Consider the following 144,179-nt stretch of genomic DNA (forward strand, 5'->3'; position numbering starts at 1 on the left):
TGTCTGGTCCCCAAGCCAGTCGGGTGTGATGTCTAGGAGGTGTGAACAGAGGGCTTCTGACAGGTCGCCTTGCTCTAAGCCCAGCAGCATGGAGCCTCACTGTCCTGTCACTGATGTGGGCGTTGTGTCATACCCTCTACAGCTAGAGGGCACTCCTACTCTGTCCTGTTCCTAGTTTCCCTGTGCTTTGCTGGTCCTTCCGGTGTGTGTTTGTTTGGGCCTATATATAAGGTCACCCTTTTCTCCTCGCTCAGCATTGAGGGTTCAGATGTCTTGAAACCCGCCTAGCACCAGGTCGTCTCCTCCACAGCCTGAGGGCATAGGTTTCTACCCAACATCGTCTGACCTGCTGAGCCCGGGCTATTCCCTGTTTTGCTCTCCTGCCCTTTCTGACATCTGTGACAGCCGGCAGTTTCAGCAGCAGTACGGGTGGCAGATCTGAAACGATATCTCAGATGGACTGGTCTGATATGTCTGCCCTGCTCTGTTGTGCTCACTCGAGGGCGACCGGATCTTGGACGGTCACCTGTCCTGCCAGTCTGCTGAAACCTTTTCTGCAGTCAGGACACAGTGGAGCAATTTACTCCATAGTGTCTGGCAATGCTGGCACATGACATGCCTGCCTGCAGCATGCTAATGGGCCTCTCCCTTGCTTCTTGTGACATCTGAGGCATTATGAAATGCAAAGAAAACTGACTAAGTTTGGCCTTTTTCTTGCAGTGACCTAAGCTTTGAATTAAGGACTTGTTCCACTTGGACCTCGTTGGGTAAAAGTGCACCTAACGAGCTTTCGTGTGATTGGCAAATAGCAATGCCTCACTGCACAAGCTGTATTGCTGGTCAGAGAGCTTAAAACAAATTGACAACTTTTTGTGAAAGTACATATTGTAAACTATAACAATAGTATTCTCATTCCAGAAAATGTTGTGTTTTTTTCCATCCATATATTTTAAATATGCCTTTAATGACTGCTAAAGTTTGTTTCTTATTCATACTGCTCAAAAGTTTGCTTTCATTAAGAAATATTTAAAAGTCCTTGACCCTGGGATTCACTTAGTTCTGTGCACACCCAAAATTCCTGTTCAGGCCCTGGAAGGCAGACCCCTAGGCACTGGAATGATCTGACAACAAACTAGAGCCATCACCCTGAAGATTGGTTTCATGCACACATACAGAAGAGATACAACCTCTGTGTCTTCCATCTCCATGATGCCCACTGGTAGTCTGCTTTCCTTGGCTCCAGAACCTCAGCCAATAGCCTGATAGAGCTCCTGAGATAGGGAGCAGAATGTTCGAGAAAATTCCTGCTTACCTGGTTGTTGTGACTAACATCGATTTCTTTTGACTTCCACTACAATGCCTAAAATTCAAGGGTGTCTTCTGTAAAACTAAGGCCCAGTCTTTGCCTCCAAACCGAGACTATGACTGTTCTCTTGACCTTCTGTCTGGAGCTAAGCCCCATAGAGGTGGCCTGTACTCTCTCTTCCTCAGTCTACAGATGAATACATCCACCTATCCACACCACCAGTAGGGGATGGGTTTTCCTTTTTCAAAAAAAGATGGCTCTCTGCAGCCATGCATCCACTCAGCTCAAAGATTCCCTCGAAGTACTGGCAGGACCTATAATTAGTATAATGAACATGTCCCTTGCATCAGGCGTTGTACCTGATCAATTTAAGGTATTGGTTGTTAGACCGCTCCTTAAGAAGACAAATTTGGATCCACAAGTTCTTAACAACTACAGGCCTGTCTCAAACATCCCATTTCTATCTAAACTTCTTGAGAGAATAGTTGTGAATCGTATCTTGATTCAAATAATATAGTTGAGAAATTCCAGTCTGGGTTCCACCCAGGCCACAGCACTGAAACTGCATTAACAAGAGTCGTAAATTATATTCTGTTAGCTACTGATGCGGGGAATACAACAGTGCTTGTGCTTCTAGATCTTAGTGCCGCCTTTGACATGGTTGAACACTCTGTTTTGTTACACAGGCTTGAGTTTGAGGTTGGCTTATTTGGAACCGTCCTTAAGTGGTTTACTTCATATTTAAGTAATCGTTTTCATTATGTTCAAATATTTAATAATTGTACTGCTTCATCAATGTCACCAGTTCAATTTGGGGTACCACAGGGATCAGTGCTGGGACCAATATTGTTCTCTCTACATGGTGCCGCAAGGTAGGATAATACGAAAACATAATATTAACTTTCATTCATATGCTGATGACACGTAAATACACATTTCGTTTACACCAAAAGACAACTCTTCTATTATCATTTTAGTTAATTGCACTAAGTAAAGACTTGGATGTGTGAAAACTTTTTGTTTTGTTTTGTGAACTTATTAATGTTTACCAGTATTCAAATCCAAACTGAAGACCTATTACTTCAGCCTAGCCTACTCACACCTTACATTATAGCCTGCTGCAGCCACGGCTGCTGGTGCTGCTGTACATGCCATTGTGTGTCTCTATATTGGCCCACCAGGTAGATACATCTGTTCTGATCAAACTATCCTACTCTCCTCCCCACATGTCCAGATGGTACCGTCTCGAGTTGGATGCTGCATCACTGCCATGGATCCAAGAGAGACATCGTGGATATAGCTATCGTTTAGAAGGAATTTACTGGTCTACAGAGATCTGCATGGAGTGCTAACACACAGAAGACATGATGGATGGATTAATACCCACATAATTTCCTTTTTTAATTATATAATGTTAGCATGTCCAAATGGATTGAACAACCAGTTGACCTTGGACCCCTAGAGGTTTTTTTTCTTCTTACTAAGGAGTTTTTGGTTCCACTCCTCCATTGTCTTCTGGTCTTCTGTTCTGTATTCACAACATGTATTGTCAATTGCATTGTTAAGTGCCTTGGGGCAACCTTGTCGTGAAAGGTGCTATATAAGAATAAATTGAATTTAATTTAATTGAATGCATTGAGTACAGGGACTTCAACAAAATTACCTTAAGAAACTATCCTTACTATCTCATTACTCCTGGAGAAGGTCAGTCATGCCAAGATATTCAGTTAAATTAACCTGGGGGGGCCTACAACCTGGTCGGGAACAGAGACAAAGATGACTGGAAGACAGCCTGCACCAGTACAGGGCATTAGGAGTATTTTGTGATGCCCTTTGGTCTCTGTAATGTTCCAGACATCTTCCAACACTTAATGTCTTTCGGGACTGGGTTGACAACTTCAACTTTTTCTCTCTGAAACTGTCCAGCGCAGAGCTGATGTGGCCACTTGGAAACTGTTGGCAATAAGGATGGCCCGGAAGGAGTAGAGGCATCTCCTTCAAGGGGCTACTCATCCATTTGTGGTCTACACTGATCACCTAAACCTGCAGTACATTGAAAAGGCAAAGAAATTAAACCCTTGACAGGTGGTTTGGCTCCTATTCTTCTTCCATTTCAATTTTAAGGTATCTTATCAACCAGTGTTGTAGAATGGAATAGCTGACACCCTTTCAAGAATTCACACTCTCAAATAGCCACAGACCAGAGCCATTCATACCCATGAATTGGTGCCACTCTTTTGGACGTCAAGCAAGCATTGTCGGCAGCAATTGCATCAAATCTCATGCCGCCTGAAGCTCCAGCAGATAAGCTCTTTGTTCACCAACACTCCAGGTCAAGGGTGCAAAATGGGGTCACTCTTCTTGCAGGATTGCAGGACACCCAGGCATCCAAAGGATCCTGGAACTTATACATCCCTGTTGGCCCACCCTGAGGTCTGATGTCAGGGCCTTAGTTGCCAACTGGTCAGTCTACTCCAGAGCCAAAGATCCTCGTACAGCTCCCACAGCATTAATACTATAACCACCTCCAGTACAAGGGCATGCACTAGAATCCATATCCACAGATGTTATCATGGGTCTCCCATGTTACTAAGGTAATTCAGTTATTTTCACAGTTGTTGACTGGTTTCCCAAGGCCACGCATTTTATACCTCTCCTCAGATTGCCCAGATTGGCACCTCAATATTTCTGTCTGTATAAAATAATGGAATGTGTGAATGCCAAAATGTGTCAACTCACTCTTCCCTGACACCTTGGGCAATGGATTTCATTGACATTCTACAATCAAGATGCCTGAATCTTTTACACTGCCCATCGAGGGATCTGAAGAACTCTGGCCACAACTCATTTGACTCTAGAAGGGTGCAGGGGAGCCTCCAATACCTGGTACACTTGAGGTTCCCCAAAGAAAGGTCATGAGTCCATGCAGGAGAGCTGCAGGCTCCTCGCATGATCCATGCTTTCCATGTCCAGAACCTTAAGAAACCATGTTGGGCACTAGGAGAGCGCCCTTTAAGGGTGGGCACTGTCACTGCAGCTAGCACGGCTTGCAGTCATCAACTACCATGGCAAAAAACTGGATTCCCATGAGGGATTTTGAACAGCCTATAACCAGCTGAACTGGTGCCATCTGTTGCTACTCGCAATCAGCCCCTGGTAAGTTACTCAATCAGGGATATTTAAACCTTTCCAGGGTTTCATTTGGTGCTCTGACATCTAGTCTGTTTACAGTACCACAGATCTTCAGTTTTTCTGATCAGCCCATCCTACATTCCTGACTTTCTGTCTGCATTCCTTCCTTACACTGCTGACCTTGTCTTTGGATCTTCCCTTTGCCTGACCTCATCTTCTGATTATGTTACTGAACTCTGCCTGGTTTATTACCATGGCTGCAAGCTGCACTGTTTTAGTCCCTGCTCTTACTTGAGCCCTGCCTGCTTCATCTTCAACTAGTCCTTCAATTGCGTCCTATTCATCCCGGCTCTAGCTCCTGGATTCCTCAGCCTGATTACTGACGCAACTCATACCAAGTAAGCAGCTATGACATTCCATCCTATATAAAGGACTCTCAAGTCAATCTATAGCAACTATCTGTCTCATTGCACTTTGGTAAGAACCTATTATGAAACATATTACACGTGGATTTACAGATAACCACATAATATATATTTTTAAGGCAAAAATGTCTGAAAATTGTGTGTGTGATACAAAAGCAGTGCTTTTTAAAAGTAATGGAATATTTAAAAACTATTGTGATGTATATCTCTACAAAGAATTTTAGTGATAAACATTAAAACATAAATATTTGTTTTGTTGCTAAATACACAGCTGTGCAAAGGTCTTACCCATCTTAAACACAATCAGTGTTTACTATCTATGTGTGTTAGGAGGACAAACAATTTGCTTTAAGTCTCTCCTGTTGTAACAGTAGGAAACACAGCTGAATTACTAATAGGTAGTTACTACTAGTGCTTAGTTTGAATGAGATGAAACCAAATTAAAATTTTTAATTTACTTTGATCGGAATCTTCAAAAACTCATCACAACAACTCAAGGCAACGTATATACGAACAGCCAATATGAAGTGTTCAGGAGGGATAACAGCAGCCAGGTTCAATTGGCCTCAGCTATCTTAAATTGTAATCATTCCTAATGTAATTTCCTCAAATTAAAAAACGATAAACTATAGGTAAGGTAAAACTAAAATTAATTTCTCATTTTAAAATGTTGCACCAATGTATATTGGCCAAAGTCAAAATGTGAACTAGTGAATTTCAGCACAGAATGTGTCTCAAGGTTTGCTGAGGGGGGAATCATTAAAATTGTAATTTAATTTTCATTTATTTTCATGTCATTTTTCAGCAATTTTCTATCTCATCTTTGCATGTAATATGCCATCAGTAAGCATCAATCAGATCATTTTAATAAAACTGCGTCAAACTGAGTCTTGTATTTTAAAAATTGAATACCTTTAAGGGAATTTAAGAACAAAAAAAGCACAAGTAGAACTGCTTAAGAATTGTATGTATCCTTCAGATGTGGTTATCTGCCTAAGCATTCTAAAGAGAAAGAGCAACAAAAGACAGATAAAGAACCAAAAGGTAAGAAAAACTACCTTATCTTGAGCAGTATCTGAAGGTTTTACATCGATATGAAAATCTGCTGTCTTTTTAAACTAATTGAATGAAATACAAAAAAGCACAGGTATTTTAAGTTTCAAACCTACTCTGCTGTATAAGAGTGTTGTTGTGAATTCCTCAGTGTATTTATTAAGTGATTTCTGTATTTTCTTTTGTCTAAACAGTTCAAAATAAGTGATTAATTAAGCTTAGACAGGTGAGAATGGCGCTACAGAATATTAAACCCCATGTTTTGGAAAGAGATCCTATTTATTTTGGAACCACACATGACAAAATATGACTAAGGATATTACCCTGACATGCCGGTCAGCAGCTCTGTGAACTCCTTGCACGGTTTTTGCCTTTGGCATCCCCTAAAAGTAGGTCTTCTGAGGTTGTCTATCCAAAGAGGGCTGCAATTTAGTGGCAGATGGTTTTTCTACTCCTCCTTTACAATGCAATTAAGAGTGAGAGCAAAACAACTGTGGCACCATGGTCTAGCCAATCAGTGAACACAAATGTCAGTAAGCATCTGTGGATTACCAAATAATCCCTGCATGTGTCCCTGTAAACCGACTTCTTGGGACTCCTACTTGAATGTTCTCTGTCAGGAATACGACAGTCGTTGTACACTTTGTTGAATTCACAATGAATACATGCGTTTCTGTTATTGTGCAGCACTATTAGTTTTTTAACGAGATACATTTCTCTATGCCAGTTCCCTGCAAACTAATAACATATTTAGACGGTGTAGAGGCTTGAATGAAAATCAGAAATAACTTTGGTAAGTATGTCCCCTTATAATACTAACTAGTCCTTAATTAGTGTGTTAAATACATACAAACTGCTAAGGTTTCATTACAATTGACCCTTAATGACTGAATTTAACAGGTGGCACTATTGTGGCTGAGAAATCCCTTTGCTTCCTAAATGGAGGCAAGGCAAGATGCTAAAAGAGATAAGAACCATAAAAGTATTTTATTTCTTTAGATCTAAGTAGGGAAATCACTAGCCCATTGCTAGCCTTATTAAGATAATTAAAGTATTAAATGAAGTGTACTATATATACACAAATATTCAAAAGATATTACTACATTAATATTGACAGTAGTATATACTGTATTACTTAATATTTGGTTTTAATAAAACCAAAATTCAGGAATTATTAATCATTGTTAACTTTGAATAAATACAGTCAATGTTACTGTATGTCACTTTAATCAACTAACACTATTAATGAAAATTATTACCGAACAGACACTTTAGGCCCAAAGGCCTCCTCTCATTTGCAGCCTTTCTAATGTTTGTGAGAATAAATCAGATTGTAAATGCCAATTTTTTTTAAATGTGTAATAGCCACGGAGTTAACAGCTTCTGAAGAAACAGTGCCTGGGGATTGGGGTGGCAGAGCGGCTAGGTCCTGGGTTCAATTCCAGGCCTGTGGAGTTTGTATGCTCATATTTGTGTGGGTTTTCGTCTGGTGCACCATTTTCCTCCCACCATCCAAAAACATGCTGTTATGTTAATTGGCTTCTGGGAATATTGTGTCCTGTAATAGACTGGTGTCCCATCCAGGGTGTATCCTGCCTTGCACCTCTTGCTTGGTCAGGATAGGCTCCAGCTTTCCCACAACCCAGTTTTAAATAAAGTAGTTAGAAAATAGATGGAAGGAGGTTGTGCCCACCATTGATCAACCAAGCTGAAACTCAATAATTTGAAATGTTAATGGAGAATGAGAGAAAATAACACTGGTCCTCAGTGCTCAGTTAACTAGAATGTCAAGGAAACCTGATTTACTGCCAGATTGTGAGACAGGTGACTGTAGAACTCAAAACAGTTTTAAATTGTTGGTTGCATAGCTGTGACAAATTTATCTTTGGCCATTGCAATGTAGTGTCTTTCCTATGGCATCTAATTTCATGAAAATGGAAAATGAGGCATATTGTGTTTAGTTTTTTTTTTAAACCTGAAGTCTCAAACTGAGAAACATCTTATTGTTAAATTAATTTCAAAAGTCTATGAGAAAAAAATTTAATTCCATAAGTATCCATACCCATGAACTCCACTTTTGGTGGAAGGGACAAACCTGGGGAACAATAACAGCTGCAAGTTATTGTCTTTCAACTCCGGTTACTTTCAGTTCTTATTTTTAAACCATTCCAGTGTAGATCTGGCCTTGTGCTTTGGGTTACTGTCCTGCTGAAAAGTGACCTTTCCTCAAAAATACACCTCTACTTCACCACATCTTTCATTCAGCCTTGACATACTTACCAGTCCCTGGTGATGAGAAGCAGAATTATAATAATACTGCCACCAGCATATTTGACAATAGGGATGGTGTTGATTGAGTGATGCACTATGTTGCGTTGTATCGGATGTAATCTTTTGCATTTAGACTAGGAAGTTCCTATTTTAGGCTTATAGGATCACAAAACCTTTCCCATGTTTGCAGTATCATTCAAAATTGTTGCAAACTCTTTTAAGGAGTGAGAGGAACTCACAATTTTGTAGTCCTTTCATATTCATCGTTGATATCAATTCCCCTCCTTAACAGGTTTCCTCCTTGCCCAGCCACTCAGACAGGAAGGACAGCCTGATCTAGGCAGTGCATGGGTGGCATGATATACAGAAGCTCATTTATTTTTGCATGTAGTGCTCTTCCTAAAAAGCACTTAACTTATGGAAAATCTAGAGTCCAGGGCTTGTGCTCATTCAATGAAGTGCCACTCACGTTAACTCAATTTAGGGGTTCCCCAATCCTGGAAGCCCACACATGCCGCATTTGTTATAACCGAGACTTGGTTCTTAAATTCTGAAGTGAATTTGAAGTTCATTGTTGCCTTTTCTAAGTAGATGAATCCCAAACTCTAAAAAATCCCCCTCACACCATTAAGCTCAGAGGGAGCGGTGTTTAGTTTCAATGCATCATGAAGTGAGTCTTGAGGTCAAGAAGCTCAGCCGAACCAAAAAATTAAGGTCTAGCTAAAAACTTAATACCAAAGGAAAGGCTACTACAGTGCATCTACTTAACAGTCATTGCTATAAAAGGACAAATTAAGGACACAAATACACCAATTAATTTTCACTAAGCATTTTACTTATAAAAATACAAAATTTAAAAACGTTTCCATAGGAACAGTGTAAAATGCAATCCCATCTCTTTCACATCCATTTTTGAAATATAAACTGGCTTCCAAGTCTTAAGTAGAAGGCAAATATGTATGCAAACTCATAATTAAGGTTTCTACATGGAAGAGGAGATTTTATTCTGGATCTGTAACAGCCCACTCCCTTTCAGGAAAAACCTCCTCAAAAATCCTAATGCTGTGAAGTTTGAGAACATGTCATGCTCAGCAATTTATTCCACACACCTGACCAACTACTAAAATCCAGTTATTTGCAGGAACAATCACGGTACTAAATCTCAGAATAAAGTTGGTATGACACACTAGGAGGTAGAAGAGCAGTTTTTCTTCCAAGACAAAATGCCAAGCTTACATATAGAAGTACTACATACAGTTGCCTTCACTCTGCCCATTACTGGTCCCTAATGCTACTGCCCCCTTCTCCTCCCTCCCAGAAAAGCTGGTTACAGCACACGTGTGGAACACGAGGTTGAAGGAAGCTCTATTCCACTCTCCCAGGCGCAGCATATGGGCATAGTGCTAGGACACAGCTCCTCCACTGGCTGGATCAAACCTTGCTCCTGGATTTGTTGCATCAGTTGCCTTGATGGGGGGGAGGAAAAAAAAATGGTAAGGGATCAGAATTATAAAGATGGGAAGTCCCATATTATGAACATATTGTGAATTAACCATCTAGTACTAACCAGGCAGGCCTTGACATCACGTAGTGAATGTCTGGTTTCTGGAACCCATTAAAGGTGGATGATGCAGCCACTGTGTAGGCTCCCATGTTCTCAAACAGCATCCAGTCTCCAACCTGGAGTTCTGGCATACCGCAAAGCTCAACAATGCGATCCAGGCCATCACACGTTGGTCCCCAAATGCTGCAGGAGAAGAACTTTTCATCTGGCTTTGGCTTCTGAAAGAGAAAAAAAATAAAATTGAGTTTCCATGCAAATAAATGGTATCGAGGAACCAACCGAGAAGTTGGAAAAACCTTTTACCTTATGGAGAACAGGTAATACATGGGCATGGTCATACAGAATGCAGTTGAAGGACCCATAAACTCCATCATTGACATAATACATCAAAGTTTTGTCATTGGTCCCATCATCTTCATCTAGGAGAGAAGATACGGGACAATTATGAGCTGAACTATTCAGACTTTTAAACCTCATTGTTTGCATTTACCCACAAAACAAAAAAAAAAATGTAGACACCCTTCAAATCAATTATAAGCACAATCCTTACCATCAGAGGCCGACTGTTCCTTCAGGACCACCTTCTTGGCAATGATGTTGACTGCTAAGGTATAGGCAGATGCAACATAGTATCGGCCTGGTTCAGCAATGATCTGGACTCCAGAATCAGCAGGGAAGTACTTATCAAGGGCAGGATTAATTACAGCAGTTATCTGAGAAAGGAAAAAAAAACAAACATTTTAAGTGATCAGCCACGGACAGTTCCTGCACAGTAACAGACCCAGGTCTCAGCACTGCCCCTCACCTCCATGTTATTTACTACATTTGTCGAATCAACATGCATTTTCATGTCACTCTAAAGACTTGCAAAAAAACTCACAATAAAAAAAAGTAAACACCTGCTAGCCTGAGTGTTCGATGGCAAATCTGTACTGTTTTGTCAACCCAATGATAGCGCATAGTGTACAGTAAGTTAGGATTAAAAATAAAGTCAGAGCATCCCCCAAATCAGGTTATTAAAGTCCTTCTCCCATAATAAACTTAAATCAAGTTACCTCTTCAAACTTAAGTTTCACATCCTCCGAACCAGGAAAGCCACCACCAATATCCAGGAGCGTCATGTTGAACCCAAGTTCTTCCTAAAAGAGAAGATATTGCTTTACAAAATTGCCCATTTTCAACTTCAAGCCAACACTTTGACATTGACAGCTACAGAAGTTCCAGATTATTGCTTTCGCACTAAATGAAGTCCAAAAAGACACTAGTAACACACTTAACATACTTACGCCCATATCAAAGACACAGCGAGCATCAGAAATGGCTTGGCTGAAAGTGTCTGGGTCAGTACAACCACTTCCCACGTGGAAGCTAGGTTTAAGAAAAACAAATTGTAACCGAAAAACCAGGTATTAAGTTGTAGAACGTTACACAAGCTAAAGTTTAAAAAGAGAATTCAGTTTCTCTATACAATGCTGAGATAAAGACCTTCTCACATATGTCAGCTTTACACATTAAGGGAGATTGTCACTCTTTCCAAATCACTATTTACCTTACACCAATGATGTCCACACCCAGCTCCTTTGCCCTTTCCAAAAGGAGACGGCTAGTTTTTAGCGTAGCTCCAAACTTCACACTCAAGCGGCAAACTGCCTTGGAGTCATCTGTAGCAATTCGAAGAACCAGCCTGGAGATAAGCAACATGTTTAACATTAAACAGTGTATTGACTCAGCAGACCTGGGAGAAGTAGGGGAAAAAAAACCCCAACAAAAACGTACTTTGCATTGCTATGGCTTCTTGCCACTTTCATCAACTCCACTTCGCTATCAAAGGTCATCTTTTGCACACCCTGGGCAGCAGCATATTTAATTTGCGAAACTTGTTTGCAAGGGTTTGCATAGATGATCCTCTCAGGGGAGACTCCAATGTTCTGAACAAGCTGAATTTCAGTCTGTGGGGAAAGAAAGGCATCACTGGTTAATCCCCCCCACATCTCAGTGATGACTCGATACTTGAAAACATGCGACGGTCAAGCCTCCATCACTGAAAAGCGGATATTACCTTGCTAGCACAGTCAAATCCTGCCCCCAAAGATGCAAGGGTCATCACCACAGCTTTGCTATCATTGCACTTCACAGCATAAAATGGAGTGACGCGGGGCAGGGCTCTGACCCATCGCAGGTGCTTCTTAAGGACATCCCCAAGGTCAGCAACATAGAAGGCATCCTTGTCATCCTGGAAAGACCAAAGCCATTAGGTTATGTTAAGAAGTACAACAGAAGGCAGCAAAAAAGAAAGCAGGGTTTTCACCAAAATGACTTACAGACAGGGAAACTTCATTGATTTTTTGTTCGACGATGTCTCTGGCAGTGAAACCTTCATCGAGGAAGGCAAAGTCAAACTCGGCCGAGTTGAAGACGCTCATTATTCCAACTAGACTGCTGGGGTTCTCTGCAGTAGAAAAGGTAAGCCTTAATCAGAATATCAGAGCTCCCCCCTCCCTCTACCGTCTCAGGTAGAGGTCTGGTAGACTCCCCAGGTAACAACTAGCTTTCAGTTGTGCAATCAAACAGGAAAAACAGAGTTAAGGCTGACCCTCCCCCCCCCATAAATACAATTACAAGAAAAGCAGACAATCTACTTGTACCCAAATCTCCATTTTAAGATGTCTACACTGCAATGCGAGTTAGAGCTTTCAAAAGATTTTAAGTCTATAACTTGCCCAAGAATGATTCTTAGCTCTTGGTAGCTTGCTTTCCTCAAAAAATGCACTTTCGAACCAGATAAACGTGAAGAGACTGTACACATTTAAAACCCTTATAGTTTTATAGGGCATAAAATAAAGGAACTTACACAGATGAGAAAGAGATGGGATCGGCAGCAGGAAAACGGTCAGCCAGACAACCAGGGCGGCTCACCAGTGAAGTTGAAACCTTTCAAATAGGAAGCAAGGCCAGGGCCCTCTAAGAAGCCGATATCTGCTTTCCTGAAATGAGCGTTCTAAGGGAACAAGAACATTTTTTTTTTTTAATCTTCGCAAAGATATTCGCGTTACAAGCCTAAATTGATGTCCCTACAAACCCTGCCGACGGAACTCAGCCCCTATTTTGCAGTCTTGAGTCTTTAAACTGCCATCCAGGAGCTTTTTAAAGGATATAAAAACGGCAGGGGGACTGCTCCCGCGTACACGCGTTTAAGACTCATTTACACTAAGTATAAAGGCGGGGGGAAGTCGCAGTTTGCATATTTAAAAGGGTCAAGTCGCAGGATATACACCCCCCCCCCCACCACCACCCTGCAAAGACCTACGCACTGCAGAATGAATAGCACGTTATCCAGCCGAGCCGGCAAACGCAAAGCCCGCCCACACAAAGGGGGGGGACAAGATAAAGGGAGCCAATGGGTGGAAGGGATTCGAGACTGGAAGAGGATTGACTGGAGTGAGAGCCAATGGCGCAGAGACGGGCGAGGGAGGCCGCTGCTTCTTTAAAACTACAATGTGTTCAGTCAGGAGCCACGACCATTTTCATTCAAAGCCATGCCTTTTCGTCTTCATAAAGAGAGCCATATATTCCATTTAAAAAAAAAAAAAATCTACTTAGAGGGGTAAAAAAAAAATACATTAATGTGACTAGACTGTTCAGTTCCGCGGAGGAAAATGTAGTTTTTCGAGCTCCTCCCCATCCAAATAAAGGATTTAGTAATTCTAGAGAAATTCGTCATTTTACCAGTACCTGATGAGATTGAAATAACTGTGGTACAAGAATCCTACCACGGATGTTCCTTTTAAAACACTTACGATGGTTTAAATGTTGAATTCAAAACTACGATCCTATGTCGATATACGATCGAATTTATAATTTACTTTAACGCTAAAGAAACCGCGGCCGTAGGCAATTCAAACATACTGACGGGAAGATTTATCTAGCAAAAAGAAAATAAATCTCACCTTAAAAAGCATTTACGAAGAGTATGTCCATTAGCCCAGATGACTTGAAATGAGAAAAAAAAAATAGACCCTGACCTACTCCCTTCCCCGAGCTTATCTTACAGCTGCCTGAAATGAAAAGACACTAGTAACTGCTTGTGGGTTGAGGCTTTTATATCCTCTCGGTTTCCAGGGCAACGCTCCAGCTGGAACCGGCTGAGAAACCAGTTTGCTCTTGCTGCGTTTCAGGCCACATGCTCTAAGAAACTGCTCACTTTATGACATCATACAGAGACGGAACTCTTGAAGTGGGTAAAGGAGAAGGAAAGTTTTCTGGCACGTCTCAGACGTGACAAAGAAAAGTACATTTTGCGGGAACAGTAAACCATTACCGGTGCTCTGCATTTAAGTTTATTGTCGGAAATGATTGTAGTCATTTAAATGAGGAGTTCTTTAAAAATTTGAAGAAATGCGCTGCCCCGCTCATGAAATGTAAAGAAAATTTGATTAAAAAAACGGACCTTTTCACGGTTGCCTATGGTACTAGGTGTTACACAAATTAGGCTGGTACTGATAATGACGAGCATTGTTCTGTGGCTGAAACGTGTGCCTCGGTGTATCTGAGTGTCCGAACTATGCAGATGGAATCACGACTGAAGTATCCCATTGCCTCAGGGTGGTTGAGTATCGCATGATTTTATTAAAACGGGGTTTTAACCATACATAGGTCCCCACCTTTAGTAATGCGAAAAGGAAGGACATGTTTTCTTCGTCTTTGTCCTAATGAATTCAAGTCAGATTCAGCCAGCTAAGGACCTCCCTTCAGCCTTGGTGTCAGAAAGGAGACAACCAGTTCCGTCCTGAATGTGCAGGACAACACCTGGAAACAACACGTTTCCCAACACGTTGGGGCGTCTGCATTGAATGATTCTGTTACTCAACTCCTGTAACTGTAAGTATTATGTAACTTTCATTACAAAAAGATGTCCTGCAAATTGTGTGGAGATTTTATAAAAGGGTTGCACCAATGTTTTGCCCCTTGATATGTCGGCGTGCTCTTTGCAGATGGGGCAACTCCCACTGATAAATGTGTCCCTGTGCTTACAACACTGCTGGTGTTATTTCCTTTGCACCTGATAAAAGGCAGCTGCACATCCTTTGAGAGCACTTTCAGTGCTGATTATCACAACAAAAGACACCTGAGAGCATTGGTAGTTGCATGCAAAAGATCTGGCTATAATTAGGCTAATGTCCTGGAAATGTGCAATTTTAACACTGTTGTGGTGGTTGTTTATGATTTAACACTCCTTTTGTTTCAAGAGGCTGCCAGTGGCGTGGCTATACACAGACTAATACTTAAATGTCCCAGCAAAAGCTTTGTGCAGTACTTGCGAATTGGTAATGCGAGTTGATTTATGAAGTTCCACTAGGAACCTATTAGACTATGAAGGTGTGATGGGTTGGAAAACTATGCCCCTGTTGTATAACCGTCGCCTTCCGCACAGCTCAGAGTCACGCCAAGAGTTGTGGGAGTGTGATACAAGCTACCCAACCATGTGGCTGAAGTTGAAACCCTGACTTCTTTCCAGAAATGTGTGGATGAGAACTTTGGATCAATTACCAAACTACCAGATGGGCTACATGAGCTGAATGGCCTCCTGTCATGTCCATGGTTTCTACTTGTATAAACCACTGCCACCACTTTTATCAATGTAGGGAGGCCCAGCATTTTAAGTGTGTGAGAATGCAAGAAGGCTGAAGATAATAAAAAGGTTATATACTACAAGTCTATTAAAATATTCATGGTACTTGAATAGGCTACAACTACAATTACAAAACTATTATAAAACTAGACTCTTAGACTAAATGCTGCTCGCCTCAGCCTTAAAACACCCAGCATGTTCTTTTTTAAATGTCTAATATAATGCAAGTCTGTGATAGTACGCAAATAACCAGTTCATAAAGTGAAGCCATTACATGATTAAAACGAGTGAAAGGCAGCGCTTTTAGAAACTGGGGGCATACTTTAGCAATTTAGCAAAGCAGTGAAAGCTAAAATACCCTGACGAAAGCTGTGGCGTATACTATAAGGGCAGTCATCTCCCCTCTGCTGTCAGCGCTGCTCACTGGGAGGTTGTGAACATTGCCCCAAAGCTTTATTTTGTCCCTTCCCTCGGCTGCCCCATCTTTATAAAGGGCCAGATGATATCACTCATTCATTTACCTTGCCTTTCAGCATATATTCTTGTAGGGTTAAATGATTTCATTGCATGTGAACCGTCATCTAATCAGTACTAATGTGTTTCTGAACTTTAGGTCTTTAGAACAAATGTTTTAAGCCCGTGGAAAATAAAAAAAAAATAGCCCAGCTGAAATCACTTGGAAAGAAACGGTTCTTAAGAAATGACCCAGACAAGCCTGTATGTCACATGTTGCGCTGACTTTTACCAAGTAGCTTCCCCGTGTCTCCACAGTCAGATGGTGTCTGGATCTACATATTAATCCTCGTGTAGCGCAGAGCACATGGGGAGACAGACAAATGCGAAACACATTTTAAAACAAGCATTGGAAAGCTCTTTTTTTTTCAGAATTGAGAACCCTGGGAGTGGGAAAAATGCAAATATTGGTTTTCCATACCATCGGATATCATCACGAGCTGAACCGTGCCTTGTGCAGATGAAGCCTGCTCCACAAAGAAGCAGATGAGGTCATGTTGCTAATTAAGTACATTGGTGAACAAAGCATGAGGAGGCATGAGCTGTAGGGTTAGCTTTCTGTGCCACTGGCACAGCTGTCATACGCATCAAAAACTTTCTCTTTTTTACAGAATGTATTGTATTTGGCATTAGTTTCTATCAAACTGAGGCTCATCTAGGATAGTGGTGTCACGTGAAAGTATTTGTCATTGCATTCCCTAACCAAGGTGGCTCAACAGTTTACAGTCTGTTACAATGGAGGTGAGAAATGTTTGAGAAATATTGCTCACAAACAAGCATACAGTATGATGACGTGTTTTTGGGTAAACACAAGCAGAATTTAAAGTAAACACTGAAGCTCTAAAAAGAATCAACAGCAGTCATTAAATTACCATATGAAGGTATGAAACAATTGTTTTTTTTATACTGTGTCTTGTAAAGGTTACGTGAAGAAAGATTTTCAAATGACTTATATTTGTAAATATGTCTTCTTCACAAATCGGGTAAAGAAGTAGACAAAGTAGCCAAAACAGCTTTCTAATTGATAACCTTCCTGGTTCTACTTTCTACTTTGGAATTAACCTTTACATGTCTAACATCCAAAGGTTTTGCCATTCTTCTTTTTAAACAATGGTTCTTATGGCATTAATTTAGGTAAACTAACCAATGTTTATTTAACTGTATTGAATACTGGTTTTGAATAAGTGTACATACCCCTCAGTAAGTAGTTCATGGAAGCACCTTTTGCTTGAATTACTTGAATAATTCTATTTGGATAGGTCTGTACCAAAGTAGCACACCCAGATTTGATTGTGTTTGCCTGTTCCTCCTTATAGAACTGTTCAAGATCAGTCAGATTAAGAGGGGACCGTTGATGGACTGCATCCTTTAAGTCATTCCACAGATTTTAAGTTGGATTTAGGTCAGTGCTCTGAGTGGGCCACTCCAGGACATTTACCTTTCTGTTCTTTAGCAACTCTACTGTTGCTAAGCCTGTGTGGTTATGGTTGCTGTCATGATGAAAGGTAAACTTCCTTCTCAATTTCAGCTTCCTTGCAGAGGGCAGCTAGTTTTCTTTAAGAATCCATCTGTATTTTGCTCCAACCAGTTTTCCTTCGGTCCTGACCAGTCCCGAGTCTTTGCTGCAGAGAAACACCCCCATATCACAATGCTCCTCTACCATGCTCTACAGTAAGGATGGTGTTCTGTGGGTGATGTGCTTGCTTTATTGGGTTTTACCAAATGTAACATTTTGCATCGAAGCCAAAAAGTTCCATCTAGGTTTCATCAGACCACGAAACATTCTGTCCACATGGCTTAAGAATCTTCACATTTTGCATAACTCAGATGTTTCACTGTGGGCTCTTTTTTTCAGTAATGGCTTTCTTCTGGCCACCCTCCCGTACAGCCCACACTTGTGGAGAGCTTGGGATATTGCTGTGACATGTACACACTGACTAGTGTTTCACATACGGTATAGGCGTACAAGTCCTCAGCTGCCATTGGATTCTTGGTGGTATCTGATCAGTCTCCTTGCTCGGTCATCCATTTTGGAGGGACAGACCTGAGCAATTCAAGGCTTTGTTGGTGCCATATACCTTCTGCTTCTTTATAATGGTCTTGACTGTGTTCCAAAGGATACATAATTATCAGGGCGGAGCGGTGGCTCTGTGGCTAAGGATCTGCACCTGTGGCTGAAAGGTTGCCGGTTCAAATCCCGCGGTCAGCAGAGGAATCCTTCTACGTCAGGCTCCTGAGCAAGGCCCTTAACCCCAACTGCTCCAGGGGCGCTGTACAATGGCTGACCCTGTGCTCTGACCCCAAGCTTCTCTCCCTGTCTGTGTGTCTCATGGAGGGCAAGCTGGGGTATGCGAAAAGACAAATTCCTAATACAAGAAATTGTATAGGGCTAATAAAGTGATCTTATCTATCAGGCTTTTAATTTTTTTTCAGTAATGAAATGGCAGTAATGCCACAACCTTATTCCAGAGGTCTTTTGATGGCTTCCTGTTGCTCGTAGTTGGCTCTTTACTTTGAGGTGCACTATCCAGCAGAGTAGGCCAATAGGTACAGCTGATTTTATTCTGTATTCTTCAGGTTGCTATAGTTGAACACAGGTGGACACTAATTACCTTGTTGTGTGATTTGTAAAGCAATTGGTTACACCCAAGCAAATGTACAATTGCTATTACTAAGAGGTCTGGAAACTTACCCAACCCATTTTTCTCAGTTTTCATTTGTAATTATTTTTCAGAATGTTTGAACATTTGATTTTTGCCTGGAGGTTACTGTATGTGTTACAATAAAGGAAAAAAAAATCTGATTTAATGTGTCTTGATTTCAGTCTGTTAGGCCACAAAATGTGTTACTTGATGTGTAGACTTTCTATTGGCATCGGTACAACAGCAGTGCCAGCAGCGGGGTCTTGAACACAAAACCTGTTAGATACGGGTCCTGCAGATCACACACTATGCTACACCACCTCTGTTTTCCAAATAAGTCTGGAAAATCATTTATACATCAGGGCTTTTACTATAACAACTTGAAGCAACTTCCTGAAAAGTATAGCAGTAACAGGATCTGGACCCCTAACTCTCTGGAATCTGTAGTGCCTAACCAGTACTCAGAAATGCAACTTTGTACATGTATGAATGCATTCAAACACTTTTGTTGTGATATCAAATTATTAATGATATGAATACAAACATTATAAACAATAAAAAATGTAGTAAGATTTAGTACAGTAAATGGTAAGAGCAAATTCTTAACATTATATACAGTATATACAGTATTAATTAAGGCAATTCTCTTTCAGACATAATTCTACCATGTGTTTCTTCTTAAGAATACATTGCAGGGTTACATTATGTTTAAGAGTTTAAGGACAAGCAATTGCTATGCCTAGTGAGAATGTGAATAATAATTCTGTTTCACCCTTTCACAGTGCTAGATAGCAAAACCATCAACATTCGACTTCACACATACAAAATCAAATTCAGCTACACTACCACAGGCAGCTGTTTATGAATGGCATTCCTGGTAAGACATATACACAGTAAGCCTACTTCACTGGTCAAAGTTAACCCAAGATCCACTGATGAGCCCTGAAAGGGAGCAAAAGCTCTCTTTGGTAGCTAAGTTTGACTTTATACATGGAATGGGCCTTATAAGTCTGTTTAAATAAATCTGCTTCCCAGCTTTGTAGAACAGTGAGAGAAATTAACTTTCAAATTCCCATTGCTGATACAAAACAGAAATAATTAATTTTTCATCAGTTGTATTACAGTACTTTCCATTGAAACTCTATCCAATTAAAAGGCTTGTGGCTTGTTAAAGATTACTTGTTGAAGTATTTTTGTTTTTATGTATTATTTAGACAGTTTTAACCGATATGGATGCTCTGTCTGAAATGAGCATTGCATGTGATCTTATATAATTATGAAGGATGTGATATGAATTTTTTCGGTCTTAAGATGTTCATACTGTACGTGCATAAACACCCAAGCTGAGTCACATTCCAAATCACTTGCTGCTTTTTTATTCACAGTTCACGTCTTCCCAGACACTAGCACATAGCATGCTCTGTAAGCCTTGATTGTGTAACATAAGAAACATAAGCTACGATATGATCAATGTTTGTTTGATTTCTGCAAAAGTTGCCTTGCATTAAAGCAGCTAAGCGCTATTTTGTAAATAAGCATAAAGGGTTTAATTCATTGATAAAAAACCTTTTAAACTTACATTTGGAAAATTGAATCATAGTAAGATGATTTTTAAATATATTTTTTTGTTTTTTTGTTGTTGTTCTAAAATTTTTTGACAAGTTGCATCATGTTTAGAACTCAGCTTTTCAGAACTGATTTACATGCTCATATCACCTGTTTTTTCTTCCATGGACAGGCTCCCTGTGGAAGGAAAAGTGCCGTTCACCTTTAAGGTCTTGCATGGTTTGGCTCCCAGCTATATCAGTGAATGGTTGTCTCCTTGTTCTGCTCATTGTTTGTTAAATTGTGGACTCTGGCACTCTTTCGTTTCCCAAAATACGGTTCCAAACAATGTGCTATTTTGCTATAAAGCAGTGGAATGAACTCTCAATCCATCTAGCAAATCAATCCTTACCTTCACATCCTATAAAACTTTAATTCTGTCCAGTTTATGTTTTTGTTTTCAGTTCGTTTGAATTTCAGTACCTTGAGATGTCATTATTCTCAGCCTAATTCCATCAAGGCTGTATTGCACAAACCCCAGAAATTCCATGATTTAACATGGGAAAATCATAATCCAACTATTCAAAGCCAGCAGGTGCTCTGTACTGGGGAAAGAGGATAGGATCATGAAAGGAAATGAATAGACCCACTTCCTGTTTTCTGTGAGACAGTATTTGTAATAATTGAAGAGGAGAATATCAGAACGAGAAATTTTAAAAATGAGAGGAGGCCATATACCCCATCTTGCCTGTTTGGTGGTAGGAGTATATTGATCTGAGGATCACATCCAGCCATTTCTTGAAAGAAACCAGGGTTTTGGCTTTAACAGCATGGCTTGTTCCACACTCCCTTACCTTTAGGGGTAAAGCAGTACTCCCTGCTCTCGGTTTTAACAGTTATATTCATTCTCACTTACATCAGAATTAATATTATTTAATTGTGGATGGGAACTTGCAATCATTTTGTTTTATGGTCATAATTTTGTTATTCATAGAAGAAGAATCTGAAACTCTCAGAACTAGGCTTCAAACAAGTCTGACTTTGTCCTTTTCGATATCTTTGCCCAGGAAGAGGATTTCAGCAGAACATGGCCAGGGCAGGCACAGCTGAGAGATCTCTGGTGAGTCAGTAAATAGTGGGAACAACGGCTGCTGTTGATCTTCAGAGATATAATGGGTGCAGAAACAAAAGGAATTAAAGTTCCTGCCAATTAGAGGTCAAAAGCCCTTGAACCAGATATTGAAGATGACATTACAGCACATGTAGGGGAGAGATGAGTATCTAGAGAGTGTGTCCTCACTAGATTTAGCTTTGACTTTTAAGAAGCAATTGACATAAAACACAACACCTGCCATATTGACTTGGACATGGTTCAACTAGAGCATGCTGATATTGTCAACATCATATTATAAAAATATTAAATAGAAAGCTGTAGCTTTGAACCAATGTCCTGGAGAATTTAAAAACTTCTATACAGGCACAGAAACTCCACTCTGAGTATTGCTTTCAGTGATCTTTCTGAGTAGACAAGACAACCATGCATGGCTGATCATATAAAGTATGGCTAGAGGAAATATTTTATGGTTAATAATGCCTAGCCAAAGCTTTATTCTCTTCAAAGGCATCCTTTCAACAGCCCGTATTAAACAGCTTAACCAGACCATCCATTATTTTTGCTCAGCTAGAGTCACGGCATTGGCTCTAGCCATTGTGGAATAAAGATGGGAGCAGCAAAACAGTCACTCTGTATATACTGTAGGAGCAACTGTTTGACCAAATCAGATGTGAGGGTGTCCTCATTCCAAAGAGAAATTCACTGGGAATAAAGCCATCCAATAATTGTATGTGTTTGAGGATGTTTATTTGAGTGTTTAGGTATGGTAAGATTTGGCTTAACCCACTTGGACGAGGGTCAGCCTCTCGGCTACAGGATGAGTGAGAGTGAGCAGTCAGCAAGGGGCAGCTGCAGAGGTGGAGATGGGTGAAGAAGGTATGCTTGAGGTGAAACGTGAAAAGAGGGATTGTGTTTAATATATATAGCTTTTGAGAAATGGCGTCAGAAGTGGTTAGAACAGCTGAGTTCAAAGTGACCTGGTTGAGAATTTCAGTTGAGAATGTTGATGTTTTATGCTAACACCCCATAAAAAACGAATATCAACCAAAGTACCAGAAGTAAAGTAGTCAAAAAGTGATTAAATGTGTCTAGTCAAGCAGGAATCAAGTACAGTGTAGTAAAACAAGGAATAAACATAAAAACATTACATAGAAATATCAGGAAAATGCAGTTTGTTTCAACAGTGTAAGATTTATGTGAAATTTTAAACAATAAATTATTTCTGAATGTATAATTTATATTAAAAAACTACAAGCTCAGTGAGTTAAATCTGTGTGTTAAATGTTCCTAATTCATATCTTACAGTACATCTGCTGCTTTCTTGGGTTGATTAAATATTTCCTAATTTATCATATGTGAAGAATGCTGTGCAGAAGAATGATTTAACTCTACATTTTATTAGTTTATTGTTACCCATAGCCACTGTCCTCTTAAATTTAATGAGTGGTTTTTTTTAATAAAACCAAAAGAAGAGCTATTGGAACAAAACACTTCTCATGCAGAAGATAACCATTATCTGATTAAGTGATTTACTCAACCAGCTGCTACTAGGTATTTTACATTGGCAGACAGGTCAAAGTTTCAATTCAATCAAAGTTTAAATAGCATAAAATAGCCAAATGAATGTCCACCAGAAAGTGGCTAGATTTTAATTACAGGGATGTTTTTTTATGTAATTTAATTTAATGTCATGAAGAGTTGTATGTCATGAAAAGATGTCATTTATTTCCAAATCATTTTAAATGCTGGGAACAAAGTTATTCCAGTCTCTTGCTCAACTATACAATGTTTCATTGTATCATCAAGATACTTGATAAGTAGTACGCAGAGTTAAGAGATAGAAGAAATATGATCTTGGCCCCTATCCCATTTCCTAATTTTCACATGGTTGTTCTTGTACAAGAGAAAGGATTTGTTTGGCCTGTTTTGATGTACATGTTGGCAAGCTTTCTCATTTTTCCTGAAAAGGCTTTTATTTTATGGACTTGTTGTGGTAGGAACAGCTTCAGAACATTGTTAGTTTTTGCTGAGGTTAGTGACTTTCTAGTAACACAGTGCTCACAACACTGTGGAAAGAGACCCTTTTTACTAACTAAACCTCCTAGCTCCCACTCCTCCACCATCAATTTGCGATCTCTAACTCAAGGCATAGTCTTAGTACTAAGAGCCTTTGTGCAAGGCATATCCTTAGAGCTTTAGTGCGATGCAGTGCCTTTTTAAAACAAATAACCTTGGGAATGGTGTTTTGGAGTGGAGAACTAATAACGTACCTATTTTTCTTTCCTCTGTACAGTCACCTAGAGTTATTGATTATTTTGTGATAGGTTTAAGTGCTCCAGTTCCTACCTTAAGATATTAGTCTTTCATTATTTATTGTGGTCTATTTCCAGCAAGTTGGAAGTACTGAGGACACAGTATAGCATAGTGCTGGGAAAGGACAAGCACTGCCTCCTGCACATTAACCACAGTTACTTCAGGGCTTGGAAAAAAAGGCATCATGTTTGTTTTTCCTCTAAACCAATGTGATGAGGAAACAGTGACAATCTATTTCTATTTCTTTTGTTGTGTCTTTCCAAAGAATGAGAGAACCAGCACATGGTTTTGATATATAGCTGACAGTAGCAAAATTAACAATAATATAATTCAATTGGACAAAAAACCAGTTACTGCTAGATCATGAAATAGTAGATATACCTGTTGAACCTGGCCATTTAAATACATGATGAAGGATGGGTCATAAGCCTAAACAGAAATAACAAGCACTTTTTCTTGTATGTAGTTTTGACATATTGGCAAGCTGAATGTCCAAAGGGAAAGTCTCATAATGACCATGTCATCTTATGCAAACACTTAATCACTAATTCAGAAAACATCCCTAAATGCAGTAAAAGTGGTGATTGTGTATAATATATCAATTATATATGATAAAACTGTAAGGCAAGTGTTTGAATTTAGCAGTGTACTTGAATGAGGTGTGTACTGTAAGAAATGTATTTAAATGATATTAAATGATGTAATGGTATAAAATTGTAATTTGTATAATTTTATAAAGGACGGTCTCCAAAAAAAAGATCTCAAAACCTTGACAGTCTCCTTGTGGTTTCAGAGATAGAGTTCCTGAGAAGAAGGTCTCATTAGCACAACTTCTTGGCTCCACATTTGGACTCTATGGCAGTAATACACGAGAAAAACACATTTTCTGGGTAAAAAAGTAAAACATAAACGACAAGACTTAAAAAGGTTACATATTAGGGGAAACCATCCGTTCTCACTCTCATTTTGTCTTCTCATAGATCAATTCTTATACATTAACATCACACTACAGACTTGCAGACATCAAATCTTTAGTTTCCCAATGTAAACATGTATTAACAAAGATTAATAAAATGTATTTCCTTAGTAAACAAATCTGCATAATAACAAAACAGAAATAGGACTAACATAAAAATGAATCCTTACTGTGCTCTGACCTACTGTACATCAGAGCACAGCTGGGGTACACACTAACCTTCAGCATTTGACCAGCATTGCCAAGGTGTTAGTCCAGAAACTGGCAAGAACAAGCTGACCTGCATCAACACCAGTTCGATGACCCCTGTGAATTCCACAGGCAAGCGCTGTGCACTGGTGTGATATACAGTAGCTCTCTTTGGCTTGTTGGTGCTGAGCTAAGAACTGCAATGCAGTGCATCATTGGAAACTTCTCCCCCCCACACCAACACCCCTGGCTGTGTTAGCTGTCTCACACTGCACCCCTGTCCATATTCTGTAGATAAGCAGTCTTCCAGGAATGTCCAGAAAATCAAGGAAAACAAAGTCTTCCCATCCACCAGCACCTGAACAATGCCCCTCAGTAGGGCCCCATAAAGTTGCACAGGCCCCTTTTCACCCATATAAAGTTTAGAAAGCAAAATGGAGCCCACAAGAAGTCACAAACAAGTGATATAAAACTCTTGAACTCTGGCAAATTCTTGAAATGAAACAACTCTTCCAACAGTCCCCTAAGACAGGGATAGCACCAGGGACTGGAAAGTTGCTAATATACTGTACTACCCTTCCATAAACAGATTAGTGATCTTATTAATTCTAGGTGATTAGTGTTCACCTATATGGAAATATTATCCTAAGAAATAACATGGATTTAGCTAAGATAGGTGTTTCCTAACCAACTTGTTGAAGTTTATTGAACCAACTGCACGGTAATGGATGTATACAGAACATATGATATGTTGTGTTTAGATTTTCAGAAGGCTTTCGATAAAGTTCCTCATAACTACAAGTGTGAACAATCTGCTTTGCGTATTCTGTAGCTTCTGCCTGTAGGTTCACAGTGGCGTGGATGATGCTTTTCACGGAGGAGATTACCAGCCGGTAATTGCCTTCGCTACCACTTAAAGTATCTGCCAGTCTTCAGCAGTGCCAGAGAAGTAGACAGCAGCCTGACGTCAAATCAGGCTCCGTCCCGAGCGTGGCCGTCTGTCAGCTGTCCTCCCTATCCTCTCAGGATCGTCGTCTTGGGCCCTGTTTTCGAGGACCACTCCTCAGCCACCTCACAAGCCAGAACGATGCAGCTGCACTGTGCTGGTGGCAAGGAACTGTGGGAAGGAACTGATCTCTAACGTATAAAAATAATAATAACCTTTACACCACAGTAAGTCGGGCTGTCTAACTTTTGAAAATGAATTTAATGTTTTCTTTGCTGGTATTCTGTGCTGGTTCACTGAAGAAAATGTCAAAAAGAAAAACTAACAAAAAAATATGCATACCAATTTTTTGTTCGATATCCCTATAGCCAGGGGCATTGATAGTTTACCATTTAGTTTTTTGCTGTAAAGTTTACTAAAACTTAAGCTTTTTTTTAAAAAAGATTTTAATTCCTTTTTGTCTTGACAGTTCATTTCTTGTGAAAATTTCACTCACAACGGGTTGCCATAGATGTCCCTTTGAGAAGACTAGGGACTCGTTAGCTATGGTTTTCTCTTTTTCTGATTTAATGATGGTAACATTGGTATATTTTTTGTTCAAAGGAAAGATAACTCAGCACTTAAGAGTATCCTAATTCTACTTGATTTAAGGTGTTAAAAAGAGTCTCAATATAGTAATTTGTCTCCTGAGGTAAATAATCCCAACAACTAACATATGCTGTATTAAAGCCTGTGGCTATTTTCAGAGTTTTACTGTGAGACAATAACGGTTTTGAATTACTGCTCAACAGGAATGTTGTTTTGTATTGTTTGATAAATACTTAAAAATTAATTTCCTTTCATGACTCCTAAGTTGATTTTTGTTTTTTGTCTGAAAAACTAGAAATGATTGATTATTTTGGACTGTTATTGATTTAACAAAGCTTTGATCGCCAGTCCCCAGCAACAGTATTGATAACACATTATTGCTGGGAGAAGGCAGACATTATCACCAAAGCCAAGCTGCACTTCTTTATTACGCACCCACAGCACATTCCACGGGCTTCTGTTATTGGGTATTTTATTCAGCATTTCCCTCTACATCAATTGGTTGATTCAGAGTAGGAACAGCTTCTTCCCTTTCCTTTATGTATTGAAGCATTTAATTATAGATTTTATGCCAAACACAAATCCATTCTTTTTAGTACATTTGCCTGTTTTCCTGCATTCGGGAACCTCTATCATATTATACCAAGAAGTAGGTGTACGTATTGTGTGCTCTTTCAATTGCTAAAAGAAAAACTACAATCCATTTTCATAAGACTTTAAATATAACACCCGTATTGCATATGTGGAATTAAGTGGTCTAACTATTGTTTGAATACAATGTAATGGTTAAAAGTACCATTCTGAAGCTAAACATAACATGTGTGAGCCATGTGACACAAAATAACTAGGTGAGTGTGACATGGTGTGATGTTTATAGATTTTTTTCTGCTTTGTATTGGAAAATAAGAGCATCACTCAAGTGTGTCAGCACCTTGAAGCCACCATGAAAGGTGTGTTTTCAAATGCTCCTGTCATGGTACCACTATCTCCGCCATGCAGTTCAGGATCATGCCAGCAAATAATCTTCAGTTGACCCAGTTTTTTTTTTTCTGCTAATGTCTTGCCTCTCGTTTGCCACATGGCTCTATGTGCATATGGACTCCTGCAGTCTTGACAAAACAGCTCCTGGGAAGTACAGTTGCCCGCTCTATCACTTAAGAACTTCATCTCCACAGGAACTGATTGTCTCTAAAAGGTATAAGGCAAACTGGCTCTCTGAAGGTTTCAGGAAGTAGAAAAAAATACCCTCCACTCAGACAACAACACCTTTGACTATAAGAGTCAACAGCTGCATTGAGGGGGGAGCTTGCTTCTTTCACACTATTTCTCTCTCTAGGCTAAATGTAACTTTAATTTACAAAAATAAAAACGGCGGCAGATTGTGCGATGGTCGAACCATTTATTGAATTTTGTGAAAACTTTGGCGTAACCCACTTGGCTGAGGGGCAACCTCCTGGCCATGAAACAGGGAGGCTAGGACCCCCAAGCTTGGTGAAAAGGTGACCAAGAGGCTGCTGCAAAAGTAGAGAGAGGAAGAGGAGAGGGTGACGCGTGGTATACAGTATATGTGAACCGAGGCAATAACGTCAGGATTGGTTGTGAGTTGCAGCAGCTTGCAGCTTACCTTGCGCAGTCATTCTTCAAACAACCATATAATCACTGGTGGTTGTGCTTGTATCCCCTGTGAAGACAAGAGTGTGGGTTTCCAAATTCCATATGCCATTCAGTTGTTTTTCAGTGAGATAAACTAGTTGGTATGCTGGAACTTGGAAACTGGAATACACTGCATTTTAATTAATGGTAAGGTTACACTATATATTCATCTATTCACATCTGGTGGGGCAACCCACTTGTGGAACTTTCCTTTCACTAGGCTTGACACACAGTTTCCACCTTATCGCTTGTCTCCAACAGCTGTGCACTTGCAAGAGCAATCTGAGTGAAGCACCTTGCTCAAGCACCCTGCAGTCCAGAGGCCTGACCACTACTCCGTGCTACCTGTACCTTTCTACATCTTTTTATGGGGAGAAGAGTGAATTACTTTCTGTTTTCCTGCAGAAAACCTGGATAGAATTTCACATGGAAACATTTCTCTGCCACTGTTACCTCAACTTTCCCATGAATGCAGGAGATTGCCTTCCAAATAAAACCACTTCTGGGATTTACTTCAAAGGCATTAATTAGCCTAATTTTGTGACTCGTCTTTTTAAATTAATGAGACTAAAGCAGTTTGACATATTTTTCTTTAAGCAAATCCCTTTTCACATTATTTACATTACTTACAGTTGCAATATGAAAATGCAATAAAAGAATCAGATAATAGAAGTGGAAATCAGTGAGAGTTTATGCATTGGCTGACTGTGATGTAACGTGAAGTCAATCAAGTTTTACTTCCTTTGCAACTAAAAAGAATAACACTATATAACTCCCACCAAAGACTATCATTCAATTTCATATTTCACTCCTGTTATATTACAAATATTTGGGATATTTTGAGATAAATCTTGTACTGATTATTCCATTCTGAGATATGTTTCAGAAGGGTTGTCCTGGTATCCCCACAGTTCTGAGTATTGGTGTTTATACACACAAAAGAGGTGGCAGCTGGAAATATCCTGCTAAATCGCTTTACAGTCTTTGGAAAAGTATGTGTAGTTCAGCAGAGTGGGTGGGTGAGAAAGGATCATTTCAGGCCTTGTAAAGGCTTTAATGCACCACTTGACTGTGATTTCAAAGTGACTTTGGAGTGATTCAGCCTAGTTTGCAGACAATATTTTTATAACTTACGAATGTTTCCACCATCTTCACATAGTATTATTTCATAACTATGGCTATTATCCAACCAGACGGGACAGCCTGTGAGATAAAATGTGTCAGAGAACCTATGGACATTTTGGTGTCATGCCACTCCAGAGGGTGAAAGACTGTTATTGTAATTAAAAATGCCATTTTAAAAGATTTAGAAGCTGTGGTGGATTCAACCATCTTAAACATGTATATAATGATTCACTTATTCTACTTTGTTTAACCTCCTCGTAGCCAGGCTCTGCTTTTAGGTTATTGACTAAGCTGATACCAAAATCCACACCTGTCCTTCAAAGTAGTTTACTTCTACCACAGGGTAGGTTTTATATTTACTTTAAAGATGTGAAAGACATTTACAAACTTTACAAGATATAAAAAAAACACTGAAAAACAGAGCAGTGTGCAAATTTATTAGGATATATGTAGATGTGTCTATTGTTGAGCTTTGCCAAGTTTCATTCACATATTACATACTGTAGGTTACTGAATAGTGATAACTCATCTAAGATTAACCTAACTAAGAACAGCAAATATAAATGTATATGTTCTGCAAATGTCAATGATTTATTATTACATCTTTGGCTCTTTGCCTGATTAGACTGGGTCTAAGTATGTCACTTTCTGGACTAAAATACAGTGTTGCTTACTTAGAACCATAAAGACACTTCTAAAAACTGCTCTGAATCTGGGGATTTACACTGTATTGTAGTGTAGGTGAAATTGACTTGAGGAGTGTTGAGATTGGAAATCTAGGAGAGTTCAGAAAAGTGTGGCTTATAAAAGCTATTAAAAAATCAATTGTTTAATATTATATAGTTGTGTAACACACTATGTAAAACAATTCAGAACTCTTTTTCATTTACAATGACAACTTACAGAGGACAGCATTAATTGGAGCACCTTAAATGAAATACCTAGATCAAATGGTATGCTCTAGTCTGGAGTCCTAAGCCCCAGCCACTACTATATATTATATAAAAACCAGTAAAAATGTCTGTATACACGTTGGTATGTTCTCATCTGCATTCTCAGGTCTACAAATGAATGAAAAACATTCCAATGGAATGAGTCAAGGTAATTATGTATATACAAATTATCTACATCAAATGTGAAAAAGAGTTTTAAAAGATAAGCTGGCCATACACTCTGCTGAAAAGATCACAGAGGTATAAGTCAAATGTTATGTTGCCTCATCTAATCCAGGCTGTGGGATATATCGGGTACATAACAGAATAGTCAAATTCTCAAATGGAAGTTCCCACAGTGAGCTGAGTTAATCACAATGGTGTAAGTCCAGTATTTGCTATAGCCCGACTTTAAAACTTTCAAAAGCAAAAGTAATCTTAGCTTTACATTAAAGACTAATGATCTATAAAATAACTTCAAGCCTCCTTATCAAAGGCTTGTATACAGTAACTTACATCTACCTGCTAATCAATTTCAGAGACAATCCCGAAGTCCCCTAAAGCTAATATACAGTAGGTCCATCACAAATCATACTCCTTCACACAATATCAAAACTTACAAAAATGTTACTTTCTCTAGCCTGCTATCAAAATGCCAATAAAAATTCATAATGGAAGTTTCTTGTACAAAATTATTTGTTCTCATCTTTATGTAACAAAAAAATTCACCACACGATCACTCGAACTGCCTTTTGTTTAGTTCCAATAAATGGAAGAAACTATCTACACATTTCTAGAACAGTTATTTGTTGTTTGCAACAGGGAGCCTGTCGGGATTGAACAAAGGCGTAACAGAGGGAACACGCAGACGGGAAACCTTCTGAAAGAATGCCCTCTTGTTCTCACCGATCTCATGAAGATGCAATTGTGACTTGCTCATACTGTATGAGGTGCAAATGGGAAAAAAAAACCCCTGCTGATTGCAGTTTGAATTTCACATTTGTCTTTTTACTTTATATGGTGGGCTGTAAAACATGGAAAAGAGTAATAAAGTTAAACTTTCAGTTAGGTGCTGTGCTATAAATAAAAGTGCTGCATCACTCACTCACACACACACACACGAGGTCAAAATGTTTCAAACCTTAAATCATGTCGCTAAATCTGGAATTCAGCATTCCAGGCTAAATATAACAACACCTACAAAGCAGAGTCAGAAAAACGGTAATAAAGGGGAAAAGCCCAAATAATTGACCATTAGCTTTGCAAATCTAATTGCAAAAAAGATTAAGGAACGAAATGGCAGGAGAAGCCTCTGTGGCTATCCAGTGTACATTGTTTTGATGGCTATTTGTATAACCCCAGTAACATCATAAATAGCAGTTATACTTGCTTCTCTTTCGTTCATTTTCTAAATTCAAAATATCAAACTATTAAGCCTCTACCAGGCTGTAGCGTACGATTATGAATGAAGATTATTCCCCAACTAGGCAAGCTGTTGTTACACATAGTGTCATGTCTGTGGTGAGACAGGGCCTGCAGCAGAGCACTGTATTTTGCCATGTAAAATTGTTGCAGACTTTAGCTTGGTTTCTATTGCCGAGACGGTCAGGTTCAACCATTTGCTAATCCAACACAGAGACACTGTCATACTTTAAATGTGGTCTTTTGTGGCTTTTGCCAAATACAGAGGAACTGCACTAACCACCTTGTTCTGATATCAAACACCATTTGCAGTCTTGTCAAATCATTCTTAATTCAGGCTAAACTGGAGTCCCAGGGGAATGTACTTGCCAACTCCCGCCAAAAAAGCTCTTTGACGCAATCAGTTGCTGCATCTTTCATTGTGTATACTTTTCCTTCTTTTTGTGTGAACATGATGAAATGTAGGGGCACAGTGACAGCGCAGCGAAGTCTGTTATCCTTTTCCTGGAACTAGACATCCCCCATAATAGCACTAGTGCTTACAAATCATTAGCAGTTCTTTGAACCAGTCCTCCGAGTGAGGCTGACTCTGCAGGAGACAGGCTTTGACATCTCATCTGTGTAAACGGGCCTATTGAGGCAAGCAGTGGGAAAGGATTATTCTGTAAAAGCAGCTCCTTTTGTGCTAGATAACCAAACCAGCAGCAGAGTCTTTTCAGTCACTCTCAGTTTTCCAGACTCCTTCAAATCCTGTTTAACTCCCCCCCGCCTTCCAACATAGTTTCATCTCCAACATCACAAGAGAGAGCCAATGGGTTGAACGGTTGCGCACCGCAGATAAAATAAAGTCTTTAAGACTTAACTTGTAAGTTAATACAACTGTGTAAAGATGGAGCTGGCATAAATCCCGTGAATGTCTTGCCTATCTCTGCAGATTAAATCTGCCCCTTTATATCTACCACTATGTATCCGTGTACTTGATATTTGGGTGCCTTTCAGTTTACCCACATTTTGGTCTATTTTTTACATTAATTAGGTGATAGGCATTTTACAAAAGAAGAGTCACAAACAAGCCAGCTTTATAGACCCTCTCTCAGTTATCTGAAGGCAGATTGTGTTCTCATTGCTATGGTGTGCCAATCTGTTTCATAATGCCCTGTTGTGGGCATGACCTATCTTGTTGCTAAACAGAATCAAACTCACACCAAGACTACAAAAATCCACAGTCATTTTCCCATTTAGGATACTGTTACTGGATGGTTTAGCAAGCAAGGGTGATCATTTTCCACTTGGAAAGCACGATTATCACCTATTCTGCACTGGAATTAGAGATTTATCACCCCATAGAAAAGAACTGAACAACTGATTTTAGGAAATTATTTTTTGTTCCTTTTTTCCAACATTCAGAAATCTCTGTCTCAAAACAGAATTCAAGGCAAAAACAAGAGTCTTCTTTTTGGGCCCAATATCTACTTATGTTGGTAATATACAGCATACTACTGTATATATAGTATACAGTATATACTGTGGCTTAGAACAAAAGAAGGAAAGTGTGTAGTGATGTACTGTAGATGACTGCAGCCAACTTTTCTTGTATATTATTTTTACAGACAACAGTACAGAAAGCCCAGGCTGCATTGCATTAGAATTTTTTTTTTCCTTTTCCACAAATTCAACTTTTAACATTCATGAAAATATCATATCAGTATATTTGTTGAATTGTTCTCATAGGTAAAAACATACAAAAGCGAGGTTACATAACTATATAGTACTTTTTATGCAGCTACAGCCTCTTTGGTTACATTTAAATCAGGAAGTATTCTTTTCATTGCTGGAAAGTTTGAAAATACTCTACCTCAGACTTTCCCAAGGGATAGTTTAGCAAGAGACACTGTCATTAAGAAATAGCTATGAGAACACACATTATTTCCTCATGGAATGTCTGTAAGAACATTAATGGAGCATCTTGATTTCTGATACACGCACTCTCCTAGCAAAAGAGGGAAAATAACTTAGTAGAAGGTCAGGTCATTTTCACAAAGGTTGTAAATGAGAGATGATCACATAGCTCATTCAGTTATTAGCAGCTATTAGATCTGTGGATCATACTGACACGTCTTGAAAGAAACAAGGGTTTCGGCTTCAGCAACAAAGCTGAGTACCTTGTTCCACACTCCAACAAACCTATGTTTAAAGACGTACCTCCGATTCTCAGTTTTAAATGCACTTCCCTGTAGTTTCCACTTGTGTCCTCTTAAGGACATTCTTAAGAATTCTTAAGAATTCCATTGGGATGACTTGGTTAATGAAACTTTAACTAATAAACTTGAAATGCATTTCTCTTCATTTTTTCTCTGTTCAAGATTCAAAACATTCAGTTATTTTAGCCCATTAGTGTAGGAGATTCCTAGAGCCTGTGAATGCTGGCTGGCTCCTGGTTAATCTCATCTGAATCCAGAGCAGCACTCTTTTTTGTATTGCAGTGACCAATTTTACAAAATCAGGTGTCTCGACAATGCTGTTCTATTTTAACAAACCATCCAATTATTTAGATTATGCTCTGTACACCCTTTCTACTCTAGAATTGTATAAATGTTCTGTTTGCCTTGTTCTGTTCTGTTTCCCCATGCCTAGATATAAATTATTTGTCAATATAGTCTTTAATAACATCTTCAAGTTCAGCGTTTCCCTTTTTGAATTTGGAGTTTATGTTTTCCTACCTGCATGTAATACTTTGCACTTTTTAGCATTAAACAGTTAAGCAAGCGAATACTTGTCTACATTAAACATCAACATCTTGAATTCTAAAACCTTTTAAGCTTCCTTTGCTGCTTTTACAGTATTGTCTGAAACGTCTATTTTCAAAAGTTTACAAACCATACCAGGATCTAGATCCCTGATACAATTTATGAAGAGCAGTGGTCCCAAGAAAGATCACTGGTACTCCATTAATCACACCACCCTAATCAGAACAGTCATCCCTTATCTGTGCTGTTCTGTATCTATTGACCAGTTTTCAATCCAAACATCTGTATTAGCTATGCATTGCCTATTGCCTGCAAATTTGTGAAATAGTCAATCCTTTATGATCAAAATTAAATATTCCACATCTTACATACTGTGTCCATTACTCTTGTTGCTAGAGTTAAAACAACACTAACGTTAGTAAATGTTAACTAATGTTAAGACCTGCCTTTTCTAAAATATTGTTGACTCTTCCCTAGGATCTCTTATACATGATTCTCTATTTTAGTTGTAATCACTGTTTCCATTACCTTACACATAACAGAATTACTAATTACTTGGTCCATATTATCACTCTTTTTATAGATGGGCACTAACATTAATGATTCTCCAATCCACCTGTGTCTTGATTAGTTCTTGGAGGAGTTATGTTAAGAGTCAGAATAACAGTTCTTGGTTCCTTGAATTCAGTTTGTAGGATGCCTATCGGATGAAATGTGTCAATGGCCTGTGAAGAGCAATTTTTATTTCCTTAAGTACAATACATTTAATAGAATATCATCAGATGCTAGAGATTGATCTTAGGCTTTTCTAATACCTGTAACACATTTGTCTCTTCTACACTAATTCAGCACAGAACAGAATTTTGTTACTCCTTAGCCTGAGGCATGTTGCCAATTTCTTACTTGGTAAATACTGGAGTGAAATAATTTTGCGACATTGTACTGCAGCTTTAGTAGATGTCCACTGTTCCTATAAGACAGAAATGGGGTATGTTTTAGCACTTCATTTCAAAAAGAGTATTCAGTTTCAGGAAATTAGCCTAGAGGAATCACAACTCTCTGAATCTACATGTGGGACAGATGAATAAAAAAACATTCTAAAGTTATAGTGCTAGGAATATGCTACAGACCATAAAATATAGTTATTAAATATAATTCAACACCGTGTAATGAAATTATGAATTTATGTGCTCAAAAAGAAGTGTTATATATGGAAGACTTTAACATTCCCCACACAGAATGGGGAATATCAGTAGCGGAATAAATTGTAGACCTGGTTAATCTCAACTTTCTTATCCAGTTCATCCGAGCACCAAAAGTATGAAAGGCTTGACCTTGTCTTTTCATTCTTTCAGGACAGAGTGAACCAAACAAGATGATGAGAGAACCATTAAAGAACTGTGATCTTAAGATTGTGTGTGTTGAAGTATGCTTACAGTCTGAGTCAAACGTTTTTCAACATCAGTAAAGAAGATTATGAAGGAAGGAGAAGTAGTTTTAGAAACCTAGACTTTTATTTCTCAGTTTATTTGAGGAAAGTTTAAATTTCCCGTGAAAACCACTTTTCCTTTCACACGTTTTCTTAAGTTCATTGTACCATCTTGAAATATAATTAATAGACCTAAGCCTTTTGGATGTTTTCTGTTTTCTAAATCAGACTCTAGATTTAGGGAATCGACTCCTCTAGAACACTCCTCCTCTAAATTCTCATTTTGTTGTAAAGTGCAACCCCCAACCCCCTTTTCCTCAATTTTCCGTGTCTCTCCAGAACAATGTGTAGTCACCAATGTCCACGAAGACATGGGACCAGCATGCACTTAACTGCATTTCATATGTTTTATTTTTATTTGGTAACCACTGCTAAACTTTAGAGACTGTCTGAATGGATGAATTTGCCACGTCTGTTGCCACCTCATGCAATGGACCAGACAAATAGGCTCCAAAAACCACACCTCCTGTTAAATGAGTTAGAACAGACTTTTTTCCTCATAGCTTTCCCATGTATGCTGAGACAAAAAACGTGTTTTGATATTACTGTACATAAGTCATGGTTCCTGAGGACATGAACCACAAGCTGGATTGCTCCCATTATTATGGACATGACAGTCCACTCTGAGGGACCATACCTTGCTCTAATATTTTGGTAGGGTGGAAAATATACTTTTGTTAATGAGCCATTTTTTCACTAAAATGACACCCAAATCTAAAAAGATTCATTTTTTTCCCTTTAATACTCAATATTCTCAGTTTTTTCATTTTGTAATCACTATGTAGATTGTGTGACTTTAATTTTTCTCATTATAAATATATTCCTTGATGTACAGTATATTTAGTAAAAACTGTACATCACTTAACACATTTTAAGAACATAAAAACAGTTCGAAGAGAGAATATGGCAAATGGCCCATCTAGTTTCTCTGGCTTTTCAGTTACTAATTGATCCAAGGATCTCATCCAGCCATTTCTATCTTTATGATTCCTCATACTGAGTATTACCAGCTCTTCTAACTACTGTTTAATAGGGTGCCAGTTTCATTCATTTTATAAGTCTAATGCTATACAGTATGCAATTACATTAGTGTGCGTGCAAATTACATTGTTCTTAGTTAAACAGGAACAGACTGGCATGAGGCAAGCACACCTAACCTTCGGAACAGACGTATACAACACAAAGGAAGTATTGCAATTTTTAAATTGATGCAAGACATGTCTTGTCGGGACTTACAGATACAAAAGATAAACACTTGTATAAATAAGCTTCATTACACTCCTGCCATTTTTCTTAACTCCACCCATACTTACTATCTCATACTGCCTGCACGCCTTGTGAATCTTCTAATAGGCTGCACACAACTTTCATCTGTAAGGGTGTCTAGATCTTCTGGCTCTGCTACTACAAGCGCGCCAGCACTATGTGAATTCTAGGTTTCAGTTTTAACCCTCTCTGCACCCTTCTCCACCATTACAATAGACAATAGATGTATTCACTATCACTATTCACGCATGTCATTCAATACCAAAACGTACAAGGGTGGTTGATTTATGGTCAAATAGAATTTAATCATATGTAAGTATTTACAGGAGGGTTCTTATACTTGTGTGAGAATGTGCAACATGTAAAATGTCACTTGAGAACACAAGAACAGTTACGAGAGGAAGCCATTTGACGCATCTGGTAGTCAGAAGCTTATTGATCCAAGAATCTCATCCGGCCTTTTATTGAAGGAAGCCAACATATGTGCTTTAACACATGCTTTCCCTTTGTGTGTTTTTGTCAATTTGGTTCAAGCACTGGTCTTCTAAATAACAGTGACAACCAGTCATAAAATATTAATAAGAACACAGTTAAACATTTACACCATCAACATCTTCTGAAACAATCAAAGACAAAGCAAGACAACCTTCTGGCCAGATAGTGTACTTTATCAGCTGTTATAATATTCTGTTTCGCTCCACAGGCACATATGATATATTTTAGAGGATCAAAGTGGATGAGTAGCCAAGAACCACTCAAAGCAGTTCCTCTCAGACAACACAGCTTTCCAGCTGAGCCCCTCAGGAATTCCACAGCATTTCAGGCATCTCGTGCTGCGTCAGTGGACAGTGCTCCCACGTCTCATACAGGTGACAGCTGCCTTTCTCAGGAAACTGCAGAAACTGCTCTTTTTCTTTTACAAACAGCTGCACAGTTACTCAGAAATAACCCTCTAGGTTAATCATCTAGTCTTTCTAAAAGAAGGTCACCTTCCTTTGGAAATTTGTTTAAAAATAACATTAAATAATCACACATAAAAGTTAATGACATGTAACTGACTTCCATATTTACTTTTTGTCATTGGACAGTACTTTAAGCAGAGTGCTTTTAAACCCACAATAACATTATCATGTACTATGTACACACAGCTGTGAAACTGTCTAACAAGTTGAGAATATTCTACTAAATTAAATATGAATTTATACTCTTAACATTATGGATTACGTGCCAGTAAATACATTCTGACAATCCAGATCAAAGCCACTGAAACATTAAAGTAAAACATCAAATGCTAGATGAGATACTGTCTCTAATCTGCTTAAGACAGCAGACTGCACAGATTCAACTTTGACTAAGTAACAACATTTTCAACTGAATACATTTGGGCTTCCTTCAGGCCTTGTCTTGTGCTAGTGGATATCCTGGAGCATTGACTTAACTCCTGTTCTTCTTTTGCTCGGTGTAATTAGAACAGTACTTGTGTATCCAGACAGTGGTTATGAAAATTGCACTGGCTGTGCCACTACATGCATAAACTGGAGCAAGTTCCACTAATTGAAAGACCTCAATTTCTTTCAGGGATAAGATCAAAGTGGAAAGAAAGAGAAAAGAACAGAGTGCGTAATAAATTCACAGGCATCCACCAAAGCCAGTCTTGGCTGGCTTTCATCTGCTATTGTTTTCACAGAGAACTCTCTTCTTGGGCACAATACAAACACTGTTACCTAAGAATCACTGTGATGCAGATGGCATCAGTATCCATATTCAAAAGAAAAGTCACTATTCCCAGATCAATCTGAGCAAAAGAAATAGAAAAGAGCTTCGTGCCTCATTAGCTGTTGTATTGTTTTTAGCAGCAATGAAATCAGACAAGAGGTGCTGCTCCATCTCTACATAAAAGCAGAACAGGGTTAAAGACAACACATCTGAGTTTGTTATTGTGGCTGCATGACTGTGACCAAGAGGCAAGTTAATTTTTCGTCTTTTTATATATAGCTGGCACTGTGCCTTGGCCTATATAAGGGGGGATTTATGTCACAGCAGATGGTCTTACTTGCTGTCTTTTATAAGTAGATCTTGTAAACAATCAGTTTATGTAAAAACAGAACTTGTGTGTAGTACACCATCAGTTTTTGACGGTCACACTGGGGGATTAAGTGTTCACTTCTAAGAATCTTCTCATTAATATCCATATCAGTGCAAGAATCTTACTGAAAAACATCTATCAATGGCGTGCTGCGTCTCCATAACCAAACGGTTCCGAGACTTTTATCATCCATGGCAGACACTGGAGAATGCGTTACAAATTTCTTTTCCCTTCTGTGCTTTTTAAAGAAAGCCATGCTTCCCGGTGTCAGCAGCTGTCTGTCTTTACCCAATTCATAATTCGTAGGTGAGGCAACCGTGGTGACATTTTCCATGACCTTGTCCCCAACCAGAAGGAAGTGGAATGATTGCTGGGAAGGGTGTCTTTTCCAGGGAGGAGAGCGGGATTCCAGCTTGTTGTTTCCATGCAGAAGGAAGCCACAGCTGGGCGTCCGGAAGGGAAAGCAGAAGCCTCAGCATAGCCTACTGCTTTTATCCCCGGCAGGGAAGGCAAGAGCAATCTGCATAAATCAACTCCTGACACGTGTGCTCCGAAAGACAAGCATTCCACCCACCCTCCCTTGTGCTGAAGACGCTCTCCAAATCGCCCCCCAGGCCCCAGACTTCCTCCACTCCGTTTGAAACACCGACCCATCAAGGACTATACTTCCTCCTACCAGCTCAAAGATCACATCCTGTAGCTCACAGCTTCAGACCATCACAATGTCCAGACTTCCAAAGCAGAACAAGGGCTCACGTGCTGTCAGTTGTTTTTTATTGGGGACAGAGCACTTTGAAACTTGCTCCAAACTGCAACACAGTCATTCTGAAGTTTAATTATTTGATATCCTTAAAATGTATTTAAAATGTTGAACATCATTGACATTACCCCTGAGAATTCAGGAATACAGCCTGTTAGTAGTTGATGTTTCTCTTTTTTTCTAAAAGCTGTTTGTTTTAGTTACTGCCTCTTAAAAACGTATATTACCATGAACAGCTCGACCCTGGGCTACACTGCTTCAAACTGGACCAAGGAGGAGTGCATTGGGAAAAAAAAACACAAAACTGTTGCCTCACTTTAGACCTTGAAAAGTCATGTAATCAAGTTCATTCCGCTTCCTCCATGGTCACAAGTAACATCAATAACAAGGATGTTGCGTCAATTGGTCAGTCATATGCCTGAACTTGCAGGGCGCTGCTGAACGTCAGCTCTGACTAGAACCTTCAAAAGACAAGTGAGGACATTTTCTGCGTTAACATGTAGAAGGAAACTCCACTCCATGTTTAAAACATATGTTGCGAATAAATGCCATGAAGCCTGGCAGCAGGGCAGCAAACGTAAGAAAAATAACAGTTGTTTTGTCTGTAGAAAGCAAACTTATCTGAAAAAGAAGGTATCAAGGTCTGTTGATACTGCTTTATTGCAAAGTACTGAAAGGCTTCTTTACCAAACCTTTGTGTCTGAGCTGAAGCCCACTGTCTAAAGCATGTTAGCACCCCCGGACTGTTGAACCAGGGTCCCAGGCAGAAGTCAGCATAAAAAAACATTTTCTTTCAAAAGCGTCCCCGTCCTCTTCCTCGGGAAGGCCTGCTCTGGAGATGGCCGGCTGCTCTTCTCAGCCTCTTCCTCTCTTGGTGGTGCTGCCGTTCAGCTTCCTGCTGCTTCTCCTGCTGCTCAGACTAAGGAAGGAAAGGGCTGTTAGTACAACGCAGTGCTGCTGATCGATCCGACTTTGGCTGCTGGATATTGTCGTCCCTAAGCATTCAGAGGAGGTCGCACCGAGCCTGGCGCGAGTGACATGTGGAACTAAAGGAAAGTCACCTCGCGCTTTGTTGCGAGCACAGAAAAAAAAGTGCTGCACAAACTGGACTGGACATGCAACTTCATTCTGGATTGCTTCCCAGTCTAACTCAGTCCCTGGATTAACAATGCCAAAGCCACATATAGCACTTAAAATTGATAACTGTATAATCCCATGTGTTCGCAGGCATATTTTGCTGCCTTTGGGAGGATGCCTGTAATTTACTATAATATTAGTGTTTTAAGCTTTAATTCTAAAGCACATTTCCTTAAAGGTTCCCTCTGTGCATTTGTAACTGCGAGACACAATGCTTGATATAAAAGCTTATGAAAAAAAATGATCTTTTGATCTTGAAAAAATAATTCAATAAAAAAATTATTACTTTTTAAAATTAATCCAGGGATTGTCTTTTTACCACTCTGCCCACACCGAGATAAGGAAAACTGAAAGAAGGAAATCACAATTGTCGGGCAGTAGCACTATGCCGCCTTGCTTTACATTTAGTTATCCCATACGAAGATGATGAGAGACTTGTGTAACCACTTTGACTAGATAGCACAGCTGGGCTTTAATGGAAATCCTGGAAACCAGGCACTTGGCAGGATTGCATTACATTCACCTATGCCATAGATGGCGAGAGTGTCTACTACAGCACTGGGGTATAGTAGGGTATCGCTTTTTGCTCAGCACTGACTAAACATAGAGCAGTAAACTTACACCACTGTATGAACATAGCCCCAGACTTCCATGGTGCAGGTGCAGCAGTGGTTTATTCCCTATTGTAGGCTTTGCCAGAGGTCTAGTATGTTACCACATATGATCTCTACTGCCAACCCAATTACCCCAGAATTCCATTTCCTATGAGTTTCCAATTGTCAGCTTTTGGATTTACCTAACAACAGAGGTCATACTCCACTAGAAGGAGGAGAGAAAGTAAATAACAAGTCTCCACGATCTCTCAACCAATGAGGAGGAAGCACAGGCAAAAACTTACGATAAGTTCACACCACATATAAAATCAATACAAATTAAATAATGATAATAATAAGAAAGTATTCTGTATTGATTTTATTATAATAGTTAGACGTTTACAGCACGTAAGCTATTTTTTTTTAAATAGGGATTTAGGCCCCTTATACAGTCTACTGAAAAAGAGCTATCCTGAAGAAATCCGGATGCATACACTAGCCTTTTGCTCTATCAACCTGGGATTTTCTGGTATACGCCTGAATTGCGATCTTTCATTTCAGCAACTTGAGTTAAGATCCTGCACTGGCAATCCTATTCTAAGTTTTAAAGAGTCCAATTGTAATTTTGACAAAGAAAAAATTGAGAAAAAAGAAAAAAAGAGAAAAAATTGTTATAAGCTAAAAAAAAAATCACCTTCTTCAGTTTGAATGTCAGCTGTTTGCTGCCCACTGTGGTGTCAGAGACACTGAGCGTTCCAGATTTCTCTTCGAGTTTCAAACGATCTTCAAGCGTAGTTCTAGAGGAGAAAGCAGATGTGAAAACAATATTAATGAGTATTATTTCAAAAGCAGGGTGAAAATATATCTTCATATGAAGATGTAATATATGTCTTTGGTTGTTTGAAGATGTATTTTGAAGAAAAAATCCATTTGTGATTAACAGGCAAAATCACAAAGGCTTTGGTCTTGAAAATTATATGCCTTCAAAATACTGGGAACTTTGATGTCCTTTTAAATCAACTGGGAATGCAAGAAGATTTATACAAAACATCTTCTTTTAAAAACATAGTGTATAAAGTATTTTGAAGGAGTCTTTTGTATATCTTTTACTGTAAAACTGGAAAGAACCGAGTGATTTTTCAAATACTTTGAAATTTTAGAACCCACTGTTAGTTTTGTTATGCCCCCCAATGTGGATTCAGCAGTTGTGCATTTTTCACTTCTCGGCTTGCATTCTCTACAGGGGGGGACAAAGAAGTGGAGACAGAATCCTCTGACTGGCTCATTTTCAGTCTCTCATCTTTTCATACATCACAGTCACCACAGCAGAACACCAGAAGCTTAGGCAGCAACACACCAACAGCACCCGAGAGTTGGCAGGGGTCACTGTGTCGCTGAGAGAGCCTTCGCCAACTAACCCCACCCCAAACACCAGAGAAATTTGTTAAAGAACACTAAATTAGTATACAGTAGACGTAATAATTCCCTTGAAGAAAATACTGCGTGCACGATACTACGAGTACTATTAATAAATGACTGAGACTATATTCAGCTCCATGTCTCACTCCATATAGAAAATGGAAGACTTCCTTTGAAACTGCATCCAGCACTAAATGTAGATGCTGGCAAAGATCCAAAATGTAAAAATACTCTCACACCAGTGCTTGTAAGGGCCTGATCAATACTTGTGTTCATTAAGAACCAGAAAACCAATAGCATTCCATAAATTAGGGACTAGATAAAATACCAGTGTGAAAGAGGCCCATATATTTTCCCATAGGTCACCGTAGAATGTGTAAAAATTGCTGACATAATTCAGCATTGCTTAACAGCACACAAGCCTTCCAAAACCAACAATGAGGTTAACAAGACTAGATTCTGTCTGGTTAAATGAAAAAAATGGATTTAAAAGTATATTTTGAAAAGAAGTATTCAAAGCAATTTCATAGAAAAAAATCAAATTACACAAGTCTGATGATTGTTATTTTTTTGCTTGTGAAAGGCACCATTGTGTGCCATTTAGTGTTTGACATTCATTCTTCCATCTGACAGAAAAAGCACAAAAGTGTTCGCTGGAAATTGCGAATTCAACAAAACCATGGGGAACATTCACAGCTTAGATACAGAGGGATGAATCAGGAAACTGGATATGGAGATACATATCCCACTCACTTCTTCAGCTTCTGCTTCTGAGCCGTGTCTTTGAAACTCCGGAACTCCTCGCCAGCCTTGATCTCGAAGAATTTGGGCTCCAGGCTGGTCCGTCGGTCCTCCAGCTTCTTCTCCCGCCGCCTGGCCTTCTCCTCCTGGCGCAGTAGCTTCCGCTGCTGCCTTACCTCCTCCACCCAGCTCTTGTCATCATCGGAGCTGTCCGAGCTCTCCTCCTCACTGGCTTTCCCCTCAGGCTCTTCCTCTTCCTCCTGGAACACGAGGAAACAGGCTCAAAAACTAAACCCCCGCCCGACCTGAAGACAACTTCTACATGATACTTCATTTGCTGGAAATCTGACAAAAAAAAAAAGCTCAAACTGCTTTTTACACCAGCAATGAAGTAGATGTTTTTACACAAAAGCACCATTTACAATCATTCATCATGAGAAGCATGTTCCAGAAGTACATGGTGCCAGGCAGGACTGTGCCCTGGACAGGATGCCAGTCCATTAAAGGGCCTCATTCACACACACACACTGTCACGCAGAGACAAGTGAATGACCCCCATCGGCCCAGCTAGCATGCCTCCGAAAGAAGGGAGGAAACAGAGCACCTGTAAAAACCCATACCAACCCAGGGAGGACATGCAAGCACCACACATAAGGTTAACCAAAAATAACTGAAGAAAAAAATTAGCATTAACTGTTTTTGATTAGCTTCTACCCTCCTTCAAGATGGAAGAGACTCAACTACTCAATATAGAAACATTCTATTAGAACGTACAGTAACAAACATTTACTTGCTTTTTTCCCCCAGTAAAAATATAATGTATTTTGTAGGTGTCTCTTAAATTCACAAGACATCCTTGAAAACATTTAGCCAGCAAGCAAACTGTAGAACTGGAATAGCACTGTAATTATCAGAATTACAAGGTTCAAGAAATTGTAGCTACCAGACTTCTGAGAAACGCTGCACAAAAAACAGATCTTTCCTCAGAGTTGCCGGTACAATTACAAACCAATCCAACAACAAATTCTCTAATAATGTGCTGAGTCTCATACTCATACAGGCCAGACTCTTGAATTGGTCTGTCCATTTAATGTGTGGACAAAGGAAGATGTGAGAATAACGCTGGGCAGAAGACAAAAGGCTTCACAGAACTGGTGATTAGAAACCACCTATCCTCCCACTTGTTCTAATCATGCATGAAAAAAAACATGCGACACAGCCTTTATTCGTAATTCTTGCACAATGCATTAAACAGAAACCGCAGTAACTGAAAATCGCAAACTCACAGGAGTAAGGAAGATGTCAATGTAAAAGCAAAAGCCCATCACAGTGTGTGCTTTGTCTTGCAGATACCATTATCTTCTCTAATGTTTCACTATGGTCTCCTCTTTCACTCTGTACATAGGGCACCGTCTTGCCACATTTTTTACTTTTGTTTTTGCCTTCCTTCATTGACTTAATGCCTGTGAGTTTCTGAGCCTCTTAAAAACTGAATGTGGTGAAACTTAAACCGACCAATCTCTGATGCGATATTACTGATCAATATTTGCACACAATTTAGATAAATATTGCATTAAAATGCACAATGTAATTCCTGACAAACCCCTTTATTTTTATGGAAAAACTGGTTTTGAAGGCAATAGCATTTAACTGAAAGCATACTGCCTCATTCATCCGACTGCACCCTTATCAAATTCATTAGGAATTGACCCTGAAAATGCAAATGTTAAAGACTTGCAGAGTTCTCTTGGAGAGCATCAAAACTCCACATTCACTGATCAAACCCACAGACTGTAGGAGGTCTTCCAGCTGGCACACTCTCTGTCTTAAAAGCATCCATCAGCACAAGCAAAGAGCAGCCCAGAATCTAAAACAACGCTTCCGAGAAATCTCTCCGAGTGTTTTATTCTGGGTCGCTCAGGGTAACTTATGATTTTTCATTGCTATTGGGTGGGACAGGTTAGGATTTAAATAACTGTTTCAGTTCTGCACACATCCCTTACTAATGTTCATAACACAGTGGCTGGGTACAAAATTATAGATAAGTATTTGAAATATGAGAACATGAAAGAAAAAACGGTGGTACAAACGTCCTAATTTGTACTTGGCATCTTATACTAAACAGGGAGAAAAGCACCAAGCATTTTCCTGGCACATTTATAATGCACGTCTGAGAGTGAATGATGCAAAGCTTAAAGGGAATAAAATAGCTCAGGACACTGGAAACAGGGATGTTTGGGCTGTTAAGCTACCAGGACTGTCATTACCTGCAAAGGAGCCTCCTGCTGCTCCAGCATTCTGAGCTTCTTTTTCCTTTTCTGGTTGACCTTTGACACAATGGGATTAAGCAGCCGGAACTCCTCACTCATCTCGTCCACCTGGTAATCTGGGTTCTCGAACATCACCTTGAAGCGATCGTCACTAAGGATGCTCGGCATACGCTGAGTGAAAGAAGCAGAATAGAAATGAAGAAGGAGAACACCAAATAACGGGGAAGTTTAATTAAATGGTCATAACCTCTGATGACGGGAGTATAAGACTTTAAGTTAAAAAGAGTCTTTCACAATCATCTTGGTGTCTCATGAAATCATTCATTAAAATGGAATGGATTTAGTCCCGATTCCAAAATAAAGGTTAAGGCAAGACTTTTCAATTGACTTAATTTCAGTCAGAACCCAGACAAAAAGGTCTATACCAGGATTACCAGAAAAATTCCAAGAAGTGTGTTACACAGAAACACTTTAAAATAAAACCAAAATAAACTATGCTCATTAAATGGAAGGAAAGTATTTAAAGTAAGGGTGATAAAGAACACCACCCTAGACCACTATATCAGGATCATGACATGACCCGGGAGAAGGCAGGGAAAACCCGGAAGAACTGTGAAATGTCATTGTCAGGAGAAGCTGCTCACCTTCCCTTTCTTTTTCTTCAGGAGATCTTCATCTTCCCCTTCTTCCATTAGCTTCATTGCCAGTTCCTTGTTGACACTCGGCAGTTTCTGTTTCACAACACACAGATAAAGGGAAACCCGAACTAAAACACACGCCAGACAAATTTTCTTCCACAAGGGCAATATTGTTTTGTGCTGTATTCTAACAAGACTATTCCCCATGCATATTATGAAGACAAACGTGGCTCTTGGCCACATCACACCGTTCATGTATAAAAGAACACCACCGCTTCGACCCACAGTAGTGATCTTTCACTTCATCTTTCAGTTTTTTTTATTTTGTTACCTGCGTAACTAAACTGATATGAAGAAACGTAGGGATGACTATTAAATAACTCCAAGAATAAGGTACTGAAAACAGTGAACTTAAATAGTTTAAAATAAACAGTCTTATAATTAATAAAGGAGAGCAGGAAAGAAAACAGCAACTCCTTCAAGGTCTCTCCCGTTTCCCAGGCTACCGCACCTTTATTTGCACTCTTTGTGTCCTGGTGTCTTCTATCTTCTGTCGAATCTTATCCTTGCGATATTCATCGTAGGCAAATGGGTTGGCCATGGACTTCACCTAAAAGTACAGCAAATGTACCAAATTGTATAAGTACTGTATGGTATTTAACACAGTAGTTATAGCTACATATTTACAGAAAAAAAAGGTTCACGCAAAATACCATATTTTAAAAATGAAAACTTTATCAGAATGAGTTGGTTCCTGACTTATTTTACCAGAGGTACAATACAATAGATGTTTATTTTAAATAGTTATAAATCTGAACCATGCTCCCATAATCATACAAAAAATAAAAGATAGAATTATAGAAGTGGACAGACCTTATGGTACAATCGAATATCCATGAAGAATCCATGCATGTAAGCTCGAAGAAGTGGAGATCCAATCAGATGTGCAAGGCCTATAAATTAAAGTAGAATTTAGATTCCAGGGCTCATTTAAAGCCATACTCCATATCTAAATACACAAATGAAATTTGCAATGGCTGTGAATATAAAGGAATGTGCAGTGCTTTTGAAAGGTAATAGTACTGCTATTATAATTATGATAAAGGCTGCTTTCTAAAGTCAGTTTGGGTTTAAAAATAATTAAAGTGGAGAACACATTAATGCCAAGCTCTTAGTATTTCAAGTACCATTTTAATCCTCAATGTACACTGCACAAAAGCACACACAGACTTTGGTCCTGAACATCTTTTATCTTTTTTTCACAACGTCAGCTCCTACATCTGAAAACCGAATCCTGATTGCTAGTTTCATAATTGCCAGTGGGATTAGCAATTGCTTCTGTCTTCCACGTGGCATTGTAATTAATACTCTCTTAAAATGCAACAGAAGCTGTGAAGTAAAACTCACTGCCCATTTCCAATTCATTATAAAGCTCTACAGTAAAATGAAACCTACATATCTATTTATTCACTTTTCCAACTGTTTTCTAACCGCTTTATCCAGTACAATTGAAAACAGGCCACCCTTTATTCAACTTTCCTCGTTACCTATTTTAAAACAAGTAGCTTTACTACTGGATTGTTTTCCGTTTACTATCACTGTTCTGAAAGTGGTCAAGAAAAGCCTACAGTCATGCCAGTTCCAACCTGACAGCACAGAAATACGTGTACAAATTCAGCTTAGCATGTAAAAGTAGGGAGGAGAGTACAAGAAATAATATGCCTTGGAGCACTGATTCACTGTGTGCTGACGTGTGCAACTGCTATTAACTTGTACTGTTCATGTGGCGGAATATTTCATTGACGTTTTAACTTGAGGGAGGCAGCAGAAGCAGTGACTCTGACAAAGGATGAAGGGCACTCACAAAAACAGAAGTAATATTTACTCAAGGTGTGCTGCATGGTGAAACATAGGTTCAACCATCCATTTACAAAACTGAAAAGAATGACTGCCCAGCTTTTTATACAATTTTTATACGATTCCTCTATATATCTGGCTTGGACTCGAATATACCACCTCTTAATAAAAAAAAACCCACTGAAAATGACTATTTCAAAGATTTTTTTACATTGCATTATTGTTGTCTGGCTTCAGGGGACTGAGATCTGGCTAACAGTAGGCTTTTTAGCAGGAGCTGGCTGCTTTCAGTGCGATTCTTTTGCTCTGAGCTGCAGGGAGATTACGTAACAGAACATTCCAAAGAGGTAACTAGTGCCTTGGCTCACCCAGGTTTTCCAAGTCCTTTCTGGTGACGAATTTGTAGTCATCGTACACCGTGGTTTCTGGGTTCTCCTCCAGTTCCTCTGTGAGGTTGTCCAAGAAAGAACACCAGCGTGGAGCTGGTCCCAGAGCCTAGAAAAAAAGGGGCAACCCATAGCAACAACTCCAAAGATGGCTTTTAAAAGTATTAGTCTACAAAACAGGGTTTAAAAAATGCATTTTGTTTTATTTTCCATTTCAGTATTTGCTGGAAAATGTTTAAAAAGTGTAAAGGAGTGTAAAACCATGATCTTACAATGGTTCAATGCATTCAGTGCACTTTAGATGCTACTGTTTTTGTTTCTGTTTGTTATTAATGTACAAACGTGCATTGCAGTGGAAAATGTTCAGATAGTAATACACAATAAGCTAGGTAGTTTCTAGTGACAACCTCCTAATGTTGCATGAATAGGCTGAGAGATTCTATTGCAAAGCCGTTTTCCCCCCACTGCTGTGTCAGCATTTTCTCCCAGCTTGTTCTACAAGTCATATCAGAGAGAAGTGCCTCATCTTGTTCTAATTCTCAGACGTTTTTTTTAAAAAGCACTAAAATAATAGAATGTGAGATACTCAGCCTAACCTCATAAAAACAAAGTAGAATTTAAACAATTAAGCAACAATCGTAGCAGTGATATTAAGAATTGAAAATATCCACAAAAAGCTTTCACTCACTTTTTTAAACTAATCATTTTAAGTTATTTTTCCAGAGTTCTTCAACACAGCTGTAAGCAGCAGTTTTCTTTAGATAAGTTGTATTGTCTATGTTCTACCCCTTAAAAGTACAATCATTTCTATTCTTTTTTCATCAAAAGAAATATTATAATATGAACTTAAAAAAACGTACGGGAATGTAAAATGTATTCATTTTGGGATCCTCGTTAGCCGTAAAAAGCATACCTGTAACAAAAAAGCATTATTGTTAAGTCTATTCTATTCTCACAACCTTGAACAAGGATACTAATGTTCCTAATACTAGAATAAATTCCAGAGATGGACGGTGGGTTTTAAAAAAGCAGAACTACCAGATTTGAACAATGGATTTTAAAAATGTTCTCTCTCTCATTACAAACAAAATGCTCAGGTGAACATGCTGCTATTTACTTTATTGTAATTGAACTAAAGCAGGCAGCAGTGAGGAGTAGTGGTTAGCGCTCTAGACTTTTAACTGGACTTGTAACAAATTCCACAGGGGGTGCTGCTGTTGTACTCTGTAACTCTCATTAAGGAAGATAACTTTGCTTTTTTCAGGATTAGCCAAATATTAGCAGGTGCTGCCACCTGCTGTTTGAAAGGAAGAATCTCAAGATACACTGTGTGTAAAGTGTAAAGTTCTTCCTCCATGGGAGAAGACTAAGAAAGTTACAGCAGAGAATCAACAGTAATGGGTTTGCTTTTTCAAATGTTTTAAAGAAGAAGTTCAGGCACATTATTGAAAGAATAATGCATCCAGCCTTCTTCTAACCGCTTTTTCCAGTTCAGGTTTGCTGGGGAGCCCTGGACAGGATGCCAGTCCACTGCAGGGCAAACACACTCCACTTCCAGGGCGAGTTTCCCCAGAAGCCAATTATCCTACCAGGATGTTTTTAGACTGTGGGAGGGAACTGGAGTCCCTGGAGAAAACCCATACGGGAGAATTTAGAAACTCCATTCAGACAGCACCGCTGGTCGACAACTGAAGTCGAGGCCGCAGTGCTGTGAGGCGGCATTGCTAACCACTGCACCGCTGTGTCTCCCACATTTACAGAAAGTAAAAGTGAATCAAGTACTAGTTACTAACCTTAAAAAAGTAAAAGTTTAAACAGTTAATAAAGGCCAAACCCTTTATGACATGCAAGCAAAGCTGCTATGAAAATCTGACCTTCAAATAACATCTCTTGACATATCTCAGAGGGATAAAGTACAGTTTAAACTAATGTTCCTCTCACAAAGTTATATTTTTTATGCAAGCGAGCGAGCAGTGTGAAAATCTACACTGTTTAAACAGATGCACAGGCTCAAGTAACAGGGTAAGAGGATATGGTCAACTTGAAGTCGGGCTTTGAGTAAGGTTGCCTTTCAATTAACTTCTTCAGCCTCACGATGCCAGAACAGGCCCATTGCATTACTGAAAAAAGGCCTCATCAGAGCCTTTTTTTCCCATTCAATTGTGGGAGAAGAATGTTCTGTCACTGGCATTATATTTACAATATTAACATAGTGTTAAACATGTATCATACCAATGGGTGTCCTTGACACTGTGTGTGATACTTACCAGAATTGGGATACAAACAGATATCATTGATGTCATGCTGTGGTTCTATTGAGGCAAATACTTTTCCCTGAAATTAAACAAAATCATGCATACCGTTAGACCTTCCAGTGTTGTTTCCATAGAAAGCCTGACATCATGCTTGTACTAGAATCCAGAGTCAGTTAGCCAGATTGTTCCTCCCAAACTTGACTCCCAAGTATACAATTTTTAAAAAGACAGTAAAACAAACTGTTTTATTTCAAAATTTAACACACAAAATGTTTCCCTATCTAAAACGATAATAATAATATTTTTTTAGGTAATATGATTATATTACTTATTACATTATTAGATTATATCTTAAAAATATTTTATTTCAGATTTTGACAAGCTATAATGCCACATTTAGTAAGCGAAGGGAATATTATTCTGAAGGCTCTGCAGTCTATGAACAACTTTAAAATAATTTCAAAATTATGTTCTTTGTAACAGGTGCACCATGTCAGTGACTGAAATTGGCAACTGAAATTTAATTTATTTTATATTCAATAATCCCACTATTCATTCATCTGAGAACGACACTTTATTCAGAAAACATTTCAAATTTGTTTGTTTTCCAGTCTGTTACTCATGAAGTATAGAGACTCTTAAACGTAACCAGCCCCATTTTTTGTTCTGGGATGCAGAGAAAATTGAACACTCTTTATTCTTCTACGTGCTAACTATTTTTCATTTTTTAGTTTATATGATTTAAAGGCTTTTACAGACGCTTAAAAACTGTTCTGCATCAGACAATGCTACTGAGCACACATCAGATTGTGTTTCTGCCTGTACGACAGTTAGAAGAATGTCTGGAGCAAACATCCTGAGATGAACCTAACTCAACCCACCGTATCTGTGTTCCACATCTTGATAATCTTGGAATCTGCAGACAAAACCAAATCTAATTGGTCCTGAAACTGAATGGCTTTGATCGGCAGCCCATAATAATGATCCTTTACAATAAGTGGGCGACTAGAGCGGAGATCGTACATCAAAACCTTGATGAGAAACAGAAAAAATGTTTAAAGCAGTTTTTATTATGTGTTCTTCTCCACTGAGAGGACACCCATAAATGATCTGACCACAGCTGAAAACAGGCTTATAACGGAAAGCAAAAATAGAAAGCATTCTCGGCCATATTCAATCTCCTAGAATCATTACCTTTAAAATAATAAATACAATATAATAGAAAAGGCTTCAGATTTAGGTTTAGCAAGTCTTGTTTGACTTCCTAGTTTTAGGAAGTTTTATTATTAACCATAATAATTTTAAACATTGTATTTGTTAGAATACCGTCAACTGCAATCATCCTCATTCTGAAAAAAAATATTTGTTGGAACCTATGCAGCCAATATATTTAAATAAGTGTACTAAAGACACACTCCAAACTAGACTGCAAGGAACTGGGAAGCAGAAACTAAATGCGAGTTGAATGGGCTCAGCGATCAGTGATCAGTCTATAACTCTGTTGAAGTGACTGAAGAGACAACATTCAGTAACAGACTTTCTGTGGAACCATATTTTTTTAACTAGCAGATATGTTTGAGTTTTACTTGCAAACAGAATACAGCAAATGAAGGTATGTCACCTGATAAGAAACGTAACCTGGTGAAAAAAGTCCTGCGCAAATAAATTGTGCTGTGGGATTAGAGACTGTCTCTATTTGCTTGAACACATACTGTACACAACAGGAACTGATAAGACAGTCATCAAGCAAGCATGAGAGCACCACGTTATCTTAGTTTTCTACAAAAACTGTATAACAAGGAAAATTATACTTCTTTATTATACTTTTTTTTACAAGAAAACCCAAAGTAAAATAAAAACAGAAAAATATAGATCCAAATATCTCAACAGAACTATGCCTTCATTCTTATACTACTTCAACTTGGAGAGAAGACATGTAAGTAAAAACTATTTGATCGGGTTTTTGGCTGAATAAGCTTATGATTTTGTTTATACTAAACCGAGTGTCATTCACAATTAGAACATCACAATTAGACGCTAATTTACATTGCCTTTACAGATATAGATTGGCGTCTTCATAAAAGCTCAAGCACTTACCTGGCCTGTACTTGTTCCTACTGCCATATGCAGTGCCCCTTTGAATTTCAGGGCAGACACTGATGGCAAACCTTCCACCCTGTGATGGAAAGACAGTTTATGACAGCCACTTCGTGATAACACAGCAGAGAAACGTGGCTACTCTCCTCCTTCTAAGGAAGGGACTGGCCTCTAGTTTTGTAGAAATAACACAATGATATTCTGGATGTTGTTATTTCATCTCAAATGACTTAATTTGGCAAATCACTTGGTTAAAACAGAATGTTTTCATCATCTTACATCACATATGAGATTATCTATTTTAGGCCTAAGACAATTGATAATTAAAATTACAGTACCATCCAACCTATCTGTGAATGGTACTGTACTTGAGCTTAAGTCTAAATTGAAAACCCTGGGGGTGATATTTGATTCAGGCTTGATATTCGATCCACATATGCAGCATATTGTCAAAACATCTTTCTTTCACCTCAGAAATATCGCTAAACTATGTGCTATGTTATCACTAACTGGGGGTGAAAAGCTGATCAACACATTTGTTTTCTCCCAAATTGACTACTGTAATGCTGTACCTGCTGGGGTTTCTAAATCAACATTGAAGAAACTGCAGTATGTCCAAAATTCGGCAGCCAGTATCCTGACTAAGTCTAGTTTAAGTGTTCACATTACTCCTATCCTGGAGTCCTTGCGCTGGCCTCCTGGCAAGTATCGTGTTGACTTCAAATTCCTCATGTTCACCTATAAGACTCTGCATGGCTTGACATCTCAGTTCCTGTCTGAGCTCTTATCCCCCTACTCCCCACCTCGCAACCTTCGCTCTTCTAATTCTAGTCTCCTATTTGTCCCCCAAGCCCATCTACACTTTGAGAAGCCACCTTTAATGGTGCTATATAAAATAAAGTTTATTGTTATTATTAACATATGTCTAATGAACAGCACTATTGCTCCAATTGCTTCAATTACAACAAATTATTTTTTAATTATGTGGAAGGAATTTGTTGTTGCAAGACACGACAACACCAATCCTGCTTTAAAAGCAGCACACAGTACAAAACTGTAGATTATGATTGGGATAGTTAATTCTCGTTATATCTTCCTACTCACTCAGCTGTAGTGGATGATTTTGGACATCATGAGTGGAACACATGAATGCAAGTCACAATTTATCTGATTAAGATTTTAATGAGAGCAGGCTATAACATTAAGAGATGTGTGTCAGTGTGCAAGCTGCATGTATGTACCAAGCAGAGGTTAATTCCATGGTGAAAATCAGACTTAAGAAACAACAACTTTTCAGCTGTGGAGTCCTTTTCAAGTGTGTTATATAAGGTGGAATTAACTTTGACTTGTTCAGCTAGAACAGATGACAGCAGTTTTTTTTAATGCTCAAGTTTCAAGAACAAACAAGCATTTCAGTTGTTTAATTAACTTCAAATGGATTTAACAATGCAACCAGAAGGTTTCTCACTCAACAGGTTCCAGATACAATTCTTCAAAACCATATATTTTATGCATTGAAAAACTGATTTATGACATGCTATAAATTTAGGCAGCTCTTTAGTGAATCTTTGTTGTAGCAGGTAGTGTTAGGTGCATTTAATATTTTACTTATCTTTTGTTAAAGTCAGTGGGACAGGTTACACTGACAAGCAGCCACTGGTCTTGTGGCACCACTGCACTTGAGTTATTAATAAAGCTTTTTAATGGTTGCAATTAAACCTACCCAACAGCAACCAGTTATGTTTTCTTGTATCACTTACTGTGTATTTTCTGTGACACTACTTAATGCACAGTCTAGTAAGCCCACTCGATTCCTTGTCCGTGGATCCCAGCATTCAACATTCCCCTACAGAGACATTGACATTAAACATTACAAGATGAATACAGGTAGTTCTTGATTTACATGGCAAGAAGAATTTATGGGAAACTGCTGCATTTATAAATTAAAAACTAATTCCCTTATAAGAATACATGTAAATAGGAGGGTGAATACCAAGTTCACAGTAAACCAGGGGACTGAACTCTCAAAAAACATTACACATCTATTCATGTACGATATTCATTTAACTGATTATATATAAAAAAAAATCGGGAATGCACAGCCTTGTTAGTGAAGTGCTGTTGTACCTCTGCTGTTCCAGTAGCAAATAGGTAATGGACCGGATTAATATCACACACGTTATTCTCTCTGTAAACAGAAATAACAAAGGGAAAACATTAAATTGTTCCTTTATGGAAGGTTTATTTCCTACAAAGCATATATACTGAGCATCAATGAAAATTATCACTTGCAATGGTAACTAATTCACAACCATATTAGGAAAACAACAAACTATTTTGGTGGCAGGTTCATTGACACTGAACAGACATGACAGGTAACTTCATTATCATCTTGTAATTCATCACTCTTTTGTCCTCCACATTGCTGGTGGCAAAGGGGAGACCTCATTGTTACTACTACTATTACTACAGTGGTACTAACTCAAGGGCGTGTACACTTATCCAGACTATTTTTTTAAGTTTTCATTCGTAATAACTTTGCAGAATGTTTGAGCATTTGTTTTTGACTTTGATGTTGTGTATTACACTGTATAAATAAAGGTAAAATAAATTCTGATATTGGTTTCAGGTATTGGTTTCAGATATTGGTTAAGCGACCAAATGTGTACTTTGGAAAGGGTACGCAGACTTCTAGAAGGACTTTAGAAGGATTTCTAAAGATTTTGGTTTTTATCGCTTGTATGAAATTAAAAAAAAAAACTAAATTAGGTAATAATAAAACAGTGGTTCAAGAGAAAAGCATTAAGTACAGTTGGGGTATTTTAGGATTTTAATTTGTTTTGGAGAATGAAAGTTGACATAGCACTAGCATCCTAATACCACAGTTAGATTTGTAGACATATTCCAAAAAAGGTACTTACACTGCATCTGTTTGTAAGGAATTCAGAAATCTCCCCTGTTCTAAATTCAATCTGTACACCTCTGAGCTAGAAAATAAAATGACAAAATCTCTTAAAAAGGACACTTCATGACATTCAATTAAATAAGCATCAGCCATTCAAACAACTATATTGCATCTTTACACAACTGTATTTCAAAATTCTGTTTTGGGACAACAAAAACACACAGACTATGTAACAGTAAAAGTTGTGTTAACTTTACAGTAGTTTCATCTCTTGAAAGGCCATCTAATTCCAACTACCTTTGGCATGCAAGTGTGTTTAAATGTATTAAATTTTCAGTGCACGTAATCACCACAGTCAGTGTCCTTACCTTGCTCCAACAAAGTACAAGTCACAGGATGGACTGTGATACGAGAAGTCTCTGCCAAACTTTGGTATTCTCGTCTTGTAGTAATAGCCATTTTGAGAATGAAATTCGACATAGCGGTCGCAATGCAAGAAGACAAGCTACACAAAAAACAAAATAATTCATATTTTTCCTGTCAGATTTCATTAACAATTTAAAATTGTTAAGTTAAGCAACTGAACAACAAAACTATTATAATATGATTGAAGGTAGATGCTCTGGTGTAAGCTCAACAATTAACAGGGATTCTGGCTGGTTTATTCTTTTGAGCGAGAACTGCATCATCTATATGTGCAAACAGCTGTAATGTAACTAGTGTGCATGCAGTTCTCTCATGACAAACACTATCTTAGTAATGTGATACAGTAGGCATTAATGACATAAGAATGATGGTGATCTGAAAATTATTTTCACATATATACAGCTACATTTTTTGTTCGGGATTGTTATATTGACAAAAGAAAAATACATTTAAAACAGGTTTTGCAATACATGACAAAAAATACTTTCCCATAAATGTAAGACAATGTCAGGAAAGACTCTGTGGTCTACAATATATGAGAATACCTGTATTCTCATATATAGTAGACCTAAAATGTATTCATAAAATCCAAATAAAAGATTAATATCATCTGATTAAATGTGTAACACAAAACATAATATTAGAATTATTTAAATCCTATTAAAAATGATTTCCTCATGCAAATAGCCAGCAGTCATATCACCCTGCAACTCACAACTGGCAACCCACTGAAGCTAAACAGGTGTGAGCCTGGTCAGTACCTGGATGGGAGACCTCCTGGGAAAAACTAAGGTTGCTGCTGGAAGAGGTGTTAGTGGGGCCAGCAGGGGGCATTCACCCTGCAGCTCATGTGGGTCCTAATGCCCCAGTGTAGTGACGGGGACACTATACTGTAAACAAGCGCCGTCCTTTGAATGAGACATAAAACCGAGGTCCTGACTCTCTGTGGTCATTAAAAATCCCAGGGCGTTTCTCGAAAAGAGTAGGGGTGTAACCCTGGCGTCCTGGCCAAATTTCCCATTGGCCCTTACCAATCATGGCCTCCTAATAATCCCCATCTATGAATTGGCTTCATTACTCTGCTCTCCTCCCCACTGATAGCTGATGTGTGGTGAGCGTTCTGGCGCACTATGGCTGCCGTCGCATCATCCAGGTGGATGCTGCACATTGGTGGTGGTGGAGGGGAGTCCCCATTACCTGTAAAGCGCTTTGAGTGGAGTGTCCAGAAAAGCGCTATATAAGTGTAAGCAATTATTATTATTATTAAATAAATGCCAATTTACTCACTTCCATAATTATATTTGGGGTACACAAACTTTTTCTAGTTTCCAAACCTCAACTGATAATCAATTTTTAATCCTTATTAGATTTCTTCTACGTTTCAGGATGGAATTAACCCAAACTTGCTTTTAATTTGATAATGCTCTTTCAAAGGCAAAGAGTGCTTTGCAAAGACACGTACCTTGGAGTAGTCATCAGACAGGATGTCAAAGGCTACAACTGTAAGGAGAAATGAGGCTGTTTAGTGTCCGGAAGACTGCACTTCTTCGATTCAGATCAAATTAAACTCTGTCAAATCTGAAAGTGTTATTGTCAAGACAAAGCCTGTTTCACTTTGCATCCTTTCCATCAACCTGGAAATATTTTTAAAAAGACTTATTATTGTAAATTTTATTTGTTACAGTTATAAGAAACCCAGTCTGGAATAGACAACTGTGTGTCTTTCACCTCTCAGCTCATGACTGGAATCCAATAACTGCACAGCCCACAGGGCCCCTGGATGTTCTGCCCCGACTGCAGGAGACATGTGTCCCATGAGTATATCAGGAACAAAGCACACAGGAGGCCACAGGGGTGAGAGAGCACTGACAGACTAAACCCTTCCTACTGCCTGGGAAACCCTGGGTACATGTCGTGCCTGTGCTCATGTGACAGCTTTTACATGTTGAGCCACTCAGGAGGCCAAGAAAACGTTTACAAATATTCTACAAGTGTTTCATTTATGGCACACTGTCAATTCATTGTGCTAGCAGCCATATCACCCTGCAATTCACAACTGGCAACCCACTGAAGCTAAGCAGGCGTGAGCCTGGTCAGTACCTGGATGGACACCTCCTGGGAAAAACAGGTTGCTGCTGGAAGAGGTGTTAGTGGAGCCAGCAGGGGGCGCTCTCCCTGCGGTTCCTGTGGGTCCTAATGCCCCGGTATAGTGACGGGGACACTATACTGTAAAAAGGCGCTGTCCTTTGGATGAGATGTAAAACTGAGGTCCTGACTCTCTGTGGTCATTAAAAATCCTAGGGCGTTTCTCAAAAATAATAGGGGTGTATTGGCCTTTACCAATCATGGCCTCCTAATAACCCCCATCTATGAACTGGCTTCATCACTCTGTTCTACTCCCCACTGATAGCTGATGTGTGGTTAGTGTACTGTGCGCACTATGGCTGCAGTTGCATCACCCAGGTGGAGCTGCACATTGGTGGTGGTGGAGGGGAGTCCCTATTACCTGTAACACACTATATAAGTGTAAGGAATAATAATAATTAGTAGTAGTGCTATTTTAGGTGGTTTAAGGGCTGAGGATCCAAACGCAGCACTTAAGTTTGGAATAGGCTATCAGGGAAATAGTATTTATACTTATAGTACACATATTTACATTTATTTTAGTGAGCAGGTTCTACTGGGTTACTGTCGAGTCAATCACAGCAATATGTGATGTTACATCTTAATTTTAGTATAAAAAAATGTATCAATATCATACCACACTAACTTTTGACATTTTCATTTTCTCAGAGCATTAGGCGTGGAGCAAATATTAAAGAGAAAAAAAAAACAGCAGAAAGATCTTGGGAGCGAATTGTCTATAGTGTCCCGAACTGCTGACAACATCTTTTCATGCCTATCACAATTTATTTGTTGTGTTATTTGATCAATGTACTAGAGGGGAAACAGCACCATAATTAAAATTTAATCATCGTATTACTTCTTTATTGCGATGGGCTTTCATTACAGAGGTCAATACACAACCTCACCAGTGCGTGGCAAACCCGAACTTGATATCAGCCTTGTGTGAAAAGTATCTGCTTACCATATGACCGAGAATGCTGTGACTGCACATTTTCTGTACGCTTGCCCATGTAGTATCTGCATCTTCATCACCAAATGATGGTTCAATATAATTATATATCCATGATTGTGCGACTGACTTTTCCTATGAACTGAGTTACAAGATTTAATGTATCTGTGGTAACTGGGAAGATTAAAGATTGTGTGGGCAATATAAGAAGAAACGAAAGGGTGAGAAGGCAGTTTCCAAAAGATGTTTAAAATCAGCAACACTTACTGTCACACATCAGTTACACACTCGTGCTTAAGAGCTTCACGAACGGAAAATTGCAACCAACGAAATAAAGCTTCTGCTTACCATCGGAGTCGAGGCATCTTTCAAACTTCAAAGACAACTGGTAAGTATCATAACAGCGAATCCGGGGTTTATAGGTGCCTGTAAAACAGTGTGATTGAAACATCATGCTTCTAGCACCTGTAGAGCAAAAGCCAACTAAAAATCATTTAAGATTCAGCTCCTAACTTCCATCCTGTGTTTACAGCTTTAAAACTGTAAAAACTTACAAAAGGAAAAATTGCTTCCAAAACAATCATAGATTCACCCAAAAATTAAACAAGTCCTTTAAATATTTCGTACAGATGAGTTAATTACTGATTATTCATTACAATCAGATGAACAGCTTTTGCTTTATTTTGTTGCCTGTTACAAGGCAGGGGAGACAAAGTTACTAAAGGACCACTGGAGATTTTATAGCAGTCTCTAAATATCCAGTTTAAGAATGAGGAAATTATTAAATTAAAAAAAGGAAATGCTTTAATTAAGCACATAATGAGTTCAATTAAGTAATTATGGGAATCCAGAAGCCTTCTAACCCTTCAGGAGTGGAGCTCTGTTTTAAAAAAAAAAGTGTGTGCCCCAGAACACTTATACCTAAAGAAGGTACTAAAAGACGTGCCTCCGCAGAGTGTAAGACCCTGCTTGGTACATAGGGAGTGATGAGAGATGTTAAGTATTGTGGGGATGTGGTGCGATAGTTTGTGATAGTTAATATTAACAAAATATTCAGGTACTAATGAAGTGGTACAGAGATCTCTTTGTTTAGGTTCTACAAGACCAGCATCTCTAATACGCTGAATTCATTCTATATTTAAAGTATAATAATCTGAAGATATTGCAGATAAATGAACTGGAAAGCACTTTCAATGGATGCATTGCCTGTATGTGCTCGAAAATACTACACGCCACTCACCAGCTGCAAGGATATACTGTCCATCACGTGACACTTTAATGGACGTACTGACTGTGGGCATGTCAAAATCCTGAATGAGCTCAATTCTCCTTCGTATGTCTGAAAAAGAGAGACATTTCTTAGATTCCTCTATTTCAGAATTCTAAATACAAAGAAAGATTTTATACCTCAACTAATATGATCATTAAACAAATGTCAGGTTTGATAATACATTTAAATACTTCAAAACTGTTCCCCTACTTGCAAACTGTATATCACCATTTACTGTATATGGTTTCTTGACTGTACCTTAAAATGTCATTTATGTATGTATTATGTACAGTACAGTACAGTGATTCCAGTCCTGCTTTCTCTTCCAATTTCCCTGGAGAACTCACATAAATATTGTGGGTTCTAATACATGACATAAATTTGGAGACAATTAAATTTAGCTGTTCTTGTACAGCATGTCAGAATTCATCCCAACTATTCACTATTCACTCGTCGTACTTTCTATAACCGCTGTGCAAATGTCTTGGATATCTTAGATAGAGTAAGGAGTTATATATTACAGAATAAAGAATCTAGTTAGAGCCTACACTAGTCTTCTAGTATAGTAATAATAATTCTTTGCATTTTGTGTATATAGCGCTTTACATTCCAAAGGATCCCAAAGCACTTTATATATCATAGGGAACCCATTTTATCCATAAGTGCTTTATGTGCTAGCTTCCCCACTATACTGGAGTTCTATAACAACTTATTATTTATAGTGCTTAGTTTGTGTAACATGAAAGCATACCTGACATTTAACAATCAATAATTGGTATTGATCAGTCTTCAAACAATTCAACTGATAAAAATCTAAGGTAAACCATACATGGGCAGCCAACATGAAGTGTGGTAGCAGCTAAACCAACTCATTTAATAATCAACCCTAATGAAAGTGTTGATGAACTAATGAAACACATTACTCCTCTCTACACATCCATAGTGCTAAAATGCTGCTGTTGTACTGGACATTTTTTTGTATTGCCGATTTATCATGATTATCACTTAAGCTTAATCTATTCTACATCACCTATATTATTTTAATAAATGCTCCAAGCGTACCGTTCCTCACGTTAAAGTGTTATTTAGCATGCTACTGGCCAGGTAACTCTATATAAAATAACTCACAATATCAATCACCAATGTCTAAGCAACTTTAAAATGAATATACTCACCGACATCCTTCTTCTGTAATGCCCTTTTCTTTCTGTCCGAGAGCCACTGTGCAAAGAAATATATATATATGGTTCACTTAACGAGTGACATTTTTTATTCGCATCACAAAACCAACAATGGAAATTACTTAAGTAATGAGGCACAGTTATCATTTCCACATCACTGTCTTACGTACCAAGAACCTTCATCAAAACGTATTAATGCAGAATGTCGAAATAAAGCAACTGGACACAACTTCACTATTAAAATCCCAAAACAACAAAGGCGTAACAGAATGCAAATTACCAGTTTACAGGGTGGGGTTCTTAATTCAAATTTAATTTTAAAGATATATATATCACGGCTTTCCGTATCATACAATAATTTCTCTACACACGTATAGCTTAATTACATGATATCTTGTGTGTAGCTACAAAGATACAGTACTATGTTTGGTCGATTTACCTCAGGCAACGACTTTCCACAGCTTAAGTTATATATCTTCACGTCATTTACACTGGAAATCTGCATCCTTTCTAATATCAGTCGAACTGTTCATTAATAAAATCGGATACAGAGTTTAGACTGTAAATCATGTATGTTCGCAGAAATATGCTGTCCACGTTGTTTCACGCTCAGAGTACACACACACTTCCCAGTCGGCCCTAATCCTGGTGACAACAGGAAGCGTGTACGTTTATTAACCTGTCCGTGAAGAAACACCAGGCGAGTCTTTGGCACAGCAAATGTGTCAGGAGGGTGGGGGAAAAGGTGGTTCTTCTGTAACAAATTCTGTATATGATTTGCATGTGAGAATACGAGTGCCTTCTGTATACATTTACAGTGGCTAATAAATACTTTGCAACATTGATTTTTCTTATGTAAAGTAACTTTACATTATGTGCTGTGACGTGTACATACTATAGTTTTAATGTGATGCAAGTTAGGTTTAATTACGCGATCATGAGAATCCCATAACACGTACATTTTCTTTAAAGGTAGGAATATTTTATGTGATATCAGTAACTGAAGCGACGTTATTTAAAAACAACAAAAAACACATAAATATATTTAACAAAATGTATTTTAATAATGAAAAAGCCGTGCACATACATCGGATAACATGCAAGTCGATAACAAGTCGAGTAAAATCTCCATTGTTTAATGACGAACCCGATGTTTATATTATGGTTTTTGATTTGTTTGGGGGAAACAGTGGAGTTCAATAAATTGCCTTTGACATCCTTGTTAGTGTGGTGGTAGAGCGTGTGGGGTCTGTTTATGGAAGCCCAGATGTAGAAGTGAAAGCGGACGTGAACTGGGAGAAGCAGGTGGACAGCAGCGGCGGAGATGGACTTGCCGTCAGCACACGTCTCTGGGAACAAGTCAACCCCACAAGGACTGGGCTTCGATCGTGACACGTAGTGTAATCAACTCACTGGAACCCACTGTTGTTAGGTCAGAAGATACAATTCTCCATCATAGATGGATACATACGCAATCAGTTTATATACAGCGTGAAAGTGCGATAACTGTCTAAAACACAAACCCAAAGAACAGATTGATCGATAGGTTTGTTTAAACGGAACATACCTTTAATACTGTATGTCAGTAAGAACAACAGCAGTGCGCCCACACAGGTGTAGTGCTATATAAATTATAAAACGGAACACTTTTGAGCCCCGTCTTCCAACATCAGCTTGCATAATGTGTACTGTTGGACAGGCAATGTCCAAGCTGCTTTTTTTTATTGGTAGTAGACTCGTACTACTGATCAGATCCCTTTCCTTAAGGAAATCACTCTTCAAAATGCCCATCAGTTTGATTCTTCACTATGTATTAAGTGGTGTTATATTTTCCATAGGAGTCTTGTTGGTAACTTAATGTGCCTTTTAACATTATGTGTAACATTTCATATTATAAACTTAGTGTCAGCCATTTAAACATTAAACTCTTGTATGTCTAAAACTATTATCTCTAGTGAACACTTTGTAATGATTATGTAATAGTGGTGAATAAACCATTTGATTCATTCATACAGTATTAAAAGGATATTGTGAGTATTACAGGTTTATTTATTTTGTTCATAGACGCAAAGATATAGAGAGATTATTTATTTGGGATGACCTCGTCTACATTAGGACAAAGGAATGAAATTCAGATCATTTGAAACAGAAGGGTATCCAAATGCATATAATTGTATCTTTTACAATGTTAACGTTACTTCTGTTTTAAATAAATGTATCTGAAAAAAGAATGCGCTAGATGTGTTTTCATCGCCAACACAGGGAATATGCAAATATTATAATGTTCTAACCTACAGCTGGGTGATGTAATAATAGTCATCTTACACTATTCCGTCGCTAGAAAAGGCTGGCTTCTCCTTACCTGGTTCAGTGTCAGCGGGGCAGAGGAAGACAAGACAGCGTGTGGTTTTAAATGCTTAGTACTGAATTACAGTTTAGGACTGACGAACACTTAAGGCTTAATTTCGTTTACTTTGCATTTTTTAAAAACATTTTCCTAAACCGTGTTTCTCGTGGACAGCATTAAAACATGAAGGTAGAACACTGCATGTAAAGAAGGTAAGTGTGCACAAGTGTTTTTAAGTTATTTTTATTTAAAAAAAATTAAAGTAGGCGTTATGGTATTAATGTAGCATAATAACGTAGTTGTCGACAAGATGTTTATAAGAAGCCAATATCAGAAAAGACATTTTAAATTTTTAAACAAGAAGAGATCATATTTTCTTAGCGTGGAAAGTATTTTAGGTAGAGACTCTAGCTGACTAATGTAGGCAGGTATTCCGTTCCCTTATTACTTTACAACAGACTCGTGAAATCATAGAGTTCCATGACATCACCTGTTATTCGATTTTTGCTTTGGTTTCTATTAACACTAGGTTATTGCTTTCTGTAGCGACAGGTATGATAGTTTAATTTCATTATTTTCAGCCAATTATTACTATTTTTTTCTTATGGACAGCCTTAATATAATAAATCTGGTAGGTTTATCAGAATCTAGGGAAGTAAGATAACATTCCTTATTTTTTCTGTAGAGAGTTTCTATAGAAGAGGTTTTGGAGGTAAACAGGGCAAGCAAAATCAGAAAGACATTTGCATATTGACTTACTTAAATGGTGTGCAGTACAGTATATAACACTTAAACTGTAATATGTGTTTTTTATTCCTTTAGATCCTAGAAATCATATCGATAAAGGTGTCAGAGCATCGCTCTCAGGGCCAGAAATGGCTGAATTCTGGTTAATTTCAGTTCCCCTTGACAAAACAAGCCAGAAATCTCTGGAGAGAATGCAAGCTGTGACAACAAAAGCTAACTTATCCAATAATTTCAAATTCACTATCCCAGATCTGAAGGTACAACCATTTTTTAATTACTATTTAAAAGCTTTTTTTCCATTTATACTTACCCTATAATCTTTTGAAAATGTGTTTTTGGACCTTTCACTTTCTTAAAGAGCTTCATTTGTAAATTTGCCAGCCATCAAGCTAAAGCCTGTAAGGTTGTTAGGCGAAACACGATCTTAACAAGCTGTGGGCACTCAGGTTAAGCATTGCCCTGTTTTATCAAATGCCAGAGGAGGCAGGTTTCATGCCCTAGACAACAGCACCATAAGCTTGCTTGAGCCAATATTAATCTAGAGATAAGATAAGATCACTTTATTGGCAATATAAATTTCTTGCATTAGGAATTTGTCTTTTTGCATACCATCAGAGCACAAAGTCAGCCATTGTACAGCACCCCTGGAGCAGTTGGGGTTAAGGGCCTTGCTCAGGAGCCTAAGGGAGCAGGATTCCTCTGCCAGCTGTGGGATTTGAACCAGCAACCTTCCAACCGCAGGCACAGAGCCACCACTCCACCTCTAGTGCAAGAAAGACAATGCCACAATTATATGATTTGCAGACTACTGTACATTACATTTTAGTTTGCATTGTAATAAAAAAGTATCACAAGTTTATTAACCTGGATCAATTTTGCATGCAGAAAAGATATGAGATATTTTGCTTCTCTGTCTATTTTCTGAGTACTTCATCAAATACAGGGTCACATGGAAGACAGAGACACAGACACACCTGGGTCAATTTTCCCAGAAGCCAATTGACCTATCAGTATATCTTTGGACTGTGGGAGGAAACCAGAGCACCTGGCAAAACCCCACAAGAACATTGGGAGAACTTACAAACTCCACACAGACAGCACCCCAAGTACCGAATTGAACCCAGGTCCCCACTGCCGTGAGGTAGCAATGATAGCCATTGTGCCACTATGCTGTCCTTCTCTGTTTATTTTTACTCCAAATCCAAATTTTTACTACTTTTAGCTGGGCTACGTAACTTATTTCGAGTACAATCTCAGAATTGTGAATAAAGGATATATTTAGAAAAGAACCATAAAAGAAGTATCCATCATTAGTTAGTAGTTATTGGTAGAGAACAGGGGATTAGGTTTAACACTATGACTAGGTAGCTCAGTTTAAATGCCAAAAAATACTTACTGCATATGAAGAAGAGACTGAGGTTTCCTGTTCCAAATCAACCTGTTTTTGATTTCTACTTTTGTCTTTTTTTTGTTTCTTTAGCCTACTAGCCTACATCACATGTCGATAAAGGTTTACTCACTGTTGTCTCTAAAATAACATTCTAATTCTGAATTTGTATGATTGATTCTATTAGTTGTGGAGTTTTCTTAAATCCAGTGAACTTGGACAGATGCATTAAACGTTATTATTTTCCAACAGGTGGGAACCTTAGACCTTCTCATTGGGCTGTCTGATGAACTTGGGAAACTGGACACCTATGTGGAGGGGTAATAACAAGCAGTTGTTATTTACTGCCTACAGATGGATCAGCTGTTCTGTTTATAATATAAACAGTTGTCTCATTCTTTTCTCCTAGTCTGAAACAATCTGGCCAAGTAAGGACCAGGGCTCTGTGAGGTTAAGGCAGGAGCCAGCAGGATTTTTCTGCCTATTCTTTTAATTCAACAAAGAATTAGTGTTGACAAAATAGTTGCTCCTGCCCACCTGCTATTTTAGTTGTAACATTTCCTTGTGACAGAAGAGGTGCAGGTCAAATTAATTCTGGTTCCAATATTTTACCGGCATTAATAAGAAATTCTTCAGAGCGTGTTTTTTTTCTCTAGTGATCTGGCATCATTGCTAACCTGTTTTTCTCCATTTCTAATAGTAGCCGTGACCCTAAATGTAAGTGCACGTTTATAGAAAAATGTTTTGGGGGGTACAGTAGTGATTGCTGTGCAGCCAATGACAAATTGAAGATTAATTTCATGGTGAGGTTTAAGCGGGGAGTGTTGTCAGTGTGTGTTGGCTGCAATGGAACAAGTAAAGGTTAATTTTAACCTGAAAAGTAGCAAGAAAAGAAAAAAATGAAAAAAGAAAAAGGATATTTTTTTCATTTCTTTATTCTTTTCATCATAGAATTAACCTTTCCTTTACATCTGAGAATTAGAAAGTCCCGATGCTGTTTTCTCTGTTTATACTGCCATGGTGCAGTGAGAGGTTGTAAGAAGGAGCTTGAATCATGTGATGAATTGAATTAATTTGCTTTGGATTAATTTGTGGTACACTTTACTGATGGGCCCTGAATGAGTCATTTGAGATACCCTCATTTATCCTCTTTTCACCTTAATTATAGTAAATGTGACATTCAATGGGTATCAAGGACCTATTGATATCAATGCTTCACAATATCTTGATTCCCATACCAGAGAATGTGAAACTATATTGTCTTAATAAATGAGCTTAATATCTTGATAGTGAATAAAATTAGAAAATGATTGAGATAATGAACACTTTGTATACAGATTCAAAAGAGTATGATTTAGGAATATGTTTCAGAACATATTATGAAATGTGCCATCAGTGTTAAAATGCTATCTTTATCATCAGTTCTAGATGAACTCTTGTAACTATCCATTTTATCTTGTAAAATATATTACTTGTAGGTATCCCAATAACCAATACACCAAAAGGTATTTTAAAGTAAAATTTAAAATATTTATGCTCAAACCTGTTCACCAGAACCTGTTACATGGCATCATTATTTGGTAGGCAAATGTTAGACAAAGGTGATGTGCAAACTCCAAATGCAACAGAGAAGAGCATTTTCACAAGCAAAAGTTTTTTTATGCTGTGTTTGACATGTCAGTATTATTTATTCACATTCCCACTTAAATTGAGAGTGTTGAATCATCAGCAGCACGTACAGTATAATGACAACAGTAATACATGTGTGTGACTCAAGGTGATTCAAGGTGAAAAAAGAAGAGAAAACTTTTTCATAGAAAAACGTTTTGTCCATAAACACTTTATTTAATGAATAAAAAAGAGGATTTGCAAAATCAAGATAAGGCGAATAGTTCATGTTTTAAATGTGATTTTATTGTGTAGTTCCTGTCACAATTATATCACAACAATGCATAAAAAGGCAATTATATTGTCCTGTACAGACAACACAAAATAATTGACATACAGTGTTGGATCAAAATTACAATTTTAGTTTGAAGCAAACGTGCTGAGAAATGACAATAAAGCAATACATAAAGCACTAGGCAGGGGAGATGTAGTTTCAAAGGAAAACTGGTGCAAATAGATGTAGGATGTTGTTGCGGAGTGTCAGTAGACATGCACTGAGGTTATATCTGTGTCTCTGCTCTTGCTTTATGTGAAACAACGTGCCCACATACAGAAACATGGGAGAGTATTACTTGATAGAATGTAACTGTATAGTATAGATACAGTACAGTACAATACTTAATGTTTGGTACAGTATGTGAGCATCTCCTTAGAGTCCTGGAAATATGTAATTTGTTTTCTGCTAACAATAACACCTGGTCAGAGAGCTTTTGAGGTTTCTCTGTGTACATGCAGACACACAATTTAACACTAATATGACTAGCAGCCAGCAGCCATATCACCCTGCAACTCACAACTGGCAACCCACTGAAGTTAAGCAGGTGTGAGCCTGCTCAGTACCTGGATGGGAGACCTCCTGGGAAAAACTAAGGTTGCTGCTGGAAGAGGTGTTAGTGGGGCCAGCAGGGGGTGCTCACTCTGTGGTCTATGTGGGTCCTAATGCCCCAGTATAGTGATGGGGACACTATACTATAGAAAGGCACTGTCCTTTGGATGAGACATAAAAAACCAAGGTTCTGACTCTCTGTGGTCATCAAAAATCCCAGGGTGTTTCTCAAAAAGAGTAGATGTGTAGCTCAAAATTTCCCATTGGCCCTAATGAATCATGGCCTCCTAATAATCCCCATCTATGAATTGGCTTCATTACTGTGTTCTCCTCCCCACTGATAGCTGATGTGTGGTGAGCATTCTGGCGCACTATGGCTGCTGTTGCATTATCCAGGTGGGGCTGCACATTGGTGGTGGTGGAGGGGAGTCCCCATTACCTAAAGCGCTTTCTGTGGAGTGTCCAGAAAAGTGCTATATAAGTGTAAACAATTATTGTTACTGTTTTGTATTCATAATGAGAAGAGGCATATGCCTTAATCTGCACTGAAGCCCTGCATTGAAGGGAGGAGTTCTCTTATTAACTGATATTTCAAGTTCTGTCAAGCAAATCCTAAAATCCTTGGCCTTAGGCAATATTCTGGCTTCACTTAATGAATCTAACATCTCAACTGTTTGTGCTGCCCTTCAAGCATCCAAAGCTACCAGTTAGTTCTGCTACCTTTGTAGAACATTTTTCTTTAGATAGCATTATATCTGTTTTTGAACTTTTATTATAATCTATAGTCTTTTTCTATTGTAAAAGTAAATATTGGTTAATCTCTTAGGCTTTAAAGTAAAATATATAATAACCTTTTACTAAATTTCTGGTCACAGTGACACTACACATTAATAAATTCTGTGCTAGTAATGCCTGTACATGTGTGAAATTTCTCCTTTACTAACGTAATGTGAAGAGGGAAGCATCAGGAGAAAATCTCAGTCCTACAATTTGTCCCATGCACTTTACAGTTCAGTCTGGGAAATCTAGGCATCTGCTGGAATATTTCTGAAAAAAAAACTGAGACTATATCAGGGTCTTTCAAACACAATTTCAGCATGTCGTTGTATGTAAAAGGGTGTAGAAAGTGGGATAAAACCAATACATGTTTTGTATTTCTGAAGCTTTCACTGGTGTAGGAAGGGGCTGTCCCATACTCCTGAGGACAACCACCTGTTTCCACCTGACAGCAGGGCCCCCCATGGCCTGACAGCCACAGTGTAGGATGGCAGTGCTCTCATTAGTAATTTATGTCCTGGGATTGCAGACAGTTTTTCCATGTAAGATCTAAATTCACTCACCACAAAGTACTTGAGTCTTTGAAACATGGAAGGAGTTAAGCCATTAAGGTGTCAGTTTTCTAATTAAGGCTATGTACAGTGCAGGCACTTTCTACTGCAGTGGAATCTGCCATCTGGCCAGGTGGTATTCAATTAGAGGTAACCATAAATGAAGCCTTTCCTTTGACAAGAAGAGCTTAGACTTATTGGAAACAATGGGACGGTCTTAAGTTTTGTTAAGAGAGGGCTACAACTGAGAGGAGACTATTTGATCTGTCTAGCCCATTTTAGTAGTTAGTTAGCCCATCTTAGGTTTTCATAACAGCTGTGTCTTGAAAGAAAGGACACAGCTGACGTCAACCGCATGGCTGGGTAGCCTGTTCCCTACTTCCACAACTCTCAGTATAAAGAAGTGCTTCCTATTCTCTGAGTTAAAGGCACTCCAGCATAGCTTGCACTTGTGACCTTCGGTTCATGTTTCACTGTTAATTCCGCTAATTTGACCTTGTCACTGCCTGAGAATTTAGGATACTTTGACTCTGTTCAAGATTAAAAGGCTCAGCTCTTTTAGTCTGTCAGTGTGGGACATTTCTTTATTCTTCAGAATGTATCTAGTTGCTCTTCTCTGGACTGAGTCCAGAATGCCAGTGTCTTCTTTTGAGGTCTTAGTAGTGCATTTTTCAGTTTTAACACAACATACATTTAATCAGCACTTTTAACTATATACCGTATCCTCAACTAATGTTTGCCTTTTTTATTACTTAGTTATTACTAACGATACAAAAAATACAATAATTCTCGCAAATGAATGCATCACCATCTTCTTCATTTTCCTGAATCAGATATTTGACTGTGTCATACTATTGAATAGTTCAGGTGGGTAGCTGCGTCAGCATACGTAGGCTGCAAAAGAACAAGTAATAGGTTTATTCCATGCTAAAAAAAAGAAGAAAGAAAAACACAACATTTCAGCCGTGGGGACTTCTTCGGGTGTGAGGGTGTCCTTCGGATGTCTTTACACCCGAAGAAGGCCCCACGGCCGAAACATTGTGTTTTCTATCTTCTTTTTATCAGCATGGAATAAACCTGTTACTTGTTCCTTTGCATACTATTGAATAGATTTCTCTACAGTGCTAGTTTATAAAGCTTCTGTTTAATCTTAACTTTAAACATATTTTAATCATATGATATTCTTTTCATACATCTGCAGGATACCTGAGCAAATCATTGCAGCTATCTATCACATTCAGCAGAAACAAACAGTACCATCCTTTCTTGTGAGGGATGCTTCTGAATGTCAGAAGATGCCTGTCTACCATTAGTCACTGCTGTTGAAAACAGCACACATACAGTACTCTAAATTAATGTAAAGACACAAAACATAATCCTGTGCTTAAGAAGTCTTCAGCTGGGCCCTCTTCAATTAATTGTCTTACAGGTGCAAACACAATTAATGTGAGTAATATCGGAAATTCTCTTTAAAGTACCCATTGCTATCATTTTACAAACCACCACTTTATGGCATGTACAGCTTTCCAAAAAGCCTCTGACCTCAACATGAGACTGACAGAAGAGTCTACAGGAACAGAGAGGATTCTCATGGCATTTTAGAGTATTTCGAAGTTCTGCTGTACTTGTAATTCCAATTAATTGTTCTGGATTTTGTGTGGCACAGTAGTCAGCAATGCGGGCCCTGGGTTCTATTGCTGGGGCGCTGTCTGTGTGGAGTTTGTATGTTCTCCCGGTGCTCACATTAGTTTCCACCAGGTGCTCCTATTTTCTCCCACAGTCCAAAGACATACAGTACTGGTACAGTAGGTTAATATGCTTCTGTGAAACTGACCCCAGTGTAAGTGTGCGTGTGTTCTTGCCTGCGTGTGCCCTGCGATGGACTGTGCCCTGTCATTCTTGGGACAGGCTCCAGGCCACTGTGACCCTGAACTGGATAAGCTGGTATTGAAAGTGATCCGATGTTCTGGATTTTAACAAAGCACAAATCAGAAGTTCCTTGTTGTGTTTTCAGTCAAACTGTGCAAGTAAACAACATGTCATTTTTGCAGTGTTATAAAGAAACTTGCCCACTACATGTCAGACGTAATAGAAGAATCCAAAGACAAAATGCATGAAAACCTGCTGGCCAATGGAGGTGAGTGCTGTTATAAACCATCTCCCATAAGTTGCAGTAATTGAAATTATATTTTTATAGTAATTATAATTATATGTATATACTGTATATACTGTATATACTAAGAAGTTCTAATAGGTCAGCATGCGTAGGCTGCAAAGGAACAGGTAACGGGTTTATTCCATGAAAAGAAAAGAAAGGAAACACAATGTTTCGACTGTGGAGTCTTCTTCAGGTGTGAGGTTTGAGGCGTGAGAGATTTAAAGGGATATTAAATCCCTTGACTTGCCTGTCATGATCCCCGAAAGATTGAATATGATTATGTAATTTTTCAAAACTTTGCATTCTGGAGGACGATTTAAAAATGATTTATTAATGTAAAGATTGATTATCATTAATTCATGGCAGAGGCCTGCCATCTTAGTGGCTCTAATGACTTGCTGTACCTGCAAGAATCAAACCATGTCATAGGACATGAACTTGTGACCTCTATTCACAGACACAACAAATATAATTGTGTGGCCATTTACAGTACAGAAGCATATATTCTCAACACAGAAAACAGCAACAGGATATATTTATCAGTACACATAGAGTTGATGGACTATAGAGAAGTGGTTTAGCTTTCCTTCTCTAACGTTTGCTCTACCACAGACCAAATTTAAATGTCACCTTCAGAGACGCAGTACGGTCCTTTCAGGAAGAACAAATATACCTTGGATCTACAGAAACAGTCACATGTTTACATTTATAAATCTTTGAAAACCGCCTTATAGTATGTTAATTTTTGGGACGCAATCAAATCTTTTTAAAATCATTCAGGATTCCTGACAAGTAAAGTTGTAAGTGTATAAGCTGTTTAACAATAATGATAATTTCCGACTGCCGGGCTCCGGAAAAATGGAGTGGAAATGTTCTGCCTGCACAAGGCAGCACTTGAAAGTCACCAGCACAGGGAACATACTGTACACACGGTCACTCGTTACTGCCACAACATGACAAGAGCCTACACAACAGCTAGACAGTAGAGCTAAACTGAAATACAGAACAATAGAAAATTCAATACCATTTTACAGCTCCATCCCTGAGATCAGTCCTGTTACTGTGTGCCTACCACACATGGGTATACACTTTGACAACTAAACATTTTTACTTCATCAGGAGCACAGACTGTTCTCTCCGTGTGACAATATTGAGTATGTAGACACAAAATACCTTCTTGCTTTTTCTTAACACAAGCAGCTGCAAACAGGCTACAGTTGAAAGCACTACCTGCCTTTCATTTATTAGCATGGCAAAATAAACAAGTGTGTAAATGTGACTTAATGCAAGAAGAAAAAACTGCCTTTCAATCACAGTGATTTGGGAGATTTTGCACCTTCTTACCAAATCAAGGTGTAAATAGGAAGGCTTTTCTATTTACACCTTGTTTTGTACCTTACAACATTATCTGATTGTATTTTTTGCTTGATCAATACATATACAGTAAAGTTGATAAAGAGACATGAAGGTCTCATACATGTTAGTGGAGGTGTGGAAATTGTTCCACATCATCTGGGTGTTACTATCCTGAAGATGACCCTGCCCTTAGTTAGAAATCTTCTGACATTGGAAAGTATGAGCTGTAATTGAACTGGAGTTCCATAACAAACCCTTTCTTTCTAATGCTTTTGCAAATAAACCGTTTTCCCTTCTTAGGGCAGAAGACTTCCAAGAAAATTCAAACACCTAAGAAATCTTGCTTTCAAGCTTTAATGGGTATTTGCTTTTGCTGTGGTTTAGTTGTGTGTAGGCATGTGAATGAGGTGAAAAAGTATTTTTCTTCAAATATGAATCTGGATGTGGGGATACAGTGATTAGGTTATGGCGGATTACTGATGACTGACCCCATAACTTGATCACGATATCCATGCAACCAGGATGCCATCGTTTGATCTTTGCAGACTTGGGTTGAAAACGTGAACATTGTGCTGAGTGAATTTCTTTATTGAGTTAAGCTTTCTCCAGTGGCTTTGTCTGTGCCTCTCAGCCATTGCATGTGCTGCTTGCGAATAAACACTACAAACTTTGTGTGCATTTCACTGATGGTAAACCAACCACAGAAGAAACAGTTAAGTAGCCATGCTAGGACAGAAATGTGTAAATTAAATTAATACTGATTGCTAAAAGATAGAATTGTGCAAAGTGTTAAACGTTTTGTTTTTAGAGCAACTCATCAGTGTGCTGTTTATTGCTTGGATTTGTCTGTGGCGTTTTACTGTGGTTTATGAAATGGTGTGGTGATTTTCTCGTGGGACAGTTTATGCATATGCTGTATTTTGTGCTGTTGTAGTTGACCTGGTGACCTATTTGACACAGTTTCAATGGGATATGGCAAAATACCCAACAAAGCAGCCTCTGAAGAATCTGGCAGAAATCATATCAAGGGTAAACTTCCTATGTACTCCAGCATTCGTAACATACTATTAATAGATTAATCACAGTTATGTGATTTTGTTTTTACAGGAACCCAGGTTTTCTAGAATTTTGATTCTGAATATATTCATGCTAAAGTCACTGCCAAAACAGTTTTTAACTCACTTACTGTATGTAACAAGTTCAGGACGAGATGTTTTTGACTGTCATCAGCATGTCCTTGAAATCCAATGAATCAAGGGTTAGCTTCAATAAAATACTACTGTACATAAACATAAAACATAAAATGTTGATTTCTCCTCTGGTTTCAGCAAATCTCCCAGATTGAGGCAGAACTGAAGTCCCGCAATATAGCATATAACAATGTCAAGGCGAGCCTGCAGGGCATGGAGCGGAAAGCCATGTGAGTTGTCCTCTGCCACTTGCCACTAGGGTGTGAGCATCTCGTTTACTGCATAGTCCTTCTCCCAGGATCTCTGATACACACTCCGCTGTTTCATGTTTGGGCAGCATGGTGGCACAGTAGTTAGCATTAGTGTCTTGCAGCTGTGGGACCCTGGTTCAATTCTGGACCTGGGGTGCTATCTGTGTGGAGTTTATATGTTCTCCTTGTGTTCACAGTCCAAAGACATGCTGGCAGATTAATTGGCTTCTGGGAAAATTGTCCCTGATGTGAGTCATATTGCCTCAGTAAACACCTTGCTGTATAAATGGGTCGTCCAGGTCTTGTAAGTGACAGTGTGTGCACAGTTAGCTTTTTTAAATAAAGATGTATAAATATTTTAAAAATATTTAATGGCTAAGTACAGACTATAGTACAGATAACAGAAATACAATTAAGATTTATCACATTACAATCAAAGACATTTGCTATCTTAACTCTTGTTTTCTCTGTGAGAATATAAAACAAAAAATGCAGGAAATTTTCTATTTCAAAAAAGGTGGCAAAATCAATGCAATATAAAAGTTTTATGAGAAACGCTTTGCCATTATTTCAGTTGATCGTCATTGAACATTCACTTTTGAGCATGTGGTAACTGGTATGGTGATTTTCTTACCATATTTAATTGACATTTTCCATACGTAATTGATAATTGACACAAGAACTGCAGTGCAATCTGTTCACATCTCAGCTGGGGGCAATCAATATAATGTTTGTCTGAAGACTTATGGAACGTTGATGTATATTGGAAATTTAATGTGTTTTTAGAGACAGTTTAGAGACAGAGATAGCAAATTGTGATGTTCTTAAAGCCAAATGAAAAAGTTTCTGTTATAAGCTGCTGATTAAACAATTAAATACCACATGATACCCAATACTATACCCTTTTTCTAGAGGGAACCTTCTAACCCGGACTCTAACAGACGTTAATAAGGATGATTTTGTGCTGGACTCCGAATACCTGACAACTCTGCTGGTGGTTGTTCCAAAGTAAGTAATTTCTTGTGTAAATAGGTATCTTTTAATTCGCACCAGTAACACACTTGCCGTACCAGCAAGCCTTACCACGTAGCTCAATAAACAGAAATGAAGAAAGGATTTTTACTTGCGACAAAATGTGTTTATTGTGTAATTTTCTTTCCTCTTTTGTCCCAATTCCGTTTTTCTCTCTTATTTGCATCATGCAATTGCGCTGTAACCCAACACAGCAAGGCCTACAGGATAATCTAAGGCCCCTGATCTCAGTATCTGATAAGGTCTTTGTTTCATCCATTGGCAACAAGCCATTCTACACTCAAAAGCACAGTGTTGTACTAACGAATGTAATAATGAATCCTGTGCTGTAGGATAGTTCAACGTTTTTAAAACTAGACGATGTTGCAAAGAGGGTGTGAAGAGCCCCAGTCCAGCGAGTTTTATTGGTCATTATTAAGTCACTATTTTTTTCAGGTCTGGAAAAGTTATTTGGGCTCAGTTAAGCAGGTGACCCTTTTTTAAGCAAACCAGCCCTCTGGGACCACACCACACTTTTTGTTCTGAGGTGTTAGACCCATAGAGAGTGACCTATAAGAATATCTGGATTTAGGTTCAGAAGATAAGATAAGTTACAGACGGGAGGTCATTTGTCCCATCTAGCCCAGGATTAGTAGCTTATTGGTACATTTCATCTAGCTTTTTCTTGAAGGGCATTAACAAAATGACTGGTCGACTGCCCACAACTCCGCAAACATGGCTATTTCACGTTCACATTTGATATACCTGCATTGTGTCCCCTCATAGTCTGTTTAAGACTAAACAGGTTCAATTCATTCAGTCTGTCAGCAAGGCACATTCTTTAAATATATATTATATATATAATGTATTTATTATAAATAATGTATCTGGTTGCTGTTTTCTGGATTGAACCAGAGCAGTAATATATTTTCTATAATGTGGTGGCCAAAATTGTATGTTTTCTAAAACCTTAGCAGTCCATTACACAATGTTAACTTCACATCTCAATATTTAAATTCTCTGTCTTTGACTATATAACATTTTGTTTGCCCTTTGTATTGCCTCCACACATTGAATAGAGAACGTAAATGGTGTGTCAGCATAAACAGTGCTGAGAAAACGTTTGCGAATACAAAGCCGTAAAAATACTTAAATTGTTTAATTAACAAAATACAAACTGTTTGGTAATTAAAAAAAATATGTTTAGAACAAACAAGTGTATCACAGTAAAAAATGTGTTCCCATAATTATATTTGGGATTCACAAAGATTTTTTGGTACTGTAATTTTTTTTCCATTAGCAGCCTCTTCTATCTCAGGCTTTACTTTTTTGTATGTAACATTTATGTTTTTAATACCTACATGTTTTAAATCCCATACTTGTCTACATTATACACTTCTTGCCAGAAGTTCATCTTGAAGGCTTTCCAGGACCAGGACTCGGTGTTCAAAACATTTCCGATGATTTTCGTTGTTTTCATCTTTATTCAATAGTTCGTGCATTTTACTTACTTCTGTTAACTACGTGTAAAGAAAAAATGATTAAACAAATTCACTCCTAATGTACATTATTGTATAATTCAAAAGGAAATACATTGTCATGTGGAACATTTTAATGTGTTTGCAATTGTAGGGCAAATTACTCCATTTGGCAAAAGACCTATGAATCTCTGTCTGAATTTGTTGTCCCTCGTTCGACAAAGTAAGTATGGAAAGGGGTAACTTATTTGTTATTTGTCAGAGCTTGTAATTTTGTAACTGTTCAAGTCCTTATTAAATGGTGTTTCGGTAAAGAAATAGTTTACCTTACTTAAATAACTTCTTGTCTATACAAGGTGTAATTTAACAGACTATGAATGTTACAATAATGATGCAATATCCTTTTAAAGTGGTACTTTTTACTAAAATGACAAATTTTAGACATATTAGAATATTAGAAAAAATATTAGACACTAAAAGTTTATTGTCCCACATAAAAAGGACACAGTTTCTGTGATTAGGTCTTGTTATTACAGTAAATGCAGGACAAAAAAAATTCATTGAATTATACAGACTTGTTTTTCTTTGTGATCAGAACTAATAGTTCTTATGAAACTCTAAGGATATCATACTTCATGCTTAAGTGAATGCTGTGTATTTATGTGAACCTGATTGTTCTGACGGTAGTTTCCCTCTGTAGAAAGATAATGGAGGACTCTGAAGGAGGACTTTTCACCGTAACCTTGTTCAAGAAGGCTGTCAGCGACTTCAGAATAAAAGCCAGGGAAAATAAGTAAGCGTGAGAGGCACTTCAGTAAGAAAGGCTGTCTTGAGATCTGAAAATTCCCCTCAAACACTAAGGGAGACTCATAACACATAGCGTATGCTCTCTCCTCTGCAGGTTTACAGTTAGAGAGTTCAGCTTCAATGAGACCGAGCTGCAGGCTGAGAAAGAGGAAATGACACGGCTGGCAGCTGACAAGAAACAACAATATGTGAGTTAGCTGCTCAGTCTTAAAAGTGTGGCGATAAAAATGGGTGTAGCTATATGATTTTCACAGCTAAGGTAGGAAAACAACTATGCGAGCACACCAGAGCTGATTGGATTTGCTTTACTAAGTAAATGGAAATGAAAAAAATCTTTAAAAACATTTATACTTTACATACTGTACAACCTGTAGTTTAGTAAGCAAAATATACAAAATATGTGGAAATAATGTAAATTATTTGTTTTTTCTTCTTCATTGACGTGTGGTTTACATTAATATAACTTTTTTTAAAACTCCTTAATGCTTGTTTTTTCGTTTATAAATAAATCTTCAGGGTCCTCTTTTGAGATGGCTAAAGGTAAATTTCAGCGAAGCATTTACTGCTTGGATCCATGTGAAGGCACTGAGGGTATTTGTGGAATCTGTCTTGAGGTAAGCAGAGCTCCTGAGCATGTTTTGGGTTCATCTGTTTTTTAGATTTAAGGCAAAACCAAAAGACAAAAGACAAAAGGTGACAACAATGAATGGTTCTTTGGTTCCACTAACTTATCCCATTATATTCTCTAATGGGAATTAGTCTCTGTTAGTTAAGAAACACTTATGTAATAAATAAGAAAAAAATAAGAGGTACAGGCTCTTTTGTAAGTAAACGGGTTTTGAAGCTCGGCAATTTTCTTTTTTTTTTTTACTTTACTCTAAATCTGCACACATGGATGCAGATAAGACATCCCCACTTCACTATCATTACAATTTGGATAACAGGATAAACCTGCAGGTTTTGAAATTATTTCGACTCCTTTTTGAAAATTAGTTTTTGAATTTTGGAATTAAAACCAAGGCCCCCACTCCCCATGGTCTTCTCAGGTGTAACCCCAGTGTCCTGGCCAAATTTCTCCTCTGGTCTTTACCCATCATGGCCTCCTAATAAGACCCATCTATGAACTGCCTTTATTACTCTGTTCTCCTCCCCAATGGTAGCTCATGTGAGCATACTGACACATTTTGGATGCCGTCACATCATCCTTGTGAGGGCTGTACATTTGTGATGGTGGAGTGAGTCTCAATTACCTGTAAAGTGCTACATAAGTGTAAGGATTATTATTTTCTGGTTTCTTCTCAGAGCAAGAATGTACGGTGCTGTTTATTTTTTAGTGTAAAACCACAACTACATACAGTATAATATCAAAGAAGTCTTACCAGAGTATTTTGCTTGTGTTTGGTATATTTCTCTAGATAAAAGGAAGTGTTTTCTTATTGCAAAGACAACAAGGTTCATGTGTCTACACTAAGAGAAACTGAGAATTTCAGCAGGATTTCAATTGTAGATATACATGAGAGTTAATGTTACTTTGGAGAAGTGAGGTTGTGATCCGATCAGTACTGCACTCTGCCATGTTTTGTAATCTTTGTTGTAGGTATGGGCTCCCGGTTAACTTTCAAGCAATGCTACTGCAGCCCAGCAAGAAGAACAGTAAACGCCTGAGAGAAATATTAAATTCACTCTACAAGCACTTGGACAGTGTGGCAGCCTCAAGCAAACAGGATGTATGTAATAGTTTCCAAAAGTTTTAAAAATATATCTTAACCTATTAACTTATAAAGAATGTATGTAGGAACTGTCTCATCACCTATTTGCTACTTGCTACATATCTTGTCAGATGTTTCAGCTGGGGGATGTTGTGTCCAGTTTTGTTTTTTGTAGTAATACATTCTGAAAAGGTCTCGCACAGCTGATAAAAATGGTGTTCACTACAGTACTGAAGCCAGCAGAGTGCCGATAGTGGTTCCCAATCCTGATCCCAGGAGGCCACACTCCTGCTGGGTTTCATTCCAGCTGAGCTTAATTATCTAACTGGAGCCTTAATTTAAATTAAGTTGCTTGACTTATATGGATAAGGGTACTACAGCTAATTTATGCCTATCCAGTCCCAGTGGAGCTTAGCCACTTGGGAACTGCTATCTAGGAAATGGTCCCCATTAGCTAATTCTATTAAGCACTTTTGATCAGAAAAGGCCTTTCCGATTAACTCGAACCCTTAAGGGGCACAAGGTCTTCAAGTCTTCTGACTACCATTCCCTTAGTTACCTAATTACACTATTTGCTCAGCTGAAGCAACTTAACCTGAGATCTGATGATTTCAAGTACTGAGGCTCTGTTCTGAGACATATCAGATAGAGGCTACCCCGCCTCCCACTGCTCTTTCTGCCACTATTCCTGTAAAAATGGAGAGGAACACAGTAGTTTCGTTTATACTTTTTTATATTTAATCCACCCGTATTATAAATGTGTGAGAACTATGCATTTCTACTAAAGAGAATCCTAGCTGAAGAGAAGCACTACTAATCCTAAAAAGAAATAGGAATGAAGAGTTCTTGGCAGGACTGATGATTTTCCATGATCACATTGGACATATTACTTTATTCTACAGACTCAAAGCAAAAAGACCTTTTCATACCTCTAGGAACTGTATGAAGTAAGGAATTATTACTGTCCATTTCTAATAAACATTAATCCCCAGCCAAATACTCAATACCGATGAAAAGCACTAGACGAATGCAAGGATTTATCTTTATTGGAACTCAGACCCAATCAGCAATCTTAGGGGCACAAGGTAGTACAACTAGCAGGCTGCCAGAGTGCGAGTGTCCTTGCTTGCTCAGTGTGCAATGAGGTGCTTTTAAAAGGTGCAAAATACTCACCCAGGTTCCCTTCTCTTGCAGGCTGGAGTTGATCTTCCTGGATTAGGTCTCAGCAACCAGGAATACTACTGCTATGTCTACTTCACGATTGATGCGAATCTGATTGATCATTAACAGCTATACTGTAGGTGCCAAGGTACAGAGGAGGTCCAGTCCTCCTCCAAGAGAGAAGTCAAGGGAAACCATAATAAACAAATTGGGCTCATGTCAGGTTGTTTCAAATGAATAAGAATAATGGTAATTTCCCAGAATTCTAGCTTTCACCGCTTTAACAAATTCACAAATTCAGTACAAGATCAAGTCGCTTTATAGCCGAAGTATAATTCAGTTGTTTTCATTCTGTAATCTAGAGATCTCGACAAACATTTAGCCATATTACTCAAGAGTAACAAAAGCAAGACAACTTAAAAAAAAGTATATGCACTTCCTGAAATGCAATGACATGCAGGAATTCTAAACATGGACTGGCAGCTGAAGGCTTAGCATGACCGGTTTACTCAACTGTATTCTAGTGGAAAAAAGTCCCTTACACTGCCATTACGCTGTGAAAATGGCACAAACCCCAACTGCAACACATACAGGGATACATATGAAGAGCCACAGGAATTTGGGCTGATTACATGTACTACAGAAATGCTGTGATTTTCAGAGCACACTTACACTCAACATCTTATTAGAATAGCCTGATGCAATAACTATACTGCTAAACAGACATGTAGAGAGATACGACTATAGCACCTAAAGTGATGTGTGGTTATAAACAGCACTGTGTGAGATACAGAGCTCATAGGACTCATTTACATTGTTTTAATCTTCTCACTGAAAAATGTGCTGCATTTTGAGATTTAACAAGTACCAAGGAATTGTGTTTAATGACATAACTGATTTTTTCCCCATGTTTTCAGTAATGTTAGTTTTACTTAATGCTGGAATCAGATACACATTTTGAAATACTGTACTGTCTGTAAACGTATCTTGCTTAAGAAATTAGTTCTGAAAAAAAAATCTAGTACAGAGTAGTTTTTCTATTCTGGGGATAGCATACTGTGACTTTAATCCTCCAAAACAAGAACCTGCGTGCTTATCTGAAAAGGACTTCCAACCAGTTTATCTATAAATCAACATGTTTCATTGGCATTTCAAAAGAGGAGCATGTCTGATTCCAAACAAAACATTTTTGATTTACAGATGTGAAACTACAATTCATATTAATGTTTGTTAATGATTCTGAAAGGTAGAATGTTTTAAATCCCATTGACACTAAAATTATGGAATTTAAATGTACAAAATACACAGTAAAAAAAAAAATCAGTTTTATTGTAAATATGCCAGAAAAGCAATATTGAAGTGCAGATTTCAATTTATAAATGCAAATTGTTTGGGGGTGAATAATGAGGAATATTTTTAACATCATTTAAGCATTTTGTGCTTTTCTGCCTAAAATCCCTACTTACTAAATAACCTGCAATGAGTAACTAATCATGCATTAATTTTGTTTATACATCTTGGTGTCAAAATGTTAATCATTTTTGATTAGGCTGAAACACTCCAGTATCTTGTTTGTATTTGGTGTAATAAACTTTTATATTTTCACTTCCATCTTTTTTATTTATACAGTATTGACAGTCATACCTGTCTTTATTATACAATAACAGATTTGAACTCACTGTGAGCAGGGGTGCCCTACTAAAGTCAACCAGAGGTCTGTTAATTTTCTTTCCCACTCAACTTTTAAACTCCCAAAAGAATTTATCAGCTTTTTACTGCTCTTGTGAGGCAAGAGTTAAGAGGTTTTTAAAACATACCGGACTATAGAACTCTAGAACTGGAACTGGGCACCCCTGCACTATTACTTAAGAGTTCAAAAAATGGAACACAAAGTGGCTCCCCAAAACAAAAACTGCCTCAGGAGAGGATAATGTCCTCCAGTTAGGCTCTGTTTCAACAGTGCCAGACCCATTATTATCAGACATGCCTTTTCTTAGACCATTATTATGAAGGAGAAACCTCTGTCCATCCCATGTGAAAGTGTTTCCAGTTTAGGAATTACTAAAACACCTCTGCACACTTAATGCACTTTAGCACTTCTCACGTAGCACCCAGTCTGATTTAATATGCACTTTAAATACTTTGGTTAATATTACAGGACTTAATAAGACCATCTTAAACAGTAAACCAACCCACGTCACTGAGACTGCTTCAGTAAAATAACTACAGTAGCTAAATGAGTATGTCACTTTGGATAAGTCGATAACGGGGGGGGGGGGGTTAAGGTGGACACTTTAGTGCCAGCTTTTATGTTTAAACTGTTCAAGTTCAAAATTTTGAAAACTGGGAACTTCTACTGCAAAACTTAATTCTGCCACATCAGAATTTTGCTGACCATCTCTTACAGGCATCTTGAATCTCTGCACTGATCCGTTCCTGTTCGGAGAGCACACGCACTCGCACCTTGACAGGCCAATACAGCTGTCACTTCACCGTGTTCAGGCCTGGGCTCCTGCAGAAATGGCATACGCTGCAGTTTTCACAGACACACGGACAGGCCACACTTGGAAACGTTTCTAGAGCAAGGGACTCAGTCCAAGTTTTCTCCACATTACCATTCAATCACTCTCCTTGCAGAAGAGCATAATCCCATGAAAGCATCTGCAGTCCTCAGGATATTACAACCCACCATTTTTAACATTTTCCACAAATTGGACACTGCAGTTCGCAATAAGGGAACAAACTGAGTCCTTAGCGTAGAAGGGCCCCCTCCCAACATAGTTCCTTGCCCCATCCCATCAGGAAACAAAAATACACACATTTTGAGAAGTTAATTTTTTTTCAAAACAAAAATGCAGTATTCACAATCAAATGTTGACAGCTAGGTAGTAAAAAATATACAATGCATTTCCCACATTCCCTCATTGTCTTTTAGTGACCGCACATAAAACTGGAAGTAGACATTCATACTCAAGACCTTATTTTGTTTAAAGTTACAGCAGGAAACAATTATTTTAAAAAAGGGGATGGTACACTTGATAATCCAAATTTCACAATAAATTAGGATTTTCTCTGGATTTGGGTTTGTGAAGGGTCAGTCCAGATATCAGCAAGTTTAAAGCACCAGCATTTTGTGAACAAGTGGACAGTGCATTTTCAAAGTTTCCCCTCCTTCGGGGGAAAAAAAAAAGAAAAAATTGCCAGTCCATTGAAATAAATGTTCCACTTATCCCTAAGACAGGAGTAGGCAGAACATCACTGCCTCAAAACCCCTTTGCTGGGTTTGGATTCACTAATCCTGGTTTGATAGAGGGATGGAAATAAAGCCTTTTAAAGTCTTTTAAATATGTGGATCCTGGTTCACCAAAAAACCCAAACTTGAAGAAATGGGTACAGTACTCTCATAACTCATCCTTCCCAAGGTCATCGAGCTCCACATCACTCAGGTCAATATCGTCTTCCACAGGAAGCTGCAACACAAAGCACAAAATGTCAGGTCCCACATTTGGTTTGTGAGAGGAGTTCAACTAATCCTAAAAGTTCCAGTTCACTGGTTACCACTGCAGATTTATAAATACAAAGGGCTCAGCAAGGTCATGTTGCATTAATGGCATTTAAGGGATCGCAATTCACTTAGTGTACTCCTATTTACCTCTCCGTCTTTGCCATCCCAAGGCTCCACAGGATTAATCTTGGGAAGTGCTCCTCCTCCCACTGTAGCTGTGGATCCACGTCCCATGGAAAGGTCCCTGCAGAAAACAGATCGGAGCGCTTTTTTTATTGGATTTCGACAAGCGGCACCCAAGTGGAGATTCAGTACTTCACCCGTTCCCCCACAACCAGTAGGGGTCAAACCCCTGCAATTACAAAACCACCAGTCAAGGAGGAGAGGGGTTACCTGAGAAACTCATGGATCCCAGTTTCGCTGAAGGAGCCTTTCAGAAGGGCATACTTCATTTTCCTGGCATTGATAGCTGCCATGGCTGGATAGCCAAAGCCCCCGATCCCCAGCGAGGCTTCCAGATCCATCTGAGCTCCGGCTTCCGTCCACAACCACCTGCAACGACACCAAGTCTCAATGAGGACTGGAGCCCTTACAGAAAATGTTTTTTTAGAAACATAGTCCATCTACTTTTTTTTTTTTGCGTGAGGCAGTAAAGGCCCAATTCTAAATTGTGCAAGCCAACCCAAAGGACTTTGCATTCAGTTCCACCGCCAGCCAGGGAAAAACTGAAAAGACAGGTCTGAGTAAAGCTTTAAAACTTGACCATGGGATACGAGATCCAACAAGTTAGGAAGCCTTGGTGTTAAAAACAGCATGACATGAATATACATCAGGCTTGACACCCATCTGGTTTTATGGCTTATTTCCAAGTTAAAACAGAAAATGGGCATTCTTAAAAAGGATGAATTGTCTGACGGACTCCAGTGGCATGCAAGTGAACTAGGGCTTTTCCTCACAACTGAAAGTTTGTAAGTCTAGAATGCATCATTACCCCCAAATCTTTTTCTTGTATTTTTCTGCCATTTTCATCATGACATCCAAGTATGCATTTCTGCCAGCAGCACCTGTAGAAACAAATAAATGCCTGTGAACTCCAAACATTAGACTTGTCCCAGATGGAGGCCCATGTAGATTCTTTGATGTCCTCAAAACAAGTTATGAAAGCAATTAAAAAGCAAACCATATGTTTTGGTATATAGCAAAAAGTGTGGAATTTAAATCCAGGGATATTATACTCAAGCTCTATAAAGCACTAGTAAGACCTCGTTCAGAGATCTGAACATAATATTGGTCGCCAAGGATATTGAGAAAGGATATTATAGCGCTAGAAACGAATTCACAGAAGAGCAAAAAGACTGTTCTGTGAAAACAAGAATCTGACATACACTGACAAGTCGTGAGAGATTCCGAGAAATATCTTCTGGAATACAGGAGACTTGATCCAAGTAAACAAAATCCTCACGAGTATAAGTGGGTTCAGACCAGGGCATCGTTTCACACTTAGTAGTGAGACAAGGGTGTGGGGTCAAAGGTGAAAACCTAAGGGAAATTCATGGAGGACAGAGAATAGGAAACACTTATACTGAAAAAGTGGTGTGCGCTTTCCAGGCAGATGGCTGTGGTACAGCTTTAGGAGAAGGCTGGACAGAATTTTAGATTCACTTAGCTACTCCACTGCCAAAAGGGCAAGATGGGCCAAATAGCCCCATCATGACTGCAGAGCATTATGTGATGAAATAAGGTCTTAGGATACTTAACTACCAACTGTAAAAAGCCCATCATACCTGTATCAAGAATGTGAGGCAAAACAGCAATGATGCAGAGTTGATAATCTTCACAGGTCTTCTTTAAAACGTCTTCGTTGAGAATCTGGGGAAAAAATGCAAAACAAGGATCAACAAAAAATTTTTTCTAATGATTGAAAATGCACCAATGATCTCTGTTGCATGAAATGTACACCTGTATAAGCATTATTCCATCTAATACATACAAGTTTCAGAAAATATTGACTTGCAGCATAGACAAATTTGCTTTACGTCAATTGAAAGGAACCTTACTTGACATAAGCGAGTGGTATGTCAGTAAAAAATCCCTCAAAAAGACAAATGGAAAACGTCCTTTGGTCAACATTCTAGACCAGAGATAGTCACTCCTCGTACTGAAGAGCCTCAACACTCAAGATCCTTCTTATCAGGTGGAGAACGTAACCATTCAGTCATTAAGTGAAGCCTTAAAACAAGCACAACAAAGATAGCAGATCCTGTGGCTCTCTGAAACAAGGCTACCTGGCATAGCACTGCCCTGTACATTGTATGCTCTGGAACAGAAGAGCATTTAGTGATAATTTCCAGTTGTACAAAACACACTCTTGAAAGCTGAAGAAGAACAAAGGCCAAATTGTCTCCTCTTATTTGTTGCCTATCTATCCCACTTAGCAGTTAGATCACATCCAGCCATTTCTTGAAAGAAGCCAGAATATCAGTTTTAACAACATAGCCTGAGCAGCTAGTTCCATACTCCCACGACACATCCCACAATAACTTTTAACTCATAACCTTATACTTAGAAGTGCAGAGCTCTAACCACTGTACTGCCAACTTGGTAAACTGGGCAAACAGAGGTGTAAAGATATTACATTTAGTAGCCCGAAGAAACCCGGCATTCTGCTGAAGCTGCTCACCTCTAGTAACTCAGGAGGAGGAGCATTCTCGGAGAAAAGATCAAGAGCTCGAGCCACAATGTCAGGCCTGGTCCTTCCCCCTTCATAGTCTTCTGGATCTTCACCTTTACGGAAGATTTTAATAGTCGGAAATCCTCGGATCTGAAGAATAGAAAGCACTTACGGTCAAGTCTCAGATTGCTTTCTAAAATTTTGGTCACAGAAACAGATGTCTGAAATTGCCTCTTTGCATTTATTTTAAGTGAGTGAATCCTCAAGGAAAAAAATAATACATCTTTGAGATCCAACTACATGCATCAAGGAAATACACTGCCAAGTGCTTTCTGGAGCCAATGTTCCTCAGTTTAAGCCTCACTTACTAAAGGTAGTGCTTTCAATTCAATACTTGATTCAGTTATTAATTTTAAGTAAAAGCTGAAATGCATGACAAGTGGGTTTTATTTTTACCACTAGGCATATCTTGTGTAAAACAGCAGGATGCTTACCCCGTATCTGCTAGCTAGCATCTGATGAACTGTAGCATCAACAGCTCCCAGCTTCACTTTGCCTTTTGTCTGCTCTTTCACATCTGTGGCAGCAGCCGCCCACTCTGGTTCCAAGCTACAGAAAATATAAGAAGAATTAACCACGTCGAAAACAAAGCACTTAAAAAATTATTAATGTCTATGAATAATTTTGCATACGTACTTTTTACAGTGACCGCACCAAGGTGCAAAGAACTCTACCAGCCAAATGTCCTCGCTATCAAGGACGGTCTTATCAAAGTTGTCGTCAGTCAGCTCAAAGACATCTTTCTTGCTACCGCTTCCTCCACTACTCTGCTAACACAAAACAAAGGGGTCTATGGCAGAAGAATACCAAAGATGCATGTTTTACTTTTCACAGTTTCAGCAAAGTTTTGTTTCACCTTGGCTTTCATCTCTGCAGTTACGTATGTGGAGATAATGCTGGCAGTGTCGGAGCCCATACTGTGTTAAACATTTTAAAAAATTAATTTTACTTTTACACACTGAATGGACTGACTAATGGATGCGTTTTTAACTAGTAAAGATATATGGAAAGGTGGTGACCTTATTGATATGGGGAATAACTTTCCTTTCAGCTACACAAAACATACAAGCCACTTAGAATATCTGAAACCAGAATTAAGTTTTAATGTTTCCTTACCTCAAAAAAATGAAGTTGCCAACTGGATAAAAAAGTCTTTGTTTTTTCTTCTTTTTACACATGATTCTGCTTACACTACATAAAAAATTCACTTTACAAATGCCCAGACTGGCTTCTTCCCCATTATGCCGAACACAAATGTTCAACAGAAATACGCTCTGTACCTGTCTCCCATGATCAGATCCACTAGTCTTTCCACCCAGTCTGTCCTTGACCATGGACTTCAGAGAGTTGAGAGCCGAATCTACAATTGCTTGACTTGACCTGGCACCTTTAATAGTAAGAAAACATCCGCATTACACAGCGCAGAGTCCAAGCGTGATCACAACTTATAATGCTCCCTGTAGTTCATGTTACCTTGATAATCCTCTGGCTTGTTCTTGTTCAGACCAAACACCTTGATTGTGGGAAACCCTCTGATGTTGTATTGACCGGCAAGAGACTTGTGTTGATCAGCATCCACTGCACCAACTTTAACAACACCCTGAACAATTGAAACAGGACAGCAAGACTCAGTTACGTGCTGCTGCAGCACAGTGATGCATCACTCATCAGAAGACAACTGTAGCGACACCATAAAACTGCCTTGGACAGTAGATGGAGATTAAAAAAATTAAACCACTCAGAAGGCATGACATGATAAATATAAATGTTCTCTAAACCTACACCACTAAGTACACATTAGAACATTATTGTATACCTAAAGCATCACAATTGCTCTGGCAATAATATGAAAGTTGAACTAAAATTTGCAGTTGAGACTTAATTTCTTTTAGGACTGCCACTCAGTTTTATAGACTGCCCCCACTATAAAAGTAGTGCAATTTACTGAAGTACTTACTTTTAAAGCAGTGGCAGCTTTTTTCCAGTCTGGTGTTAATCTTTGGCAATGGCCACACCTGTAGAAAGGATGTTTTATATTGTTTACTTTGCAGATGGCAGGAATTCAGAGTACTGTACAAAGCTTATCTCTGCTCAAGAAGTCTCTATTATCAGGCAGTTAACACTTTACAGAAATAAAACATCTGTCAACTGACAATGCAACAAAAATAAAGTTTGAATGCCAATATTGGTTATAAAAAGCTATTCAAAACTGCTCTTAAATATCAGTACAAGATACTGCATCATTCTTGACTCCCCCCAAAAGTGCAAAGAAAATCAGCTTTGCACAACTTAAAAAAAATAAACTTACCAAGGAGCATAGAATTCTACAAGCCACAGGCTATCGCTCTGTATAACCTCCCTGTTGAAGTTTGATGGAGTTAGCTCCACTACATCATCGCTTGAAGAATACAGGCCATTAACAGTCAGAAACAAAGTGCAGGCCACTGCACCTGAAGAAAGAAATATGACATCATAGAAAACATAAGATTTGTTAACAAACTAGACAGAAAGCTTTAATTTCAGCTAGAATAGCAGGTTCGCCCTGAAAGGTTTATTAAACTGCTTTGGATTGCCCACTATGCAAATGATGCCATACTTACTAAATAAAAACACTTTCCAATTACAGCATTGCAAAATTGAATGTGACCCAACGTTAAAAAATATTTTTCTTGCAGCTTGGCGGGAGGGTCTGGCGGGAGGCTCTCATCAGGAGAGCAAGCTCTGTCATTGGGTTTGACCTGGACTCCTTGGAGGTAGTGGCTGAGAGGAGAATGAGGTCCAAACTAGAGGCCATCATGGACAACTTCTCCCATCCCCTCTTTGACAGGCTGGCAGGAATGAAGAGCACGTTCAGCAATAGACTGATTCATCCACGGTGCGACAGGGAGCGCTACAGGAGGTCATTCTTGCCGTCTGCCATAAGACTGTACAACGCATCCACCTTGCGTCTTGGCAGAGGCAACATCGACAGTGACCTGTTTCTGGACTAAACGCATCTACACATCTACTGCTACATCTGTTCTCTTTCTTTTTCCCGTTTACAACCACTTTTTGTGCAATATATGCCAGGGACCTGTGCAATACATTTATATTTATATCTATAGTTACATCTATATTTATATTCATATGTGTGATATGAGTGTGATACGATTTTCTGTGTACTGTTCTGTTCTAGTTTGTTCTTGTGCGTCCGGACTGTGAGTAACTCTTGTATTGTATTGTATGTATTGTACTATTATTATATAATTCGTTACACTGTGGCTGTGTTGTGTGTGTTAAGCTGCTGTTGCACTGCAATTTCCCTCACGGGATCAATAAAGTATCTATCTATCTTCCCATGACGGTAGTTAAACTCACACAGGTCTGTAAAAGCCCAAATCAAGAAAATGTCCAGCAAGACCTGTTAGAATCGCCAATAAACTATTCGAACAGGAGTTGGGCTACGGGTAGAGGGGAATGTTATTGCACACATACAATGTGGAGCTCTCCCTCATCTCTAAAGCAACTCCACTGTCCCAGTGCCTTTGCGTAAGAGCAAATTATAGTGTGGATAACTGCATTTTACAGCTACAAATACACAAGACCAATCGCCATACAACTCACCCCAATGCATATTATAAACATGCCTCACTCCGTTTTTAAACAGCAGTAGAAACTAAACGACCCAATACAATCGTCCCAGATAAAAACAAGATCACTGACTTTCTGACGAAAGCTTGACCCAGGTATGCGTTGCGCATTTAGCTTTTCTTGATTATATACACCGCAGAGAAGTAAAGATTTCCAAGGAAACATATAGGGCGATGACTTACCTAGAACAAATATTCTCCTGGCCTGTAAGCTTTTTTTAAATGACAACGACATTTTGCCTCAAAAACAATTTTTGGTATGCGTTTTAAAGAGTTTAACGATTTCTTTGCAGCATAAGATACCAGCGTCTGGAGGAGCATAGCCTCGGCCCATTAACTTGGATTGGAACCATTCGGCTTCAAAGATGATGGTATAAATGTGGCTACTATGTCCTACTCTTCCTTTTGAAGTTTATAGGACTTTCCTTACCACATTAATACAAGCCTTAACATGAAGCATGGTAGCCTGGTTCATTTCGAGCACACGTTATTTTTATTACGTCTATACAGAACAACACTTCCCCAGAGCTCGTCGATAATATTACGTTTCAGTGAATGATTATGGATCAGGCCTTCACTAAGTGGAAAACGCGCCGTGAATTTCGGATGAAGGTAACCCCCCCCCCCAACAGTCACGACCTATTAGTGATGCAAATATAAATAAAATTAAACACTAATGCAAACAAAGCCCGAGAATATGAGCTTCCGTTTTCAATAAAAAAGTGTCAAAATGAATCTTTTTGCTAATCACAACTTGGATATAAACACACCGTTCATTACAGTCTCCAACTCTTTACACCTAAATACTGAAAATCCCACATTATGAATCACACAAAAACACAAAAGAACTTAGGCCGACATACAGTATGCAATACTAGAACATCAAGAGGAAAAAAAGGCAGCCTCAGCTTGACATTTCAACGGCTTATGGCTGAATGCATGCCAGCAAATTAAAGATTTCCTACCTATTAAGGTATTCATGTTTGATGTTTCTGTTCTCCGCAAACCTATCTCTCCCCCAAATCAAAATCGCAGTTCCTTCAAGTAGCGCTCACATGCAGCGCACCGGGCTCAAAAGAGACAGCGAACCTCGCCGTGTCGGCCGCTGATTGGCCTGCGGCGTGTGTGCCGAGACGCGCCCAATCGGAGCGAGCCGTGTAGTTTCCACGCTCGCTGACTGGCCTGTGACTGAGGCTGTAGGAAGCGAGCAGCTGTGAGTCTCACACCGGGGGCGGAAGGCCGGCGTGGAGGGTGCTGAGAGGGTCAGAGCTGAGTTTGCTTGATGGGTAGTAAGGTCGGGTCTTGGTATTTCAGTTTTGCCAGTTGCAGACTTTTCGTGCCCATGACCGAAGACAACAATCAGGAGTTTATCCCCTAGAAAGAGTGGTGTCGTGTCTCTAGGAACTGAGAAATAAAAATACAGTACAGCACACGGATTAATGATGTCACTCCACGCATTTTGTACTGTACTTACCCCTACGTGTTTTTATGTGATTTATGCAACTATCAGTGGGAGCATCATAAATCAATAGACACGGAAGATCAAACGTGTAGAAGATTGTTTTCCGGAAGTCATCGTCACTTCTAAACACGACCTGCTAAATTAAAAAAAAAGTGGCTATTTGACTCAATTCTTTAATTTTACGATTTCAACTTGTACACTTGTAATTTCAATTTAATTTATATTATGTTTATTCTAAGAAACGGTAGCCATTCGGACAGTGTTTTACTTGGCTAAATTGATCCTAGGATCTCGTCCGGTCGTTTCTTGAAAGAAGCCGGGGTCTCGGCTTCAACAACACGGATTTAAACTATAAGTTCCAGCACTGTGAGTTGCTTGGATAGGAGCACTCACTAAGTAAATATGTAATTGTGTGGTATATAACAACTTCCGAATTCAACATTATAATAAATAATAAAGCAAGCAAAAAACTATACAAGATACTGCAATTAAAACACAGGAATAAATCATAGGATCTATGTGTTCAGTCTTAACAGGTTCAAAATCATACTAGAACATAAACATACAAACAAGAGGAGTCCATCTAGCCCGTTTGCCTGTTTGGTCAGTAATAACTAATTGAACAGAAGATCTCATCCAGCTTTTTTTGAAGGGAGCCAAGTTATTGGTTTCAGCAGTATGACTGGGTAGCTTGATCCATTCTCCCACTGCTCTTGGCATTAAAAAGTGCATCAATTCTAGTTTTAGATGCGCTTGTATGTAGTTTCCTAATTTCGTTTGCGTTGTTATTGCTTTCCACAACTAGAAAATTCACGTTAGGGTCAGAATAAATATTTTTTTCTAACTCACATTCTTCTTTCACATTTTTTTTTGTCTTTTTAGTAGCTGCATGCGAACCTATGTCCTTGTCTACTGTGCATTTAAACATCATTTGCCAGGTGTTTGCCAGTCTTGAAAAGACTTAAATCTGAATGTGACCTAACATTTATTTAATCGATTTTAAGAGTTTTCATACAGTTCTTTAATATATAACAACATCTTAACTTCCAACAATGAAAGCACAACAGTGTACCCAAATGTAGCTAGAATTTACACGATCCTCACTCCTAACACATTTACATCAAGGACAAGACTGATCATTGTCATTCTAACCCCTGTAAAGCCTGATATGTATCAGTCAGTCGGACACACAGTAAGGAAGCACAGTAGTTACTCAAGAGATGCTACAACATATAGATGGGGCTGACTGCGTGAGTTCCCGTCTTTCTTGCTAATTGCTAATTTTGCAATATTAGACTTCTGCACATACCTAATCTTTTCAACTTCAAACCCGATGCAAGTATCTCTTATTGCTTTTTTGCAAAGAAAGAGCAGTACATCACTTTTCCCCCAGTGTTTTCCCAGTGTGCAATGTGTGTCTGTAAGATAACAGTTTCAGTGATTCGTTTTCCTGAGAAACCTCCAGAAAAGTCAGGTGGGAGGAATGCAGCTTTGGTTTTCATTACAATGAAAGAAAGCCTAAACAACAAAGTTATGAATTAATCCATTCTTCAATGGTAATGTGATGTTTTCTAACTAAACAGACCTGTTCATACAATTTTTCTCATCCTACTCATCTAGCCTTCCTCTTTTTTTTCTCTGAGATTTACTGTATATCTGTTACCAAAGAAATAACATTTCAGTAATATCTACAGTAGATCATGTGGAGATCACTATCATTTTTGTACCCATACCAGGGACCACAAACACTATATAGAAATATGGAAATTCAAAGGTGCAGTGACAGACTTTGGATTATTTTTTTTTATTTAAGATGACCTTAATTAAAATAATACACAATACTAAATCAGTTAAGTAAAATATATTTGCTTCAACAGGGTAACTGTAACTAGCTCAGATTAATATTTGTCCACTACTTCAAGCAGTCTGCATCTCTGATAGCATCTCTGATTATTACAAAAGAGACAGAATGGTGAATTTACGTCTGAAAGAATGAATCTAAGTATTTTTTTTCATAAAAGCCCTACATTTACCAATAACTACTGTACTTTAAATTAATAAAACTGGTTTGGTTTCTGCTGACCTTATATTAATAATTTCCATAAGTATTAGCACACAAATCATCCACCATTAATTAATGATATCAGAAGTTTGACGGGGGCATAGATGTTACTTTTAACTTTTATTAGTGAGTTTGACTTTAGGTACTAAGTCTGTCAAATGATATCGGATCAGAAGTTGCAAACGTTGTAGAAGCAGCAGTGGAAGTTCAAAACCTTTCAGATGGTGTCTGAAACAATCTGGCCAACCATGATTTGGCGTAATTATCTATGAGTAAACAAGCCAGACAGATAGGCTGAATAGTCTTCCTTTATTTGTAATTTGGCTTGTGTTCTTCCATCCATCAATCAATCATCTAACCTCGTCATCCAGGTCAGGGTCGTAGGGGAGCTGGAGCCTAACCTGGTGAGCAGTGGGCACAAGGCAGGATACACCCTGGCCACTAGTCCATCAGAGGGCACACACAGACACAATCACGCACACCAGGGCCAATTTTTCCAAGAGCCAGTTAACCTACCAGTGTGTCTTCGGACTGCGGGAGGAAACCCATGCAGGCAGCACCCCAGGAATTATCCCCAGGGCCCTAGTGCTGCGAGGCAGCAAACACTGCACTGTGTTCTAATGTTCCAAAAATCTGTAAAACTCTTACCAATATGGTACATGGTTCTGAGGCAATGCTGCGTTAGTGCAGTAGTGAGTGGATATATTGCATGTGATATATTAGATTGTGCTGGTCTAGGTGTAACAGGCCTCATGCACCAAGCCAGTTACAGTAGTCACATCACCCACCTCTGAAATCCAGACAGTGTAAACAGTGTACAGGGTGCACTGGAGACTGTGATCAAATCCTGGTAGGGACAGGCAGAGCTTCGCTTGTTATGTGCCCTAAAAGCTTTCATTCAGGAAATCTCACTGATAACCAGCTGCATGTGTGATAAGCGGTCATGCATTTCATTTTGACAGCTCCACTCGTTAAACCGTGAAACGTTAACGGTGTGCAGCAGGCGTTACGTGCCAGTAGCCTCGCTGCGCAACAGATCATATGAAGAAGTGAGCAGCTGCACATTTTTGAAGAATCTAATTTAATTTTTTTGTGTGAAGGATAGCACTTACTATAGTACAGTGTCACTAAAGATCATGCCAGGGCACTGGCGTGGGGCAGAGCAAAGAGCGCCACCTATTGGTCCACTAACACCACTTACAACATTGATCTGGTTTTCCTTACATGTCTCCCATCCCTGTGATGACCAAAGTTTAACTGTGATCTGACAAGGTCAACCTACAAGATGGTACTGCAGCTCTAATTTAACACCTTATACATACAGTATAATGGCATAAGTTACATTACCATGAATATAAATTATTATAGTATTATGAATAAGAAAGAAGTTGTAAGAAAAAAAAAGTTGATGTTTAAGTCAATGTTTTTCTGGCATAGGATGGAAATGTAATTGAAAGGATGAAAGTATCTTAATCAAGAAAAAATATGCAGTAGTCTATGACTCTTGTGCCCCAAACACTGTGACATTCTGGAGTTCATAACTTCTGGGTTTTAAACAGCAAGCTAAGAATGTCATTACAGATATCGGTTCTCCTAGCACTGCCTTTATGTCAGCTTAATACTCTGTGAAAATCTCCAGTAGTAGGTTTGCTTTTGCAGAGCATCCTCTGACAGATCATTGTGAAGCAGTCAAGGAGCATACAGTATGCATTCCATAATAGGTTTAGAGCCCTCGTTTGAAATAAAAAACTAAACTCTGTATCTGACGAGATGAGGTTATATATTGTGGAGGTAATGTTGGTGCCCTCTAATTTTTAACCTTACTCACATTCTAATATCTACTGTCTGCAGTTTGTATACACTATAACTTTATGACCTATAAGAGCAGCGACCCACAGGGATGTGAGCACACATGTGAAGGGGTCAGGGATGTGGTCTGGAGATTATGAGGGGTGGAAAGCATCCTGTGGGGCGACAAGCCTTCATATGAGAGAGGCTGGGTTTGGCAGCACTCCTGACAACATTTTCAGTTCACATTGCATTGTCCTGACTGTTTTACTTTGGTAATTGCTGTTTGAGATGGTGTCTTCCTTCTAGGATTTAGGTAATGAATACTGAAGTTGAAGATACACCACATTCAGTATATTTCATTAAAAGTGAAATATACTGTAAACATATATATATATAAATCTGCCAGTATTTTTGGTAATATATAACATACAGCATGCCTGTCACTGGCTCTCTACACAGCCACCAACCCAACACTTTCTATGATCTTGTCACTTAAACCGCAGGAGCTCTGCACTGCAGTATATTGTCAGTTGCCACCTCATCTAATGTTTTCTTTTTACAGGATGGAGCCTGACTAAGTTTTACAGTATTAGGACATACAGTAAGGTTACAAATGAGTTTTCAGCAATTTACCCTGTCGAGTCTGTTGGCTTGCTCATAGTTAAGTGATATGATGATTTCATCCAAATTACTTGTTAAAGTTGTCATGGTCTCTGTGTCACCTTTATTGGTATTTTTTAATTAATAAGATATCATTCCCATGTTTTTTAATTTGGAGACACTGGGTTGTTGGTGGAGTAGAATAGAGTGACTTTTGAAACAATGAGTAATAAAGCATCAAAGCAGAGCAGAAGATGCCGCAATCTGAACAGCATGTTAATTAGCTGTCAAGTCAGCATCTTCCAGCATGCGTCCTGGCAATTGCTTTGTCTGCACTGACTTCAGTCTACCCCAGACCTCAGGGTAGTCGCCAGATTTGCTCAATCTTAATTGCAGATGAACTTTTCTTCTCTTAGGGAAAAGATACATTCTCATCAGGGACTTGACGGTCACTATCCTTGATCCTAAGTGGCTTCAAAAACACATTTACTTAAACTGTTAAATTATTCCCCATAATAATTGTGTATTTATTTACAGTGCCTTCCAAACATGTACAGATAGCAAAGTTGAAACTTTATTAAGAAAATTAAGAAATGTGTTTTTGTGATCAAGAGATTAATAAGGATTGTAAGTTCAATATAATATTAATTTTATTTTTGAGTAATTCTGTGCATACACTTGATAATATTAAGTAAATATATGTTCTGTTCAACACAGAGCTTTCAAGTCATAAGTACCTGTGATAAGGGGCGCTGTGACAAACTCTGAAGCACACATACCTCCACCATCCCAGCATTGTCTCCTCAGTTTTTTGTATTTTAAGTGGTGTGTTCTTTTAGACCCTATCTGAGATCCTTGTTCTTACTTGTCTCTCCGGAAAGGCAGCATGATCCTCTACCTTCTGTGCTGCTCTCGGTGATCTCTTTCACACTCAGCTCATGAATCATTACTCTCTTCTTCCATCATCACACACCCGGCAGCAGAGTTTTCAACACTATGTGCTCCATGGTGCCTAGTTCTCCTTCTCTTCTGTAACCTCACTACTGAACACCAGACCTCACTCATATTCACCACCAGATGACTCTCCAGCACAAACTGTTGTCCCTGACAGAGCTTCAGCCAGAAATGCTTCTCCCTCACTCTTTTGCACTCTGAGACACCTGTCTCAAGCTGTGCCATCTAGACTCCTCTTTCTCTCTCTGCTGTGGGGAGAAGGTACACTGCTGCCTTGCCAGGCGATACCCCTCTCCTCCAGGTGCCAATGCCTCCAGTAAGCCCTCTCTGACTCAGCTGGCTATCCTAGTTCCTCAACCACACATTTCACCCCCACAGGGCCCGGCAAACAAACTATCAGACGCAGCCCAGCTGTGTGCCTCATTGTATTCTGCAGGTTTTCCCAATGAACAGGTGGTCATCTTGGCTCAAGGCCACACCATTGCGCCTGAGGTTTGAGCCAAGATGGCGGCCTTCTTGCAAAGCCACCTCTCTCTACCTCTCAGGCACATTCACTTGAGACAAGTCTGGATTCTGCGACCCCAATGAGCTCACAAAACGTTTTGTGTAATCATTTGAGAAGCTTTGCTTCAGCTATTTTGAATTATTGTCTATTCTTGTGGTGTTCTGACTTCAGTTTTTCTTCTTTCAAGCTGTAAAATGCACGTTCAACTTGATATAAATCAGGCAATTGACGTAGTGAATATAAGAAATTCCTCCTTTTTTTCCCTGATAAACATCTTGGTTGCACTGTCCATGTGTTTGGGTCCTTGTCATGCTGCATGGAGATGCACCACCCAATAAGTATGGAAGCATTTTCTTCTAATTAAGCAGATAAAATGTGGGGAAGTGTGTAAAGTCTTAGAACATTCCACAGTTTAGGTTTAGGTGGATCACAGTGTATGACGTCTTGATTTTGGGACACAGAGTAAGCCAGAATTCAAAGAGTGGAGAGCTATTGTTTAGCAAGATTTTTAGGTAGGAGGGGGTATAATTATTTATTGCTTTTTTAGGTAAAAGGAAGGATTGTGAAACTGAGATCCTGGAACAGGAGTGATACTGATGTAGGGCTTGGATCTGGTTATGATTCTAGCAGTTGAGTTTTGAATACACTGACAGCTGTTGATAATGTGAAATCCTGATTTGAAAGCTTTGAAGGTTCATTAAATGGCTTTGCAGTTGGGATGCTATCATATGCACTAGTGCTTTGTCTTGGAAGTGAATATTTGACATTGGTTTAAAGGATTTCAGGTTTCACACACTTTTCTGTAGCAGAGGTGTAACTGCAGCATGTTTGTGTGAAGTCTGGTCAAGAGCAGAAAAACTGGATAAACAGTGAGATGGGATCAAGACCACAAGTTGTAGAATTAATTGTATTCACCATGTAAGTCACAGTAGATTGAAATATCACATCAAAACAGATGAGAGTAATTCTGGTAAACATGGGTGGACAATTCAAACAGAATTATCTAATGGGAGAAATTGATTTCTGGTATTGCCTACTTTGTTCTGAAAGAATAGCAAAAATGCATCTCTATTTCAAGGCAGAACAATACAGATTCCATGTTTGGCTCTAACGTGTTGTTAAATATTTAGAAAAGTTGTGTAGATTAGTTTGACTACTCTCAATAATCCATCCATCCTTTGATACACCCTGAACAGAATGCCAGTCCAACACAGGACAAATACACAGATACATACACTCACACCAAGGTCAGTTTTCCATGACGCCTAGTCATCTACCAGTGTGTTTTTTATTTCAGTAGAAATTAATGTGGAGAACATGAAAAAATCATGCAGAAAACACCTGAGGCCCAGGATTGAAGCCAGGGCCCCAGCACTGCAAGGCAGCAATACTAATCACTGTACCACTGTGCCGCCGTTGTTGCTCTTGATAATGTTAAAGAAAAACAATGATCCTGCTGAAGTTATGACTTGCTTAGTGTCCTATTGGCGCTGCTTTCAAGCCTGTTGATGAACAGTGACCCTCTATAGGTGCTCATAACCAGTATCTTTAATAGATCATATAAGCTGGATATAACAAAGAGAGAGGGATAGAAAAGACACAGAGAATTTTTCAAGGGGCCATGCAATTTAAATGCAAATGATTATGAGACAGGGTGCTGTTGTGCAGCTCAGCCATGTCATCTACAGCTTTGGGATGGGCATTAAATGGACATTAAGTATTAAACTACAACATGCATGGGGGGGGGGTGAGGAATGATCAAATTTTCAAAGAACAGCTGGATGGTCCTAGATTTTTCGTCTGGCTTAGTGCTTTCGGTCAATTAACCACTAACTACCAAACAATCTAGATGACCTCCTGTCATTTGTAACCTTTCTTATATTCCTATGGGCAAGTAAAGTCGAGAATATTGGAAACCTACTGGCTACCAGTGATGAGACATTTTAAGATGATCTCCTGGCCATAAGTGGGGACATTTATTAAGACACAGACATGCTGTGTGAGACCAGAACATCTTCCTCTCATTCCACTGTTATACTAAAGTCAACAGGGAAAGTGAAAAAAATCCAGTGCTACAGGGTACACCATCACCTCAGGTACAGTAAAATCCCTATCTGACAAAGGAAAGCTGTTAAAGCAACAGTGTGGCTAAAACATATGAATCTCTCAAGAGGATCCTTCTGTGGTACAGAAATATTCAAGGATTAAATCTTTCCTTATTCTGGCAGGTTGACTTCAGTCTAAATCACCTGAATCAGTTTAGAAGGAAGACATTTTGTATTATTGCTTAGCTTCTGAGCTCTGACGAGATCAATGTCTTTTTGTTAAATGGAAGGGACGGACCCATAAGTTCATTAACTAAATCATTGATTTTCCTTATTATTGCTTGATGAAACTGTAGAAGCTAAATATGAATGCAGGGCCAGAAAATAAAGCTGTAACAAGACGTAAGCACAGAATGCTACAGTAGTGTCACATTATTATATGACATGAATGTGCAGAGCCTTTAAAAGTGTCAATGCAGGTTGCCAGCAGGTGTTTCATATGGAATGGTTTTCAGAATTATTTATCATTCCTCTTAGGCTTTTGGGATAGACTGTATTCTAGAATTTTAAAATTTGTATGGAAGAGAAAGAAACCATGTATTAAATTATCCAATCAGACATGTCAAATGCCTGGATGAAGCCTAGAATTGCCACATTTTCAATTTTATTTATATTTATACAGTATGGTTTGCATTCTTTGTCTGTTAGGTGTAACCGTGACTCTCCTGTACATTTGTGTCCACTTGAAGAAAGTCTGGTCTCACCATGCAGACTACAAGATCTGGCATAGCTGTTAGATATTGTATTTTGTATAGTTACACAATGAATTACAATTTTATAACACATGTAACATTACTGAAGAGAGTATGCCCTTTCTCTAATTTTTCATAACCATAAACTGCTTACAAACAATTATTCTTCCTCTTTTCCACATTGAAGTGACAAAGGAATCTGCATTCTAGAGTGAAGAAGATCATTTGAATGCAGAAAGTCTCTTGTTCCAGGGCTTGCAATCGCAATAAAAAACTGCTGGAGATCGTGATGAGTAAGTAACCATGTTGTATACAGTATACACTGATGGGTTTATATAAGCCCTTCAAACAATACTGAGACAATGCCAAGGTTTGCCTTTGCCAACAAATATTTTTGGCTGCTTGTGACTTTTTTAACTCTGGTGATAAAATCTTTTTTTTTGTCAAAATGTCAAGAAAACATTTAAACTTTTATGTTTGTGTAGTAGTGTAAAGTAGGAGTTAGGACGCTATACTCGTTTGAGGGTATGTCTTTAAGTGACCAGATGGGGACACTACTGCTATTCCCTTGACCAAAGTACTTTACAGTAGCTTTAATGCACAATCCAACTGTATAAGTTGGTACCGACATTTTATATAACAAACAGGTAATTGTAACTTGTGTAAATTCTGTAACACTTGATAAATTGTCATCCAGGTTATTAAACACATGTAAAAGACGAAACTGTTTCGAGCGTTCTAAGAATTTGTGCTATATTAAGATTCTCAGTGTCTCTAAGCCTTCACTAGAGGGAGCAAGTTCAACGTTACATTTTAGGAAAAGACTGCTTTCATTTTTAAACCACGCAAAGAGCAATGATATTAAAAGACGCTATGCTTAAACACGATCACTAACTGCAGCATCTATTGTTCGATGCGTAGTTCTGATTATATTTTTAAAAAATATTTTATAATAATACCGTCTTTCTCAGAATACATTTCCAAATTTGAGAAAGTCATCACATGGCATATTGCAATGTTAAGATTTAATGTTAACGATATTAAACTTTTAGTTTTGAAATAAGCAAAGTTTGACTACTTCTTCTTTTTCTAATGTTTGAGTTTCTAGTAAACCTCAGTGTTATAAACACACATCGTGCTTTATTTGATTTGATTTTAAATATTTTGTTAAGCGCACTTTTTGAAATGCTGTCATGATCAGCAAAAAAAAAAAACCCATTGTACTAGATTTAATATGCAGCTACCCATTAGAGAATAGACGCTTTCCCACTTCGCCAAGACCTGTCGATTACTTCACTTTTCATTAATTGTTTTCAGGATTTATGGCTGTGACGCGCGAGCTGCACACCTCGATAAATACCCCAACCAGCGAAGGAAACTCCACTTTCGGCACTTAGTGTGCTCTGTGTATAAAACACGCCAAAGGAAGGGAGACCTGTTATATATCGCGGTCGCTTTCCATAAAGATGTTCTGTACGCCCTGCGCGCGCCACTGTTGCGCTTTTCTCCAAGTGCTTAACTAATCGCTGTTATCTGTGCCGCGTTTTCTTTCACCAAACGCTTGATTTCTACAGCACTGCCTCGGACCTTTATTTTGGATTCCTGTAGTGCAATTCGGAACACTTGGAGGACTTTTAAAAAAAAATATTATTTCAGCACACGAGAAGGTGACCCCACATGTAAAACACTGGCAATGTTTTGAAAGTCTGCTCGACCACATTGAGAAGGAAAGATGTGGGGAATGCCCAAAATGAGATATGCTGACTGTAATGGTTCGGAAACGAGTGAGGAGACAGAAGTCATTGTTAACATCGGGGGAGTACGGCAAGTTCTCTATGGGGATGTTCTTAATCGCTACCCGGGGACCAGGCTAGCGGAACTGGTGAACTGCTCCTCTGGGGGTTATGATGCTATTTTCTCCTTGTGCGATGACTACGACCCAGGTAAAGGGGAATTTTATTTTGACCGGGACCCGGACGCTTTCAAATGTATCATAGACGTTTATTATTTTGGAGAAATCCATATGAAAAAGGGAATTTGTCCCATCTGCTTCCTAAACGAAATGGAGTTTTGGAAAATCGACCCAAGCTTTCTGGATGAGTGCTGTAAAAGCAATTTGAGTGAGAAAAGGGAAGAGCTGGAAGAAATTGCCGGCAGAGTTAAACTGATACTGGACGATTTGGAAGGGGATCCCTCCGCTACCCGCTGGCAAAAGTGCCAAAAGTTTCTGTGGAAATTCATGGAGAAGCCGGAGTCCTCGTTGCCTGCGCGCGTGATTGCTATCGTGTCTTTCTTTTTCATCTTGATTTCCTCAGTGGTCATGTGTATGGGGACCATCCCGGACCTGCAAGTCGAAGACGCGGAGGGCAACCATGTGGAACACCCCACTTTAGACTCCATCGAGACCGCCTGCATAGGGTGGTTCACCATCGAATATATTCTCCGCTTAATATCATCGCCAAATAAGCTGCACTTCGCCCTGTCGTTCATGAACATTGTTGACTTTCTAGCCATCATGCCGTTCTACGTCAGTTTAACCCTAACCCACCTTGGAAACAAGATGATGGAGCTGACCAACGTTCAGCAAGCTGTACAGGCTCTCCGCATCATGAGGATCGCCCGGATTTTTAAACTAGCACGGCACTCTTCTGGACTCCAAACCCTCACCTACGCCCTGAAACGGAGCTTTAAAGAGCTGGGTCTGCTGCTGATGTACCTGGCAGTGGGGATCTTCGTCTTCTCGGCCCTGGGGTATACCATGGAACAGAGCCACCCCGAGACGCTTTTCAAGAGCATCCCGCAGTCTTTCTGGTGGGCCATAATTACCATGACCACTGTGGGGTACGGTGACATCTACCCTAAGACCACCCTGGGCAGATGCAATGCTGCCATAAGTTTCCTGTGTGGGGTGATCGCAATCGCGTTGCCCATTCACCCCATTATAAATAACTTTGTCATCTACTATAACAAACAGAAAGTGCTGGAGACCGCGGCCAAGCATGAGCTCGACCTCATGGAGCTACACGCTGGCAAGGCTACCAGGGAAACCGGGAAACCGAGCAGTACCACTGCGTCGCTGGAGAGCAACCTGAAAATGTCACATAGCGACACTTACATCCCGCTGTTATCAGACTCGAACTATAGGACAAGACTCCAAAGCTGTAAATAACTTGCTTTAAGATTTTCGATTTGTTCATCAAAGACCCGGACGTCTTGTGCAATGTAAGGGTACAAACGGCGATGGAATTTAGGCGCTTAGGACTGAAATACACTCATCTTAAAAGAACATGGAAAACAGTGCGCATAGCTATTCCAAAATAAGATTTTCTGTCATGATGTGTGTTTTCTGAGCAGTTATGCATTTTGCATGAATATCTACGTAGTGTACAATTCGTAGGATATTTATCGAAATAATATAATGAAACGTATCAGAATCAATTTTCGTAAATGGGAATGCATTAAAAATAAAAGGAAAAGTAGTTTAACAAACAGCAGTATCATGCTTACCAAAGGTTACAATCTTTTCGCAAAACTGTAAAGTTCTGTGTAGTGTCCTTTTCCTGGAACTGGCTTTTATTTTATCTCTTCTTTGTCATGTTTAAATACGTCCGACGGGAGATGTTTACATTTATCTTTCATTTTTAACCCGACGTAGTAGCAATACCCGAATTACTAAAAAATATTAATTACTAATAATAACCGCTGTCGTAGCCTGTACTTTGTTAATATGGATAATACGCGAATTATTTATAGAGGACTAAATTCAAACTATTTTTTCACCACTTCATGTTACATTGGAAATATGATTACAGTACATCTTGGTCTACCGGTTAGAGCAGCATTTTGTAAGACTGTTGATAGATCTCTGAATGGTGATACTATAGTTATTTGAAACCTGTTTTTTTTTTCAGTTAACGCTTAACTGTATCGCCGTCCGATGCGTGTTTCTCATTTAACACGGTATTGTAATTTTATTTATGGACTGTCATATTTATAATTTAAACTTTAAGCTCCAAATTCCTGTATCACCCAATCTGCATTATTCTCTCGGGCGTTACCTTCTGTGTTAAGTACTGTATATCTTCTTATATCGCATGTCTTAGTTCGATTGCAAGACAAAAGAAATTAAAAGGTTAAAGAACCCCTTTAAAAAGTGGAATTCAAATGTTAGTAGGTTATGTGAAACACGTACAAAGATGGTTTTACACTGCAGAAGTAAATCTCATGTTCTTAAATTGTAACGTTTTCTTGTAAGTATTCAGAAAGATTAAATCATTTATTCTATACATTAAGATAGACATGAATCTTCTTTTTTAACAACTGAAAAAAAAACGTGAGAATAAATGTACTCGTTTTCAGATTTCTGCTTCTATACAAACAGAAGACTGAAACTGAAAACACGTATTTTCTATCACTACAAGTATACAAGTCACTTGTAACCCAATGTTCCACATTTATCAGCAATTTGAGACCTTTCAGGTATATTTCACGATCATGGCGATTGAAAACTCACAATACGCCTGTTTTGAATCAAACATAAATAAGTCTATGAATAGGGAGTAAGAGTGTTTATTTTTTAAGATTATTATAACGAATTTGCTCAGATATTGTGCATCACTAAATATATAGTTTATCATACATTATATATCCACGTTATTCTTAGTTTAAGTAGAAGCGACATTGTTTTTATTATTACTAACATCATCACATGACTTAAATCTAAAAGTATAAAAAGAAAAAGTTAAAAGATTTAAACCGACAGCCGTTACTTGTACTATACTGTAGTTAACATGCGTGTTACATTGAAAGTATTTCCTTTTGAAGAATGTGAAAAATATTATAGACATTATAAAAATAATACAGATGCTAGAATTTGTGAGAGGTGCACAGTTAAGGTATTCTAAATATTTGAACTGATATTTTAATAAAACATTAAAAGACAAAAATCAGATTTACAGAAGGTCTTGGTTTCTTAACGTCTTGTTTTGATTAAAAGAAGAAACGCGTGTGATAACATTATACCATAAATACTTGTCACAAACAGAATAAAGACAGAATGGATTCCTTGCATGTGTGGTAGTAATTTTTTGCACTGAGCTGACGGTCTCATGCAGTAGTTTCTTGAGGGGTCCCAGGTAGGCATTATAGAAATATTGCTGTAATGCATGGATCATTTATTTCTGACAACCACAGCTTTTTGTATAAGCATGCCTTTGGCTCTCTGTCCTAAATGACGTCAGCCAAGGACTGCAGGACAGTTTTTAAAAGGCAAAATAACAACATAACAAGGTGATTCCTAAAAGCTCATCTGGGTTTATATAAAGCGTAGGTTTGTCCCATTGTCCCATTGATTCATAAAAGCCACATATGGCGATTCCAATAAATTAATCAGTCTATACAAATCTGTTTGATACATACTTTACATTTAATTTCAGGACACGTCATACAAATGAACCCTCTCTTCTAACTCATTGTGCTACGCTATCTGCAGGACATATTTAATGCAAGGCTATCCTGAGCTGTCCGTACCACCCAGCCGAAGTCCAGTATACAGTATCTACAGTAGTTAGTTTCTTTCGTACAAGCTGTCTTTCTTCTGATTTCCCCATCAGTCTCCTGCCTCGCTGTGTTCAGCCTCTGAAAGCCACCAGCTCACTCCAGATAGAGAAAGATGAAGAACATACAGCTCCTGACACAGGGTATTACTTTCATGTTGTTGTGAACTGAAAAACAAAACAAAACACTTAAGTTTTACATTACATTTGAACTTGTGTATGTTTCTTAACTAGATGATATTTTAATTAATATTGACAGACATCCCCTTATTTCTACTATATCACTACTATATTACCCCATATTACTACTACTATGAATACTAAGATTGATATATTATTTTTATTTTACTGATATGAGCATTTAGCTACCAAGGTTGGACAACTGAACGAATGATATTACAAAAGACATGAGGGCATCATCCCTAGGCCATAAAACCATTTTAATTTTCTGTTTAACAATCTGAAGCCTATCAATAGGTTGTTTTAGGCTTTGCTCTACAGTAAGAGTTATGGACTGGATCCATCAATATTCTTCACATGCTGTTAGGCAAAAACAAAAATGGCCGGACAATTACTTTCCTTCTTATCAAAACAATTTTGTGGGATGAATACATCTGATGTCATACTAGAGTGTTTAGTGGAGCTTTTAAGGCAACTTATTTGCCAGCCTGGTTTGGAGATTGCAGTACGCTACTAATGAATACAAAGCGCTGGCAGGCCCAAAGTGAATGTGATAAACGTATCCCCAGGATTTAATGTGTACCCATTTGTATTTCTGTTATTTTCAGCCATTAACATGTGGGCAGGCAGATTAATAGCAGGTCTACAGCAGCTTGTTTTTCTGTCCACCCACACATGCCCAGCCATATCTCTGTTTCAGCCAAGCAGCAGGCACTTTTTAATCCTCCTAGACCAGACTTGTCATTCCTTTTGTGGAGATCCATTGTGCCCATTGACAGGTCAAATATTTCAGATGGTTGCATTGCTAGAGATATACACCTGCTTGGTGCATTGTGTTAAAATATAGCTGTAGGTAAAATTTTGTGTGTGAAATTGCTACAGTATCTCTTTTCTCCTGCCAGGCCATCCTTTTCTTCAATAAGTAGTAGACAATGAATGGAATTCATTGCTAACCAGAAATGCAAGGGTAAGAGATAGAATAAAAAGCTTTAATTATTTTTGAAGTCTCTCTGTGTTACTAATTAGCGGTGAAATATTTTATTTTCGGATTATTATTGTGGTTTACCAAAAGTTTAAAAAAGCAGCAGAAGGGATAGGATTGGTTATTGGAAATTAAAAAATAAATAAAAAAGCTAACATTTCAATGAAATGCCTAGCAAAAGTATTCCAGTCCTTGCTCAGTTTTCACATTTTATTGCTTTAAAGCTTACTGTCATGATACTTTAAAGTAGCAATTAATATTTGTAATATACACAACCTACACTACCTACTCCACACATTCAAAGTGACAAACACCAAAAAAGAAATAGATAACTAATACGAAAAAAAATGTAAAAGCATCATTTTTCAAACCCTTTGCTATGGTGAATCTAAATTAATTGAAGTGCACAAAATAACCTTAGAAAGCTATACAATTGGTTAAAGGTTCCTTGTCTGTGTGCAAAAACTAGTGATTCACATGATTTCAGAGTAAATACAACTGTGTCTGTGTAAGACACTTCAGTCAGGTAGTGAATTTAAAAAATGGAACCATGAAGACCATGGAGAATTCAATGGATAAAGTTTTAAAAGACATAGGCGATTAGGGAAGGTTTAAAAAAACACTGAATATCCCTTTGAGCATGGTGAAGGTGGTCGTTAAGACACTGCCTAGATTAAGCTATCCTTCCAAACTGAACAGCTGACAATTAGGAAACTGATTTGAAATGCCAACATGAGGCCAACAGCAACAGCAACAATCTGAAAAAGCTACAGAGTTCAATGGCTGAAATCACCAGGTCTCTTGTGCAGAGCAGATGAAGTGGAGCACAATAAAAGCACAGCAAACTAAAGCAATTATTATTATTATTATTATTATTATAACCACAGTGGGTATACATGGTTAAAGGAGTGTGTTCCCCCTTTAAGAAATTCCCCCCAGTTGCCTACCTGCCTATCTGTCACACATGGAGCAGTACATTTTAATGGCTTGACTGTCTGACTGTTGTTAGTATGTCATTTATTTGCATAGGAACCTTGGTTCTGGGTAGATGGGCCCACACCAGGCAGCAGGCAGCTGAGCATCTTAGTTGAAGAACAGAATGAACATAAGAAAGGTTATAAATGAAAGGAGGCCATTGGCTGATCTAATATATTCAACTGCTAGTAGCTGTGTGATTCTAGGATCTGTTCCAGTTGTCTCTTGAAAGAAAGCAGCCCGGGAATCAGCTTTGGCAATACACTGGATAGTTTGTTCCAGAGTTCCACAATCTTTATTGTGAAGAAATACCTCCTCCTCTCCATTTTAAATGCGCTTCCCCTTAGATTTCACTCTTGTGTTTGGTTGAGGTCTGATAAAGCCAGATGAAGTGAATGTCTGCTGACGTCCTCTGGGTGGTCTTTATAAATGCCTCTGAGGATTTTGCACATTTAGTTCAAGTTCCCTCACTGCCTTCTCTTTTCAAAACTGAAAGGTTTCAGCTCTTTTAGCCTGTCGGTGTAGGACATTCCTTTAAGCTCTGGGCAAACAAATCTAAAGTCTAGACAGCTATCAGAAATATTGGTGACAAGGATAACAATTGTATTTTTAAATAGGTGCGTGCACACATAAATTAGCTTTCCACAGCCCAGCTTGTATTTCAAACCAGTGATTGTCTTTGACAAGATAGTCCTACAAATTTATTGTCCGGAGCCAACAGCAAACAATGACTCTTGATAAATGACAATAAAACCAGGCACAGGAAGAAGTCTACTGATAGATTGCAGAATATTGTGCTGTAGATTGGCTGAAACATGGATGTGACTTACTTAGCTCTTCTCTTTTAAAAATACAACAGTAAGAGACCTGTTCTGAACTATTTATCATACACATGCATACAATATTCTATTAATTAGCCTTCAAGGCTACTATATTTAGGAGGTCTACTTATGTCTGCAACCTACTCAATGCAGGGTGACATAGACTAGAGTGTCATGCATATTGTGTGAGCACCCTTTAAACTAATACCGCAAATCTTCAGACTTTTTCATTGTTTTACTGCTTGGCCTATTAAACCTGGTGCCCCTATTAAAAGTAATATTTCTATTTTTATAATTCTAGTATGAACATGAGCTGTACACTATTATATTAAGAGATTCTGTGAAAAGTGCTCAGGAGCTGTATTCAGGAAAAAGAATGTGGTTCTGAGAAATTAACACATCCACAGAAAAATTGTATTCTTCCTCTAATATTTAATCAAAACACATCCTATAACCTGTGGTGCTTCCTTTTTTTCCTCTAACTGCTGTGCAAGAGGCATTTTTGGTAGACAGAGTGCGTTTTAGAGTAGTTTGTAATGTAGTACAGTAATTGTTGAACTTTTGAACATATTTTTTGTAAAACATCTTTTTATTTAGTTATTTCATTTAATACATTAAATTTAAAATAGTAATGTACTTATTCAGTGTATAGAGTTTTTGTATTTCCAAAGAGTGCGGTAAACCTATTAAGGAAAGCATATGCTTCTCATACGGCTTCACAAAAAGCTGTCAGGGAGTGTTCTGCCAAAGCAAATCTAGTACTGGGGATTTTCACAGAGTATTAAGCCAGCATAAAGGTAATGCTTGGAGATCTGATATGTGTAATGAGATTATTAGCTTGCTATTGAAATCCATAAGCTATGAACTCCAGAATGTCACAGTGTTTTTCATATCTAACTTGTGGTGAGGTTCATTTATGTGACATAGGTCCCATAATGACAAATGCAAAAATTCTTGAGTTACAAAAACTAAAGGTAGAATATGAACGAGGATACAGTTAGCAGATTGAACATACAGTATAAGAGAGTATGAAAAATCTGACAGAATAGCCAAACTGAGAGCTTCAAGAGTTCTGGACACACTAACCTGAGGAATAGTGTTTTGAGCAAGGGTAAGAAGGGGATTTCATGAGAAACTCATAACACGAGTGCAACATCCTTAGCTACAGAAAAAGGTCAACGTAATTTAAATGCATCAAGTCAGTCACATGCTGTAAGTCAGATATGAATTAAAGTTCAGAAGACCTGTGCTCTATGGATTTAATAACAGTATTTGTGATTCCTCAGTGAGCAGGGATGGAGGTTAGCCCTAGGTGTGGTGTTGCGAGACAGTTCCGTGGAGAAGGAGGAGTGCATGGCGACTCCAGTGAGCAGGTTACTTCCAAAGCAATGGAGGACGGACTGGAGTGGCTGGCTTCGGAAAAAAAAATGTGGTGCTTCGAGAGAAAGCGAAGGCGTCTGAATCTAGATTTAGCTGAGGAAGAGTTATGAGCAACCGGGTGTTGCCGGATAGGGAGGAGGAAGTCAGCATGAAGAAATTGACTCCTTGGGAGACTCGAGAGTATGTGTAAGTAAAGTGCATTAAAGTGGGGAAATTCACTTTTAAATTGGGCAGGGATTCAGTGGCCTGGTGAGTCAGTAATAGCACTGCTATTTTGCTCTTTTGGTTTTTTCTGAAGCCTTGCACCTGTTATTTGCCAAGATAGGCTCAGGCTTGCCTTGCCTGTGACATAGTATTGGATAAATTGGTTAGAAAATGGATGGATTTTTCTTTTAGCATGTGGGTGAAGCCTTTGAGAGTTTCACAGTAAGGTCTACATCCAGAGCATCATGCAAAGCAAAATGCAAAATTTTTTCTGTTCTAGTCACTCTTCTTGTTTCTCATTCCCGGTGTGCGCTGGGGGAGGGCTGAAAGAGAGATAGGCATAAAGAGCAGGACAGAGGTTGACCCCAGGAAACAATTGTGCTGGAACTCTATGTGAAGGGTCAAGGGAGAATGAGGTAAGCATGGCAACTACAGTGAACTTGCTGTTTCCACGGCGTATGGAAGTCAAACTGGTGAGGTTTGCTTAAGAAAAAGATAGGACTAATAAAGCTGGAATAGCTGAGAGCAAGTTGGTGTGGTGGCACAGGGTCAGAGGTGAGACTGACCAGCGAGGAACATGCGAAGAGGTGTCACTTAATTTTTGTTTCACTTTTGAGTTGGCTGGTGTGCGTTTTGTAGCCGAATGAGTGGAAGTGCTGCCTTCTGGTTTTGTTCCAGCAGGTGGATGAAGAAGGGAGTCTCAGAGAGTGGTAACGTAAAGTCTGTCTTTGGAGAGAGAAATGTAAAATGAAACGTTTGAACGAAAAAGATAGAAATGTGATATTTTTATGTAGGCAGGCAGACGTGGGCAAGATCAGCATTTGGCCTAATCCCAGAATTTCATTTTAAACTAAGATAACCAATGTAACTAAGATAATTTTTCCACTACAGCAGTACATGTGATTGTTACTGTAACATACTGTTAGAAACACAATTTAAAAAAACAAGTAAAATAAGTATTTTTTCCTTTTTCTTTTAACAAAAATCCTAAGTGCCAGGTAACATTTCTAAATTTAACTCCAAATAAAATCAAAACTTCAAGTGACAAACTAGTGACAATTTTTAAGCAAAAATACTCTGTGATGTCCCCTTTCCATTGAATGGGCGCACGAAATGTTTGACCATCAAAAAGTCATTATCAAGTGACATGCTTGGAATTTGCAATTTCTACAGTGGTCACGGTTCTGATTTACTAAAGGTAGTATCTCGTTTGGAAATGAACTGACAATACATTAACTTGGGTGCTTTTTATTCTTGCTGTATATTTAGCGATCACGTATTCGACCAGACCAAGCCATTTTTTATTTTTTATGGCTGCTGTGGCCTTTTGAGTAATGAGTCTTTTCTCACATATGCCAGATGGCTTTTTACAACATGTTCCTTCTTTTGAGAACCCATAAATTCCAGTCCTGTTAATGAATCCCTCTTGATTAATAAAAATCATTCATTCCCTAGGGTCATGCATGGCTCAGACCTTTCACACCTCTGTGGTTACATTAATAGCCATTCAGTCCTTCTGTAATTTCACTGTTTTGTATTTGTATTTAATCATTTCTGCAATATCAGATCTGCCTTTCAACTTTTTAAATTACATATATCCTCACTGCTTATCTTTTAGAAAAAAAACAACAAAACAAAAACAAGAAAGGTGAGTTGGTCTGTCTCATCATCTGATCATTGCAGGTGATCAGATGTTTACACTACAGTCCTATTAAGAAAAAACTTCTTAGACTTTTTCAAAATACCCATGCCAAAATGTAGATTTTGATCTATAAAAATAAATAATAAGATTATATTGGGTTTATTAAGGGCTTAAGAAGTTATTTTGTATACAGTAGTACCTATGGAAGCCTTTAAGAAGCAATAAAACTTGTGTTTGTTATAAACAGATGGAACAAGTTAGAAGTATTTTAAAAGGGAGAACGTTGTGGCAATGATTAAAAATTACACAATGCCCAGAATTATGCAATCACTCAATATGAACGCAACCAAACACTTGTTGGACAAATTGGGTCTCCCTATTCAATAGCAGCATCCTCAAACACACAGAGACATCAGGCCTTGCAGCTCATTAGACAGTTTTCCTACAAGCTCTTGGTACATGTTTCATCCGATGCGTGGTAGAAATCAGACCCAGAGTCCTTGAATGTTTTCATACCATCTGTTACTGTACATCAGAGAAGTTGTGGATTGGTTCTTGTTTCCTCCTCTTGCTACATTAATAAACTGAACCCAGTAACACATTTGCTGAACAAACCTAAAGTCCAAACCTGGTCATAGTTAGAATGACAGTATTCCACTTTTTTATTGTCTTCCACTATGGGCTGCCTCTGGAACTTGTCACTTGTCTTTATTGATTATGCCAGTGGTGATGTCTGCAGCTGAATAAATTTGGAAGCTTATTGAAACATTATGTTTGCTTATAGATAATAAAAAACTTTCATACGCGTAGCATGAGAATGGGCAAATGCAAACAAGGATTTAATCAGGAGAAATAAGCACAAAATAAAACTATAGACTGGCCAAGCACAAAATAAAACTATAGACTGGCCGAGTATGCAATGTTTAACATGAAGAATACAGTGTAGTCAGAACAACTCAAGAAACAACAACTCAACATGTCTAAAACAAAAGCTTGGAAAGGAATCTAAAAATCATTACAAAAATGTTTGATGAACTCAATAGGTCACAGATGTCATGATGTTATTGCCTCAAAGAGATATGCTACCACAAACCTTTTCACTTTCGAATCTCCTTAAAAAAATGTGTACCAATATACCAATATACAGTACCTTCAGTATACAGTACCTGTGGTCACTTGACATTATTGGTTTGAACAGAGAGTGTGTCTTGTGAAAGTGTGTTGTAATTTGAAAAAATGTATGTATGGAAATAATCAAAATAGAGCATACTTTATATTATACTTATCATTCATACTGATCTCATTATCACAAACACAAATTTGACATTCACTTGACTGCAGGGCAAAAAAAAAACATTTTTAACTTCGTTGTCCCTATACTTTGGAGGGCACTCAATGTGGCCACACCATGTACCATGATTTTATGAAAGTCTTTATAATTTTGTTTAAAATTGAGGGGTTCACAACATAGCTGAAATATTATAATATCAACATGCACTTTAGTCTACACTGCATACGATTATCTCTTGTAGACATTAAAAATAAGAACACCTATTGCAACGTTCTGCTTTTAGATTTTAAATTTGGATAATAGACATCAAAAGGTTACTCATGCCGGCATCATCTGTCTTGTCTTCTCGTTAAAATTCCCACAGTAAGACCATTACATCCATATTAATCTAATTAGCATCTCTCATAATTAGAAAGGTAGAAGAATAAAAGTTGATTGATTCTGACCTTTTCTTTCTGTGTAGAGAGAAACAAAATACTTTTCTGCAATTTGTCCTCAGTAGCAGGTGATCCTAAGGTCATTCCTACAATTTATCTGTTATTACATCTCTCATGATTTCCATCTGTTCAATTTGTATTGTATGTTAGTGTTAATAGTGACATGACCCATATTCACAAAATGAATTTTAATCAAACAAGGAAGGAAAATGTGTGCTGCATGTAATTGAATCATCAAAATATTTTTTCTGTTTACACTGAGGTTTTCTTTGTTTTCCTTTTTGTTTATCAATGCACACTTTTTTTGCTAAAGTGACAAGAAAGAATTTTTTTTTTTGACAAATCTGATGCCACACATTTCCACACTTACCCACCCATTCATCCATTTTCTAATCGCTTCGTCCAATTCTAGGTCATGGGAGAGCAAGAGCTTATCAGAGCAAGAAGCCAGTGCAAGGCAGGATACACCCTGGATAGGATGCCAGCCCATCACAGGGCAGGGCTCATACATCTGGCAAATTTTACCAGTAGCCAATTAACCTACAGGTATGCTTTGGACTGTGGGAAGAACCCCATGTGAACGGAGGAAGAACATACAAACTCCACACAGATAGATCCCCAGGTCCAGAATTGAACCCAGGACCTCAGTGCTGTAAGGCTACAATGTTAACCACGGTGTCACCTTGCCACCCTTCAACATTTTTGATGTCAATCACTATTATTATTAGTAAAACAGCAAAAGTAAGAGAACCAAAACACAGTCTACATCCTTCAAGAGTTTAGAGGCATAGATGGAATGCAACAATAATGATGGCACAGCCACTATTGCAAAGAAGTGCAATGGTGTTTATCATGAGTAACTGTGTTCCCAACGTCCACACCAAAAAACTAAGTGAAAAATACAAACTAACCAAGGAAACACAAAACTATAGTACAATAATATATACATTAATGGATTGATTAAAAAAAAATATTGTGTTAGGTAGTTCCCATTTTACACTACAATCAAACTTCCTCCTCTCTCTCTTCTCCTATCTTGAGGAGCTCCTTTTCTAGGTTAAACTCCTCCCGCTGGAATATTCCACTATAAAGCAAAAAATAATTCTACAAAATAATAATCAGAATTCTGATGTGCACCATTCTCCATTGAGTGCACAATTAACCAATGAACATATTATAAACAAAAATAAAACATCATTACTCCTTTTATGTACATAAATATTTTTTAAAGAAAATACTACCCCCTCTTAATGGTAACTTCTTACAAATCAATCCATGCATGCGCAACCCTGAAACAGGCACTACTAAGCCAGCCCCTGTTGCCATGCCAAGGTTTGGGTCCTACAGGTTGCGGGAGAGAAATCAAAACAAGGTATTTATTTGAAACACGTGAGTTAAACACCAATTTAGTTCATTTCACTTCTAAAACAAAGGAAAACAGGTGCTTGGTTTGCGTTAATGTTTCATTTTGACCATCCGTGAACAAACTTACTGTACTCTGTGTGTGCACCTACAGAGCAAGCGAAGCAAATAAAGCAAAGCTGGGATTCCAGACTAGGTAAAGTTTGTTTACGTTTGAATGTGTGTGTGGATACCTCATGAGTGCCAGGTGATCTGGAAACGGAGTCTCCAGTCACAACATAGATACTTGATGTCATCTCAACATTTCAACAATAATGATCGTGTATATCATTATATTGTATGCTGCAGGATCATGAATACAGTATATGCAACAGTACTATGATAAATGGTTATGAAGGACCCAAAGTTCCATTTTAATATTTTTTTTTACCGGGAATAGCCAACTGTGTATTTTCATAGCTCAGTAGGAGGACGAGTAAGTACAGGAGTAGACACCTAGTGATGACCTGCCCATTTTCAGGTCATTCGTTTTATCATGTAACAGGCAATATGTTCTTGTACAGGAGAGGTGCTCGCCTCTCCAAGTGCGCCATGGGCCTTTAAGCTCTCAAGAGGGAGCCCAGAGGCCCTTACCCAACTCATGCCACCCTTGCCTTGGGAGCATTGAGCCAATTGTTCTGTACTGTTTGGGGAATCACAGCCAGCTAATGACATGACTCTGGCTTGAAGTCACGATCCTGGAGCTCAGGCTGTGCCCAGGGGAGCACCTTTAACATCTGTGCCAATAGGGAGGCATCAAAGTTTCATTGTATTTTATGTATTACTGTATATAAAGATATGTCATTTATGAATTTAGTCATTTACATGTGTTCTTTCTTCAATCAGGGCTGCTCGAAAATTATTTAGGGCTACCTTTAGTTCATCAGATCCCTTTGTGTTGAGCAGTGAGTCATTTAATTATCTGTAGTTCTTTTTATTTGAGGAAGAACTGGGGAGGCTCAGAGTATGACAGAATTAGCTACAGAAATACAGATGGGGTTCCTATGACATCCCTGCTTGTGAACACAAAACACAATTTTATATGCACAACCAGCACTGTTCCTGTCCTTAGAGAAGATACATTTGCAAATGTCTTTGTTAATTTGAATATTATAAATGGTAGGATCACATTAATGCAAATGACACTATCATGAAATAAGTACTTTGAAATCAGAACAATGAAAAGAAAACCTATTAGCTCAGTAAATTTGTACGCTTAGTCGTGCTTTCATTATGTATGCCTGATTGTTTTTAGCTGTGATAAGAAAAACTATTTCTTTACTGATGGATGGCATACACTTTAGGGGTTTAATGGTGGCAGTTTTACAGGAATAATAAATAACATAATAAGAGAACAAAAAGGACATTGCGGTGAGAAAGAATGATCATTAACATATCCCTATAACAGAATGTAACTGCACCATACACTAAGCAGCCTGTGATAGAAGCTGTGGATATGATGACTGACATAACTGATTTGAACTCAATTTTCTCTTTTCCTCTCACCTAGAATAACCTTTCACATTTCCATAAGCCATTAACAAAAATCTTTCTAACTGTTGGTCAAGACTAGGTGATGCCTGTTGCCTGGCAAATTGCTGCGGTGTCACCCATTCATTTAAAGGGTGACAAAATGCCAATAAGTAATCATAAACCAATAGACCTTACCTCCATTACATATAAGACTATGGAAACAGTACTAAAAACTAAACCAAATGATCATTTGTTAAAACAGAAAAACATAAATATCAGAAGCCCAACTGTTTGTTTTGACTATGAATTCTAACAAGGACAATTGCATTACATTGCAACCTTGGCCCTCAGGGGACACGCCACTCCACAGGGGAGTTTGTATGTTCTTCCCATGTTCGCGTTAGTTTCCTTGAAGTGCACCGGTTCCCCCCCACAGTCCAATAACTTACTGGTAGGTTAACTTTCTACTGGGAATATTGGCTCTGGTGTGAGTGTGTGCATGCCTGTGTTTGTGTCAGTGTGAGCCTTGTGATGGAAGGGTGTCTCGCCCAGGGTATACCCTGCCTTGACCCCGTTGCTTGCTGGGATAGACTCCAGCTCCCTTGTGACCCTGCATTGGAAGCAGTTAGAAAATGGATGTATGGATGAAGTTGTAATTCAATACATATTTATAGGTTCAAAACACAATCTAAGGGGAACCCCAGTATATTTTAAATCCTGAATTCTATGCAGAGAGTGGAGTGACACATTTTTTAGTTGGAATCTTTATGATGATTTAAACTTTCAATTGGTGAGACATAACATTACATTTTTATGGCAGGTGCAGATGTCACATAACAGATGAAACCACAGGCTTGATTTGTGTTGTCAAGAGGTGGCACAGAATTCTCCCTTTAAAATATTTGATAACATTACCAGATGTCATCAGGGCTATTTTTTTATGTGCTGTAAGAACATGGATTCACAGTATCCTTCGTGGATGACACAAACAGGGTGAGTGGGTGAATGTGAGGTGAAGTACACTAATCTGGAAGTCCTTGCATGCTCTTTGTCATGTCTGGATCTATTTGGTAATGCTCACATTGTCTTGAGAGGGTCAGGATTTATGATTTCTTGTCCTTGGAGGTTCCCTGCCCTACTGCTGACCTGTCCCATAAGAAATTGTTCTCCTGTAGAATGAAACCTGGTTTGATGAAGATCTCAATTGAAAGGAACACATCATATTTAAATATCTGTAGCTGTAAAATAGCAATGACTTTCACAAATGTGTTTTCAAAGCATATTTCCAGTTTCAGGCGTGTCATGGTAATTAGGACTGCCAATAATGAGCCAACATAACAACCATAGTTCGCTAATGCACTGCACTGACAAATTCAATTCAACTGCTTTGCACAGCACTTGCCTTGCAATTGGAAACAAGAAGCTGAGTCATGTTGCTGCCAGTCATGCTTAGTGTCACTCCTGCTCTGGCCTGCATTATCTGAGTGAATGCAATTCCAGGTGCTCTGTGCCAGCTCTCACTCTGGGAGCAACTGCATGATGGTACAGATGTGATGCAGAGGATTCTGCTGACCTACTGTACTCCCGTGACATCACTGCCTGACTGGAACTCTTCAGGCGGGGATGCCTGCGTGCTTGAAAAATTGTAATTGTGTGTCCCAGGAATGTAGTAATAACTAAATGTGTTAGAAAACTTACTACAAAGTAAGAAACGGTGGTTATTTTTAAAAAGTTAAAGCTAAAAAGATTTTTTGGTGATCAACAAGAGGATGTGTCAAGTGAGGATACTGTACATCAGTTTTATGCACATCTGTCTCACAATGACCTTCACGGATCTGGATGCTGATTTTTTTTTTGACCTGAGAGGAGTTTTCAGAATCGCAGGAGCACAGATCAAAGCCTTATAGAGGGCTCTTAATTGGCGATGTCAGCCTCTGCTCCCATAGGATTTTTAGATTCTGCTAGAGCCTTTAGTTGTTGGAGATTTTAAAAGTTGGGCCTAAGGATCTCCAGGGCCAGCATTGAGTATAACTACTCTGAACAGAAAAAAAAATCCGCTCTTAATTCGTTTAAATGAGTCTCTTTTACTTTACTTAATATCGTTGCTTAGCTAAGAATATCAGGGATATTCAGCCACAGAGATAATAGACCTGAATTAGGACTCCAGGAACCTAAGTTTTCCCTGCAATACAATGTGAAGGACAATAGTTCACCATCCCAGATATTCTTCATAACACGAAATTGGGTGATTTTAGAATGTAAAACAATATTATCAGCCAGCACTGAAAATATAAAACTGCTTTCCTTCTATATTACAACATTTAACACAGAATACATGGCTTTCTTTTACTTTAAACTGTACCAATCTGATTCTCTGAAGTATACCACTGGTAATACATGTTTTTAAAATGAAGATCCAATTTATTTAGTATCTGATATATTGTATGTGTGCGGGGCAGCACAGCATTGCTGCCTTGCAGGGCTGAGGCCCTGGGTTCAGTTTAGCAGGCAGGATTTTGGTTTTACAGATTTTTGGAACATACTGTAAGAACACAAGCGGGTGGCACGATGCTGTAGTGGTTGCTGCATCTCTTCAGTTCCTGGGGTGCTGTCTGCATGGAGTTTACAGGTGCTCCAGTGTCCTCTCACAGTCCCACTGGTAGGTTAGTTGGCTTCTGGAAAAATTGGCCGTGGTGTGAGTGTGTGCGTGATTGTGTGTGCCCTGCAACTGGTGTGCATAGTAGGGTGTATCCTACCTTGCTCCCATTTCTTGCTGAATTAGGCTTTAGCTCCCCTGCGACCCTGAATCCAAAGAAGAGGTTAGAAAATGGAAGATCTGCAGTTGATTGCCTCTTTAAGTTTCTTTTACCAAAATGTTGTCAACACTTGGGCGACACCTCTCTCTCAATAGCAATCAATTTCTGTATACATGCCTAACATAAAATGGAAAGAACATTGTCTTCAGTTTGTTTCACTGTGACTTCTATCTCTCCTCTACATTTCTTTAGTGGCATTAGATTTTGATTGTACTTTTCACATGTTGAGTCCAGGTTTTCTAAAGACAGGTACCATACTGTATGCCATATAGCGATATCCCTCTGTGTAAAGATGTTTACCTTTAATTTTAAGTAAACTTTCTGTATGTGCTTTTGGATCTTAGGTCGTTTTCTAGCCCCGAATCTGACCTCTTGGTTTACTTACAGTAATTCACATTAATTAATCCGTTAATCATTTGTGGCAATAAATTCCATTGTTTGCAATTCAGCTCTCTCTACTTATTCTGGTTTGTGTGCAGTGAATATTTAGGCCACAGGACATTTTGCACAGTCTACATAAAGCAAATAAATACAATAATTCTGTTATTTATTGTACATAAAGTGATTAAGATATATTAAGCAGAAACAGTTTTATTGAGGAAAGCAAATGTAGGTTGAATATTGTGAAATAAAGCACGCAGCATTCTTTGCAATATCTAACAACTTGTCAGTGATACTAGTAACTACTGATAGAGGATTATACTAGCAAGAAAGTAACTGAAAATTGTATATTAATCAAAATATACAAGCCATTTAAAGTTCTAAGATGAGGAACACCTTTCTTGCTTGTTTTTCTGCATTACGTTTCATTTAAAAATCCATTTGGTTTAATATGAATTGATTTCACAAATAATTCAATCTTCTTTTTGATGCTTCATTTATTCGGTTATTTTAATGTTCTATACTGTAGAAGCGCTACCTCTGTCAATCATACTGTACATGCTAAAATAACGAATATTCACTGACCCTGCAGTAAAACAAAGAGGGTTCTGAATGCAAATGAGTACAATTTCATTACAAGAAAATCAATCTGGCTTGGGCCATCAAATCATTTCTTTTTCTTTTTTTTGTTACTAAATTGTAGAGGCATGGTTAATGAAATCATTAGAATATATAATATCTTCCAATATAGCCATGCTTATGGAATTACTTTATTGCCATTTATGTTACTTTACACTGTCCAAGAAACAGCATTCATAAGAGCACAAGAAAGTTTTCAGATGAAAAGAGGCCATTCCAGGCCATTTAGCCCATTTGGTAGTGAGTAATTAATTGATCCAAGAAATTCATCCACCCAACAGTATTGGGAATAATACTGGGTAGCTTCCTCCATACTGCCACAGTCCTCTACAAACAACAAATACCTCCTAGTCAGGATTATAGATGTGCAATTTTCTTGTGTCCTCTGGTTCACGTTTTACCGTTTATTCTGAATAAATCTGCTGGGTTGACTTTCAGTGCCTTTGAAGATGTTAAATACATTAGATTTCATAATCTTCTTGTTCAAGGTTACAAAGATTATTTTCCTTCTACCTGTCGGTGTGGGATATTTCCTTTATGCTTATGTTTCCTACTCTGGCTGCTTTCATTGAGTAGTTAATTATAAATACTTGCTTGCATTTGTAGAATGCTTTTTATCCCAAGGGATTCCAAAGACACACAGGCATTAGAAAAGATCCATTACACTCAACTGCTGAAGTGCAGCACCTACTGTACCTGGGAAAGTGCAACAGCCACTGTGTGTGCAGGAAACCCCCAAAGCAGATCAGATAAAGGAGTGAGAAACTACTTCACCGGTTGAATTAATGGGAAAATATAGGATGGGCAGACTGTATGAGCCCTAGTGGAATTTAGCCAGGTCATAGTGTTTATCACCCCTGTTCTTAGACACAGTAGTACAGGATCTTCAATAACCATGTTGTCAGGACCTCGTTACCACATCTCACCTGAAGGTTGTCACCTACAATATAAAGTAGCAGAGCTTTTGTAAATTCCACTCGAGAGGGACTACTGATACACTAACACCACTTGAAGCAGTAACCTAGTTTTCCCTGGAGGTCCTCTGGTAAGTCCCAGTACTTACCAGGCCCAACCTTGAACAGTTTTCAAGAACTAAAAAGTTCTTTATTCAGTTTTTGCAGGGTGTTCACCTTGTACTTGTTTTATTTGGAAAAAAAAAAAAGTTCATGATCTTGGGCTGTCCTTTTCACTGATTAGTTTCCTCGTGCTCTCTTTTTGTCTGCCAAGATTTTAATATAATTGTCATTTCTGCAACCTTCAATCTTTCTTGAATGGATGCCATTTTGCTGGCAGGAGCTGCATGCTGGTTGTTTAAAAGTAACAAAGCAATCAAGTGTATAAAATGATACAGTGGATATAATAAGTCTACACACCCTTATTGAAATTGCAGGTTTTTGTGATGTAAAGCCAGAAATCAAGATAAATCATGTCAGACATTTTTCCATCTTTAATGTGACCTTGCAACCAGCAAAATTCAAGAGAAAAACAAAACAAATAGATAGTTATTAGGAAAAATAATTGAAATAAAAAAAATAAGTATCTATCAACTTTGCACACCAGGGGATCTCCTGTGCACAGCCCTCTTTAGGTCATTCCACAGGTTTTCTATGGGATTGAGGTCTGGGCTCTGACTGGGCCATTCCAAGACCCTCATATTGTGTGGCTATCGGAGAAAACAAACTGAAACAAAACCTCTGTTAAGATACCAAATAAACTGTATGTTTTGCCTTTCACAAAATCAGGATTAGGATTAAGATAGACCATGGGACTTTAGTCTGAGGATGTTCAAAGACGGCTCAGAAACCCATCCCTAACATGCCTGTAGAGTTCCCACTGTGCTGAGTGGACTCTGGCCAGTTTCACAATCCCTCTATTTCCCCAACACTCATTTTCACAATTTGAGAATTGTACATTTTGAATGTCAGTTCATATTAGAGGGGCTGTGCTGATAAATACACATATGCGAGGCAATTTTACACATTAAAAAGGATTTAACATAAACAAATCTTTGAGCTCAGCTATAGTAATAGTTTGTGTTAATAATAATATACTTAGGGCATATACAGTACCTGTTATAGAAATTACACTTTAACGTGAAGTGATCCCGTTGTGCACTATAGCCTGGGCCAGCTCAAGGGAGAAGAAAGGGTATCTCAGTTGACTCATACCATTTTCCACAAAGCATAGTTCAGCCATTTCTGATGTCAAATTAACAAAACCCTACTGGGGACTATTAATTACTACCCACGTCCTCTCTTTCTGAACACCTTAATTACCTCTGATGACAGTGTCTGAAGCTTTTTGCATTCAGGCCAAGATTTTGGCATTTGCTTTCAATTTTTTTAATTGAAAGAGGCTAGGTGGATCTTGTTTTTTGCTTATTTGGCAAGATAATTTACTTACAATGTATAATTCATTCCTTTTTCCAGTCCAGTAATTTTGCTACCCCTTTTTAACTTCCTCAGTGTGTAAATATTGTATGAATAAGGCTAAAGAACGAAGGTGCCTATTATGGTACACTTTGCATATGTGATTACTAATTGCTATTAGCTGGTATAGTATAACACCCAAGGCTTTCATGAATTTAAATACAAATGTGTTATTGTTGAAAGACATCAAACTAGAAATATAAAGTAATGCACTGTACATATTGTATCTATTGCAATACAAAAGGGGCTTGTCTATGACTTTAGAGTAGGTTGGTCTACATATTGTAGCACATAAAAACTGCAAAAGAAAGGGGAAGTTTTTATGTTGTAAATGGCATAAACATAAATGATGTAATAATTTACATCAAATTACAATATAAACCCTAGTTTTATTTTTCAATCATTTTGACATTAGCGAATTAGCGAAACCAGTGAATTTATAACTTTTATTGTGTTTTGCTATATAAGCATCAATAAATACTTTACTGAAAGGTGAACCAATAATTAAAAAACACTTTTTCCCCATAGTAGCCTTATGGTTCATTAAAGACTACATTGTTTAAAAGAATGAAAAAGCAGATAAAGTTCTGTCAGAATGTTTCTTTTGTTTTGCTTTTTGCTTTGTTTTCATTCTTTACCAATTATATGAATCCTTAATATACCAAGCTCTAATGTAATATGAAAATATACAAATATTTGAAGGGTGTGTCTTTGTTTATGTTGAACCAATAATGAGAAAGGGTGTGGGATGATACCAGAGAGTGACGAAGGCTTGAAAGAAACAATACCTTGGTCCATGTGAATCCAAAATCTCAATGCCGATATAAAAAAAAATAATACCAGGAATCTAGCACAAAAACAGAAGAAATCTCTAGTAAACAAGTTGTAGTCATAGAACACTGTTATTTTTTACGTGCAGTTGGTGAGCAGGTTGAAGTTTCGATTTTATGCTTTCCTAAATTTATGAAAACCTTACAGATGGAGTTAACATTACCAGCTTTTCTTTCAGACGACCCATTTCATGAATGTAATGGACAGGCCTCAATTCAGCTCCTGTCTTGCACTGATAACTTTGCAACAGCCTGTAAGCACTGTTAATGGAAATAAGGAAATGGGAAAAAAAGGGAAATGAGTTAAAGTGAATATTGTGTAATGTTCAAAAGGGACTGCGCTGAGGTTTTCTGACTTCAGCGCCTCTGGGGATTTTAGTCTCAATTTCACACTATTGGCTTTGTATTTTGTATACACAGTGCATTTGCTTAGTCCTAATGAGCCACTATTCCAAATTCTTTGTGTAACAGAGCTCAGTGCATGATTGAGTTGTCAGCTCCTCTCTGATATCTACACAGTGTACAGCACTGCTGTAGCAGAGGTCTTGGTCTGTCGGTGTGGGAGAGTTACCTACTGTCTAGAAAGGGGCACTGTGCATGCTGGAAATCCCAGCAGGGTCAGCGAGAGCTGCAGTTTACACATTTACACATTGTAGTTTACATAGGCACAAGGATTTATCATTCAAATAAGAACAGTAGTTCACTACTCCAGTAGTGTCAGTTCTTGTCCAGGAAGGGCCACATGGCAGCCTAATAATCAAATATTCAATTGCTGTTGTTTCTGTCTTTCTTTACGTCCCCGTTTGATTCCATATCTTATTTTTTTTAAAAGGGGATGTTAAAGAGAGTCATCGTGAGCTTGTTGTGGTGCCGTAAACTCCAAGTAACCTGGATAACCGCTGCACCAGTTAAGCAGGTTTATCACTGCAGCAGAGTTCTCTGCTGTCTGGAGAGTGATGTGGAGCGTCTGTGAAGTCAGAGGTGGTGATGATCGAATCCCAGTGCTGCCTCACCCATCACATATCTCAAATAAGAAGTCACATGCAAAGAGCATTTAATTGGTGAGACCTCTCCCAATATAGTTCTGAGAGAAAAGTAGGTTAGCGTACTGAAGCTTAGGTTACTCTCAAGAATAGAAAAATGCAGAATCAACATTAATTATGAAAAGAATAGAATAAGAGACTTACTGATGTTTAAAATTTTATTAGGCACACATAAGCCTTTTCAGGTCAAACAAAGGCTTGTGTGAAGGGTGTTCTAGCCTGCCGCTATAAGGATTTAAACGTCTTTAAAAATGTAAATTCAATATATTTACCAAAAATATTAAAAAGGTATGATACAAGATCACAACTGTTTTGGATTATTTGGTGTTTTGTAATGCTCTTTTGTTTGCGTAGCTACAATGCTGTACAATTGTAATTGCAGAGGTACAGTACCGTATACAACACATTTTATCTGCAATGACAAATTGCGCAGTCAACATTTTATTTAAAAGTATCTTACAATGAATTTTGAAGTAATTGTCTTACCATGGTACTATTTGTGCCAAAGTGGGGTACGCCAGGACAGGCCATCAGTCCACCGCAGGGCAGACACACAGACACAAGCAGATGTTCCGTTTCAATTTAGAAGATCTAATGTTAAAAAATCAACAAAAGTCTTAAACGTTTAGCTGTATTTCTTTCTGCTTAACACTTCTAATACTTTTTTGGTCATTTTTCTTTTGCTGTTGCTACAGTTGGGGAAGAAATTCTAATAGTTTTTGCATGTTTGCAAAGTAAAAATGCAGAAGAACACCAAAGCTCTTCTAGCATGATGAAGGCACAAGCAAAGAAAACCTATTTAATGAACATATTCTTCATGAAAAGTTTATATGAACAGTGATTATTGTTAAAAACTGAATAAGAAGAAACTGTTTATGATCTATAAGTAGGTTCGTTTTCCTGCAGTTTCATCAACAGTCTTGTTCTCTGAGTGTTCTTGCTTCTGATTTGCAGCAGAATGATAATTAATTATTTCTAAAATTGTTCTACGCCATTATAAATGCCACGTACTCTTTCCTTATAATCGGCACTCAGACCTTTGGTCTTCCTCATAGAGCTCTCTTATGGTTTACTTCATACCAACCAGTTTGTTGATCAAAGTTCACATTTGAGATTGTGTTCTTCTTATCCCTCAGATACAGGGATACTCGCGCAACATATCTTACCAGAAAATTGTGCACTCATTTGAGCCCTGGTCTTTACTTTAAAAGTTCACGGTATGATTAACTAAACGGGCTACCATTCCACAGCAGTATAGTGGATAGCAGTGCTGGAGCCCGGGGCTCAGTTCCTGGGGTGGTATCTATATGGAGTTTCTGCGTTTTCCCCATGTTCGCATGGGTTTCTTCCAAGCGCTCTGGCTTACTCCCATAGTCCAAAGACACACTGGTACTGTGGGTTAATTGGCCTTTGGGAAAATGGTTCCTGTTGTGAGTGCGTGTGCATGTCTTTTGTGCCCTGTGAAAGACTGGTGTCCTGTCTAGGATGTATCCCTCCTTGCACCCGTTGCTTGCTGGGATAGGTTCTGGCTCCCCCTGAGACCCTGCATAAGGTGGTTAGAAAATGGATGAATGGATTGATATAAGACACGATACAAAAAGTAAAACACTTTTTGAAATGTACTTGTGGGATGAGTTCTTATGATGTGTACTACATTCTAAAATTGTTGTTTTATATAAGAAATATAAGATATCTCTTTCTATAGCACTGCATTGGTATTTTTAAATTACAAACAAAATATAGCCTTTCACCCATTCCAACCCATGCTGTGAAAGGTATTAAACAAATTGACAATGTGCTTAGGCATGCCTGATTTTAGGAATCAAAACTGAGTCAAGGGAAAAAGATTGATGCTTAATTAAAAAAAATTAAATTACTGTGAAATTTAAAGTCATAGATGCATAACTCGCATCCCAAACACACAAAGCAGATTGCATTATTTTCTGTTGTATTTTTGTCATCCCTGCAAGGTTTTTTAAATTGTTTTTATTATTTTATATATATAAAGTGACTAAATGTGAAATATTGTGTAAGTAAAGATTTTATAAAATTTGACCACAATTCATCCCTAACATTTAGGGTGGAGTAGAGTTTCTTTGGGATGACATGTCAGATAGACTCTTTTTTTTCGTATGTCTGTGTAGAAAATTTGTTGCTTTAATTTGATTTTTATCCAGTGAAAACAGTAACATTGTGAAAAACTGTGACACAGATTTATCTGAAACAAAATAATAATATTTGTACTTCAAAAGGGAAAATAAAGTTTATTTCACATTTGCTAGCGTTGGTTATATGCTGTGCTCAACTGTACACTACTCAATTCTGTTTTCTCTAAAAAAGTACATTGTAATTTCAGTTGCTTCTTTCTGCTACCAGAAAGCTCATTTGTCAGGATCTAAAACTGTTTTTTGATAGTTTTATGTGTGCTTTGCATTTATATGTGTTTTTACATCTAAGGAAAGTGATCAAAAACAAATCTGAAGTTAAGGATCTGGGAATCCAAAAAAGTGTTACGCCTGCTTCTCTTAACTGCAGTTCATTTCCTGCCTGTCCAACGATGACTCACTTGGATAAAACACTTTACTGTTTGATTTTTGAAGGCCCCTGTCATACAGTATATTCATGAACTTCATATATTTCCATTGAGAAGATGTGTGCTGTATTCCCTTCAGAAATATCATTAAATCTTATTTTTATTGGAATATAGAAATAATTGCTCCCTGGCACACTGTAATAAAAAGTTACAGTATATATATATGAAACATTTAATAAAAAAGTACATAAACTAGTGCTGTCTCATAATCAATTTTAAAATGTATTTAGTAGGGCTCCTGAGTGTCTCTCCTGTGAAAAAAATACTACAGTGCAGGATCATTTAAAATACAATTATAATATAATTTCATATAAAAGTTATATTGGCATGATATTAAATTTAGTTTCTAATGAGATCTCAGTACCTTCAATTGACTTCTGGCAGGGAGTACACCAGCACACTGTGCCTGACATTTCTCCTTGTTTTCAGCCACAATCTTTATTTTCTGCTTTTGGGTGTTGTAGGATAGGTTAAGGAGTAAGGAAATGCTTTATTGAAAGTTAGGTACTGGGTCTGCAGCTCTGTTTGTATAGTGGTTCTTCCAAAAAACAACACATTCACCCCAGATTCACTCAAACTGTGCTCTTGTGGTCCCACTCTGCAACTCGGAATTACTGTATAAGTCATTGGGTGAGAAAAGTGAGTGTAGGGCAGAGTATTCGGCACTATATTCATACAATAAATGTTTTTGTTGGGGTTCGGTGTGATTTTTTAATCTTTTGTGTCTGCTATCCTCTTTTAATCATCAAGGTCTCACTGATTAATCAACCATTACCGATTGAACGAAGCACTGTTGCCTAGACACCCATCTATTACCACACAGACAGACAAGGCGATTTCGATTGAATGGGTGCTGGACAGGCAAAACTGGACCTGCAACAGGGGGACAGCACAAAGGAAAAAAGAAGGAACTAAAGTACTGTGACCCTGCACATCTACATACAGTAGAGTGTCTGACTCCCCCCTTTCCCTCACCCACTCCTCATCATCACCCATACACAGCATCAGTATTATTTTTAATAGACTATGTGACCATAATATAATGGAAATAGTATATATTGTTCCTTACAGAAAACTGTATTATACTGTATGTTGTAGATTAATTGAAAAAGTTGTTGGGTTACAGAGTTGTTGGTATCCGTGCTACATTGAAGACAATAAAGAAAGAAGTTGACGAGCTTGTGTCATTTGTGCGATAGCCAGGGGAGCAGGCTGTTCTTCACACAACACATCCAGTGAACCACACCAGCTGCATAATAAACACTTCAAGATCAGAGTGCGCACAAGCATGAGTTGTAAAACTAGTGGTTGCCTTTCTGGAGAGATGCAAACCCCTTTTTCCTCCAGTGTCCCTCCACTGATTATGTGTGAGAAAATTATTTAATAAGATACCGTCACCCAACACTGCCCTTCCTCTCCTGCAAGGCAGGCTGGGCTGACATAGTAGCTAGTTTCCATTTTTCGCCCCACTGGTTTCCTGAAAGCATGTCTCTCACTTTGCTGAGTTTGCTCCTAGAAAACTGAGACAAAGGAATTGGAATAAATACATCGTGGAGAGCAGATCTGCCCATCACCTGGTTTATTCTTGAGTTTGTAGCCATGTTTCTCCCTTTCACTCTTTTTGCTTTCTTCCCCTGCTCCCCCTTGGTCACTTTTTATCTATCCAAGGTAGAAATTTTCACATTTGCTGACAGTGGAGATCTTGGATTCACTGATGGAGCCCCCAAATTAAATCTCAGCCTCCTCTAAATCATCGAAAGACCTCATTGCAGTAAGGGCCTCGCCTTCCCAGGTCTCAAAAAAAGTACTTTAAGTCAACGGACCGCTGCATGCAGATTGTAAGCCAGCTACTACAGTCAGTGCCGAAGGAGGATTGGTTCATGTCTTTGGACCTTGTAGTGTTTCATAGCCGTTCAGGGACGCCAAATATGTAATGTAGTGGCTCTCTGAAGGCACCAGTTCTGTAGGGTTTGGGCATTTACTGAGACAATTATTAATTGTAGCAGTAAATCACAAAGTTGATTCTTTTGATGGCTTTAGAATCCAACCATGCGACATAACTCAAACAACGCACACACACAGGTACTAATACACGAGGATACATTTATTAATACATAGAATATGCATGTAAACCTAACAGATCTTATCGTGAGGGTTATCAGAATACAAAAGGTATATATTCAATCAGTTACGAAGTGTTACACATATCAAGAGGACATACGTTCAGTATATCATTCATTAAGACCGTTTCATAAATGAACTTGGTTACAACTTCTACATTAGATACTCAAAACAAGTACATAACTCTTAGGAATTAAATTGATATCAGCTGGTTGGGATAACAATTGAATTCTCGAGCTGTAATGCATTGAAGTTGAATACTCATCCAATTTCTGGGGATTCAGATCTCCTGCGGGCACAAAGAAACAGTTGCAGGCTGTTGCTGTCCAATCCGCTCTCTCTGGCTCCGTGCCAGGCTGTGCTGTGCGGCTTGCGACGGTGCGCTGCTGATGCTCACTGACCGGCTAGTTGTGTTGGCTTTAACTAGCAAAGTTTGCGCACAGGAGAAAAGTTACTGTGGGTCCCAGCAAGTCAGGAAGAGGACCGGTTCGTTCCTGATGAAGAGCTAGTTCTGAATAGTGATTCAGCTGTCCACAGTCCCGACCTGTTCACGAGGCTTGCTGCTGGTGCTAACCTCGGGTGGATCCTCTGGTTATTCTCTGGCAACCTCCACTCTAGACTCTTAGAACAAAGGAAAGTTCTGGCACTCAGACACACTGGCCGTTCCGTGGTTGTCCGGGCTGAGTCTCGGGATGGTCAGGAGGCGCGCTGCGAGAATGTCCTGCCCTTGGAATTCCCCTTTGAATTCCCTTTAGAACAGTCCACAGAATCCTCTCCAGAATCTTACTGAATCTCCCAGGCTCTCATCTTGTTGAATCTGAATCTCCCAGGCTCTCTGTGTTGCCTGTTTTTACCTGGAGGAACTTCAGCTCATTCATTGGCTGAAAGTTCCATGGGCATCAGAGTCCCACGTGGGTTACTCGGCCCTACCAGTCCCTGATTGGTTGATCAAGGTGAGATATGAGTCACTTACTCCTGACACTTAGGAATGCAGTCCAGATGTCCAACTGGCACTCCCTAGACAGATAGGCGCCAATGGATGACCATTGATCATGATAGCCAGACTTAGCTAAATGCATCCCCCTTTGGGAGCTGTCCTAGGAAACCTTAAATCACCCTGCACTAATGGTCTCTCTGTGGCTGCTCCACAGAGATGAACAGAGAAATGGGGCCTCATTTGGGAAGCTCAGAAACACTTAATTCTGCCTTATTATTAAGCCTCGCCGCTACAACCTAAAGGATGTATAATTTCACATTCTCAAGGTGCTGCCGTCACTTTGTGGTCTAGGGTCAAGCCTATAAACATAAGAACATAGGAAAGACTACAAAAACAAGGGTATCTGCACCATCTAACCCATTTGGTTGCTAGAGGCCATCTGATCATCTAACTAGTAACTGATCTGAAGAATGTATCAGCTTCAACAACAGGATGGGTACATTTTTCAAGACTCCCACAATCGTTTGTGTAAATAAATACCTGTTGCTCTCAGTTGTAACAGCACCTTCCTGCCTTAGTTTGCATTCATATAGTTGGTTTTGTCTTCCATTGCAGAGTTTGTTGATTTTCAGTGTGAATCAGGTCCTGACACAATGCTCTCTGTTCAGTATCCTGTCATTCAAAGATGTTCTTAACCTTTCGCTTACTGGTCATAAATTTTGAACTGTTTCAATGACCCAGGACACACATGTTCCACATACAGGTGTTGGAATTACAATTTTTACAGGAGTTTTCAGATGATTGAAAATTTTTCTAAAGAAGATACATTATTGAAGCAGATACAATTACAAGAGCTTTTTTAAATGGTTTTGATTGTTTTAGACTCATTTTTTGGTTTGAGGAATATTTTCAAATTTGTAGACTGGAGGGCTTCAGAGACACATTGCAGAATTGCTCTGTTGAAACTCCAGCTAGGGTCAGGGTTAGCATTCCCATGCTACTTAGACATTTTTATACTCAGTGCTGGAGTCAACAGTTAATGTTTCTTGTAACCCAAACCATAAACTTGCCTGAAATACATGCTCATTTTTATAGCATTTTTCAGCTGATTTAATTTTTTTCTAAAGAAGATACATAATTGAAGCAAATACAATTTCAAAAGCTTTTTTCAATGGTTTTGATTGGTTTAGACTTAAATCAAGTGTCTCAAATCAGGTTATGGTATTTATTGCACTTTTCCAAGTTTATAAAGGCTTTTAAGACATTCACGTCAAGACACACTTTTATTCTTTAATAAAAGCCTTCCATAAATGATTGTACATACGTAGTTAAAATTTTACCTTTTGGTTATATTTATGCTTAATTGTAAAATATATTTTCTTACTTTAGCTTCTGCTGGTAAAGTTAGGACAATACTGTGAGACTCAAAAGTAGTTTGGAAAAGAGATTTAAAGGAGAACTGCAATGCTATTTTCATATGTTGGGGTTAGAAAGAATGGGTATGTTTCAAACCGCAAAAAAATTCAAATGGGCACTAATTTTCAATTTACACCTTAAAACAGACAAATTTTAGGTATGCAAAGGAACAAGTAATAGGTTTATTCTATGCTGAAAAAAAGAAGTCACACCTGAAGAAGGCTCCACGGCTGAAACATTGTGTTTTCTTTCTTCTTTTTTTCAGCATGGAATAAACCTATTACGTGTTCCTTTGCAACCTACGCATGCTGACGCAGCTACCCACCTGAACTAAATTTTAGGTATGTTCTGCAATCTGAACGAGGCAACAAAACTTCTGGTGACGTGTGTGGCCCTATTGCATTGTAAACAAGTAGGCTTGTGAATACATCTCTTTAAACCCAACAGAAATAGTGCTTTCGATTTCAACACAGTTTTGCAGACAATTACTACATACTTGTAAACTTGGAACATTTCTGCAGTGAATTGTCTGCTGTACAACCTGTTTTTATGTGCTCATGCATCACATTACATTAGTCATTACAGAGACTAGTGAGGAGGAAGGGCCGAATCATGTCTCAACTCACGGGAGCTCGAATGAGAGTTTGCAACAACTTGGCGACTTACAGTAGTTTCACAAAGTTAATAATTTTGTGCTTAATTCAAAGTTTGTGATTTTTTTCTATAACACCAGTGAATTTATTTTGTTATCAAGATTTAATAACTGGTCTAAGAAATTGGGACTGCAGTTCCCCTTTAATTTGGAGCACTTTTTGTAATACTAACACTGGGTATTCTTTCATCTATAATAACATCCAACTGACAGAGGGCTATCTGCTTCACTGGTCCAGAAAATGTGGTCTGGCTTTAGATTCATATCACTGGTTCAGACTCAGTTCCCAAAGAAGTATTATTCTCAATATATAAAATGATCAGCAACTTGATGCAGGGGTTCATATAGTGTACTCTTGATATACCAGTTGACTGATATCATCATAATGATAATGTATTTAATATATTACACTGGCTTAGATAACATGTCAAGTTCAAAGAGACTTAAATAATGGATTAATACAGTCAGAAACAATCTGTTCTGTACAACTTTATATTTTATAATGAAAGCAAATGAAGACACATGATTGTGAGTACTTCAAAGATAATTTTTAAAATGTGATACTGTATTTCACTTGCGACAAAATGTGGGGAGGTTGCATGGCTACTTCTTCTAAAAATGACATAGCTTTAATTAAAAGAGATAATTGTAAATCTGGATCGGAACAAAGAAATTAAACTTAGCACTGACCATAAGCCTAACATATTTCATTTCCTTAATTTAGCCCCTAGCCTATGTTCTTGATTCTAGCACACTCATTGCATTATCTGATTTACACATGTGTCCTAGCCCCAGTTTCTTGCTCAAGTAACATTCAAGGACACTGGTAGGGTGCTGTGATTCTGTGATATGCGTGCACACGTCCACACTGTCTGTAATAAAATAAATGATGAGAGATGATGATGATGAAAATAAGTAGCTCATGATGTAATCCTACAGTACTCAATCAAGTGTATAGATGGAGGACACAGCCTGTGCATGTGTACAGTATGCATATCATGACATGATGTTCTTTCTTTAGCATCCAGTTGTCAGAATGCTTGGTGTTCTCTGTGCATTACCTCATTTACAATAAATTGTAAAGCCTGCCGGTCTGTGCTTACAGAACATCAGCAGCATGTTGGGAATATTTGGGGTATTAACAGTCATCATTTTTGTATTCTGTACAGTCTATGAAAAGACAAGTGCTATCATCTGTATTTCAGAAGGTACAAACAGTACCAAGTGTGATTCTAATTTCCTCTATAATAGAATTTTAATGAGATATTATTATTGTAATTGTTACTTCTATCATTGTTTCATTTTGGTCTTTTCTTTAAATTTCTTTAGATTACTGGATATAGGATTGCAGACAAAATGATGGGGTTTACTCTTAAGCCTTACACAAATACAACTAAAAAGAGAATAATATGCTTTTTTTTGCTTTATGCAAAACAGTTTACTTTCAACAAAAGAGAAAACAGTTGGTGACATGTTTTGTGTCATTTTACTTGAATGTTTTCTGCTCTCAAAAACATTAGGTTAGGACGTTACTACCTTCCAACCTGGTCTCCTGACATGTCAGAGGCTGGGTAGAGTGAGGCCTGGTCAGTACTGAGTACAGGACCTTCAAAGAAAAACAAGTTGATAGCTGATGTTCTGTAGCTGGGCCAATAAATGACACTCTTCCCCCTGGATCAGAATGTACAAACCAATGTCTCAGTATGGCAACCAAGCACACTGTACTGTACCAAAGTAATGGAGATGTTTTCCTCAGATGAGACATTTTACCAAGATTCTGACTATGGGGTTTTTAAAGATATAACGGCACTATTTGTTAGAGTAGGCTGTTAAAATTCAGCTCTGGTCTTGCGCAATCCATTCTCACTGAACATTCCCCTTCATTCAATTGGTAAAGCAATTTCTCACTTCTCTACCTGACCCACTGTGCAGCGAAGTTGTCAGTGCATAATGGTTGCTGTCTTTCACTTTTGGTCTTACAGTTAAGTGTCGAATGAAGTGAGTACCTTCCTGGATGTAAACCACTTTGGGAGCTTTTGAAATGAAAAGCACTCTGTAAATGCAATTCATTTTATTTTCTCACACTATCAATCATAGCTGCACACAATCTATGGATTTTGTCAAACAATTGCTCAGCACATTGCTTTTCATTCAGTAATTCTCTTCCTTAACATATGCATGCAGATTGTAGCCTTCATTTTCTCATTCTTCATATTCCAGTTTAATGTGTAAATGAGGGTATTTATGAGGCTACAATATACCAGGTAATTTTTACTTTCATTAGGATGAGACAAAGGGGCTGATGAGACAGGATCCATATTTTAAAGTTTTGCTTTTCTTCCTCTTCTTTTTCTTTAAACAATTCTGGTTCCATATTGTAGATTTAAGAAAGATTATTCAGGATTGTGTAGAGCCTTTTAGTGTACTGAAAAACACTAACTTTTTTCAGTACATGTTTTCTGAGGGTATTGTGTAATAGTACTATATATACTCTAAATGTTTCTACCAAAACCATCTCAGTTCTTCACTTTTTCAACTTTTTCAAGTTACATTCTGGCAATCATTCCTCTGCTATTCTTTTCTCTTACTGAAAATCAGAGCTGTGAAATTCAGTCATCATTTCATGTGTTTCAAACAGTCCTCCATTACCTTTTTGGTCAATCTCCAAATTGACTGAATGTGATGGTGTGAATGTAGGATCTTTGTTGAAAGCTACATATTAGAGTGAAAATTAGACACACCTAGCTTCATTGAGTCGTTGGCATTTAATATGATGGAAATTCAACAGAGCATGTATGATTGGCTCTTGGGCTACAATAATTGGCCACTCCTGTGAATTAAAAATCTGCTGTATATTATCAGCCAGTAGTAAAAAAAGCTGGAGGCTGTATTTACTCTCCTACAGGATTGGAAGAGTGCAAATGTGAATGATGAACTTGCAAGGACTGAGATGAAGGATTTGTAATGATTATTGAAATCAAGACTGAGGTACTTATACTGTAGTTCATTTACTCAGGTAAACTATTCCACTATTTAGTTTATACGGCTCCATTGTCTCATTAGGGAAGGTGATTAGTGCTGTTTGAAGTATAGTAGGAGGACTGGGATAAGGGCTTAAGCACACCAGGGTGTTTCTGTGTAAAAAAGGGGACAAGTTTGTTTCATCTAATGGAGAGACATAGAGTAGTTGAGAGGAACTTGCCTGTTCCAGCCTTCCAGAGACTTAGAGAAAGGAAGAATTGATCAGAAGAGAAGAAGTGGAATTAGTGAATGTGCTATTTAAAAGCTCTGAATGAATGAACATTGCACTGTGTGGGCTTCTCCGAAAGGGGACCAGCTGTATGTCTTGAAATCTAGAGGGGTTCTGTCTATCTGCAGGGCAGTGACAGACCACCCTCAAATGCAAAAGCGTTAAGGCGACACACTGACTCCGAGCATCTTTTTGTGGTTCATGTGGTAGGTGTTCAGTGCTGAAGATGTGTTCAGTTCAGACAAACTCCAAAAATATAAATTAAGTTTATAAATTTAGCAATTTTTCTTTCCTTTTAATGAATTCTGCTTTTCTGCCTTGGCCATGTTTTTGTAAATACAGTAGCTCCTATTTGTTTTTGTCAAGTACACAAGTCTGTTGTGCAAACCATTATATTTTGGGTGAATTTCTTCCACAGATTCTTTAGGAAAAGTAATTATGATCGTTATACTGTATTTTCTCTTGTGTCCCACTTACCTTAAACAACTCTGTACCCCCCATAGTTCCACATGGAGGATATAACATAACTGTTTATGGCTGTTTTAGCAGGCAATTACAGTTGCATTGTAACTCAGAAGGGTAACTTGTAGGCAAAAACTAAATTACTTAAAATAGAAAGATTTTGCAGGACATGTGCTGATTCTAACAGTCATCTGATCTCAAACCTTTATAAATGGTGTTTGACTCAGTTTGAAAAAAGACTGAAAAGATAGATTGCAACAAGCAAAATATTCTCTGAGTATGTACTCATTCCTTGAGAACTCATTCCTTGAGTTCTCAGGGAATGTGCAGAAAAGTGTGCAGCAAAATAATAGCATCATTTTCTTAGATAATTCTGAATTATTATGTTAATATACAGTTACATTTCTCATAATTTTAATATCTATCTAAATTATCTTTTTTTCTCAATTATCAATTTATTGCTTGAGAGTATGCCTTTGAGACGCAACTGAAGGCTTTTTAGTGGTTTATTTTACACCACATCTTGAGTGAGAGTGAAAAGCAAAATAAATTAATAAGGTGGAGAATCAATAAAAGGGTAGTGCGTATTTTTTTTTGCAGACAGCTGCCACTACTCAAGTTACTTAACATAAATTTTAAGGGATATATGTCAGTAATTCAGAAGCTGTTGACCTGGAAGGCAAATTGGGAAACCATTGTAAATATTATTTGTCAGGAAAGAAAGGCTGTAATTGTTCGGAGTGAATATTAGTTAGATCTGACTTTGACAATACTAGGAAAACATATTTCCACCTTTACTTCGGATCATCTATCTGACATAGCTAACTTTGACAAGTTAAAGAGTACTTTATATTTATATATGAAACATATCTGTATCAGAACTGATGAGACCTAATTAGAGCTGATAAAGTGGAGTTAGAAATCTGTCTCTGCCTTTCAGTGTTGTGAAACAGCCAGTATTAATTAAAATTGCATCTCATAATTCATACTGTTGCATACGCATCCTCTTAGAAGACACAAGAATTCTAAAAGGCGTTTCTTGTAAAGAAGGATAAAAGTGTAGAGCATTCCAATAGACCTTCATCTACAATTAAGCCAGTTGTTTAATACATGTCTCCATTTTCTAACTGCTTCTGTAACGAACAGTTCTTTCCGGACCCTATGCGGACGACACAATCCAGAATTGTGAGGAAACACTGGGGAAAAAGTCATGCAGGAATACGGGGATGAAAACAGGGGGGCGTGTCCATACAGTGCTGGTGATCCAGGGAGGTGTGGCCGAGGCAAACAATCCAAAGAATAAGTCCAAGGGAGAATCCAAAAAACAGGCAAAAGTCCATGGCCGGGGAATCCATCCAAAACAAGGGATTAAAAACAGGTGCCGGGTCGGGACCAGCGGGAGGAGCAGGAGCAGGAGCAGGAGCAGGAGCAGGAAGCTAAAAGCTTAACGGAGCCAGGCGCAACCAGGTCCCGGACTCGCACGATGTGGAAATCAGATGCAGAGCCTCGATTGGTGACTGCGTCTGGCTTTTAAAGGGACAGGAAGGAGACTGGAACGAGGGGCAGGTGCGGGGAATAAGACAAACAAGGAAGAGCCGGAGCACCCTTAAGGAGGAGGGACTACAATCGTGACAGCTTCTTCCAATGCAGGACTACAGGGGAGCTGGATCCTGTCCTGGCAAGTAGCAGGTGCAACTTGTACACCCTGGGCAGAATGCCAGTCCATCACAGGGCACAGGAAGACACAAACACATACGCAATCATACCAATGCCAGTTCTGAAATAAATTTAGTTTGTAACTGTCAATGTTATGTCTTTGTGCTATGAAAACATCTATATTTGTTACCATTGCTGGTTCAATGAATACCGTATATGCATTTTCATTAATGTAATTTACGACCATTACTGAGAAATACTTCTGCAGGGTTTGTAATATTCCTGTGCAGAGGGTCTTCCACTCATGTTACAGAAAACATAGTGGAATCCAAATTTTTCTTTGTGAATGCCATGAAAACATTTGTATTGCAGACACCACATTATTAGTGGCTTCCCATTGCAAGACAAAAGATGCAAGTGCTACATTTGCATTAAAAAGTGCTTTTGTAACTAAAAAAAAACACCAAGAGGTACCATTGGCTATGAGCCCAGTCATTATGAGTCTTCTCTCTGACTGGCAAGCAGAGCCCCACAGAAATAATTCATACAGCACTGTTTAAAAAGGATGGGGATACTTGTACTGTATATCTCACTGAAATCCAATTAAATGAGCGAAACTGTACAAAATTAATTGGGATTCATCCATCTATCCATTTTCTAACCGCTTAATCCAATTCAGGGTCACGGAGGAGCTGGAGCCTTTCTTGGCAAGGAGGATCACACCCTGGACAGACACCAGTCCACTGCTGGGCACACACACACAGACAGACAATTCACACTGTGTGAAACATACACTCTTACTAGGGCCAATTTTTCCAGAAGCCTGTTAACCTAGCAGTATGTCTTTGGACTGTGGGAGGAAATTGGAGAGAAAACCTACATGAACATGGAGAGAACATACAGTCTCAGTGCAGACAGCACCCAAGGACTGGAATTGAGGCCGGGGCCCCAGTGCTGTAAGGCAGCAATGCCAACCACTGTGCCACCGAGCTACCCCGTTGGACTTCAGTATGATTAAAAATCTTATTTCTAAAGAAAGGCCAACACTAATTTTTATAGGTCTTTTACCTCAATTATTCCCAGAAAACAATAACTCACAGATGGCCTTCAGCACTTGAATGGGGTCCGGCACCTGCACTGTTCTCACATCAGCCATAAGTCATCTGCTTTGTCAGTGAAATCAACAGTTAGGTGTTTTAAGGGGGGAGTTAGTTGAGGGTAGGGATGGAGTGCAAAGTGATTGAGCAAACGTGGTTTCAAAGAGAAACAAATACAGCACTTTTACATCCATTTACTTGAGGGGTATTCTGTAAGGGAAAAAAGTCAGTGTTTCACATCTTTGAGAAGCTACAGTATAAGGATAGGTAGGAAGCTTTTTTTACCTCCGAGGCTTTTGTAGAGGAAGAACTTGTGAAAATGCCTAGAATGGACACTAAACTATAAAGAAGTCATAAGAGTGAGAGATGAGGGGGTTGATTTTAGAACAACAAATAATTTAATGAACAACTCGAAGATTATACAGTCCAGGAAAAGTCAGGTGAGACAGACAAAACAAAAACAAAGGTGGAAATGTGAAGGTTTGATGTTATGTTGCTGGCGCACTAATAAGACATATTGTATGAAATAAGTCCCCTTGTTTTATTTTCAGCCCTCAGGAAGGTGACTTGTACAGTATATGAATTTCACACAAAATATACTGCATATGCTGATATGCGTCTTGTTCTGTTAATTCTGTAGAAAGTGATAATGATAAAATTATAAGGCAAAGTTCTTTTGTCATACTAAGTATTAAATATGTACAAACTTTACAAACAAAATATCACCTTGACCTAAGAAACACATACCGTATACTCAGTGCTTGAACTGAGGTGGAGCTGTGTGGAACAGCTCACATTTATAAAGGGGTCATTTTCTTTAAGCTTCTTGTGAAGATACTTTTCCCTTCAAAAATGGGGATGATAAGCATTGATATAAGAGCTGCCCTCAGACCAGTCATGACTCCACCGCTCCTTCGCCCCCTTGTGCTGACTTTATGAAGGACCACTGCTTGGGATCATTTATGGGGACTGCTTCAGGAAAGACCCTCACCCAGATCAGGTTCACTATATCCTGCTGCTGGTTTTGTTTTGCTTTTTCAATACCAGTGCTGTGTGTACTGTTACATACTGGCTGGTGGGGGGGTGCAAACAAATTTAAATGAGGTTAATATTATAAATAGACAATGGAAAAACCCAATTTGTCTCACAAGCACAGTTGACATTTACACTCCTCCATATTTGTCAGGCAAGCCTGAGCAGGACACCTACAGGCACCTTTTTTCCCCAGCACAGTGAGGTCACAGAGTAATAAACTAGGGTGCTACTTAAAAACAAATATTTACAAAGACAACATTTGATATTATTCTTAACACTCATTTTAAAGATCTATGACTATCAGGACCCTGCCCTTTACTGAACCAACGAACAAAACGCAACCCTGCAAATGAGGCAAAGTCACTGTGGAGGCAACAGAGGATGCTTGTTTCTTATCAAATAAAAGACTCCATGCAGGACTCAATCACTTCCTACCACGTCACCAAACAAGCAAGAGGTTTCTTTCATCTGGAAATAAGGAAACAATAAAATTGATGGAATTAGGAAATAAGCAATGAAATCAGTCTCTTTAAATTAACCTAGATGTGTTTTGTAGTGATCTCTGCAAAAAAAGACATTCACATTTGCAGATTCTTCTCTTCCCACTCTGTAGTCTTCCCTGTACTTCCCATTCTATGTTTAGCGTTTTTTAATTTGTTACAGTACCATAGCCCAGAAAGACTGACTTAATGACCTAACCAATAATGAGCTACTGTAGTAATTGTTAAACACTAGTAAAACTTCCTGTCCACCTGTACCCTGGCTGTTGTCCAGATAAGGACAGCTGTAGAGCTGTAATCTATCCTGACCAAATACTCAACATAATCTGACCTGAAAGATATGAGGTGCAGTTACCTGTAGGTGTAGTTAAAGACTACACCTAATTGCACCTCAACACACCACATTATGGATCAGGTTCTTTGCATCATCCACTGATTGTGCACAAATGTTAATTGATGGGAAAAAGTGGTTTTCAAATGACACCATAGACATTTAAAAATGGTAAACTGGTTTTATCTTCAGTAAGATGAGTGATTTTCTTTGTGGGTATTGCTTATATGTCAGTTGAAAATCTACACTAATCAACTAAGAATAAATTACACCACAAGGGACAGCATTTCAAATGAGCTATGCATTTGAGATGCATGTCTGACATTTGATGTGGTGAGAACTAAGCATTGCATCCATGAGGAGAATAGCTTTACATGTTATATATATCCTTTTCGCAACAGACCAATAATCTGTCTGACAGTCTCGTTTTGCAGCAGTCTGCACTTGATCCAAGCAATTACTCTAACATAAGCTGGTCTGTTCTAAAAATAATTCAGATAAATACTTCTCAAAAGGTTCTTGATATCCCACACCTGCTTTTGGTACTCAAACAAGAATAGAGCATTGTGGGTTTCCGTGTTGACACAACTGAGGAATCTGCTTGTGCACTTTGAAATATTCATCTGTCTGCCCTTTATGTTGTGCAGGTGTAAACTTCAGCTACATTCGGATATGTTCAGATGCATAATAATAGTGATATATATTATGATTTTGAAGAGAATTACATATATCATGTTATTATATATATCAAGACCAGCAGCAAACACAGTAGTATTTCCAAATTGCAAGTGTTCACATTATCTTTCACAAGACATCTGCAATAAGATAATCCACAATTAGCAGCAAAAGAAGCATGGGAGTGGTGGTAAATGCCAAACGAGTTTACCCAAATGAACCTGCGGGAGATTTTGATGTCCTTCTTGAAGAGCCAACTCATCTATCTATCTAGATTTTGTGATGATTTCTAACAATGTTGGAGACATCTGGCTGGAAACATTTTCTATAGATGCCAGGTACACAACATTGCCAACTGATAAAAAACTATTATCTATTAAGCATTTTTACTGAGTATCCCCTAGAGATGGTCATTCATTCTACAAAGAGGACATTTTGGAATATTTTTCTGCCACCTTTTAAAAATACTAATGAGCAAATGCTGTATTTTTTGCAAAAGTATTCAGCAATAATATCACCCAAACATTGTTCAGTGAGTCACACTGTAGTAATACTACTGTATTTCTCTTAGATCATGAGGAACCACTGCAGGAGGCGTATAATATTATCCTTCACCTTTTCAGGCTCTAGCAAGGTGTTCTTGCAAATCCAGAATCAATTCAGATGTCTTTGAGGATGTTTCATGTGGTCGCTGAACCATGGTTCTCCACACCATTCTGCCACACTTGCTTTTATCTGGTAATCAGGAGAATTTGTGTGTGTCCAGTAAACTCTCAGATATGCAGATGTTTTCTGATAGCTTTACTGAGTCACTGATTCCTGTGCTGCCTGTTACTGGTATTGATGCAGTTGTGCTATATTTGTCATGGCAATTTGTCATGCCATGTTCTAAGAATCAATAGAATCTCAGATGTTTTCTACATGAATTTAAGTGTTTGTGCAGGAAAGAGGAAAATGCAAAGTGACATTAATTTAAAACTCAAAGGCATATTGCATGACAATGAATGTATTATGTTTGACTTGTAGGTTACCCTCAAGGTTAGATCAGTGTTGGGCCTGAATTTGCATCATTTAAGAGCAATAGTTTGTCTTTTTCAACTAAAAATTGGATGAGTAAAAGCATGGTAGACACACCATACAATTTAGAGCTGGACTAGGGTCAGGGTCAGAGTTCTCACTGGCCCCTGGGTGCTATACTCAGATCAATGAGTTACTAACAACCAAACAAGTTAGATGGGTCAGATGGTCTGATCTGATGAGATCTCAGAAAATAAAAAAAGCCGAACCAGGTCACTGCCAAGATCTGAAACCTCCAAAAAACAGTTTAGTATTGCTGTTGGACCAGTAGGTGGCACTCTTTTTTGTGTAACAGAATTTCAAACCAGCAAATCAGTATGGCTATAAGTGATGCCATCTTTTAGATATGATGTTAAACTGTGGTTATGACTATTTGTTCATTAAACGTTTTAGCATACTTTTTATAACAATAGATACTGTTAACCCAGTATCTTGGCAATATTACTCTCTTGCTGTGTTAAAATGGCTGCTGTGGTAGCAGTACAGCCATCTTCAGCCCAG

The 144,179-nt window shown here is 38.4% G+C and overlaps 5 protein-coding genes and 1 long non-coding RNA gene across 9 annotated transcripts; 3 read left to right on the forward strand and 3 right to left on the reverse strand.

Moving 5' to 3' along the window:
* Positions 1-9,000: 9,000 nt before the first annotated feature.
* odc1 (ornithine decarboxylase 1) lies at positions 9,001-13,837 on the reverse strand. The gene is made up of 12 exons (XM_088937629.1): positions 13,699-13,837; positions 12,603-12,749; positions 12,073-12,200; positions 11,811-11,984; positions 11,528-11,700; positions 11,301-11,435; positions 11,038-11,119; positions 10,807-10,890; positions 10,302-10,464; positions 10,055-10,170; positions 9,755-9,969; positions 9,001-9,653 (listed from the first exon to the last, which is right to left on the reverse strand). The coding sequence occupies exons 3-12, from the start codon at positions 12,172-12,174 to the stop codon at positions 9,515-9,517; spliced, it is 1,383 nt and encodes a 460-aa protein (XP_088793755.1). The 5' UTR covers positions 12,175-12,200; positions 12,603-12,749; positions 13,699-13,837; the 3' UTR covers positions 9,001-9,514.
* Positions 13,838-13,966: 129 nt separating this feature from the next.
* On the forward strand, positions 13,967-26,446 carry LOC148839903 (uncharacterized). Its single transcript, XR_016094501.1, has 2 exons — positions 13,967-14,629; positions 21,148-26,446. It is a non-coding gene; the product is annotated as an uncharacterized LOC148839903 (long non-coding RNA).
* Positions 26,447-37,124: 10,678 nt separating this feature from the next.
* On the reverse strand, positions 37,125-62,597 carry LOC148839904 (nucleolar protein 10). The gene is made up of 21 exons (XM_088905776.1): positions 62,377-62,597; positions 61,932-61,977; positions 60,727-60,825; positions 59,835-59,912; positions 57,873-57,910; positions 56,353-56,489; positions 56,001-56,066; positions 55,207-55,267; positions 54,840-54,925; positions 53,080-53,158; positions 51,864-52,013; positions 50,995-51,061; positions 49,588-49,640; positions 48,710-48,836; positions 47,358-47,437; positions 46,996-47,094; positions 46,491-46,577; positions 45,844-46,017; positions 43,589-43,836; positions 42,111-42,213; positions 37,125-40,605 (listed from the first exon to the last, which is right to left on the reverse strand). The coding sequence occupies exons 1-21, from the start codon at positions 62,440-62,442 to the stop codon at positions 40,480-40,482; spliced, it is 2,070 nt and encodes a 689-aa protein (XP_088761902.1). The 5' UTR covers positions 62,443-62,597; the 3' UTR covers positions 37,125-40,479.
* A 623-nt stretch (positions 62,598-63,220) lies between these two features.
* Positions 63,221-82,966, forward strand: LOC148839905 (V-type proton ATPase subunit C 1-A-like). 3 transcript variants are annotated; one of them, XM_088905801.1, is made up of 13 exons: positions 63,221-64,496; positions 65,107-65,288; positions 66,671-66,738; positions 72,292-72,377; positions 74,689-74,783; positions 75,083-75,174; positions 76,108-76,203; positions 77,839-77,907; positions 78,385-78,477; positions 78,586-78,679; positions 79,008-79,105; positions 80,089-80,218; positions 81,395-82,966. In XM_088905801.1, the coding sequence occupies exons 2-13, from the start codon at positions 65,160-65,162 to the stop codon at positions 81,485-81,487; spliced, it is 1,143 nt and encodes a 380-aa protein (XP_088761927.1). In that variant the 5' UTR covers positions 63,221-64,496; positions 65,107-65,159; the 3' UTR covers positions 81,488-82,966. The 3 variants fall into 3 exon arrangements, with proteins under 3 accessions (XP_088761927.1, XP_088761942.1, XP_088761934.1); XM_088905816.1 differs by having other exon boundaries at positions 64,307-64,496; positions 65,647-66,738; XM_088905808.1 differs by lacking the exons at positions 63,221-64,496; positions 66,671-66,738 and having other exon boundaries at positions 65,225-65,288.
* Positions 82,967-84,181: 1,215 nt separating this feature from the next.
* On the reverse strand, positions 84,182-92,323 carry pdia6 (protein disulfide isomerase family A, member 6). 2 transcript variants are annotated; one of them, XM_088905789.1, is made up of 13 exons: positions 92,192-92,323; positions 89,906-90,047; positions 89,555-89,612; positions 89,071-89,197; positions 88,878-88,984; positions 88,234-88,364; positions 88,032-88,146; positions 87,547-87,687; positions 86,651-86,735; positions 85,858-85,930; positions 85,260-85,418; positions 85,014-85,110; positions 84,182-84,831 (listed from the first exon to the last, which is right to left on the reverse strand). In XM_088905789.1, exons 1-13 carry the CDS (start codon positions 92,205-92,207, stop codon positions 84,763-84,765), a joined length of 1,320 nt encoding a protein of 439 aa, XP_088761915.1. In that variant the 5' UTR covers positions 92,208-92,323; the 3' UTR covers positions 84,182-84,762. The 2 variants fall into 2 exon arrangements, with proteins under 2 accessions (XP_088761915.1, XP_088761907.1); XM_088905781.1 differs by having other exon boundaries at positions 88,234-88,367; positions 92,192-92,320.
* A 10,806-nt stretch (positions 92,324-103,129) lies between these two features.
* On the forward strand, positions 103,130-106,462 carry kcnf1b (potassium voltage-gated channel, subfamily F, member 1b). Its single transcript, XM_088939538.1, has one exon. It carries the CDS (start codon positions 103,130-103,132, stop codon positions 104,564-104,566), a length of 1,437 nt encoding a protein of 478 aa, XP_088795664.1. The 3' UTR covers positions 104,567-106,462.
* The last annotated feature ends 37,717 nt before the right edge of the window (positions 106,463-144,179 follow it).

Source organism: Atractosteus spatula, chromosome 2, assembly GCF_055471065.1.
Source record: "Atractosteus spatula isolate fAtrSpa1 chromosome 2, fAtrSpa1.hap1, whole genome shotgun sequence".
Classification (NCBI taxonomy): domain Eukaryota; kingdom Metazoa; phylum Chordata; class Actinopteri; order Semionotiformes; family Lepisosteidae; genus Atractosteus; species Atractosteus spatula.

Excerpts from the sequence above, each read along its gene's own strand:
- odc1 (XM_088937629.1), bottom strand. The coding sequence starts at position 12,174 with ATGAGCGTCTTCAACTCGGCCGAGTTTGACTTTGCCTTCCTCGATGAA. Across the intron at positions 11,701-11,810 it reads GATTTGACTGTGCTAGCAAG|ACTGAAATTCAGCTTGTTCA; the intron begins GTAATATCCGCT and ends CTTTCCCCACAG. Across the intron at positions 11,120-11,300 it reads GTGGACATCATTGGTGTAAG|CTTCCACGTGGGAAGTGGTT; the intron begins GTAAATAGTGAT and ends TCTTAAACCTAG.
- LOC148839904 (XM_088905776.1), bottom strand. The coding sequence starts at position 62,442 with ATGCAGATTTCCAGTGTAAATGACGTGAAGATATATAACTTAAGCTGT. Across the intron at positions 57,911-59,834 it reads AAGATGCCTCGACTCCGATG|TTGTAGCCTTTGACATCCTG; the intron begins GTAAGCAGAAGC and ends TTCTCCTTACAG. Across the intron at positions 47,438-48,709 it reads AAAGGACTTGGAAAACCTGG|GCCTTGCACATCTGATTGGA; the intron begins GTGAGCCAAGGC and ends TTTAATTTATAG.
- LOC148839905 (XM_088905801.1), top strand. The coding sequence starts at position 65,160 with ATGGCTGAATTCTGGTTAATTTCAGTTCCCCTTGACAAAACAAGCCAG. Across the intron at positions 65,289-66,670 it reads TCACTATCCCAGATCTGAAG|GTGGGAACCTTAGACCTTCT; the intron begins GTACAACCATTT and ends ATTTTCCAACAG. Across the intron at positions 74,784-75,082 it reads TGGCAGAAATCATATCAAGG|CAAATCTCCCAGATTGAGGC; the intron begins GTAAACTTCCTA and ends CTCTGGTTTCAG.
- pdia6 (XM_088905781.1), bottom strand. Across the intron at positions 88,985-89,070 it reads CAAGCCAGAGGATTATCAAG|GTGCCAGGTCAAGTCAAGCA; the intron begins GTAACATGAACT and ends TTACTATTAAAG. Across the intron at positions 88,368-88,877 it reads GATCTGATCATGGGAGACAG|CAGAGTAGTGGAGGAAGCGG; the intron begins GTACAGAGCGTA and ends GTTTTGTGTTAG.
- kcnf1b (XM_088939538.1), top strand. The coding sequence starts at position 103,130 with ATGTGGGGAATGCCCAAAATGAGATATGCTGACTGTAATGGTTCGGAA.